The sequence below is a fragment of the Semicossyphus pulcher genome, unplaced genomic scaffold (assembly GCF_022749685.1).
Source record: "Semicossyphus pulcher isolate SPU_LCO1_2020_fin unplaced genomic scaffold, fSemPul1.0.p SCAF_2, whole genome shotgun sequence".
Lineage (NCBI taxonomy): Eukaryota > Metazoa > Chordata > Actinopteri > Labriformes > Labridae > Semicossyphus > Semicossyphus pulcher.
The window spans coordinates 23611946-23756124 of record NW_027211693.1 but is presented as its reverse complement, the minus strand read 5'-3'; the positions used below and the strand labels follow the sequence as shown (position 1 = coordinate 23756124).

The 144179-nt window shown below is 42.3% G+C and overlaps 1 protein-coding gene across 2 annotated transcripts; it reads right to left on the bottom strand.

Annotated features, from left to right (window-relative positions):
• Positions 1 to 23261: 23261 nt before the first annotated feature.
• LOC138598552 (glutamate receptor 3) lies at positions 23262 to 113169 on the bottom strand. Of its 2 annotated transcripts, none has more exons than XM_069670349.1 (16): positions 112982 to 113169; positions 112341 to 112499; positions 87992 to 88231; positions 67764 to 67951; positions 55280 to 55333; positions 54164 to 54325; positions 52586 to 52753; positions 52071 to 52175; positions 49300 to 49404; positions 47318 to 47524; positions 44784 to 45157; positions 44119 to 44317; positions 33787 to 34034; positions 32913 to 33027; positions 28410 to 28657; positions 23262 to 25057 (listed from the first exon to the last, which is right to left on the bottom strand). In XM_069670349.1, exons 1-15 carry the CDS (start codon positions 113058 to 113060, stop codon positions 28412 to 28414), a joined length of 2649 nt encoding a protein of 882 aa, XP_069526450.1. In that variant the 5' UTR covers positions 113061 to 113169; the 3' UTR covers positions 23262 to 25057; positions 28410 to 28411. The 2 variants fall into 2 exon arrangements, with proteins under 2 accessions (XP_069526450.1, XP_069526451.1); XM_069670350.1 differs by lacking the exon at positions 32913 to 33027 and adding an exon at positions 30081 to 30195.
• Between the last annotated feature and the right edge of the window lie 31010 nt (positions 113170 to 144179).

Sequence of the window (144179 nt, the reverse complement as noted above, 5' to 3'; positions counted from 1 at the left end):
TATTATTGGCAGGCGAAAACGGAGGCAGTGCCTATTTGGGATGACCGTCCGCACAGCTGGGAGAAGCTGGCATCACATCAAAATGTTGGTCAATTGACCATTTGCGAAACCACTCCCAAGAATATGAATTGACCTGTCACAGACCGTATGCAGGCAGGGCAGGTCTGTCAGTCTTTGGGTTTCTCCACATGACTTGGGAGGCAATTAAGAACTTGGAGTGTGGTGCAATTCATTATTATTTTTTTTAACTTTTGCAGTGGATTTTCACCTACTTGTCAAGCATTGCTGTAGAAGCTAATCCTTTGGTACTTCTAAAGGCAAGCTAGAGCATTTCAATGGCTAACTGCATTTTGTGCGGTTTATGTTTACAAAACACTTGTTCGTGGTAGCACAGTGTGTAGTTGTTCCCTTGCGTGTGGAAGCTGGTCCTGGAGTGTAACAGCAGTGACCATGTCCTGCTTTTTTATTGGATTTGGCCAAGTTTACTTCCCATTTAAAATTATTAGCCAAAGCTGTTTTCTCATATAAACTGTGGACAACATCCAAGGAACAAAGTACGGACATTTGAGGCGGCTGTGGCTTAGTGGTAGAGAGTTGGTCGCGACCCCTGACTGCTGCAGTCTACATGTCGAAGTGTCCTTGGGCAAGACACTAAACCCCAAACTGCTCGCGAAGGCATAGCCACCTGTTTATGAATGTGCTTAGTTTCTGATTGGAGATTGGCGTAGCAGCCTCTGCCATCAGCGCGTGAATGTGAGTGTGAAAGGGTGAATGTGACAGTAGTGTAAAAGCGTTTTGAGTGGTTGCAAGACTAGAAAAGCGCTATAGCCTAAGTGCAGTCCATTTCCCATTTCCCCTTTCAGACATGTAACACACAAAAGGAGATGGTCAGCATCAGACACATTCTTACCTGCTAGACGGAGTTGTTTAGGTGAGAGATGGTTTCTGGGTAGAATGGGCAGTTGTAGGAGTGTAATGATACCTGTTTTGGCAAAAGTTACTCTACTTAAAGCATGATTCTAGCTCTTTTTGCTCTATTGTCAATGTAAGGGAACACATCACTGTGTTGTTATAATTGTTAATTGTTTATATGTATAAACAAAAGCAGGCGGAACGTAATCCGCCGTAATGACATCCCTGCTCCCATCAGCGGCTGCCTGATGATGATTAGCTTCTTATTAATCTCTATAAACAGACATCTGCATGCTAACAGTTAGCAATCTGTTCTCGATCTAAAATTCTACGGCTTTCACGACGCAGCGTCAAGGAAATTCCCTTGGCTGTGAAAGCTGTTCAGCGTTTAGATTTCCCGACTTCCTCGAATGCATCATGATCGATCCGACCTCCCTTCAACAAACGAGCATTTTAAAAGTAGTTTTCTTCTCCTCTTGAGGACAGAGCTGACAAAGCTTCATTTTCACATTTAACTAATCTGCATCATGATGTTGAAATTTAAGCAAAGGTAAGACCCGTTAATAACAAGTAAATCACAAGAGAAACGGTTTCTTTCTGCAGCACGCGGAAAAAGTCTTGACTGGAACAGCTGGCTACACGCCCGGCATGTTCACCGATGTCCCCAGAGGCTATACCGTCGTCAAACTATAGTTCATGGGATCCGAGATTGCTGTTGACAAAAAGTTTAATGTCTACCTCTGTCTGAACTCAACTAGCAATTGTTTTAAAAAGTTGCCAGAAATTTCCAATGGTCAGCCTGTGATTGTAATAACTGTAAACGGCATGTGTTGTGTTCAGAGCCAAATGCTCTGCAGGCATAATAGCAGTAACCGAGGGCTCGAAAATTGGCAAAGAATTATACTTATTCACAGTGACAGAAGACAAGTTTTACCTGAAGACTGAGTTTTACTTTGAAGGCATTTCTAGTTATTAGCTGAAAATCCAACATTTATGCTGGAGTAATGGATGGAGATTAAGTTGTCAGAGGTAGATGGAAAGTCAATGCGGGATAATAAAGATGTGCAAAAAATCTAGAAATAACACCTCACTGCACACACACACACACACACGCACACTCCCTGTGCTTCCTGTGATGCCAGCTGTAAGTTTCAGCATGTGTCTGCTTCTGTTGAGTCCCTCTCCCTCTCACTTATCTCACGCCTTTCACTGCAGATGGTGCAACAAACAAACTGCAACCGTTTGAGTCATGGTTCATAAAGGCGAGCCAATTATCGAAAACATATTCTCTCACCCATTTGCTTTGAATAACTTAGATTAAAGCATTTTGGAGCCTAATTCACTTTGCATCTTAGAAATTTCTGACTCAGGGTCCAATTTACAACAGGGAGCGCCGATGGAAGCTTTAGGCTTCCTCGCCGCAGTAGGAGGGTGGTGTCATGATTAATTTAGGCTTGTTTTGTCAGTGCAGGAAGCCACAAAAAAGCTCATTACAATCAGCTGGGTTTTGTCACAGTCCGGGCTCCCTCTAATCTCCCATAGAGAAGCAGAGCGATACCGCCTCCCTGAATATGCATTGATGATAATTGCATGATTTATGCATGAGCGTCATGGCACCTTAAGACTTTCCCGCCCAATAAAAGTCCTTTAAATTCTGAAATGAGAGCTTTTGTCCCTGCTCTCAAAACGTTTGTTTTATATACTCGTCAGGGCCATTCTTGAACGTGTCGGAACGTAAGTGTGTTTAACGTGCGAGTATAAGATAACCGAGGCTTGTTTGTTTGAGTATTTACCAAATGCTTGTACAAAGCTATTAGGAAACATGTTGTAAGCTGTCATGTTGCTTTTAGCCTCATTCAGTATTCAGTTTGTTGGATGTCTCTGTTTGACTTTGGGCTTTCACCGACATTACCTGCAATTAGGCTGTCGTAATTGCCCGACTTGCCAGCACCAGACTCGAATTAGGGCGGTGATTGATGGTTATATGAGAGTCACAGCGCTGATGTGTTCACTGACCTTCCAGTGAGCTCATCTCATGAGGGTGTTGACCCTTCGATAAACACAGACAAGGCCTCCCAGACTGCCCCTGTGTGTGCGGCTGCTGCGACGTGCCCCGCTGTTTTCCTGCTGGCTCTGATAGATGATGATGCGCTGTCTCCTTACTCCTCCCACCAAGTTCATGTCTTTTCACCACCCCTGACCTTTTACTAAGTAGTAATATTACAAAGCGTAGTGTTGGCAGCAAAGACTTAGATTATTAAAATACAAGTTCTTGATTTTCAGTACAGATTTTTATGTGATTATGTTGTTATAAATCATGCATTTATGTGTAAGTAGAATTTAATTATATCGCTGGTGTAGGGGCAGTTTTATTACATACATTTTCATACTTCGGTTCCTTACTGTGCAGCTTATTTTCAAACAGATAATACATGTGTTTTGTATTTAAAACCATCCTTTGCAGGTAATGAGTAGTATAGCTGTTGGATAGATATAGTGGAGTTAACACTTAAACGTCTGTAATATGAAAGATTAGATGTAACAGAAAAACGTATGGAAGTACAATTCCCTAAAAGTTAAGTCTCATATCTTTATAAGCAAATTGCAAAGCTGTGTTTTAGTGTTTTTCCCAGACTTGCACAAAGGCATTTCAAAGCAATATGCCTAATAATTAAATGAGTAAATTGTGGTGATGTTCAGCAGGTTTTCACTTTCTCATTTATATTTTATTGGTGTGTAATAAAACTAGAGAGCTGAATGATTTAGTCTTAAATCAAAATCTGAGGGGGCGAGTCTCAAGTAAGTCCAGTCTCATAGCTGTCAAGCCTTGGGCAAGGTCTCAGCTTGTGACTTATGGTTCCACTAATCAATCTTTTGTATCAATCAGAAGTTTTCTTTTTTTGGTTAGTCTTAACGGTCATTAGCAGCTGGGCAGGAAGCATCTTTTCTGCTTGATTTGGAACTTTTTGTGTTGTCCAAAATAATTTCCTTATTCTCTACACCCTTTTTACTATCTCAGAAGGCCGATGTAGAGGACTATAAAGTGAACTTCTCTGGCTGATGATTACAGCATTGCTGTGTTTTCTTCTTCTTCTCTTGGGGCAATCCATAATGGTATGAAAAGCTTGGCTACTGAGAACTGGCTGTGTAACATTTTACGATGCATTGTGGGATACTTTGTGTTCTCTATATAGGTTGCAATAAAGCTTAACAAACATTGAGACTGCACCAATTTTGCATCCCATCGGTTACAGTCTGATCATGCCGGGTGTGTCCAGTTTAGTCCGCAGTTAGCGATAAACAACTTCCAGTCAAGACTTCCTTTTCCACGTGCTGCATTGTTTACAGAAAAATGTTTTTCTTGTGATTGATTTTAATTAAAGGGTCTTACCTTTGCTAAAATGTCCACATCATGATGCAGATTAGTAAAACATAATAATGAAGCTTTGTCAGGTCTGTCCTCAAGAGGAGAAGAAAACTACTTTTAAAAAGCTTTGAATCGATCGTGATGCATTTGAGGAAGTTGGGAAATCTAAACGCTGAACGGCTTTCGTGTCGAATTTATCTCAAGTTGAATTTTTGCTCTGGAGCAGATTGTTAGCTGTTTATAGAGATTAATAAGAAGCTAAGTGATTGTCAGATCACGCTGACGGGAGCCGGGATGTCATTACGACGCATTACGTCCCGGCTGCTTTTGCTCTCCTCACGACTGTTTTTCCTGCATACGCCGCAGCCTGCTGATACGTGATTAGTCAATATTACTTGGACTACAAGCGTAGTTCAAAGGGAAACCAGAACACTTGCCGTCCCTAACATACAAGCCTATGATTTCTATGTAGAGTCTGTAAATAGAGATTAGGACTGCACTAAAATGGTGAACTCTATATACGACTCTATAGAGGTATTAATGAGTGATTTCAGACAGCCCATATGAACTTTGTTATTTTTTGTTTACAGCTTGTTGTGCTGCATAGTATGCACTTTGCTGTTTCTGTTCTTACTCTGTGATGAATACACAGGCACACTCAGGTGGACGGACTCATACGTCACTCGCAGGTTACTGATCTTTGTCTACAGCAGTTGATAGCTCTCTGCCAGGTCGGGATGAACGATGGAGGAAGGCTTTTTTAACATCTTAGCAAACCTCTCAGGTCGTGTTCCCCCCTGTCCAAGAAGAGCCTCTGTCGCTGCGTTAGCCGATTAGTAGCAACACTAAAAAGTACAAACCAATCTCGCTCCTTTGATGTCCGTTTGCATAGCAACTCTCTCTCTCTCTTTTCTCGCTGCAGACTCGTATTTTCCCTGCCGCCTCCTCGCCCCTCCCTCTCTCACTCTGCTCTCAAACTTTCTTCTCTCCTCGCTCTCTCTCATCTCCCTCTGCTGAGCCAGATCTCTTCCATATTCCTTTTGCCCAGGTCCGCGGGCTGAGACAGACTTATTTAACACGCGCCTGGCAGCCTGGGCGCTGGGATGTGGCAGCTGTGGAGAAGAGGTTGATGTGGCCTTCTCTGCCACAGGAGAGTGAATCCCGGGGAGGGAGTCTCCAGATGGGCTCGGTTTGAAGCAGTTCACCCCTGGTTCCCCTAGATGAGCTCCATACGGGATAACACTGCATATCTGAATACTAAATGCAGATTGAGTGTAATTAATTACCTGACTGCATTTAGGTCTTATTTACATACTGCACCTGACACTTTTTTTTTACAGAGTTTCCTCTTCCAGATCTGCACTACTCTAACTCCATTTCTACACTGCGGTGGATGGCATACACATCCAATTAAGAATGTTTTTTATATGAATGCACACAAGAAACTGACCTCTGTCATCATGCATGCACAATGTGTGACAGAAGCTTTGATCTATTCCTGCTTCAGTGCTCCTCTCTCCTCTGACTTTTGCAGGCTGCCGGTATTCTCCCTGCGTGCCTCTGTGCTGACACTGCTTTCCTCTGCATCCCATTGATTCAGGAGCCCTGAGTGATAGATGGGTTTAATAAAGCAAGGTGCAGTCCCCCCAAATAAATGAGCAAACGCAGGATTTATTACCAACATCTGCATTTTAAGGGGCGTAAACAGGGCCTAAGCTGGGAAACACAGTTTCGTGATCCTCCCACAACCTAAAGTCGGAGCCAGAATCAGCCGGGCACGCACACACTTGGATGCACACATTTCCAATCATTGCCTGTCCTTCATTCTCTCTGTCATTTAATACTCGCATCTTTTGCCATTCATCTTTCTCCTTCAATAAAAGGAGACCTTGGTTTTCCGAAGATCTTTTTTGGCATCTCTCTTCTTCTCAGTAACTCACATTCTCCAGTCTGTCCTTTTCTTTCCCTTTTGTCTCTCTGCTCTTATTCTGACAGACGTTCGCCCCGTTTGAAGCTGCAGAGCGCTTCCTCTTTGAACCAAAGTGCTCATCACCAGTTTGTCATCACACATAATGGTCTTTTTGTCATAAAGCGCAGCACATTTTATTTGCCCTCTTCTTTTTTTTTTTTTTTTACCATGGCAGTGCTACAGGCTGCTTAGCTGTGGTGATTTATCCGTGCGCGGTGCCAGTGGAGCTAAATCTCTGCTCCCCTTGGCACCAGAACAGTAGTGTGCACGGTTTAATTTCAGCTCTGAAAGACTGTCGTGCTGCAGTGATAACGCAGGCCTGTTTGCCAGCGATTGGACTAATTAATAGGCTCACAGATGATTCGTGGCTGCCTTACCCAGTCGCAGCGGAGGAGGGCGAAAAAAAATGAGAGAGAAAAGGAGCGAGGGCATAAATAAAGCAGCTTGACCTGTGAACTTCAGAGCCTCTTTAGACACAGTGGGTCCTCTCATTAACTTTCATGTGCACGAGAAAAACACACAGGAGACATAAAACGCTGGAAAACAGCTCTTACAGGTGACTGCAATTTTTTCCAAGCTTGTTTGTTTATTAGTGACAGCCTTTTGACAAGTCGGGGGATAATTACAAACACATTTAGCCGCTCTTTCACAGGGCTCACACACTTCTTCATTTACACTGCGCACTCCCCGCTGCTGCTGCAGATCTGATACCCTGAAAGCTTTATACACGTTTCTCCCTCCCTTCCTCTCCTTTCCCGTCTCACTGCAGATGACCCACTAATGCTTTATACAATGAGCGCTACTCTGATAGCCATCCTTCTGTGTAATTACAGACCGAGCTGTGATTAAATGGAAGAAATGGCCTGTTTACCACACATGCATTAGTCAGCTACACTGTATGTTTGTTGAGGGGGAGTGGTGCTTGTGCAGACGTGATTGCTGACAATGATGAATGTATACGATAAGCAACAGTTGGTCAATTTGTCTCCAAACCTTAAATCCTGACTCGGAGTGTCAGCCCTAAATCGTATGTTTTAACACACTCAACCTCAATAGACTTGTGCTGTCACACACGTGCTCCCTGTCTGCTCTGAAGGGCTGCACATCAACTGCATAATAAAAAAGAAATGTATTCACTTCAAAGAATGACTATTTAAACAAAGCCAGCAGCGGGGTGACACTGTTGTAACAGAGGGCGCCATATAGCAGCGAGGGAGCGCTTCACACACATTTCATTAGTTTATCCAGCGAACAGGCTCAGCGTGAGGCCAATGTGAAACACTGCAAGAGCAGATGTATTCAATTTAACCTCGCTTGTGTTGTGACACGCATGTGTATCTCCGCTGTGGCGGGTGATGGTAGCAAGTTTGTGTAGATAGTTTAGTTCGTTTGAGGCAGGGCTGTGCCACGTGATTTACTGCACTAACTTAAGGAGGTCCTGGTCGATATCTCTGGAGAGCCACTGGACTATTAATGAAGATGATCATAAATCATTCCCGACCCCGCTGCTTCAGACTCATGTTTAACTGTTATCTGTGTTACAGAGAGCCATCAATGTTTTAAACCCCTGTCATCGCTGCCAGACCCTAAAACCTTATCTGTGTTCGCAACCTCTATAAATGTCTAAAATAGAACCGTGTCATTTTTTGTGGAGAAGGACAAAAAAATCACATATGCAGAGAGGGAATTCTTCTGCACTCGCCTTTCACTACTTAAAGATATAACTAAACAACAATGTTACGCTGACAGGTTTGAGTAAATAATAAGCCAATTTCAACTGTCTAGTGGATCATCTGCTGTGCTATGATCTTCCTGTTTGTTTACTACAGGCCACCGTACAAAGTGTGTGTCATTCTGATCAGCACTGGGAGGAGTGCTCTTGTTCTGTCATGTATGATGATCTTACATGACATTCCTCTGCTCAGCAGCGCTTTGAAAGGTCTGCATAATGTGTCATTGAGAGGTTGTCTAAGTTACTGAGCACACCTGACCCAAATACCATATGGCCATGGAAGCTTACACGTGTTTCTTTGGTTGCACTGCACACAGTACAAGTAGCAGGGCTGCACCTAACGATGATTTTTTTTAATGATTAATCTAACGATTATTTTTTCGATTAGTCGATTAATCTAAGACACATTCATCGTTTATTCCAAAGATTATTTTTTAAAGATTACTTTTTTAGTCTCCAACTTTCACGTCACTGTGTGATTATATTAATAATGACTAACAATAATAAACAATAATAATAATAATAAGGATATTAATGATAATAGACTATTCCTGATCAGAAAACTGCTGGACCTCAAATTGAAAAGGATAGCTATATGACACAGATTAATTGAATCACTGTTTTTCATAGCAAACCTGGAGAATCAGTATTTTTTACTTCAGTACTTACTTAAAAAGAGCAGAGTGAGCTAATTAAACAACAGAAAGGACTACTTCAAAGCATAAATCAACCATTTTTGAGAAGGTACTACAAAGGCCTACTTCTTAAACTCTATCTTTTAATAGTGGGGAGGGTGAGTTTTTCCCAACTGGACCTGAACGCATCTCCTCCTCCTCTCCTCTCCTCTCCTCTCGTTGTAACTTGTGTAGTGAGTAAGTGGTCGAGCAAGTACGAGAGAGAGAGCGGCAGAGTGACAGTATATCGGAGTGGAGCAGAGAGAAAGTAAGGCTCTCATTAAACATCGTACCGGGGCTTCATTCAAAGCGTTTGAGGCTCAAACCAGCGCTCCCAAGACCGCGGCGCCCTAGGAGCGACAACATCCATTTCTGCACGCACGTAACGTTGCTCTGCTCCAGCTCGTAACTAACTTAGCCTTTTTGTTTTTGCGACGCACCGACGCACGTTATACAAATTGACGTATTTCCGTTATCGATTCTGATTCACAATGTCCCGATTCAATTTCCGATTACGATTCAATATCGATTTTTGTTAGGGGTATTTCAGTTACAATATCAGTGCACCTCTAACCTGGTGCATTATCAAAATGTTGAATGTTTACAATAAGAATTAACCCCAAATAAGTTACATCATGTACTTTTATTTAACCTGACAAACACACAGCATTTTACACATATTTTTAAAGATCGATTATTTTAAACCCAGCCCTATGCTTGTGTTGCTTAGCTAACTTAGGAACATTTTTATTTTGGGAAATGTCTTGAACAGAAAATCTTGAGAAAATTCCTCCTAAGTACGGATCACTGTGTCCTAACCACCATGTTGCCCTTTTAGTAAGAATCCTGCCATGGATAACATTTATGTTCCTGCCTGTCTGACATGGACAGAGCAGCTAATACTGGTGGGTTCAAACACATCACAAATAATGTGATTTTGTTTTCAAATGTGTTTCCCAAATTCTGATGATGAAGATATTACAACTTGTAGACTTAGATATAGACTAGACAGTGTTACATGTCTTTCTTTTTGTATTGACTTCCCTTCAGCCCATTTCCTGACATCATGAAGCACATGTACGACAAGACCAACAGACAGCTTCCTGCATGTCTGTCCTCTCCAGCTGAGCCTAAAGGTCCACAGCCCATCAGGAGAAGAAGAGTGCAGTCAGCCCGCCCTAACACTAAGCCATCCCAAAGGGGTGAACAGTGTACAATGCTGCCTTAACTACATAACATCACTTCTCTGCATGGACCTCTGGGGTCAAACTCATTGTGTATTCCTGAGCTACTGGGCCGGGGTTGCTTCGGGGAGTCCGAGAGCACAGCGGCGTGCTGGCAAGCTGTTAGAGCCCGGCTGTAAATGATTCATATTGTACAGGCAGGCACGTTCACGCTTGTGCTGATTTTAAAGCAGCAGCTGAGTGATGTCCTCTAACTCAAGGTCTGGGGTCCCCGAGCGGATATTACGCCTCAGGTTAGTCCTATTAATGAGGAGGAGGTGATTTCCCCCCCTCTCTGTAATGTTGTTCACATATGTTTCAGGGGACTTTTGATGAAATGTGGCATTGGAGGGCCGTTAGTCCAGGCGTGCTGAAGTCGCTGCAAAGCTGATGGTAATCTGCTCCGGGACAATCTGCGCTGCCACCATTACCCGGGTGGGAATGTGTCAATCTAGCAGCAGCGAAATGAACACCTCTCATACTTTACACCCCCTCCTCTGGGGGCTCATTCTCTCATCTTCCCTTAATCTCAATCCCCCTTTCTTTCTTTCTCCCTACCCTGAGCTTTTTTTTTTTACCCCAGTCAATCCCCAAGAAGATGAAGTAGCAGGATAAGGTCGCGGCATCTGTAAAGGCTCAAATTGGGGCTTAATGAATACCATTAATTCAATCGAGGGACTTGTTTGGATGGCCATGGCCTTTGTCCAGTCATGATTAAGCGATGCTATCAGTTATCAATCGTAATGAGCTTTTGCGGCCGTGGGAGACGGGAGCCGGCTTGTGAAATAATAACATCTTGGTCGGATGATAGCGGGTAAGGCCAGACACCTATCTCATCCCAACACAATGATATGAGGACACGTGGGAGGCAGTATGGGTATACAGTATCTCATGGCTCAGTGCTGGTCGGAGGGAGACGGCACGCTGATGATGCCCTTTGTGTAGAGAAAGTGATTGTGATATTTCTTTTGACAGTCTTTCTTGTTGACATCACATGCAAGTTCATTTCCGTAAAGCAGCTGTAGATAATATTTTCAAATGAACAATGGATCAAATTATCTGTAATGAGAGCCCGTTTCTGCAGCTTCCCTCAGCTCTGTACTGAAGCATGAGCGTCTCTCAGCTCAGTGTTTTGGTTCAGTTTCACGTCTCTTATCAGGGTCTCGTTCATGTGCAGCAGGCTGCTGTGTTTAGAGAAGAAGCTCTTAAAACTGAATGCTAACTGCCCAGCACTTAACGCATGGCCTTACTGCTAATAATGTAGCCTATGTCTGAGCATAGGGGAGCATTTCACAGCCCTTCTGGAGTTGGTGGGGAGTAAGACAGAGCAATAAAAAAGAGTGAATATTGAACTCGGATTGATCAGGTTGCTGGACACAAAACCACACATTAATGCTTTTATCACCATATCATGTTGCTAACTTGTCATTAATGTGTTAACAGCTTCTTGCTTCAGCCCCAAAGTAGGGATCATACGGTGAAATCATCATACATTTATAAAAAAAACCCTGAAAAGTTCAAGTTACTATTATCTTCAAAGTCTATTTTTCCATTGTTTTACCGGCGCCTGGTTGTAATTCGGTTGTAGCGCATCTGAAAGCTGTTTGCTAACCGCCATTAAATAGTAAAACCATCGGTGGCAGCGACGTGACGCCTGCACAGTGAGCATTAAAAAGTTTTCCTAATACGCCACGCAGACGTTTATGGGCTTAATGAATGAACAGATCAATGAATTACCTTTTATAGAGCCCACATTTCACTTTTCTCCTTTATTCCTCTTCAGATTACAATCTAAATGTAATTTGTAGCAGAGCCATATATTGAGTAATAAAGCGGGCAGCTTCGCTATTTACTGATTTAAACAACTTACAGGGACGGTTGTTACAGTGGCAGATCAAAAACCTAATAAGTAAGAAGAGACTCTAAGCATATCACAGCTTGTTGCAGGCTGCAGCAGTGTACATTTTTATCTATGTTGTCATGTAGATCCAAATACAAACACAGAGTGGGCTAAAACATACAAAAGGCCTAATTCTCCTTTGAAAATGTGCCAGAAACAACCACATTTGGGCGTTTAGTTTTTCGGGAAAGTTTTTCTCCCAAGCCCCCCTAGCTAACTTGTTCTCACTGCCTAACTACTGTTTATGTTAGTGGAAAGCCCTGCATGACTCGACAAATAAATAGTACTCATTATTTTCTTATTTTATTAGGTATTTAATTCACACAGGATTATCCAAAAATGGGCTTTACCCTGTGGTTATTTCATATAGACTAATTAATTTGTTAAATTACCAGCAAAAAGCTATATTGTGTTGTTATCGAGATATGAAAAAGCCCATATCGTGATATATGATTTTTCATATTACCCAGCCCTATTCTCACCATGAAAAAAAAGAAAGAGATTATTGTCCTCCGTGTTTTATAGGAGTTTTTTGGGGACATAACAGCAGGTTTCTGTTTTCAGTGAAAAGGCTCTAAAAACTGTAAAAAATGTACTCTACCCGCATAAGACCCAATGGCAGACAGATAGAGCTGGTAGCTAGCTGGTGAACACGGTGGAGCACTTAACATTTGAGGAGACAGATATTTCTAAACAGAGCTAAGAACAATTTTTAACTTACCATAAATAGGTGGCGAGAAACGTGACTCCAGTTAATAACATATGATTGTTGTACTGTTGTACTTTTTATGCTAAACTGAGATTATGCCAGGCCTATGAAGCTAAGTAGCTTCGTGGTTAGCACACAGTCATGAGAGAGGTACCAGTGTTGTCAAGAACATGAATGATGTAAGCCCCAAAATGTTGAAATACTTGTGTGTGTCCCATGACACTATATGGTGTGAAGTATGTACATGTTCACAAATAATGTCAGCTATTTAGATGCTGCTGTAAAAGTAAACTTCTAAGTTCCAGATGAGCCCAGTTTGAATGTGTTTAATCATATTTTAACCTGTAAAATCATCACATCTCGACTGGACGTCTGATCACTTCTGTAATTGCATTGTTTCTTGTCATGTCAGCAGTGATGTTTGTGCCCGCTTAAGCTCATTGCGAATGCAGCATCTGTATGCTCTTTGCCCTCCAGATTTAAATAATTCACACAAAGCAGAGCCTCCATTCAGTTTTTATGAGCCCCCAGTGGCAGTTCAAGGCAGTTTCAGCCTGTTTATATCACAATCTCCCTCATGCGCCCTCATCCCAGCCTCCCTAATTTTGCATTTGTTTGCAACCTGCGAAGCCTGTAACCTTCTGTTCTCTTCTGGTTCTTAATAACAAGCCCCAGCACTATTATAAAGACTCTGTAGCCTTAACAAAGAGCTAGTGTCTCAGATAACACCACTATGATTCATGGCACAGGTTATTTAAGTGCACATATGACTTTAAAGATAAAACCCAAGGGCAAATTCCTGGACGGCTTGGAAGCGTATCAACAAACAAAAAAACAAACGACCCATCACGCTGAGGCACAAACAGCGACGAGAAGGGGCTATTGTACAGGACGGCTGAGCGGAGCCGCACCAGGCCCGCAGTGATGCGCTATTCTCATCTCTCTCATAACGTTATTAAAAGTTTGAGCCTGGAGGCCATGAAGGTTTAGCAGAGGATTATTATTTCAAGCTCCCTGCAAAATAAATCAATCCTTTATCAAAGTCCGCAGTCCCCATGAACTGCGTAATCAAATTGAACAGTGTTCTAGGCTAGTATCCCGTTACTGTTCTATTAAATTGAGCTATTGCTGAGGGAGATGGCTCCAATATAACCCTCCACATAAGACACGGGTGTTATGTGCAGACAATTGAAAAATCCCATAAATTTGGCACTTTAAAACATTTCTCTTAAAGGATTCTTTTCTTTTAACTTTTTCCCCTCATCATTACCTCCTGAGTGCAGAAATGTTTTGTGTTAACTCGGTGTGTCCTCGCAGTATGAAAGGCGCCCCTGTAGTGATCGTATGCATTTTTAATACGCAGACATTTTACCCTGTGTACCGGCTAAATCCTCATTTCATCCAAACTCTTTGCTCTTTTAACTTTGCATGAACGCCTCTCTGACATTTAGAGAGAACGTATCGGCCAGACCCGTTCCTTTTGTTATGCCGCATATTCCTGTAATGCAATTTCTCAACAAGACTATCTCTCCCGCTGCTCCGTCTCTCTCCCCCTTTCTCTCTCACAGGCTGGTACGCCTGTCCGCGCCCTGTGATTGGACGAGGCCTTCTTGCATGCTTGGCGCTTCTATTGAGCCGGTCCCTGTTGAATAGCGCCCGTCAGGCGGCGGAGCGCTGAAGTGTTTTTGCTGTTACGGTCAATGAAGGAAATGACAGTGAATTTGAAAATATGCTGATGACTCCACTTGAAACAGCAATTCTTCCGAATGTAGCGGAGGCAGTGTTTCCATCACAGGCCTGCGACTCCCCCTCGGCTCCCTTACAGGGTTTCCCGTGATGTTGGCAGGGATTTCACCTTGGAGATGATGTGGAGTATTACAGCTCAGGGCAATGCATGAACGTGTGTTTGAGACCACACGACGGCAGCCGGATTTCTGCTTGTTCCAGTCAGTCCTCTGTGCATATATAAAGATTTTGATGTTACATTTTTATAGAACAGCATGATGTCTCTGTTTTAGCAACACGAGCTGAACACATTGAAGCAATTCTGAAGCTGCAAGAAAATCAAGTAATGCACATTTCCTGGCAAACGCAGACACCCTGACCTTTTGGCTCTTTTGAAATATGAAACGGTAACGCTTGTGTTACGGGTTAAGAGCCACTTAACACCGCTCGCTAGCTAAAAATGTGAGAATAAAACAGCAGCTTATTAATTTTCCATTCAAATAAACGGCATTATAACAGTAAGAAACATCTACATCCATGCAGAGGCTGAAACATCTCATTAAAAAGGAGACTAGGGCCATCCGTACAATAACAGTATGTTTGTGTAATAGTCGTTAAACACATATTTAAACACTCGTGTAGAAAGTCTTCACTATATATGTATTATATGTGCTTGTAATGAGATTCATTAGAGACTGCTGTGTATGCAAAACACGCACCACAGATGGCATTTACACTTTCCACCGCAGCCACAGTAACCCAGCGTGTGCGTCATTAAAAGCGAGTGTAGAAATGCAATTTAAAGTGAAGCTTTGATTGAGCGTTTGATGCCGCTCAGAGGTGTTTTGAGGTGCACCCACACTACATACCGGGGCGACAAGGAAGAGCCGCTCAGCCTTCAAAGCTGTAATTAGGTGCTGGAGGAGCGCCCGTGACAGGGACATCACTTCCCCGTTCAAAGACACGGACTGTGTCGCTCTTCCACTGCACACATATGTTGTTTTTTCCCGGCAGTAATGAGAGCGGCACATCCCTTCTCTTTGCCTCAAGGAGGTTTTGTTTTTTACATCGTCACCTTCGCGGGGTATCTTATTTATTTGCTCAAGGGCTTGTCAGGATTGAAAAAGCACTGCTATTATCTTGTAACTGCTGTCAATTATGAATAGAAACATCCAAGAGTTACCACATCTTTTCCTCCACCTCTTACACACAGGCACGCTTTGGTTTTCTCTTTTGATGCGTCTACGAATGAATGAAATTACTTCTCCGACTCTGCTCATCCTTGTTATTCCACGAATGTCTCGGCCTGTGCCGCGTTCGACTTTGTTGCAGGAGTTGTAGTGTAAGGCCAGTATTATAAAACAATGATGGGACTTCATGCACTGTCAGGCTCTGACAGAACCTTTTGCTTCTGATACACTGAGCTTCTAATGGACCGGCACTTCTCTTACACAGAGGAGGAGAGTCTATATTTACTAAGACTGAGAGAGTGTGAAAATGTGCTTTAAACCCTCGTCATGTACATTTTACATTTACATTAGAGTTATTTCAGACTTAAAATACTCTTTCAATACTTTTTACTGCACCAAACATTTGGAAAAAATAAAAAAGTGCTCTTTTTAAATAAAAGGGTGTCCAGAAGTAAATTAAACAAGTTCATACGGTGTATTCAAAGATACAGAAACGCAATGATAAGACTGTTGTCCCTATCTTGTACAGTCATTTAAAGGGAAAGTTTTTGAAGATACAATTATATATTATTACCAGGACTCGGCTGAGAAGATTCATACCAGTCTCATATCCATACACTATAGGCTAAATATGAAGCTAATTTAGATTAGCATAAAGACTGGAAGCGGGGGGAAACGCTCATCCTGCTCTGTTCTAAAAACAATCCACGGTTTAGCTTTGCTTCATACTTCACCCGGGTTGACTCACAAAAAGTAATTTCAAAACTCAATCAATTGCAAAAAAACTTGATGATGTTAAGTTTGAAGAAGTCAGAAGAAGAAGAAGTAATAATCTCGAAGATTTTGATTCAAATAAATGTCTGTTAAGTCACTGTCTATCGCTGAATGAGGTAACACAATGGTGATTGAGCCTATGGCCCTCTGATGAAAGCCTTTGCATTTGCAGTATATAGTATTTTTACAGACTGGGTGTCTGGTGCGACCTTTGTGGAAATAATCACAAGTGGCGCCCAGTTAGCGACGTGTTTTCCATCACCCAGCAGTGGTTGGTCTGCCAGAGAGGGTAGGCGGAGCTAAGCGGCTGCTTTTCCGGTCTCTGCAAGTGTTGCGAGTAAACAGTAATCTACTATGGCTGAACAAACAAAGAAAAGATGGATGACTACAGATACAACTTCAAATATAAGTGAAAATCCAAAGAAAAAGAAACAAATTGGACGCTCAGATGAAGGCAAACAGTCTGAAAAGGAAAGCGACCGTCAGCGAGGAAAATCAAGTTACAGCCGGAGCGAACTGTGGACGTCACACATGCAACACTGTTTACAACCACAATTACCGTTTATCGCCATAGGTGGCGCCAAAGAGAACGAAACTGAAATCTTCGAGATTATAACTTTAAATAAAACAATAAAGAAAGAAAGAATAAAACTGTAAAAAAAACGCATCATTTTAATTATTTTCAAGCATGTTACAATTTTGTTACATTTAATGGTTTCAGTTAATCCTCAACAGTGTGTGATCTTTTTGACCTTGTCATGGATTTCAAATCTTTACAGACCTTTAATTTACTCTGCTTGTTACCTCGCAACAAACTGTATCATCTGTAATGTTTCAGCCTACAGTACATGCACTGGCTCCGTCTACATTAGTGACTTCTTTTGTTCACCCTCGTGTGCATCTCATCATAAGAAAAGGCACTCTTAATTTGTGAGTGTGTTTCAATAACTTTACCAAGAGCTCAACATGCTTCCAACCATCAACAGTAAGGGCACCTTGACATGCAGAGGCTGTTGCTTTGTGTTACATCACTTGTCGCGATTGGCTGAAGTCTCCTTATTAAGGCGAAAACGGGAGCAAATCAGCCGTGGAGTGAATAACATGAACGCCCTATTTCATCAGAGCGCATTTGTGTGTTACATTCAAGTCTATGGTTTTGTGAATATTCCCCTACAAATTGAGCCTTATGTACTTAAAAAAAGGGCCTTAACTCTCGGCACAAAAGCAAAGAAGCATATCTTCCAAAATGTCAAACAACTCCTTGGAGGCTGAGATCATCTCAGCGTGATGGTACGTCTATGTGCTACGATCATCTCAACTTTGAGAGGCTTCTGGGAAGCATGACCCAGATAAGGCTCCGATATTATTGCTGATGACTCACGGATGAGTCAACAAATTACGGTGTGACCTTTCTACGGGCTGATCTGTTTATTTATGAAAATGTGAGAATGTCATAATTCCCCACAGTTTAGTAAAAATCTGTTTTGCAGGACAAACGGTGCGATGGAGAAAATGCTGCAGCGGAGCAGCAACAACACGCAGCTGAACTTTCATCAAAAGCCAATCAGTGGTTTCTGCAGGGATGGACCACAGCTGACTCATATTGCCTTTGTTATTGCGGGGAGCAATTATAACATCATAGAGAAACGGTTATGATGTTTGGAGTACACATTAGACTGTACAGGCCAAAGCTGAAGACCAGCGACCTGCACGGTGCACACAAACAGTTACAGAAGCAATTTCCTCTTGGGGGAAACAAACTGCTTACTGTACGGCGACTGATCATCATTCCTCTTCATAAATGTAGACTAAGCTAAATGTTTGGGTCAACATGAATTCTGTTGTGCCATATCTGTAACTGTTTAAAAGCCGGCCGCCCTTAGCGATAATGAAGAAGTGCAGCGTCCAGATGTGAAGCCGCACTAAGCGACTTGTCACTTCTAATGGGACGTATTAATGAAGCTCCCTAGGACCTCAACCTCCCGCGACTTTTTATTAATTTCTCTCTGATCCGACACCGCGAGTCCCTTCAGCCGCGTCCTCTGTCCACCACATGTTGAGTGAAAGTACAAAACTACATACATGAACACTCAAAGCTGCCATAAATCAGTTACATGCACTCAGCAGCTCGCTCGCACGTTGCTGCCTGACTTTATTTTAATTCCGGAGCAGCTGAATCCATCAAAGCATTGATTCAGCAAGATGCTTGAAATGCCCCGCAGGGAGGCTGGTCCGTGCTGACTTGTGGCTGTCGTGCAGTAAATGCAGATTTTTCTCCCGTGTTGTGAGGATCGTCTTTCATCTCCTCCCAAAGGTGCGTTATTTGGCTAAGATCTGGGAGTACATATTTAGAAGAGTGCACCTTAAGTATGTTGTAACTACTGTGATTTAAAGGAAGAGTCTGAGATTTTGGGCAATACATTTGCTCAGGCAGAGAGTTACATGAGTGATTCCACTCTCATGTCTGTTGGTTGTCGGTATTGACGTCCCGCCCCTTCTTCTAACCAAAACACATGTACTTTAGCGAAAAAACTGAAAGCAGAAATGCTTCTTGTGTTGGTCTGAAGCAGATATTTACAGATATGGAAACGTTAATGACTGTAGTGTGAGTGTTAGTTTCGCCTCCTCTCGCTGGTCCTCCTCTACTCTGCTAACCCGGAACAGATCGGCTGCAGGAGCCGTATTTGTCAACAGAGCTGTCAATCATGACATTACACCCCCTTTTATAGCATCAGCTAACTATTCAAAACAAAACTCAGCATGATAAAAACTATAATGACAGAAACCATGTTTGAGAAAAATGTATTTGACCAGTATTTTGATTTTATAGTTTGACTCATGTCCCATCTGTTAACATGGAGGAGGCGGGCTTTATGACCTATACTGCAGCCAGCCAGAAGGGGGCGTTCCAGATGTTTTGGCTTCACTTTAGGTGAGCTGTCATGTCGGCCATCTTTTAATCAGTCTACGCTCCTAACCTGCTGTACCATAATGTAATTTTCATGCTATGGCTATGTATGGAAATAAACCAAGTTATATTGTTCAGTAGTGAACTTTAGACTAGGGATGCACGATATTGGATTTTTTGCCGATATCCGATATGCCGATATTTTACAACTCATTTATCCGATTACCGATACCGATATTTTTTTCCCGCACACCTAATTGCAGAGCTCATCAACTCTCTTCTGTATTGGAATTAGCGTACAGTATAATGGTGATACTCTTATCACATTTGTTACAACGGTCGGGGTGACGGGTCTTGAGACGGTTAATCAAGTTTGTAGTGTTGAAAGACTTTGCCTTGGCTCCTCCTCGCATCACCGAAGCTGAGCAGTCATTGCAAATAGCAGTTTTGCTTTCTATTTCGGACACTTTGAAAAACTTCCACACCACGGACATTTTGGCTTCTAACTCTCTCATGCTGCAGGTAGACACACGTGACGTCATCACGCTGCGCCGCGCAGGTCTTCTTCGCGCCGGGGACATTGTGCCGAGGTCGGGCAGTTAATCAAGTATGCAGCAGTCCATTATTTTATCGGTTAATTATATCGGCGGATATCGGCGTGTTATCATTTTTAAGCCAATATCGGCCGATACCAATAACGTGCCGATAATATCATGCATCCCTACTTTAGACGTGCCTAAACTGTTATTTTTTTGAACAGAGTCTTGCTAGCTGTTTCCAGTGTTTAAGCCAAAATGAGCTAAGCTAACTGTGATTTTGAATGGATGGCTATAAGAGAGGTGTAATCGTCTCATAAGAGTATTTCCTCAAATGTGGAACTGTTTCTTTAAAGTTTGATGGAACAGCTTCTGGAAATTGAATCCAACTGCAGGTGCAAAGATAACGCTTAACATTAATCCTCTTATATAGACTTTAAAGCAGTTAATTAACCACTTATAAAATAAAAGAACCCTGTCTTATTCACACTTTAAAATACCTTCAGTGCATTTAGAGTGAGTTCGAAGCCATATCTGTGCTGTACATCCTGCTAATAGATGCTAGTGTTAGCATTGTTTGTAACTTTCAGATACAGATATGGCGGCCTTTAATAAGACAGCAATGTTTAACCATCATCTTTTACTGTATTTGTGAATTAACGACCAACAGCTTCCTTCACTCACCTTTTTGGCAGCAGAGAGAAATGATTATTGTAGAGGAAGAGATAGTGATTCCACCACAGAGCCTCAGAAATCAATAATGTAATGCAGCCGCGAGATATTTTGTGTTTTGAGCGAGAGGTTTTACACCTTTTAAAAAGCCTCCCTGAGCACACCTTTTACCTTTTTCTGTGGAAGGAAATGAGTAAAATGTAGAAAATCACAACCCGAGGTATCGCAGAGGCAGGAGGAGAGAAAACGAAAACACTGACGATGTTTTATGGAGCTGGAGTGCATGAAAGTGGACTTTTTCTTAAATGGAGCGCTACATTTGTGAAATTGGGGCCATACTTTGGTTGTGTGTTCGTCGCTTTGACAAAAACAAAGAAGCCCACCTGCAAGAAAGATAGTTTAATCCACACAGGGTTAAGCTAATGTTTAGCTAGCATACAGCAGCAGAAATAGGTTTAGGATTTCTGCCTTTGAGCGACCCTTGACCCTTTCCACCTCTCTGTGAGGTGCTGTTAGCGTCAGGTCTGCAGTCGGCTGCATGCGTTTTCTTATATTGCACTCTTCACTCTCTATTAACTCTAGACCCTGAATCTGTGGTGCATAAAACTCCCACGAGGACAGCCGTCTCTGCAAATACTGAATCTGACACATCTACCGCCAGCGATCTCGCTGCGTTCAGAGTCGAATCATGACTCTTGCCCCTTCAGGTTTAGTCAAACAGTAACAGGATCTCCTCTTGTATCTGCATGTTTCCTGTGACTCACACCTGCATTACTCACCGTCTGAGGAAGTTGTGTTTTGCATATATTGGAGACATTGCAAACGCAGTTTTTGGTGTGCAACAGTTTGTATGTTAATGAATGAGAGGCGCGCCACAGTTCATGTAGATGATTACCTCTTATTCAGCGCAGAATGCTAATGGAGTTCCTGTGCTAATATTTGTTTTCTTCATTCTTATTGTTTCAGTCATGCCCTAAAGGCTTCACATATGAAGTCCATGTGTCATTGCTGCGTCTCTGTCGTCGTTGGAGTCATTAAAATACGATTTAAAGAGGAGAATCAACAGCAACAGAATTTGGAAATAAATGTGAAAATGCTCCATTCATGACGATGCCTTTGAGTTCTTTTTCTTTTTAATACACGTCCGGGAAGCTGATCAATGTCAACTGAGCTTGAAAGTCAAGTGCAGCTCTGTTCAGGTGCACTTGAAGATAGCCGAGGAGCTTAAGTGCAGAAAAGAGGGAAATGGAACAACTGAGTTGGAATCTGATTTATTCATTGTGTCCTTGCAGAGAGAGAGAGGGAGAGAGAGAGGGAGAGAGAGGGAGAGAGAGGGAGAGAGAGGGAGAGAGATAGAGGGTGAAGACTGCAGCACACGCCAAAGTGAGGGAGCTACTGAACCAGAAAGCTTTTTTGTGTGTGGCTGTAATCAAAGTATCCTCCCCATGACACGTCCTCCTTCTGCCTTTTCTTTTTCCCTTCCCCGTGCACACACTCTTTCTCTTCTTCTCACACACACACGCACACATAAGCATGTTCCCCTCGGTGACAGAGCCCCTGTTAGATCAGATTAACTCTCGCAGCCGCAGAGGCCCAAAGAGGCAGGCCGGGCTGTAGTCGACACATGCTGGAAGTGTGCGACGGCACAGTGGGGGATGATTAGTTGTCCTCTGGTGGAAGGAAATGTGCTCTCCTGCTCTTGTGATTAGATGAACAGTTCCTTTTCTTTTATTACTTTCCGAATGAAAGGCTTCACTATAATTGCTTGCTGCCTCTTGTTTTTTTTCCTCTCCTATTCTTGCAGGACAAACACAGTCACTGTGTCGCCCCCTTTGATAGGTGAGTAAACTCATTCCAGAGAATAGTCTCATGAGCATCGTGCACTGCAGTGCAGCGCCATCCTCGCGCACCACTCCCCCACGTTGTCTTGTTCCTGTTTGAAAGCAGTCCAGGCATAACCGAGAAAAAAAACACACACACACACACACACAAAAATCGAGAGGCAGCGAAGCAAAGGAAGAACAAAAAAGCAATATCCTTTCATGCTTTGTCAGAAATGGGTTGTGTGGATCATACAGTAGCATTTTATTTAGCCTGGGTCTGTTCCACAGGACTGGTGCAGTGAATAAATCCTGAATCATAGTGTCTGCATCCAGAAATGAGAGACAAAAAAAAACCCACTGGTGTTTTGCCATGTTTGTTGGATTTGTTATTTGAGCTGTGGCAGGCTGGATCTCTGCAAGAAGGAATTCATTTTAACCACACAATGAAGACCCAGAGAGCGGTGAAATGACACAGACTGTCTGGGCAAATCTATCGAGCATTGTGCTGATTTACTGTATGTGCGAGGATCTGCAGTGTGGGAATAAGCAGGATTTAAATGATTAACTGTCCCTTTGCTGTGTTTATTTAACTAAATCCTGATAAAAAAGCGTCCTCCCTAAAATCTACTTTTACAGCTTATAACTTTGTGCCGGAATTACAAGCGACACAGCATCCGTGTGCAGCGTGTTTTGTAAGCAGTTGGTGGTTATAATAATACATTATTGATTGTGTCACAAAGCATTTTATAAAGCGCGAGAGAGAGAGAGAGGGGGAGAAAGATCACATGGCAGATGAAGCTGTCAATGGAGCCCTCAATCAGGGGGATGCAAGGCAGGAGAGCGAGAGTGAGGCAGATGGTGCTTACTATTGATCCAAAACATGCACACACACTTCCACTGACTAACGGCTCAATACCGAACCATTACAGGAAAAAACTCCTCTCTTTGTGTGCTTGTCTGCAGGGCGCTGCTCGGGCTACTGATACCGCACCGGCACCACACTGGAGTTTAAGTATGCAGTGTGTTTAACCTGAGCCAAGATCCCTGCAGGCCGTAAAGAAAAAAACCCATCCTCAGTGTTTAATTCAGCGTGGAGAGGTTCGAACAGTGTTGTGAAATGACTCGAACGCACACACAGGAGCCCTTTCTGTACATTTTTATTTACAAAATGTATTAAAATTCTCTGTACAGCGCCTCACTAATGAGGTTCAGCAAATTATGCATGCATCTCTTTGCTCTTTTGTACCCACTACTCGGCCTGGCAACTGTTGTTTTTTTGCAGAAGGTGAGGCGTACAAAAAAGAAGGTGGAACTGATTTACAAAAGAATAACCAGGGCTGAATCTCTAATCGTAACCTAGGGTCGGTTTGTGAGGAGCAGAGCCGTCGAGCATCACTGATTTCATGCAGTTTCTTAGAAAAAAAACAGAAATAAAAGGGGGAAAGGGAAATCAATGTTTTATCATGTTATATAAATAATCTCATTTATCTAAATGTACACATCTTTCTCGGCTCGCTCTTTATTTTTCTTCACATTATCAGCTTCTTTTTTTTATATATATATAAAACTATCGGCCCATAGTTTCAGGTGATTAGATATTTATCTTCCTAAATCCTATGGAATCACAGTCTTTTTCAAAGAACAGAAATGATTACAGCAATATGGAAATGTGCTAAGCTTCAGGACTCTCCCTGGTATAACCTTGTATAAATCTATTTTCCGTTGTATTCGTATATTTTTCATTTACTAAGTGAAGTCACCAAACACTGTAATGCTCTTTTAAAGGAAATCAAATGAAAAGCAAACCACAGCTCATTTGTAAAATGTGCAATTGTTAAAGAAAATGTTAGGTAATCCAAAATACTACAGTTTAAAAGCCATTACTGTTATCCTTTAATTGGATTGCAGTTAATCTACAATTGAATTACCCTTTTCGTTTGGTTTTGCTTTCATGTACAGAAGACTTGAACGACTCTTCAGGGAAAGACTGTTTGGAGCGGGGAGACCTCAGCGAGTCGGAGCTCCTTTGATATTTTACAAACTTTGAATCACAAACTTATTTTTTTTTTTTTAACTCAAGCGTGAACACTTTGCTTTACACACTCTTCGTCATACAAAACACACTCTTGGCAGTATTGGAAGTGCGAACTATGACCTGGTTCTGGGGTCGCGTGGGAAGCCAAACCAGATCATCTTCTCATCTTCGTGAGTCCCGTCAAACGTTCAGAAGACAGCGGCAGCAGCACCAGAGTTTAGAGTACAAACAACACACTCGTAATTGTTTTTGGGCTGAATGGCGTTTCGCTCCAATAAGGTCGATCTGTCGTTTAAAACAAGTACAAGGTCACTATAAGTGACTTACAGCAGTATAAAAGCTATCGTCTAATAACCAGTGTCTTACAGTGCACTGAGTAGATCTAATAAAAGTATTTGAACACATAGAACCAGTGAAAATCTGGCAGCAGAAGGATGAAGAGTAATCGGATCATATTGATTACAAGAAACCAATTCGACACTTGTTATATAAGATTCGTCCTCGTTCTGGCACTTCAAAATGTGCTTAGGGTTGCAAATGATGGCTTTAGTTCTCTCATTCATTGTAACGTGTCAAATGTGTTATACATACATATATATCTATACATCTATAGATATATACATATTAATCACTGCACCATTCTTCTGTTTTGTATGAGTTTCAAGCAAAAAGCAATATCATTGTGAATGAGTTGCATTGATTGGACTCAGAGTTCCATAAGGCACTGAGAGGAGGGGAACCGCCTCGGCTCTTCCCATGACCAGTCCGGTCCAGTCGTGTCGTCATTGCAGATTATCGTGCCGTGTCCGCCCAGGAGGATTCGGCTTGGAGCTCAATCCCCCGTGTTCCCGACCTTTTCGTAGATGTTTAGTCACAGTTGTAAGGGAAAATGGAAATGATTCCTAAACCTGTATCAAGACACAAACGGGGGACGAGCGGAGGTTTAGATGATGGTCAGGAAAAGTTACATGATGTTGGGTGAAAATATACCACGGTAAAACGAAAATTCAGCCCCTTATTCATCCATAAGTATCATTTATAAATGCATGAGGCCTTTTACAGCTGCGCCCGGCCCGCTTCAAACCAGGGAGACGAGCACAGACAAAAAAATAAACATGCAGACGTGTCTTGCGCAAATAATCCAACCATTTCTCCCTAAACAGACAAGACTGCAGAATGTTAATGACGGATTCCATCAAGTTAATTGTTCAAATATGTTTTCAGGGCCTTTAAATGATGTCGGCCTGTCGTACAGCTGTACATCTGCAAACAGGCATACTTTGCGTTTAACACATGCTCTCAATTCATGCAATCAAATACCAACAAACACTAAACTAACAGTTTGTTTAACAGAGTATGCTCCCCCTCTGTTTAGTGCAGTGCTGTAGAGCTGCTGTATATATTCTACAGATTCCCTTTTACCTCTCGTCGTAATAAAAGGCCAGTGAGCTTTTAGTGAGCTACGATTTGGTGTCTACAGAAGAAATAGTCCCCATGAAAGCTGTTCACAGTGTTATAAATGAAACTGTTTCTTAAAACAAATGATGCTGGTGATGTTTTCAAAGCTGCGCTCATCAATATTTTTTGTACTAACAATGGGTTTATTGACTACACGTTCTGTGACGGGGTCGCTCAGTTTCAAACCCACAGAAAATAGTCCCTCAAACTCTTTCTTTGCTCTATGAAGCATTTTAGCATCTGTTAAGTCATTATTTTGGTAATTTGTGTCACAATGTTTTTCGAGCAGTTTTCAAAGTCAAAGTTATGTGAGTGTATTAAACTCTGGTTTTGATTACTCAGTGTGTCTCATTGTTTTCAGACTAAGCAGGCAGATGTTCTCAGCTCTGTTTTCAAGCTCTGACGGGATAAAACTAGGGATGCACGATATTGGATGTTTTGCCGATATCCGATATGCTGATATTTTCTTACCCTTTTTTGCTGATTGCTGATTTCGATACCAATATATGTAGTGGAATTGACATCATTCCCACTCTTATTGTAGTGGCCAAAAACTGCCATACCGCAGATATCTTGCACCCTTCTTCACGCTTGACGGAAGAGGCGTTGTACAAAAGGTCACGTGGCTGATTGCTCACGTTTCTGAGCGCACCTGAATGCAGCATGCCCCAGAAACACAACAGTGAGGGAGACATGCCTGGACTTGTTTACTGCACCTACTACTGAGACGTAAGTGATCGCAGATGGACTCTTTTTTTATTGCGTGTGCGTTAGTTTTGCACTGATGTTTATGTTATGTATTACGTCAAGCTTTTGAAGGGAATCATTGAGCATTTAGGCATTATTAAAGTGTTTTATCGGCTGAAAATATTGGCAGCTGCCGTTGCCGATATGTCATTTTCAAGCCATAATCTGCAGATACCGATAACGTGCCGATAATTTCGTGCATCCAGATATTACCTTTCAAGCACCAAATGACAAATAACACTTTCAACTAGCTATTGAACATATTTGTATTTGGTTGCATTTGGCATCTACTAGGAGCCACATATTTCACTATGGCGCTGATGGACACCAAAACAGGGTGATATTGGACGAGGACTCATCAAGTCATTAACACAACTCCATATTTAGAATGATGCCGCCCCATGCCAGCTGTAAGTGTTAATAGACAACTGTTTGCTAAGACTTTCACCGTATAAACTTTAAATTATAAATAAATGTTGTGCTTTACATGGTGTTTTCTCAAGCAATTTGGCCGTAATGTAACTTTTTAACGCTTTTAGCACCACAAATTGAATTCCTTTCACTGCTGTTGTGTTGAAATGGAGGCCGAAATCTTAAAATTTGTGCAATCTTTTCCTTTTTTGTTCAATTTGGGTGACTATCCCTTTAAATTATTTTTATGCAATTTTTCTTATTCTTACGCAATACGAAGTAACTATAGAGCAATGGGGGTGCAACGATTAGTCAACATTGACGACAAAAATTGGTGACAAAATTCATTTTCCATGCTGTGTGCAGACATTATATCGCTCTCTGGAGCAGAGTTGCTGGGGGGTGAGCCATCACACACAGTCACTATCTCTGCTGAGAGTTGTGCATGCAAAATGGCAACCAGGAAGCGACAAGCAAAATAGTGCAAAATGGAGGCGGCCGATGCATCAACATGCATCCTAAAACTTCTAAAGTTTGAGAGCATTTCTCTTTAATATCAGCAGCAAAGTTTATTAAAATACAAATGTTTGTATAAGGAGCTCGTATATTTATTGTCTTTATTAGTTAACACATGCTTAAGTTAGATCAAGATAGTCGTAACTTGCAGCCCTCGGTTCTAATCAGACAGAGCGCGTTTTAGCAGCTGGGGCAGCTTTTTTTTTTTTTCAATGAGAGCGACGCTTTTTGCGTGCTGCTTTTGCGTTGCTGAGCGCCTCGTGTTTCTCTGCTCTGTGCGCCTCACGTTTTTGGGGAAATGCTCTGAGCGCCTCGAGTTGAAAAAACTTCAACTCAAAGCAGAAAAGCGCCCGACGTCATTGGCATTTTTTCTCATCGTCCAATCGAAAGAATGGAGAGGTGGGCCTTCTGTGGGGGTGACAACATCAAGTTTACCGTGGTACTCGCCGTGATCTTTCCTCTTTCTGAGGGTCTCATGTATCCGCGTGGATCTCTGTTTCCCCGTGTTTAATGTATTTGGAAACAGCCTCTCATCCTCCATCAAAGCCAGAGCACGTGCCCTCCGTCCATTTTTTAATGCAAATATAACTAATCTACTGAACACAAAGTTAAGTGTCATAGCTAGCCAAACTAAATGTGATCTGTCAGTTTACAAAATAATGGTTAGGTTAATGACAGCTAATGATTCGGTGGTTGCCTTAGCAACAGTAAAAAAAAAAAAGGTGCAGCGAGCTGCTCTTTCTTTAACCAACAGAAAAGGCAGTGCAGTGCGCTCTGTCGGATCGGGACCCTATAGTACAATCCTCTATAGAACTGCACGCAGTAAACAAGAGGGTGTGTATCTGGTAACATGGCAAGATCATGTGCTGGAGCCGTCATGCAGCCTGAGGCACTATCCATGCAGCTATACGTAACAAGGCATGAACAATATCTCACAGCTTTGTATCTTAAGTTGGCATGCATGTTCTGTTGTGGCCAACATGACAATCCTAAACAATTTCACAAGCAGCATCCCCACAGCAACACATACAGATGAATAATTTACTCTTAGTGATATGACGGGAAGCTAAATGATTCATCTCCCACAGTGCTCGGGGGCGGTGTGGACTGTAAGAGGAAGCGACGTACCTCTAGATCTTAACGCTCTCGGTTCCGTACACGTTGTAGCCTTCTCTGTATGTGGCAAAGTTCTGGGTGTTGGTCGGGGGAGTCGGCTTAAAATTCTGGGCATTCTTGGCCAATTTCAGCCGTTTGGTTTCTTGCCGTGATTTATAACAGAACTCTATCAGAGCCACCATCATGGCCAGCCCCAGCCCTCCGACCAGAATATAGAAGACACCAGCCACATTGCTTAGGCTGAGAGCACTTGTCTTGTCCTGGGGGAAAGTGAAGAACATAGTTAAGAGTTTTGCGGTGGAGCGAGGGCAGCAGAACAAAAATGCAGCCTGTATCCTTCAAACTGAGCCTGGCTTTGCCTTCACTGCGTTATTACATCGTTATACTCCATCTTACTGCTGCTACATATGGCAGATTATGGATGCTTACTGCTACAAGCAACCAAAAATTGAAGATGTAATGAGGTGCTACGGCTGTAATTTCAAACTGCGCTGACTTTCCTGTAGCTGTCACAAACTTGTAAGGACTGAAGTGAAACCATTCTCCACTGAGGAGAAGAAAGAGCTGACTCTGCTCTGTCTGCTGGTGAATGTAGAGATCTCCTTCCTTTTAACTGCATGTGTTTAAAAAATGGCTTCTGCTCTTGACCATGTTAGGAAGCTGGTCAGTATCGCATAGGTCGATAGCTCTGAAAATCCCTGTCTTTGTCAATCCTCTGAGCGACATGTACGTATAACTCTCATGGCAACATTGTCATACAGTACAGTCAAATTCAAAGTAGATGAATGGTAGCTCCAATAAGGTTAAAAAAACACTAAAGATCAAACCATTTTGCTGCTGCGTACCTACCAAACATATTCATTAAAAATTTGTTCATTAGAGTTTTACTATTTGCAGTTTAACCCTATGAGCACGGGGGGTTTCATAACGCTATCTAGCCACCCTAACCTATCATCTGAGGCTGTGACTGTATCTCAGAGGGTTAAATAGTGGGTTTATTACATTCCTCAACTTCTTGTAATGTGCAAGCACAGCCTCTAACCTCAACTCCGAGCAGCAAAAAACATTCAGAGGACGCCCCGCGGCGCTCTCGCCACTTAGAGAAGTTGAATTTGAGTAAATCGTCACAATAAGAGGCTCTGCTTGTTCATCACACCACAGGAGGCCAAAGAGTCTAATAGACACATCTCCATGCAAACTAGTAACAACACAAATAAATCAAATTTTCATTAACAGTTTGGTAAATAGAAACAGCAGCATAATGGTCAAAGTATCATGAATGTCAAGAGTGAAAATGAGCAAAAATAGCATTTATCAACAACTGTTAACTGCTGTGATTCAATTGAAATAGTGTATCTGAAAGGCACTTTCCCCGCAGCATTATCATTACAGCTTTTCAAAAAGAGAGCCTCTACATTTTAAGTTGCATTAAAAAAGTGTCTCATTTCTAAGCATTAAAAGAACAAGAATGAGTTGGGGAAGCCGTGCCGGGTGTTAAAACCACGCGTCAACTGTGTTACAGTTTGTGGCAGAAAAGCTGAAGAACTAAAAAAAAAAAAGAAAAATTATGTGTAGCAAATGAACAAAATATAGACTATAGATGTTAGAGAAGTCTTGTCTTGCATATGAACAGTACGTCAAAATGCAATTTGGAATCAGTACAAAAGACCTGCAGCGACTGACCTTACTTCCAGAGTCCTTGGTTCCACATTCACCCTTATCGTACCACCATTTGTTTTTCAGCTTGTCTAAGATGCCTTGTTCACTGAGTTTCAATACTGCAAGGTTTACAGGAGTTCTTCACGTGGGAAATAACATAAATAACATTATATTATGTTATTTTATGTTATTCAACTTTTAAACTACTACATACTTTACAAAGCGATAAAGCAGGGCTCCTGGCTGTGTCAACATCACAGAGAGCAGGCAGTCTAACTGTTACCTTTATAACCCCTAGTCTAAAGCCAGGACCTGCCCGTATCGCTTTGAGTAATCGGCAGACGCTGTTAACAGGGCGACGAGCAGGTACCTACAGTACGATCTGCAAGTCTGTAGTTATTTAAAATCATCAGGGGGCTTTGGTTTGGGGGCTGGTAATCATTCACAGGGGCTTTCCGGACAGCATTGAACAAATTCAGTCCAACAGGAGCTTTGTCTTCACAAACAGAAAAATCGACACCACCTTTCTATTTCCACGATATCGGCTTAATCCTGTAACGGCTAACGCTACAGTCAGCAGCATGACAAGATCAATTCTGGAGGTATTACAACCAATTTCATATCGAGACAACTGTGCCCAAAAGTGAAAGCTTAATTAATTCTTACGTGTTCTATCCGGACGTATCGCTAAGAAAACCTTATCTCCCAATTACGCCAGATTAGTGTCAGATGAAGTGTGTCCCATACAAATTGCACAGAGCTGCAGGACAAGGCTCAAAGTATCAGCCAAGTAATTCCTCTTATATTTGCCTGTAGCTGCATAATCTAATGTTTGACACAGCTCATTCTGGCCTTTTCATATCTCTAGGAGTGATGTTATGAAGTCAAAAAATATATAAATGATAATATAAAAACCTAAAGAGTGTTTTTGGTTCAGGTCAATCTCTGTGTAAAAAAGAAAAGCGGAGGAAAATAGTGCATCGATAAATGAGTGACCTGACTACTCCCTGGGAACAATGTCCCCACGGGGGATCCATGCAATGCATAATGCACTGAGAGAAGATTACACCACTGTATATCCCTCATAGCCAATCTGGAGAAACGGACTGTGAAGACCACACCATTGTCTTGGCTCGGAGGAGACATTGATTAACAATGCAATTACCCTGTAACATGCTCTGTGTCTGAAACTCAATCACTGTGTTGTGCCTGAGGCCAGAGAAGAGCTGTGTTAGCTGTGCGTGCGCATGTGTGCGTGCAGCTGCGTGCACGCTTTCATGTGCGTCTTCTCTTGTCTGTTAGAACAGGGAGCTGTGAGGCCGGACGGGGGCCAAGCGATGCACTGTTTGGAACAGGACACTCCAGGCCGCTTTAATCCAGCTCTCCACTGAGTCCTGGGGAGCCAGAAGCAGCCAGGAAACAGACAGACAGTACATACCTGTGCACGGTAAGAGATCGATGACAGCGCAAGAGACAGATGCTTTCAAATGGCTCCTGAGCGTGCGCTCTCAGTTGCACAGGGAGGCCTGCTGAGCTCAGTGACTACAGAACAGAGCAATGTTAGCAAACACTGAAAATGTGACTTTTGAACTTACGTATCAGAAATAAACCATAAGACATTATTCAATCTCTGCCCCGTGCAGCCTTTTAAAATGACTCACTGCAGCTTAACTGTTCGATGCGGTCGAGGCCAATCCATGACAAATGACATAAAGAGCATAATAATGACACAATTCAGTCCGTGGGACGTCGCAGTTTATCTGTAATGTAGCCATTACCTGACCTGTATCATCACATGTGAGTGAAGACAGCATCATTTGTCATTAAATTGACCTGCATTGTGGAGAATAGATTACCTTTATTGCCTGAGAGGTAATCTAGTAAGAATAGCACAATGCTTCACGGCACATAATCTAAGTAACATTACGCCGAGCTGTCACGGCTGAGTGGGGCTTCACACTTTGCACCATTAGCCTCCATAATGGAGAAAATCATCCATCATTTAAACAAAGAAGAAGAGGGAGAAATCTGATGGTCAGAAGGGTCACAGCCGGGTTATTAATGAGTTGGGGTAGGAGCTGAATGTAGTGGAATCAAACCAAAAGTATTTTATCAGATGACTCATTAAAAAGAAATCATAAGTCTTTAGTTTAATTAGAATTCTCACGTTTGCCTGCAATGCTTAGTCCCCTCAAGACGCCGCTGTTCCCCTTGCCTTCCTGACGCCCTCAGCTGGGCAGCCATTTTCAGTTTCTTTTTTTGCTATGAAGTAGAATTTATCCTGTTGGCTTTGAAGCGAATCGGTTCTGGGCCAGTATCATGGACATGGAGCAGCTGTGTATTTAACAGGATTAGCAAACTTCACCTTCAGGAGGGACGGCCTTTTTAATGGAGAATAGCCTATCATCTGCAAACTTGAGGATTCCTTCTTGAATTAGATGCTAAGACTTCTTCAACTCCCTAAACAAAAGTGATCTGCCCTACACATGTGTAAAGGTGAATGAATAAGCTCAACCTTTCACAAATGCAGGGCAGCCAAATCCTACTAGCCTCTCTTTTTTTGGAGAATTTCCACTAACTTAAAACAAACTTGTAATTGCTATTTGCTACATATATGAGTATAACAGTCTCAATACTCCCAAATATATAGCTTTCTGTTGGCTAAGCAAAGGCTCCTGAGTTGGATCTGAGCTGTCAAACTGTCTGGTCGGACCAGCAGTTAATTTGGTAATCTGCCGTGGGGCAGCAGCAGGTTGGTTGGGGCGGACAGTTGGTTTGGTTATGGTTGGGTTGATGTAACAGCCTTGCCGATTACTCTGCACTATGGTACCCGATTGTGGTGACATCGAGGCTGACCTTGGAGTCACCTCCCCCGCTGCCGCACTCTCCCTTGTCGTACCACCATTTGTTTTTCAATTTGTCCAAGAGGCCTTGCTCATTCAGTTTTAAAACTGCCAGGTTAACAGCATTTCTTGAAACGATAAAACATAACTTGTAAGAAAATGCACAGGTCCGTGAGAAATCTAATGCAAAGTTAGAATTGTACTAAGCATCATAATGATAGGTAATGGTAGTGAGACTACCACGGTCAAAGCAGGGGGCTTATGCACAGAGTACTGTTAATCAGAATGGTCTAGGAAAGGACAAATTGTTTAAGAATTTCAGGAATATGGAGAGATAAGAGAGGCTCATATCAGGTAAAGACAGTGTTAAATCTTGGAAAAGGTGGCATGAAGGGTTACGTAGTTTAGAACTGAAGTGTGCGGGATGGGGACACTTGTCATTGAGAAGAAAAGTAACAACAACAAACATCATGCAATTAACATTCGTCACAAGTGACAGCGCAGCTTTTAAAGGCTAAATTGAAAAACCATTGAACTGTTAAATTAAAAGTGACAACACAACAGTCAGGTAGGACAGCATACGGGACAGAAGGAGAGATCGAAGGAGAGAAAGCAACAGTAAGAGAGACATAAATATGAAATGACTGTTAGCTTTAGCCTTATTATCTGGATTCTACTAGGATTTAGCATCTCTTATCACAAATATATATAAACATTGATCATATAAAAACCTTGTATCCATGTGCATTAAAAGGCATACTACCGTTACCTTGATGTCCATAAAATAAAAACAGGAAGAGGAAGAGAAGAGAGTAACAACATGGGGACATCAGGGTAGGTGGAATACTATAACAACATGGACAATATTGTTATATTATTCCACCCACCTTAATGCTGAGCCTTTGGGCGTCGCCACACCGTAGCCTTTCGAGTCGAGGTTCCCGCCCACTTTCATGGTGTCGCACGGCTTCCGCTGCTCGATGTACTCGTTCATGGTGGACTCGAGGAGAAAGGCGAACTTGCCCTTTGACTTTCGTACCCGGGCCACGCCATCGGCCGTGGTCTTAACAAACACTGAGGGCTCAGCGGATTTCATGTATGACCACATCTTCTCATACACTGCTATTTTGGATCGCTGTGCGGAGAAGAAGAGAAGAGAAGTAGTTTAGAAGTCAATAATTCGTACACATTCAATGGAGTTTGCTGGATTTTTGTGCTTAATGATCACTTCATTTAAGCATCATGAAGTATTTATAGACATCTCGGAACAAAGCAGTGAGATATCTTCAAATACTTCCAGGAAATATAGCTGGTGGACTTTTACAAGATCATGAAGTACAAGAATTTACAAAATCCATTTTTCTTCATAACTAAAATATTCTTCAGCTTGAGGCTCAAATGAGCATCACACATCGCCTGCACAGACTATAATGTCACATGAATTTGTTCCTAGCAGAAATACTCATACGATCTTAAAACTTTTGCAGCAGTGAATTGTGGGTAATGATTATTTATTTGGAAACTTGAGGAAGTTTAGATCAATCTATAAGTGAATTTCAGCATTGCTTTATGGTCTTATTTCAACTTGTGGCTCTTATTACACCCATTCATTTCAACAACACTGGCCTCACTGTAACATCCCAGCTGTGACTCAGAGGATATGTGCAGGAGAGCACAAGAAAGCGGGTTACACAGACACAAGACAACCAACCCATCACACAGTGACACAGATGAGCGTTTTCCCAGCGCCTGGGGTCAGGCTTAGCGAGCCTGTAAAATCTGTGGGAGTTGAGCGCTATCTATAATAAGCATCAATTAAATTATTCAATGCCGCTGGATTTATTTTGGCATAGGCGTTTCACACTCTGAACAGATCCCGGTCCAAGCAGCGATGAGCCAGTTCCCGAGTGTCTCTGTGTGTAGGCTAGCGCAGACTGGATCCCACATAAATATATCCTTTCTTTTTGTGAAGGCCAGAGAAAAACATGAGGGGGTTTGATGGTTTTTTTCAGAGCTGGTTGAATCAAAATATCTGCTGTGTGTATGGAATATGGACAAGCTATGGACAAGCTGTGTCAGAGGTACTTCCACACAAGGCCACAAGTCTTCACTTTACTGATAGTAGAATCCTTAGTTGATTAATTACCTAAATTTCAGTTAGATAGAAAAAGTTGGGAATTATTAAATGACTAAAACTAGCAGTTCTTTGATGCATATTGATAGTTTGACGCTAAACATTACAACCAGCATGCTAACATACTCACAAAGATGATGCTAGCATATGCTAACAAGTTGATTATAATGTAGCATTTTCACCACTTAAGAAAGTCATTCTATTTAAAGAGGGAGTATTATGATAATTTCAAGCTCCATATTTCACTCTGTGATACCTGTGGAGTAGCTTAGCATAATTTACAGTTGAAAAGACTGAAACGACTCAGCCAGCTCTGTCCCTTTAAGAAACCCCGTCCCTACAGGCCCACTTTCTTCTAATTGGCCAGCTGTCCGAAACCTCTGAGGCTGCACTTTGTGACGTCAAAAAGTAGAAAAAAACTGTGCGAAACCCATAGACTGTATAAAAAGATGGACGATATGACAACTCCCTAAAAGTGAAGCCGAAACATCTCTTTTGCCCCCTGCTGACTGGCTGCAGTATAGGTCATAAAGCCCGCCTCCTCCATGTCAACAGATGGGACATGAGTCAAACTATATCTATATCTATAACTATAAAATCAAAATACACTCCAAATAAATTTTTCCCAAACATGATTTCTGTCATTATAGTTAGTTCTTATCATGCTGATTTACATCCAAGTGTTTTTTTTTTTTTTTTTTTCTGACAAGTTTATTTTTAATTAGTTATTTGATTCTGTCAAAAGGATGATTGACAGCTCTGTTGACAAATCCAGCTCCTGCAGTCGATTTGTTGCGGATTAGCAGAGTAGAGGACGATATGGCGAGAGGAGACATAACTAAAACAATCACTACAGTCATTGAAGTTCACATATCTGTGAACGTCTGCTTCAGACCAACGCAAAGAAGCTGTTCTGCTGTTAAATACCCCAGATCTTTGTTGTTTTTTCCACCAGGTTAAGTGTGTGTTTTGGTTTAGTGGAAGTGGCTACGGCTCCACCCGCTGATCTCTACTATGCAACTCTGGCTCCAAATGATGTCACCATCGCAAGATGGCAGTGCCTATCACGGGGATATTTTGGCATCACTTTCGTAGAATGAGAGCAGATGGAGACGCGTTGTCCATCTTTATATTCAGTCACTGGTGAATCATGGCGTTCACAGCAGCCTGCAGCCTGAGCTGAGAAGCCTGGAGATTACACCAACATACTTTTACCCACAGATTTGAAACTTCACCCACATTTAGTCTGGACATCCAACATTGTAATATTATATATATGTCTTAAAATGTGAGCATAATATTCCCTCTTTAAGGCATTAACTCAAGTAAAGAACACAAAAAAATGTACCTGATGAAGAGGCTTTTTAGTAACCGCATACTAGTGACATTTTTAGCTAGCTAGGAAATGCCAATATTTGAATGAAACATTTGCTGTTACTGGCTTCTTTAATGTTTGCTCTTTTAATGTTTTGGATGTCAACTCGGTCTCTGGAAAACTGCAAATGTTTTTATTTTTTATTATGTTCTGACATTTAAAGACTAAATGTGCTTGATAGAAAAAATAATGCAAAAGTTAATAAAACCTATTTAAATGCTTTTTTACAGGTGATCCAGTTTACTGGGACCTCTTCTCAAAAAGGAAGGCCATGTGCTCTAAAGCTCTGTTAGTTAAAGTTTTAGATGAAGTGCTCCTGGTAGACTGCTCATGCATATTCAGCTCTGTAGATACGCGTGTCCAAACATACTGATCAGTACAACTCATCACTGTCCTAAATGGTAAAAGCTCCCTTAACAAAAGCACATCTATCTCTAATGCACTTCTATTAATAAACAGAAGCATTAACCTTGACCTAGCAGGAGTGCTTTACTGGCGTCATGTAAGCATATACAATTTGTTTGTAGGCATCTGTCACAGAGCATCAGGCCGAGGGTGAGATGAGATGAGACAGCTACATAACACGAATTAAAAGTCTGCATGATGAATGTTGTCTGCTCAGAGGAAAAATAAAAAGCCTTGAGGTTGGGACGTTGGCCATTTTATTGTAATGCGAATACAATGGACAGGATGGGAGAGGGTGCTGCAAGTCTTAGATGTGATGGTTTTGTTGACAACCTTGTTAAATGTGTTCAATTTGCATGTGTCGGAGCTCACGGAAAGGACGCTAGTTTAGAGGACAATTTCCCCAAAGACTCGGGGCTCATCTGCTCGGCAGAGGGAAAGCTCCAGACGCCTCCTCAAATGAAGAGAAAAGAATGGATCTGGCCATTGATTACTGACGACAGAGTATGCTGCCTCAGTGCTTTATGAAGTCAATTCATCAATATCAGAGCGCAGACGGAGTGCGACCAAAACCTAAATAGGCCGATTCCACTGCAACTAAAGTCGGCAGCGAGGTGCTTAAGGCAGATTCTGATTGAGAGAGAAGAAACAAGGCACAGTGAGAAAACCCAGCAGGGAAAGAGAGATATTTGATTATTGACTGCTGGCACACAAACATGCATACTGAAAGACGCACACACACATACAGCACACACACCACAGTGCATCCGAGGTCTGCTCTCATCTCCTTTTAAAATGTAATAATTCACATTCCAGTCTACGGGGGTCATTTAAAATTCAATTACAGAATAATGACTGCAAAAGTCCATCATCAATGAACAGACAATTTGTTCAGCAATTACATACTGCCATAAATGCAGCTTTAAACATGTGGCTCTCCTTCACGCCACATAATGGTCCTGTTTAGAGATACTGCTGGATTCTGAATAAGCTTCCAGACGAGCAGGGAGTGGCTACATGTGATAGCTAAAAACAAACACAAGTCTGCGTTGGATGACGCACAAATTGCACAATCCTCCTCCTTGAAATGTCTCCATATTAAACGAAAGCACTCATAATGTTGCTCTGTTCATAATGAAGTACCTAAATAGTGGATCTCCGCCAACCCACCTACCTAAGCGACACGGTTACATCATCTGTGTAGGTGTTCATGCTGCAAATCTGTCTGAAACAGTGAGTTTCCCGCTGTCTTATAACAGAGACGGAGAGAAACTCAGGTCTGTTTATCCAGACTGTTGACCTAAGATGAGGAATAAAGAGAACAGGAGTTGCCTTTAGCAAGGCAAGGTTAGAGAGAAGCCGGGGGAAAACTGGTGTGGGAGAGGCCTTCGAATCACCATGTCTGAATCACATGTAGATATAAACAAACTGGACCTGAGGCTACTAATGCATGCACATACCAATGAAGGTTTCCTTAGGGCACTGACTGTATATATAGAAGGACGACCCGTCTCCATTTGCTCTCATTGTACAGAATTGCTGCCAAAATACCCCCCTGATAGGCGCTGCCATCTTGCGATGGTGACGTCATTTGGAGCCAGAGCTGCGCAGCAGAGATCGGCACTTCCGCTAACGAAAACACACACTTGACTTACTGAAAAAACAGCAAAGATCCCGCTCATCTGTGTATTTAACAGCAGAACAGCTTCTTTGTGTTGGTCTGAAGCAGACGTTCACAGATATGGAAACTTCCATGACTGTAGTGATTGTTTTAGTTACGTCTCCTCTCTGTTCCTCCTCTACTCTGCTAATCCAGAACAGATCGGCTGCTGGAGCCTTACTGGTCAACAGAGCAGCAGCAACAGCATCAAATAAGTAATTAAAAATAAACTTGTCAGAAAAATGAACACTTGGACTTAAATCAGTGTGAAAGGAACTAACTATAATGACAGAAACCATGTTTGAGAAACATTTATTTGGCATGTATTTTGATTTTATAGTTTGACTCATGTCCCATCTGTTAACATGGAGGGGGCGGGCTTTATGAAATATACTGCAGCCAGTCAGCAGGGGGCGCTAGAGAGGTTTTGGCTTCACTTTTAGGGAGCTGTCATGTCGTCCGTCTTTTTATACAGTCTATGGGTCCAAGCATCAGCCATGTATAGTACCATTTGTGCAGTGGAAATGCAAGGCCACTCAATTTCTGTCCACTAGGGGAGCGACAGAAACGCACTGTAAACAAAGCACTAACATATTGTACATTTTTAAGTGTATATGTAAAATATGTTCGATGGTTAATGGGCTGTACTTATAAAGCACTTTTCTAGTCTTGCAGCCATTTAAAGCACTTTTACACTACATGTCACATTCACACATTCACACACACATTCACAACTGTCAATCAGTCATCACAGTCACACACCGATGGCGATGCCACCTGGAGCAATTTGGGGTTCAGTGTCTTACTAAAGAACACTTCAACATGTAGACTGAGGGAGCTGGGGATTGAACCACCAACCTTCCACTTGGAAGAAGGCTGACTACCACTGAGCCACGGCCATTAGCTAAAAGTTGCCTCTTTACTCATCCAGCAGATATGGATTAACGTTTGAATTAAACTTCTGGCCACCAACTCAAAAAGGAAATGTGTGTCAGTTTAGCTTCTATCTGCGCTGCTGTGTTCATTCATTCAATAGGGATGGGTCATGAATTTAAAATATTCGAATAGCCATTAATTTATAAGAAATTAAAAAGTTCAAGCGACTACTATCTCATCCCATTGTTTATACACCTGCCTGGTTGTAATGCGGTGCTACTGGCAGACAGTGACTGTAGCCAACTGAAAGCTGTTTGCTAACCGACATGAAATATCAAAAGTAGAAGAAAAAGAGAGAAAAATGCAGAGACTTCTGCAGCTGTCAAAGCCGAGGGGGGATCTTCGAATAATTGTGCAATAGTTCCTAGTGATTATCGTATAGTCTTTTTGCTTGAAATTCCCATCCTTATATTCATGTAACTGTTTGAGGATTATATGTGGGGCAAATATTAATACTTAGCTAATAGATTTCTCATATACGAATATCTGTTCTGTGTTGCAAAGTGATTTACATGTTAGGTAATCCCAACTCATGAACAGTAGCCTGCTACAGTTATGGTTGAGTTAAACAGCTCTTGTTGTTGTTGTGTTATAAAACAATCTCACATGCCAACATTTTGTTATTTGTATTTATGTATGTGAGATGCAAATCTGTTATTTCAAATGCTTAAGGCATGAATGTAAATGTGTTTCACAAAGTAGTTTATCCGTAACAGTACAAGAAGCGGATTGCTTTATCATTCATTTTTTGTCACTTAGCTTGTGTGTCAAAGTTTGCATGCAAAACACCCTTTATTTTCTAACCATTTTCTTCTTGTTACAGATCCAGTATCGGCCCTCAGGTCAACATTTGTCGACCACTGCCCCAGAGGATACAAGAAATCCCATCCGTCACTCAAGAAACCTTCAGGCTTACCGGTAGGTTTTTTTCTCTTTATAAACAAGAGATAAATATTTATTGGCCGGAAATATTAAAGCCTTTAACTCTGATGTACTTACATGGACAAAAGCAAATCCATCAGGAGGAGAAAAGGACAAGAGGGATGTGTTTTTGTCTAAAAAATCAAGTAAATCTGGAGATGTTTTTGTTCTGGAAGTCTCCAACGCGTCATTAAAACGTCTGAGCGGGACCAGTGATTTAAGTCCAAAGTCACAGAAATGACCCTGTCCACTTTAAACAACCTCTTAATCTGTATTGATTCTGAGTTATGCAGCATTTCCAGACCTCCGTCCACCACTCCTCGACCTGCAGCCTGTTTCTTATTCTCTCTGTGCCGTCGCAGGCTGCTTTCATTATGGCCTCTTCTGCATTCGCTGCACTGCTCGCGTATCTAAATGCCATCGCCAAACACCAAACACTACATTTTCTTCTTCTTTACTTCCCTTCCACTTTGTTTGTGGACATCACCACTTTCCCCCAATATCCTGTGTGCCAGGACTACCTGTATCTCAAGTATGCAGAAATGAAAGTTGAGGCTCTGGGGGAGCACTTTGTCATTGAAGTGCCACACGCTGCGCGCTGAATACCAATCGCACGTCTTTGATGCTCGTAGCCGGACTCCAATAGCTGCTCTCGCGCCTTCTGTTGCTGCTCATCTAAAGTTCGACAAGGCCCTCTGAGGACAGCACATTCCCTCAGAGGTTGCGCCTTTCTCGCTCTAGTCTATCATCGCTTTTGTCAGCTTTCTCTTTTATGCAAACAGCCTCTAATCTTTATAGGAGCCTCCCCTTCACTCAGAACTGAACTGAACCACACAGTGACAAGAGCTCGGGGACTTGTGTAACAACGCGCTGCATATGATTGCAGGGCAACCTAAGCATTTCTTGCATAAATCTCCTCTTCATGCAACCCTGGCCTAATGCAAGTCTGCGCTGCATAAAAAAGCTACTTATTAAACACAGTGCTGGACCATGAAGAAGCTTTAGTGTCTGTGCCACAATAGCTGAGACGTGAAATTGATTTTCATGCTTAGTAAAATGCATTGGCGACTGCACTCAAGCTGTTGTTCCATCTCCAGCACACCTGCACATCAGTAAGATGCACGATGTTTGCCGACGAGGCTTCCGGTAATGTATGATCTTTTGAGGGGAACAGAAAACAATGCTGCGGTCTCATTTCTCTGCGCAATTATCATTCTTTCATTGTTACGCTGTTTAATGAGGTGCATGATGGGACAGCAGTGTGGTTGTCTTTGATGGTCTCGCCCCGGTCTTTACACGTAATTAAACAGCCACATCAGCCCGTTTTATCATCGCAGCCATTATCGCTATCCAGCTTCTCCTTCAATGTACATTTGAAAATGTAAGTGAGCCAAGCCTTCTGATGGAATAAAACCTCATCAAGAGGATAAACATTGCCCTGATGGTCCAACTCATCATTTTCTAATCATCCCAAATACAAATTTTCAACTGACTGCATGAAAAGATCCATGGAAGGAATTAAAATGATGAAACAAACCGCAGTGGTGCGGCGGCACATGACAGCTGCTGCATTGAGGAAGAGCGGCGCAAAGCTCGAAGCTATCCCGCTTTGTCTCAAGGTAAAGCAACAGACAGGCTGAAGACAGAGGAGGAGAGGGTGCCCAAACAAGCACAGTCGTCTGAGGGAAGAGGAGCCAAGAGCGGGTAGAGTCGCACTGCCAAGCGCCTAGAGCCACTCAGGCTTTCTCTGGGCACGTCAGCGGGCTCCCAGGCCAGCTGTCCTACTTGGTTGCGAGAAGCAGAATCGAGGCTTTCAAGAGGTTTACTTTAACACCTCTCTCTTTGAAAAAAAATTCCTCCGCAGCTTCTCCGTGCTCCCACCACAGATGAAGACACACAGTGTAAAGTGGAAACTGTCAGTGTCAGGTAATAAGCCGTATGTCAAAACTGTCAATTTATCTAGAGCCGCAAAAACAGCCTTGAGGGAATATATTAAACCACAGAAGAAGATGAGATAATTCAACCGATATAAAAACATGAAACCACCAAAATAAGACGAGCCACATTCAGGGTGCCGTATCTTAATTCTGGCTTTGGAAGTGAGCCGGAAAAAAGTGTGTTACTAAAGTACAACGTTAGTAAGTTTGCACAGACAGTTTTATAAAATAAAGCAGGTGAAGTCATTAAAAATTAAAGTGTAGGGGGTGGCAGAGATGATGACATATGCCACGTTTGAACCGTCGCACTTGATTTAAAATTTCCAGCTGGCAGATGCTGTATGCGTCTAATTAGGCCTGAATGTATTTCCAGAGAAACAGATCTGAAATAGAACTTTAACTCCTATTAATCAGTATGTTTTTTTGCTTGTCAGCCCTCCGCAGCTTTAATTAAAAGTCCCTTGAAATGGCGCTTCACACATGTCATTTCCTATTTGAGGACTTGGGGATGTAAGTAGGACACTCATTATGCAGAATACAGGAAAACTAGCGACTCCGCGACCACCTCTCGGATTGTTCCACCAGCGGACCTGCGGTGGCCCCCCATTGTCGGGCTGGAAACCTAATCTGTAATTGGCATCCATCACGTCTGCAGCACAAAGACATATACTGTATGTACACCTGATCTGCCTGCCTGATGAAAGGAGCGGTGATGACAGGCTTTGTGAGGGGCTGTATGGAGAATAAAGTGCTGCTGTCATGCGTGTCGTGTGCCGCGTTTCTCAGGATACACACGCAGCCTCTTTCAAGCAGAGTGTGCAGCCTTAAAAGAAAACTCTTCAGACGCTATCTTGTCCCTTTTGTCACTGAAAACATGGATTTGATTTTGCATTTAGTTGTTCTGAACAATTCAACCCAGGGGTAATACAAATGAATAGCTCTTTCTGCCAACAGGCTGCAGCTGTGAAACATATGAATTGTTCCTCTCCCGCTGATGAGTAATGAGGGAGCGTAAGATAAAAGACTGTCATATTGCCTCTTCGTCCACACACACAGAGAGAGAGAGGGAGAGAGAGAGACAGTGAGAGTGCTGTTTCATTAATTCTTTTCCAACTTAATGCTCTGCAAATGTGCAGGATTGGCCTGTCGATGCATCCATGCCACAAGCTAAGACATCTCTGAATTTCTCCGCAGAAGGTTGATCTCCTTAAAGACATGCATCGCTCTTTAACGCCTGCATTGAGAGCATGCAGATGCCTTTCAGATACCAATACACTCTCGCTTCAGTTTTTAGCTAATTTCTGACTTAATTGCGAGGCAAGTCCCTCGTGCCGACAGACATATTGCTTATTCCATCTGAACCGTCTTCCAGGCCGCTCGCTTTGACCTGCAGGGCTCTTCTTCATCAGGTCCAATTTGCCAGCCATGGCCGGCTGGCTAATTATATTTCATGAGCTGACCCTTCAGAGTTTGAGCCTGATGTGGGTGCTTTGATTAGCCTCCTGTTTTTATCACCTCTGAGTCTTCCACGTTGTTATCACACTTTCTGCTGACAGCCCCGGTGCCTCAAGGTTGCACGCTGCAGTACTGCCGCATAAATTTCGCGTTGGTGTCATAAGAGTTCAAGAACTGCTTCTCTGTCAACATGCCTCATTTGGAGCAATCTTGTGCGGGTCAAGAGTGCCGTACTAAAGGTACAAAATAGGAACGCTGCAAGGAGGAGTCTATGAAGGACATTTACACAAAGTCATATTTATGAAGAAGCGCGCCTGAGCGCAAAACGTTTAGGTCTGCGCATGTTTCGCCGTTTGAGCAAAGAGGAAAAGACAAAAGTTTTCCGCTGCTACTCACCCTAAAAAACTCCTTTGTGGAGCCTGAGTCCAGAGTGCCGTATGCTATCTCTGTCTGCTTGGCCAGATCTTCGGCACTTTCTATGGGAGAGACCATCCTCTCCACTGTCAGGAAGGCAGCCAGGTTGGCTGTGTAGGAGGAGATGATGATGAGGGTGAAGAACCACCACACACCGCCGACAATACGCCCCGATAGAGACCTGCGAGAGGGAAAGGTTGATGACAGGGAAACACAGAATGTAATTACACAGTGCCGTGTGGTGCCGATCAACAGTTGCGTTCAATGTACCTAATTTAATCGGTCATCAGGATTTGCTTGTAAATCAACTTGCTACAGCTTTCCGAGGAAAGTAGTTTAAAATGTGCTGCAAGCCGAGTCTTTAATTGGCTCTCTAACACGAGGTCAAAGTTCACTTCATAGCCTGCAGAAAGTATTGATAAAACCATTTTGAAAGATGGTAATTTCAGCGTGCAAACTGACAGACTCAATTACACGTATAAAAAGCAGCGATAAATGTGAAATGAGCTGAGCTTGAAATTACCAACACCTAAAAGAAGAGGACAGGAAGTGTGTACATCCCGTCACTTGCAGCTAACATTTCATGCAGTAGAAGCAGTATTTGTCTTCTCTGCTGCCCACTCTTGGTGCTACTGGCGCTGACCCACCTGGGCGAGATGTCACATCCCTGCTGCATGAAGGCCCCCAGTGAGAACCAGAGAGAGTTGAAGATGCCAAAGTCATTGGGGGGATCGGGCGGTGTCTGGGGGTCTTTGGTCTCGTCCTGCTCCTCTAGGTTCCACTCGTACGGACTGAACCGACTGACCAGGAACAGGACGACGCTCACCCCGATATAGGCAAACACTATACACATCCAGATCTCATAGGCCAGCGGGTCCAGGAAGGAGAACACGCCGGGCTTGGACTTTTGCGGCTTCTTTATCATAATGGAGATGCCCAAGCTCATAAAGGGCTTGGAAAAGTCTATCACCTCCTCTCGAACCAGAGTAATGGTGAGAGGTGCAACAGCTATATCTGCTCTCTGGAAACAGGGACATGCACAGCGAGCATTAGTCATGACCTGCATAAAAACGGGGCATTTCAAATGTGTGTGTGAATAACTGGAGCTGGAGAGGCAGAATAAAACAATGTTATCACACATATTACTCATAATTACAAGGGGGGAAAAAAGGCAGGCTGAAAACACACACACACGCAGCAAAAGCAGAGCAGCATCCGGCACATCTGAGTCTCAAACTGTAAAATTAATCAGATATTCCACCAAAATGTTGACGCATTGGGAGGTTAGAAGGAGGAAAAGCTCACGAGGCCACTACAAGACTTTTAAGAGAGACAGCTTGGAAGGAATCCACCGAGGCAGATGGGTGTTTGAGTCATGTTGTACCAAATGCTTCCTCAATCAGGACCCAAGGAGACAACTGAGGCGGAAAACTTCTCAATTGTGCAATCCCTTAAAAGAGGCAATTATATACCCCTTCTTGCAATGAGACTGGCTGTTTCAATAATTGAATTGTTTCATTAAAATTGCATAATAAAATAAAGTAGTGGGTTGTTTGACACCTTCGTAACAAGTGTGCAACTTTAAACTGCTGACTGTACAGTAAAAAAGGTCGCTGTATCCAAGAGACCAGCGAACGTCTTCACGTGCCAGCCAGCAGGCTGGATTTCCCAAACCCAGCTTATCCTGGCATCCGCTTTATTTGTGTGATTTTCCAAGCTGTTTCTCTTTATCTCCCTCCTTTGCTCTGCTGCTTCAATCACATTATGTTATCAAAACACATCCATGGAGGTGGTGCTGCCCTTTTTGGAAATCACAATGGGTTTCTTTGTAAAGGCAGAAGAAAATAATTAATCACGTTAGACAGTGTTACTGCAGCTCGCGTGTGTGATTAATTAAATAACTGCTCCCCTTCAAAGCAGCTCCGCTCCGTGAAGGACAATTCTTTGTATTGTCTTTTTCTTATGTCGAAATGGAGAAAAAAGATTGGATTGAAGCAGCGCGAGGCAGCAAATGTTTCTTACAAGGTCAAACTGGGAGCAACACAAATAGACCCAATAAACATGACTGTTTTCTTTACCCTGTCAACACAACAATGTGGAGGGCTATAACCATTTAATCCTGGTGCAGGCGTAAGCAGCACTCAATCAATGGCAAGGGAAACAAAGCAATAAAGAGCAGCCCCGGGCCTAACCTTTAAAAGACAACTAAAATCAAATTAATTTACTGGTCAAAAGGTCAAAATGTACAAAACTATTAGTCTCGGCCCACCTGCTCTAAAATTACAGGCCTGGAAAGACTTGACAGCGACGTGATGGGGGGGATTTTTTCCCCCTTCCATCTGCAGGGAGTGGACTTTTCCCATTTGAAAGATAATTCGGTGGCGATAGCACATCAAACCAAGCAATCTCTCAGGCTGATAGTTGGGAAATTGAACAGATGAGGAAGCTCTAACCCTCATGCATTTTGTATTTGGCCCCTGTTCAACTATTGTGGCTTTGGAGAATGGGCAGAAAGGTGAGGTTGGAGAGGGGGGCGGGGGGGGGCTTAATTTTGGAATTCTTGAGGTGTTGCGAGAGCCCGGGCGCTCAGTCAGATGTAAAACACGGTGTGACCCATCGCTAATGTGAGAGGTTCAACCTTTATGGAGCGCAACACATATGGATCTTGTTGCTTTCCAAACCGCAAACCGCCGTTTAGCTGTTGTTTCTAGAGCCGATTTTCTCAGCTGTGAATTTACAACGCGGCATATTCATCATACACATCAAACATTGGACATAATTACACGATCACTTCAAAGGCATACAATCTTTCATTCATCAAAGTGATTACAGTGTGTTCGCCATATGGACTTCTCATGTACCTACCTCTGTTTCGACTGTAAGAGAGAGAGAGAGTTTTGTAGGCTAAGCAAGAAGGATTAATTGCAATGAACAGCACTGAGAAATGATTTCATTTTCTCCGTCTCAAGATGATCACCAACTCCCCCCAATGCTTGAGGCTGCATTCGACAAATTGACTCACAGCTGAGACAGACAGCATTAGACTTTGAACTGGGCAAAAGCTGATGAGTTCACAACGGGTTGGTGATAACCTTAAGACAGAAAAATGAGATCTCCTCTCATGTTGAAGTTCCTTGCAAACTGCCATGTAATCAGTGAAATCGAGGCTCCCAGTACTCACCCCATAGACCAGTTCGCCCACCATCCCGTTCCACGTCTTGGTCTCGGGGTCTCGGGCTCCGTACTTCCCATCCATTACTATAGACAGTTTGTACTTAATTCCAACATGTTTGGCAATCTCAGATGCTAAATCGACGCAGTAGCCTTCATATCTGTCATTCCCATCCAGATGCATATAATTTTTCTTGTACATCACATAAGGAGCTTCCTGTTGATTCAAACACACGCTGGTTTATTCACTCCCATGCCCTAGCACACAGTCAGTTATACAGAAATATGCTTACATGCACTCATATGTGCCCGTGCCCTCACACACACACACACACACACACACACACAGATTGAAAACATTATAAGCTGCTATAATCACATCCATGCGGTCATGCATACACAGATGATGCCCAAGTATACACCGATAACAGCAGCGTGATCATGTGGTCACGCTGCTTTCATCAAGCCGTGGCAGCCAGCAGACACCGAGCACCAATGCACCCAACCCATTTTGAGCCCAAGGGGTGCTTAAAAAAAGGAGGGGTTGGAGGAGAGGGGGTGAAAAGTTTTTCATGTCTGTAGGAGAAGACAGGAGGCCAGAATGAGTTTTAACAGGGTTGGGAGTCATTGGTGGGCAAGGTGTGGGTCAGCTCAGAGGTGGGTGGGGATGGGAATGGGGATGGGTGTCATAAGTAAATGCCAGTGACAGGAGAGGGATCAGAGTGCCCAGAGTATCTCAACATATTCAAGCACCAATGCGCAGTTAAAGGCTGTTTCATTCCGGGGTACAAAAAAAAAAAGAAAAAGGTAAGAGCTGTTATTTTCTTTCCATAAAAATGCAATAAAATAAATTAAAAAAAACTCCATAGATAAATAATTACATGAGAGCAGGAGCGTGCTAGTTTCCCTCTCCTTTTCAAAACGCCGGCTGGTGCAGCTCGTCTTTCCTCTTACTGAGCACATCGTCATTAACAAACAATAGGATCGCTCAGGAGAGCAGGCATTGTCATTACAGCCACATACAATTAGAGTGCAAGTAGGAGAGCAATGGTTTGTTTGTTCTGTGCTGAACGTATCCCCTCACCTCGGATCCTCTGAGTGTTTCCCTCCAGTTAACACGTGTTTACCTCCTGACTGTAATTCTCATCTCGACATGTTAAATGTTTTCTCTCGATATCGAGCGACGCCGGATCACGCCTTGGAATACAAATGGAATCTAGCTGTGCATAAACTCCAGACATCCTCATTATGTTTGTCTTTATTATTTTAATATGTTTATTTGCGGGGAATGAGGCACTGCATCAGGTAATTATGGTGCCATTTTCGATTTGAAATGAAGCTATCCAAAGAGTCTCAAACATTAAGTTGAGTAAATCCGGGTGAAAATCAATTAATTTGAGGTATTGTGTTTGTTTATAATGCTGTTTGGGAATATTATCCATATAAAGTCACAGGCTGGAAGTTATACTTCAACACAGAACACATGAAGGAGCAATACAAAATAGATTGGAGAGGCGATAACCAGGAAATACACCACACCTTCATATCCCTCCTCCAATACAGCTTATTTTGCTTTGCCCAGCTTGTGCAACCATTGCAGTATGATCCTCTAGTCATTCTTCGGCCAGTCTATCCCGAGTGTCAGTGAACATTTACTTGATGAGGACAGACAGGTCTACTTACGTATGCGTTTGTATGCGTTTTATAATTGATGGAGTCAACCATTATCATTTATACCATTATTGTGATGTCACTGCTACGACAGGCCACTGAAGTATGGAAAATCAAAATGCTTTGACACCCACACGGATACAGTTGAAACACTCCCCCGTTCGGGATTGACTGTTTCAACATGTAGTGAGTGGATGGAAAGCAACACAAAAAAGATGTGGTTCTACCCGCCCAGGACAGAATGTATCACTCATTGGAATCAACACCATGACCTTGAGTGGCAGAATACGTGAAACATTTAAAACTGCATGGAAAGTGTACCATAATAGTAGTGACCACAATCGTTCGGTTTTCCACTGAGGAGTCGTTGGAGACCTGCGGGTCCATTATATTTACAAATCGTGTGTACTCGTTCCAGTACCCGATCTGCAAAGAGAAAGCAGGGGTTAGTGTTTTTATTGTTCCTTTTGTCAACATGATCTTTATTGTTTTCTGCTATCAATCAATCAGTCAATCAACATACATAGATACATGTTCATTCCCAAAAATCCCCCACCCGAAACATTAGACACTCAGGAAAAATAACAAAGACAAAATATATACCGTGAAATCCAGAATGTAAGTCGCACCGGAATATAAGACGCAGTCTGTTTTGGGGGTATCCAAATAAGGTTTTCTAAAGCTATTTATTAATAGCAATAGCAAAAATGAAATCCTGCCAGCTACCGCTACTGGTGCTGTAGGGTAGCTGGCAGCCTACGGTAACGTTGATTGTTGTGAGGGTGGCGGCTGCAATGGCGATCGTGACGGTGCATATCTGTGACGAAGCGTTAGCAACAATCAAGTTAGTTTTCCTCGCTTAAAACAGCGAGGAAAACAGCACTGCCGCATGTTGTAAATAGGAGACGTTGTAGCAGCACGGACCCGAAAACAGCTTAATGCGGAGGTGTGACGTCACCACTTGACAACCGGATAACGCCATCGCCCGGGTAAAATATCATAACACATTAAAATACCGCTCTCTGCATTTTATACTGGTGTATTGGTTACATCGGTGTAGCACGCAGCCCACTTTTTAGATGAACAAAATGTATTAAAAGTGTGTCTTATACACCGAATTTTACAGTAATAACAATCAAAATGTTGTGTATATAAAGCAGTGGTTAGCTATGCAGTCCAACTAGGATATAGCAGGGATACTTCTAAGTATTATGCAGGCCTCATTAAAACAACACTACATTTCCCAGAGGGCCTGCTGCCTCTGCCCTAAAGTTCGACCAAAATAGCAGTGGATGAGCAGAATACTAAACCGGCAGTAGAGGCCCGGTAATCTAGAGTTGTAATTCTACACTCTACATGCAGTAGGCGTCACGATCAAAGGTATTATAAAAATATACATGTTTTTTTGCAGCTGCTCAAATAGCCGAATGTGCAGGAGCTTGAAATGCAAGAGCATCCAGCAGACAACTTCAATCCCTCCCTCCGTCAGCTTCCCAGGTTTTATGGTAAATAATTGATACTCAGGCCTGTGAACTGCATACACGTTTAATAATTTAACATAATATTCCAGCGGCTCCACAGTTTCTTCTGCACAGTCCTGCCATTGCAGTTACTCTGCATTCTGCTGTACAGATGCTTAAGTCAAACCAATGTCAAGTGTTTGTTTGCCCATCTGAAATAATGGCTTCTCTGGCGCACGATGAAACGTGTTGCATATGTTGCTGCCAATAGTCTAACTGTTGCTGGCTTCGGTTTCCCTCGTCACATCTGGTCTGCATTTTTTTTTTTTGTGCCTCAGATCTTTGAATGTTTGGGGGAGACAGGTGTACAACAGTGCAGGGTTTTTAACAACCAAGTGGGGGCGCTACAAAGCAGCAAACTTCTCAAACTCAAGCTCTAAAAAGTGAGCTTACAGTTGTGAATTTAGTTGCACTCGCCAGACGGGAGAGAGCACTAAATGTTTATTCCTGGCTCGTGTCCGAGAGTGAGATTTGAGAAGAGCTGCTCGGGGGACGGGGCTGTGGGGAGGCTGTGTCATGGAGTGCTACTCCAGAGGCAAAATCCTGATCTCACCCTGAGCAGCTGGGACAGATATCAGCCCATACATCACTGGTGACAGTCACAGCTAAGAACCTTCATCCTCTAACTGTCAGCGGGGTGAGCGGGGCTCCAGGTCCTGACAAACTGCTGCCCGGCTTGTCTCATCTTCCCTCCATCCCTCACTCTCTCTCCCTCTGACCTCTTTTTCTCCCCGCTCTCTCCGCCTCTGATTGGCTGCTTGGAGAATGGCTGTGAGGGCTGCGCGATGCTAACTGAAGTGTGGGCTTCAGAGGGAATGGGAGGTAGGCGGCATAATCACGCGTCACATCGGACTGAGCCCACACTTATCCGGCTAACGAGGAATTCACAGCCGTCTCCTGGAACGCGGTGAGGTTATGAAATAAAACCAGAGGTCATCATGTGGTACCGGTTATAATGTGAACGCACCGCGGGGAATTACCATTTTGAAGAGGAGCCAGAGGACTTCTAAGATCCTCTTTATAGTAATTGGTTATTTGAATGGTAATTACTGTCAAATCAGATCTGTGCTCTCCTGCAGCCTGGAAATAGTCTTATATCAGTCTTTTGATAGGACAGTTGTTGCTATCAGATTGCAGGCTGGGTGTGATTTGTTGGGCTTGCGGTGCTTGGCACAGCTCATCAGCGCTACTGCCCAACAGAGGTGGAGAGAGAAAGGCAATCAGCATAACTCTGCAATGTCCTGTCAGCCCTTGCTGGTCCAACAAGACTGAAAAAAGTACAATGCTGAAAATGTTTTCTACTTTCACCTAACAAATGATTTCTCTAAAACCGTCCAGGAGAAAATGTTGGCATCCCAAACATGTGGCCCACATTCACTGAGCTTTTTTGTTTTGCACAGATGATCAATGAATCATTTAAAATTGCACGTTGGCTGAATTCCACGAACCAAACCTTGATGTGTGCCAGCTGTTCGCTGTGTTTCCATAAAGACCAGGACTTTTTTTTTTTTAACAGGCCTGGATTTGACAGTTGATGAATGAGAGTCGAAGGAGGTCACCGCTTTGACTTACCTTCCTCGGCCCACCTGTTTTCATCTCATAAACATCGATGGTGTAGTTGGTCCTGCGGCCGTAGTTGTCAAACTGGATGTTGCCAGTCATACCCTGCACTTGGACCTGCCAGGAGGGACAGACGGAAAGATACAGACAGACACTGGAGGATGTGTAACAGCCATCACTTTGCATATATAGCTGGTATTAAGGTGCTAGTGTCCATGGAGCTACTGGAGTGCTTGCAGTGTGTTAATCAAATGATGAACTGGATACGCTTTAATAAAAGATGTAGTTTTATGGTAATGAGGGCCTGGATTTGAGTGAGCTCTGTGCACAGATATCTGGGGGCAGAGGGAGGAGAACGGCTCTGCACTCTCTCCCCTTCTCTCTGTCACTTTCCATCTTTATCACACTCTCACTTGCTATCTTTGCTTCACTTCTTCCAGCCTTTTCTTTGGTTATCAGCTTGCCACTCTCCCTTCCTCCTCTCTCTCTCGCTCTCTCTCCTTTTCTCTCCCTCCCTTCCCCCCTACCGTTTTGAGAGCTCTCTCAATGTCGATGCCTTGGCTCCAAGGTACAGCGGGATTGGCGAGACAGTCTCCGGCGCTGCCCCGGCGAGAGACATCCACGCGTTGGCGCCGCAGGTACCTGAAGGCTTCTGCTATCACCAAGATGGCATCATGGGTCAGAGCTGAAGTGTACTACACAAAGCAGAAAAAACACAACAAAAAGCCGGCAGAAAAGAGGGTGAGACAAGGATACACGAGAGGATGAAGATGAACAGATATCTCTGTGCAGGGATATGAAAGACTTTACAGTTAGGGATGCACAACATTTTGCCAATATCCAATATGCCAATATTTTCCAACCCTTTTTGCTGATTTTGATACCGATATATTGGGCACATGTTTTTTCCCACCTAACTGCAGAGAACTTCAAGTCTCCCCTGTAGTGGAATTGATATCATGCCTACTCTTATTGTAGTGGCCCAAAACTGCCATACCGCAGACATCTTGCACCCTTCTTCATGCTTGACGGAAGGTACAAAAGATCACGTGTCTGATCGCTCACGTTTCTGAACGCACCTGAATGCAGCATTGCCCGGAAACACGGCAGTGAGGCAGACATGCCCGGACTTGTTTGCTGCACCTACTACGGAGACATCAGTGATTGCTGACAGACTCTTTTCATCGTGTGTGCATACATGAATATGTAAGTTAGTTTTGCACTGTTGTTTATGTTACACTCTGTTAGCGGCGGCTTCGGCCACGAGTGTATTTTCGCCATGTTTGATGTTGTTCAGTCGGTAAAATGACGAGAATGTGGGCTAACTGTTAAGTAGTTAAGAGCTGTGAAAGCTGTTTAACTTCTACTCATGGGCTCGAGTTTCTGAGGCTTCTTAGTCTTTATTTGTATATTGTTGATAACTTTGCGCAGGCAGTGCACGCGCACACTCGCCCCAAGTTAATGTAGCATTATGTTAAGCTTTAGGCAGAACGTATCAGCAGAAAAATTACAGGTTGTATCTTGAATATTATTTTGTCTGCATATTTTCTTGCTTCCAGGAACAAAAGCCTACAGATCAGTGAGTGCAGGACGGGGAAGTGCAAGCTCTGGTATTGATAATATAATAAGAACACTTTGATGAGACAGATTTGATTAAAGAAGCCAAGACTTTCCAAACTTTTAGTGCAGAGTTGGGGAGAAAAAAAGAACTTTCATGCATGATTTTATCTCCCACGCACTTCCCTTCCAACTTTGCCTGACCTTTCCACCGCTGAGGGCTGAGCCACTTGTTTGTTGACCACTGCACCGTGACAAAATCTAATTAAATGCCATTCAAAATCCATTTCTTTCTTGATCATTGTTTAATTAGATGTAAATTGAAGCGGCGATATAACCTTGCCTTGCACCGCCTATCAATATATCGATTGCTGCGGGGGGGGGGGGATGCGAAGCAGAGAGGAGGGAGTGCGGGGTGGGAGGAAGAGGAGGTAATGACAAAGGCAAACAGAAGGATGAGAGGAGGAGAGGAAGCGATAGAGAGCACTTCAGACGGGATCATCGTTGTGTTCAGCATGCACAATGAAAGGGCCTCGCAAGCAAAGTACCTTCAGAGGAGTGTTTCGCGCTTCTGGGAATTCTCTTTCATCTAGTCGCTCCCAGCGCTGCATGAACTGCTGCACAATCGGGTTCTCAGGGTTGACGATCTGAAACCCTGAAATGTTGGCTCCACCGGCGAAGACTTTGTCCAAGCTGACATTAGTGAATCCCTAAGATGAGACAGAAAGGAAAGAGGAGAAGACTTCTGTCACTTCTCTTTCTTTGAGCTTTTTTAAATATCACCTGGGCTGAAGCTCCGTAAAATATTAGCTTTTATTTTTGGCGGGGTGCAAGGTGCCTTTTATTATGGACTGTGCTGCATGAGAGAGAGCAACATGTGTTTGCCATTACAGAGGCGAATGTTTCTCTTCACACTTTGCGGTGTAACCTGACTTCATTTACCGACAAACAACCTGCCAGTGGATGCTTTAAAGTTTGTGTCAGATCACGTAGGAGACTAAATATTTTACTCAAACCAGCTGGCCTACTTTCATTCACATCGCTCCTCCATGTTAAAAAAAAAAATTCTAATGCATTTCAAAAACCTCTGCTGCTCCAGCTGCCTTTAAATTTCCTTCTCTACCCTGGAGCCATGACATGAAGTTATTTCTTTTTATGGTCAAATTGCTGTTTTTTAAGTGCGGCATTGTGTCATGGCGTGCAAGGACATGTGTCTGACTGCTGCATAATCACATCTTATAAAGTCGGGGAAACAGCAGCGGGGGAGCAGCCAGTGAGAGCAGGGCCGGCCTCCGCTCTCAAACCCTCATGCTAATATGAAGGCTAAACGAACGTTTCCCCCTACAGACTGAGAGGGAAAAGATGGCTGCCCTCCAAAGATGTTTAAAAAGGTTAAATGCTCTTTATTTATTGGTTAGGACATTAATTTAAACCCAAACATGAATATATTCATTCAGTTGAATATGCAGTACAGTCTGGCTGATAAAGCTTGGGCAACAACATAACTATCGCTGTACAGTACACAAAACAAAAACAGATATAAAAGCTTATATTCCACTTATTGTGCAAGCACATTTTTACACACGGCTGAGACTGAGTCCCATCTCGTGCAGCAAAAAGCAGGTCCCCCTCTCTCCCAGGGGAGCGGCTCGGTTGTTACTCACAAGATTGGCCAGAATGTAGTGGTAACCACGGCTGTTCTTCCCCAGGGTCACAACCTATGGGAGAAAAACATCGATACAGTAAACCACCCTTGAGATGAGAGCTAAAAGCCACGGCTTGTATAAGTGGCTACAACAACCTCTGTGGATGCAGAGTTAAGTTGAAACAAAGGAAAGAGGTCTTAGGAACAACAAGAGAGAGAGCGAGGGAGCGGTTAGAGGAAGTGTTCATTAAGCAGGAGCTGATAATGAGAGAGAAACAAAAACAACGTGGAATCTTCTCCTCACTTTGAAGTCATTCACGTTGCAGGGATTGGAGTCCTCCGCAACTGTTGGACAGAAGGTAGAAAAAAACGTTTCAAAGGAATTTACAGTGAGACGGTAAGATGTAGATCTCGCTCTGCTTTGAAAATATCACACCTTTGGAGCATAACAGCATGTTTTCAACCCACGCAGCCCGACTGAAAATAGTAAGTGGTGTTCTAAGCCGTTCAATCACTGTGGTACACACCATATGCTGCCTTTTATTCCAGATTTTCTACTTCCTTTTGTTCTAGGACCACAGATAAATCCAGCAGTGGAACTCCAAATTGTCCCGGCTCTTTTGCACATTATATGCCGGACAGGGTTTTCCAACAGGGCCTGCACAGCCTGGTCTGTTATTCATGAGTTTGCAGTGTGCCGTGGACGGACTTCTGAGAGGCTGCCATGCTCAAACCTGTCAACCATGTCTCGGTTTTCATCTGCGTTCTACAAACACGGCAACAAGTTTACAGCAAAATCAGCGTGTTTGCACATGTTCTGGCTCTGTCGCAAAAACAAACTGTCAGTTAATCATCCTTTTGTGTGTGCGTGTCAGGCCGCGGACGTTGGATATTTGTTACTGTGGATCGTTTACGACATTCCCGTTGGGTTGGAGGGAGTGATGAAAAGTGAACTTGCTGCAAAAAATCTTTGAAGGACGTGTTAAGTTTCACCCATTTCGAATACAATTACAGCTTTTATGGTGAACTCAGACTGACCTGGGAGCACTGGTATACAGTAGCACCAAACAATATACCATTTATCCTTGCTTGGACAGAGCACTCTCCCCAAAAACATTAAGAGGATATTTGACAAAAATGAGAAAGCACAAACACACAAGCCTCTCTCACGCTATAATTCTGCTTGGGTGGGTCTGCTCTCCTCTTTTTAAACAACCAACACGGCAGGATGTTCGACAGAAAGGAAACAAACCAGGAAAAGGATATAGAAGCAAGGAGGAAATGAGCAATGAGCTGATCCATGCAAAAATACCTCGAGCTGGCTTTTAGCATCAATCAATCTAATGAGCAAGTGACAGAAAACTCCATGGAAAGAAATCTCCGAGCTGCATGCATCGCAGCTACTCTCGCCGTTATTGTTCACAAGTCTGACTCTCAGACTTTAAGCCCTGCTGCCTTTTCTTGGACAAACCCCACAGCTCTGCACTCCTTCACCCTGTGCTAACCTTGACTCTGGCTGTAAGCCTCCCCACACCTGCCCCCGAGCTGGGCAGAGGAAGGCCTCATCCCCCACCGGCAGCCCGCAGCTCACAGCCAGCCTGGCAACAACTACGAGCAGCAACCTTGGGATGAAGCACAGTGAGACACTGGTGACACAGAGGCACACAGATCCTCCGGCCAGATCGCACCAGCAGCTACCCTCGACCATTTTAATTAGTAAGCAAGACTTCCAACTAGTGCTGGTAGGTTACAAACATTTGAAGGCAAAACACTTATTAACCTTGTTTTTGAGAATGAGATGAGATCAATGCTAATGTCACATATACAGAGCTGTTGTTGGGATGTGATTAGCTTAGCTTAGCATTAGGGCTGAAAACACCTGCCTGATTCTGTACAACCAACATTATGTGGATGTAAACATTTACAGATGCATGAGTTATTTACTGAGCTTGAGAGGTGTTGGTAGATTTGTTTTCCCCTTTGAACCGAGCTAAGCTAACAGGTACAATATTTATCTTTGTTGGGATGTGATTAGCTTAGCTTAGCATTAGGGCTGAAAACACCTGCCTGATTCTGTACAACCAACATTATGTGGATGTAAACATTTACAGATGCATGAGTTATTTACTGAGCTTGAGAGGTGTTGGTAGATTTGTTTTCCCCTTTGAACCGAGCTAAGCTAACAGGTACAATATTTATATTTGTTGGGACGTGATTAGCTTAGCTTAGCATTAGGGCTGGAAACAGCTTGCCTGATTCTGTAGTACCAACATGATGTGGATGAAAGCAACATTTACAGTTGCATGTGTTATTTACTGAGCTTGAGAGGTGTTGGTAGACGTGGTTTCCTCTTTGAACCGAGCTAACAGGTATAATATTTATCTTTGCATACGGTGCCTTCTCATCAAGGTTGTGTTTATCGCGTTTACAAGAAGAATCCACATGAACGCCCCCTCTTTGTGAGTTAAAGTTTTCTGAGATCTCAAAGTTCACGAGTTGTGATGTGTTTGCTGACGTTTTCAGGAATGGCGGAAGCCTTGGAAGTCAAGGGTCAAAACTCTCCCTGAGTATTCTGCTCATTAGCTTTGCTGCAACGGTTTGGCTAATCACCTTCATATTAAACTGGATACATTTGCAAAGCAGACTTTTATTTTTTTAACTATCTTTCTTCCGACACCTTTTCTTTTCATCTGTTTTTCCACCTCCTGTTCTCCTTGAACTCATATCTGTTGCTTAATTGCCTTCAGAGTTTATGCAAACAAACATCAGCCTGCATGCAAATTCTTCTGTTTTCAAGTGACACAGAAGAGAATAATGTTTTTTGTGCTGCCCCTTTAAAAATGCCATTCCTCTTTTTTTTTTTTTTTTTTTACATTGTACCCTCTTGCACATCAATCCACCAGCTGGCTCCTCCACCTTTTGTTCTGCTGCTTTAAGAAAAGCCAGTATTCTGCAGACTGGAGTTTTCTTTTAAGCCTGATGGGGACAGACAACAGGGATGACCTTGACTTCACCCTCATCCAGCCTTGCTGTGCCTCAGCCCTGCCAGCCCGAGCCCTAAATGTAAAACTACAGCTCCACATTTTCAATAAACGCCAGACCGTTTTCCTTCGAGTTTGACCTTTCCTCTGCAAAGTTTGCCACAGCACAGGAAGAAGCAGACTGAAAATGACAGCTTCCACAGAGTTTGTAAATAACAAACCAGTCTCTGAGACATGAAAAAGAGGAGAAAATAATGATGCAATTACTTTCAGCCTCTTCGTACGTATGAAACTCGTACTCTTAAAGAAACTGGAAGTGTTCGCCATGGCCTTGAAGCAGTGTTTAACAAATATTTTCACATTCATTAATTGTTGAATGTTTTTGCTAAATTAAAATGTATTTGTATAATATATCAAAAATAAATCAGTGAAGCCTCAGGTTACTTCTTTAAAACCTTTATTCCAACCAACCCTTCATACACCAAACTAATTACAAGTTAGTTATTTTACATATATACACCGAGCAGCTGTAACATTATGACCATTGACGTCCACTCAGGTTGAGTGAATAACATTGATTATCTTGTTACAACGGCCCCTGTCAGTGGGTAGGAGGCGTTAAGCAGCGTGTGAACATTTTGTCCTCGAAGTTGATGTGTTGGAAGCAGGAAAAATGGGCAAGCGTGAGGATGTGAGCGACTTTGAAAAGGGACAAACTGTAACCCTAGACAACTGGGTCAGAGCATCTCCATAACTGCAGCTCTTATAGGGTGTTCCCGGTCCTGTTATGGCTAGAGAAGGCGGAGAAGCCGGTGGAGGCAGTGTGATGCTTTGGGGCATGTTCTGCTGGGAAACCTTGGGTCCTGCCATTCATGTGGATGCTAGTTTGACACGTACCACCTACCTAAACATTGTTGCATACCAAGTCCACCCCTTCATAGAAACAGTATTCCCTAATGGCAGTGGCCTCTCTCAGCTGGATAATGCGCCCTGCCACACTGCAAACATGGTTCAGGATTGGTTGAGGAACACGACAACGAGTTGAAGGTGTTGACTTGGCCTCCAGATTCCCCAGATCTCAATCCAATTGAGCCTCTGTGGGATGTGCTGACAAACAAGTCCGATCCATGGAGGCCCCACCTCGCAACTTTCAGGACTTAAAGGATCTGCTGCTAATGCTTGGTGCCAGATACCTCAGCACACCTTCAGAGTTCTAGTGGAGTCCATGCCTCGACAGGTCAGGGCTGATTCGGCGGCAAAAGTGGACCTACACAATATTAGGCAGGTGGTCATGATGTTATGGCTGATCGGGGTATAATGATATAAAACAGACTGCAAAATCCGAAAACCATTAATTTTTTTGGGTATTTTTCCTTCTCTGCACATAATTGGTATAAATTGAAATATTCAGTGTATTTGTAGGAGGGGATAATTGGCTCAGCACAGTTCTTCTGTAGGTGGACGCTACATCCATGGGGGACAGTAAAACTATACACAACTATATAAATATCAAATGATATATGATCTTGAAATTACACCAAATAAATTAAATTTTTAAGTAAATTATAAAGCTCATATGGATCCAGAATGAGGTGATTGAAGATGTTTCAGGTATCACCTTGGTTTGAATGCATTTATCTATAAAACCAGACCTTTACTGAAGCTCACTTACTCATCATACTTCAAATAATGTCATAACTTTAAATAACTTTTTCATTTTTCTAGTAATTACATTTAAAAGTGGAATTTTTAGTGATAAGACGTGTCTGAAAATAAAAGCTAAATATATCAGCTACTGCTCTCAGTCTACCCTTTGGCTGCTAAGCTAATGTAACAGTAGCTCACATTTTATTAGCTAACGTGATAATATATTCACACGAATAAATGCTAGCCAGATCAGGATCTTTACACCACCGGGGCAAACGGATTTAGTTCCAAGGAGCTGCCATAATAAACTCCACATAGCTGCTTTGAGTCATTGTTAATGTGCATTTACTTATAATGGAGTATACATTTGCATTATTAATCAGAGTGTTAATAAAAAGGTGCTTAAAGTGTAACATTTAATGTAGTGGCTGCAGAGATACCAAAGTGTTCCACTCCACAGACAGATGCTCTGATATAAAAGGATTTTCCTCTTCTTCGGCCTCCATCTCTGCTTCAACGCTCTCTGTAGAAGTGCTCTTGGTGGAACACTCCCTAATTAATGGCCGGTGTCGGCTGTGGCTGCGATGCTTTTCTTGGCAGTCGTGATACAAGCCCCTTAAGAAACAGGGGGCATCTAGTGTTGGCCTTCTCCCAATGCAGAACCTTTTCAAATCACCTGACTCGTCCTCAGATTCTTGTATCTATGATCGCTCTGAGATATGAGAACAATGTGAGACTTGATCCTTTGGGCGGAAAGAATGACTGAAACCGCCCTCAAACTTGGCCTCGAATCAGGAAGGTGTCCTTCTCTGTTTTCACTGGAAACAAACAAGGTAATTTTCACGTCTTATTTGAACACTGTATTCTTGATGTAGTCATAACTGCATGTGTAAATTGTCAGTCGCAGCACACCGGTCTGAGCCTCTTATTCAGTGGTGGAGTCTGCAGGTCACATTCAGTTTAATGATAACGCTCTAATCCAGTTTAATTCTATAATCTCAGTTAGTAAATGGCCCTCAACAGCCACGGCTGGTGCCGGGGATTTGAAGGCACTATACGTATCCCTGGATTCAAACTGAGAGGAAGGCTTTAGGTATATTTCCGTCAGCCCTTCCTATCAGTAACCTGGGGAACATAACCTGATGTTGAGATCAGGAGCACCTTTTATATTAGAAGCGACCTAAGCTTGCGTTGTTAACTCTCTCCTCCTCAATCTTTCAAGAAATATAGTCTATGTGGTTAATTTCGTGTTTGTGAAATCAACCGCAAGGGTACATTCATCAAGGTTATATTCTTAAGGCTTAAGGCTGATGTTTAAATGTGAGAGAAGCCACACATGATGACAAATAACAATAGATTTAACGGTTTTGTTCCTGTAGTGTGTGGAGAGCAATGATATGACCAAAACAGCACACCACATACAGTAACAGATTCATTCACCAACAACCAGAGTCCGACTCTCAGAACTGGAGATCTCACAAAATCTCCCACGGTCAAATGAGACTTAAGAGTAAACAAACATGGCGGACGACGGGCAGGAAGACTTGGCGACGATTTTTGGACTTTTTACTGAAAATTCACGAAGAAAAAATTAATTATGGTCCTCCATTTCTGATGTGCATTTTGATTTATGCTTCGCATTTGCTTTTGCTGCCATGGCTGCAGTTGTTGTGCTTCCTTCTTCAGTCGGCTTGCTTTTCAACTGGCTACAGTTTCGTTCCACGTGACAATCCACAGAACACACGCTTGGCTGTCCTCGGGGTTCCCCCCCACAAAACAGGATATTGGATTGTAAATAATGAACATGCCTAATATTTACGATATTAAGTATTTGCGGCCATGACGTTCTTCCGAGTAGATTGGGGGAAGTAAAATCACTTTTAACATACCTCACACCACAGGAACATCTGGCCATCTGGCTCAACAAAATAGGGACTATATTTACTATTGTCTGAAGGGGGACATCGAGCCCAAAATCGGCTTGATTTATTATACTTTTGTTAAGCTACATATACTGTATGTTTGCCGATGTTACATGAGTATACAAATGTCACCTCTTGTTGTACAAACACTGGTACTGCCATGTCATTAACATTATTGAAGACTGCGGTAATTATACTGTCAGTCAGATTCCTTCCCCTTTCCTGGATTTAACGTAACACAAAGATTATATATTCTATAACACCGCCAAATGTGGAATTCTTCTTCATTCAAGAGCAGAAATGGAGGATCTCCAGTTTCTCCATGGGGAGTCGATATGGCCACCCTTCATGCCTCCACAGGCGGGCGAATGTTGTTCTAACAAATCCCCAGATGTACCTTGCTTATTTTCCTCTTTCTTTTTCTGTGAATCCGTTTCACTTCTTATTGTGTTTTATTTTCTACCCATGAAAATGCATCTTTGTGGCTGGCAGAGCGCTCATTGCCTGCCTGTCTTTGAACAGCTTGCGTGCCCTGGGCCTGTCCCAGACGCCATTCCTTCTTTTCTTTTCTTTTTTCTTTTTTTTTTGCCTGCCTCTCTTTACACTAGTGATGAGCAGGTTGTTGCCTCTGAGCAAACTCCAGCACAGAAATCCCGGGAGGGAAGAAGGCCAGGAAGGAGCATAAAGATATGATGCTATATGTGAAATCTCGGAGATGGATGAGATGAGACGTGAGCATACGAGGCATTACAGAGCCGAACACACAGGCAGGCACACACACAGACCTGCAAACTCCTCGTTATGAGAAGTGGTTATCATTATCTTTAACTCAATCATAGTGCTCGTTTTTGCTGCCCTTCTTTAATGCCACATTTTTCCTCCGCACATAACAAACCTCATTGGTTGAATGAAGCACATTTGTTGGATGTGATTCAGGGAGCACTGCTGGCGGTGGCTCTCCCCTTTTTGTCGTAAGGGAAGGATTGCCATTGGGTTAATTTATCTGCAGTGCAGTGTATTGATGGAAAAGTCATATGGGCGATAAATCCTGAGTGGTTGTTACAGCATGAAATGATAATAGCGCGGCGTAGCATTCTCCTCAGCAACCCAAAACAAATTTGTGGGGAGACTCACTCTGCTCTTATACGAGCAAACAAAACTGCTCCTGATGCAGCAGTATGCAAATACTTCTATACGCGTGTTCCTACATCATGTCAAGTGATAAATGAAGCCAATAAAACTGAAATTCAGCTGAGTGCGCTTACGACTGCACACAAGGTTCATCCAGTGTTTTTTTATGTTTGTGGGATGAGCCCTCGTCCATGTAGAGGAAGTGCTATCCTACACCTAGGCTCATGAAGTACAGTTCAAACAATAAGAAAATCAATAAAATGAGCCATCAACAGAAAAAAACTCATCATTATTTTAATGAATAAAGATAAATATGTGTCAATCTGGGCCTATTAAAGCCCCTTTAAAAATGTAAGTATTTCTATATAACCTCAAATTATTGACTAAAATAATATGATGAACAATATATTAATAGTATATCACTTAAAAATGTCGCTCAATCTGCTTTTTGTAACACTGAGTAGGTGGGGTTTGATCTCATTTGATTGACAGTGCAGGCTACTTCGGCATACAACACACAAATGTTGTCAGGTTTTGATTCAAATGTTGCTCCACTTTGATTGGTGCACACAAGAACGTGACGTCATATTTTACCAGCTAAGCCCCTCCCACTTCAAAGCAGTGAGGAAAATCAGAAAAGACCCCCACACAAATACAGAAATCTTACATGTAAAGTGACCAATTGGAGGGCTTTTGGTCAGATATTTAGTCATTATTTAAGAATCATTCATTCATTCCTTCATCCATATTAAGCTCACTGGAGAAAAAAAGTTTTGGACTGTTGTTCATATAAAACAATCTAATTGAGAACACCATAAAGAGTTTTCAACACATGTAACAGACATTTTGTTAACATGTTAATGGTAAATTTAGTATCAATGAAAATATTAACAGATTATTATCTTGATTTTAATATTGTTAATCCCGTAATGGAATATTTACTGGGATAGACAAAGTATGACATTGTAAAAAATACTCAATTTATATAGTAATATATAGTATTGACTGGCAAAGTATCATCATTACTTGTTTGAGGTGCATATCATTGGATCATTATTATTATTCATTAACAAGTAAGAAGCATCAAAATGATGTCACCAGTCATAATGAATGAAATGTTGGTGAGTTAAAAGTCATTTCCTCTGAAATCCAGTCGTACACAAGTATAAAGCAGCACATAACTAACATGACTTTAATTGTATGTGATTACAGTATGTGACTAAATATATAACACTGGGTTTCCCTTTGACATTACAAATATTACTGATGTAATATTGTTTTGTTTGTCGTGTCTTGTAAGCCCAATTCCTCGTATTCCTTGTATTTGTAAACCTACTTGGCATCAAGCTTGATTCTGATTCTGATTCTGATGTGGTCTGGGCACCTTTTTGTGCATGACACGATGAAACCAACCGACCAACCAACCAACCAACCAACCAACCAACTAATTGACCAACCAACCAACTAACCAACTGACCGACCAACCGTGTAGGTTTAGCTCAGCTGGTAGAGCAGGTGCCCCATATACAGAGGCTACAGTCCTCGTCGCACTAATCACAGGTTCGACTCCTGGTCTGCTGATCATTTGGTGCATGTCACCCCCCATTCTCTCCTTCCCACATGTCCTGTCTATCTTCAGCTGTCCTAGCAAATGAAGCCAAAAAATTGTCTTAAAAGAAAAAAGACTGGATTATTAACGATGCTAATGAAGAGCAGCACACTGGCTTTTCTTTGTGTGCTACAATTGCACTAAATTGTAGAAGCTTAACAATTGTCTATTCCACACGACTCTACAGTCCATGAACCTTACTTCCTGGTATAAAGACATTCACTCTGAGGTGGGATTACTCCGCCTGAAATCATAAAAGTAAGCCACTGAGCTGATTCCCATTTCCCCCAGCAATCAGCTGCTGGATCTGTCCTGCCTCGTGATCCTCTCTCAACAGCACTGACCTTGACGGATTGAAGCGACATGTCGACATTGCGACACACGGGCAGTGGCCTCGGCACACAGGTTCTGTTCAAACTCTCCCTCCCGTCCTCCAGAGATGAAACTCAATCATCGGTAAATAGAGCCGCGGCAGCAGGTAGGAGCAGTGGGTTTCCACATAGCTGATGGTGGGGTGCCATTTTTGGATGTGATTGCCCTCATGGGAGACAGGCCATCCTTGTTTCAGTGTATAATGCTGCGGCCCAATAGGGGGCAGCTGCAGAGTGAAGTCCAGCAGCTCCCCTCAATGCCTGTGACTCATCCATATCGGCAGAGCTGGCCAGATTATTTCAATTAGCTCCAACAGGAAAAAAAAGAACACCATGCTGAGGTTGTCGCTGAAAAAAGGGGCAAAACGGAGCACACTGCTGCTTTGAAGGTCATAAACGCTTTTTTCTTTCTCTGCTTTATCAAAGGTAAGACTGAAACAGGCCTGTGATGTTTGTTAGACAGAAAGAGCTCCCTCTAGAAGAAACGGAAATTCTGCATCGACAGGAACAAAAACAGAAACCGGAGAACATCAAACAGATTATCCCTGCGTCCTTATTTTTTTGCAAGAGGCAGAAAAAATGCAATTAAAGACGCAAAAATTAATATCCCTCACATGTGATCTGTAATGAATATTCTAAGCCTTTCTTAAAAGCTGATGCGTATTCTAAACATACAAATGAAAGAAATAGATTTCAGTTTAGGCCCTGGATTGTAACGGGAGGAAATTTGCAACACAAGAATTAAATTAGACACAGCAAATTAATACTAAAAGCCATTCTGCTTTAAACTATGACTCTGGGATCAAATTAGATTCATAAAAAACAAGTGAGACTAACAGTCGTTGAGGGGATATTGTGAGGCAGAGAGAAGCCGATATCTAAATGAATGTTAACGAGCAGAATCCAATTCAGGAGCTGATTGCCTTGTAAGCAGGCAGCCGAAAGCGCGCGGGCGCAGGGTGGAGCAGGGCAGGCGAACAGAGGAGATGCACGGCATAATAGCCACTCATCTATTCATGGTAATTGTGTTTCCCTACTACAAGGACTGGTGGACCTTTCTTTTGCTCCTCAGGCAGTGGACGGGATAGAGGACGGAGGGGTTTGGGGTTGTTAGAAGAGGATTAAAAAGGATGCATCATCCGTGGTCTCCCCAAATGGCTGCTCACGCTCAGACCTCTCGACCTCAGGCTCTCTGGTAGCTTCAACGCACAGACTTTAAAACAGGCCAGCCTCAAAAATAGCAACCAAACAACACCAAACTGAGCTGCTCAAAGAGGTAGGATTACGGCTGTATATAACAATCAACTTAACACATAGTTAAACCTTAATGAGTCACACAAACTTGACTTGTGTCACTAAAAAAAAATCAGTTTGTTCTGAAAAGAGAGCAAATAAAAAAACAACAACTCTTGCCTCTAACCTTGTTATAGCTTGAATCCCAAAATTAAAGGGCCACTCCACCAATTTAGTACTGTGCTTTCACAGGAAAACATTGACATATTATCACCATGAAAAGTTTGGCCACTGGCAATCCATGTAGCCTTGGCGCAGCATTAGTATTTATTCAGTCAGCCGACTGGAGTCAGAATACATACGTCTCTTTAAGGTCTCAACCAGTCTCGGAACCCATCTGTAATCGTCTAACAACAATATAGCCTTTAGGAACAGCTGCGCATTTTTTGGAGCTTCCGGTGAAGCGAGTGGTTATTTAGATAAGCGATTAGGCATTATGGCAATTAAAGCAAATCTTGTCCTGGTCCTACATATTCTGTGTTCATATGCATAATCTGTTTATAGAGATAAGGTCCAAACAAACCAACTCCTGAGGGAACAATCTGACTCTCTAGTTTACTAAACTGTCCTCTCTATTCTTTAGCTGGTCGCTAACTTTGCCTGTGCGTCGCTTGGTGCTCAGCAAGTAGCGCATAATCGAGCTTGGAATTAACCTAATGGCCCTTTTCCACTGAAATTAGCGCGTTGACGCGTGTTTTTCAGACCCAGGAAGACCCGCTTATAGATGCCAATTGTCTGTTTTCCCATTACCAGTGAAGTATACTCCTTTTGGTCTCTTTTCTGCTGTGTCACCGCCTGACGTCACAAATGCGCCGGAGACAGGATTAAACAGTGAAGATGATACGTGGTTAGGTCTTTATTGTATCTATTACTCATTCAGTGTGTTTTTCAAACCCAGCACCGACAAATGTGGAACGATGTTCGAGCGCTGCTCGGACGGAGACGGGCGGAATTTGCAGCTGAGATGGCGAGGAGTCGCAGAAGTTACCGACGGAGCACAGCATCGCGCGGAGATTGGCGCGTCGACCCGGGTTTTGTGTTCCCATCAATGCCGATTGGAGCTGAGGTGTATGCTAGTGGGTTTAGTGACCAGTGGGAAAGGGGCTTAAGACACTCAAATGCTGTCGAGCTGAGGTTACTGGCATAGTTGGGTTATAATTCTTTCAGACACTCTGCATGTCGTCATTAAATCTAAATATATATATTATATTTTATACTAAACATGATCCAACTGTGTATTCGTCTCTACTACATTTCCCAGTATGTAACACAAGAGCAGCCTATGTTAAATCTTCCTTGCATGTTAAACTGCTGCATCGACTGTATAAAACTCCATGTTTCCAGTTTATGTTAAAATGTTCCTCCCAGCCTGTTGTAATATAACGAGTGAATTGACTCAGAAGACATGATGCAGCTGTTTTCACAGGCTGATTAGCATTCAACACGACTAGTCATTCGATTTTGGCATCATCGAAAAATTTGTAGAGTGGCCCTTTAATCCTTGTTTAGGTTCTGTTATCATCACATGTGGGGTGAGTCTGGCTCTCACCTGTTCTAATATGGTGTTGATCCTGTCCACCTCGCAGTCAATCACGTAGCGCTTCTCCTGCCTCCTGTCCATCTCCTCAATGATGCGCTTGAACTCTGCTGCATCTGTTGTGCTGCTAACGGAGCGAGCGGTCACCTGCCAGTTGTTGGCTACTGCTGCCTCCATGATGGCCTGCAGTATGGAGAAACCTAGAGAGAGGGGGAGATGCAGAGAGAGAGAGAGAGAGAGGCCCAGAGGATTAGACACAAAGGAGAAACAGTTATGCAAGAGCTGAGTGGCCGCTAATTTATTCTGGAGAGGTTTTTGCTTGAATCCAAAGGTTGAAAGGCCATCTCATTACAATCTAAAATAGCATCCCAAAGAGTCCAAGCCCTCTAAAATATTGTCTAGAGTCTAGACTTTGTGTGCCAGTGTGCATTTACATTTGCATATTGAGAAGGCAATATCATAATGAAGTGAAAGGACAGGAATCGTATCTCCATATTATTAAAAGATCAGCGGGTGATGTTATTGCGCTTGGCATCAATTAAATTACGGCGTTTAGCTTAGCCACATGTTAAGTTTGACAGTGCGGTGAAACACAGCGCGGCCGGAGTCTCCTCGGAGGATCGTGCCAACTCGTTTAAAGATAAAGACAATGAAAGATTCATCCAGGCCAGTGGTAAGAAGAGATCATTACCCTACCAGAAGAATGGAGAATGAGCCCTTCTAATGATTAATTCACACGTGAAATATTTTCATTTAAGAGAGCGCTCAGAAACACCGTGGTCAAATCACACGCCGCAGAATGAGTAATATAGTCCTATTTCTGCAGGGATAGATTGCACGTAGCACGAGCCGAAATACAAATGGCTTAACTCCCCTCCGATGTACAGCGGGCGAGAGGGAACACGAAGGTTATTAATGAAAATCAAGCACACTGCTGGTGTTTCATTAAGCCACGGACAATGCAATAGCAAACTGTTTGTACAATAAGCCTCTTTTCCATATCTCTGTTCATTTTTCATCCTACGTCACACTAAAAAGGGAGAGAACAAACTCGCAGCAGCAGCAAATTCTGGCACACATTCAGACATATATTTGATAGATACCATGATCATTATCGTTGCATGTGATTTGGTATTATGCAAAGTGTCAGACACAATCTGCAGCAGTGGGCAAAGTAAACATTCGTCATATACTTTTTTTTTTTACTCTGAGCCATTTATCCTTACAAGCTTATCTCAGTGAACCGGCTGCAGACAGCCAACAAAGCCGGCACAGAGACCAAAGACACAACAACAACAGCTCTAACAAGAAAACCACTTTGTGACTCTCTTCATTTCTCAGCTCCTGCAATTCCCTTCTTTTCCATTCCATCTGAATGGTCAAGCAGCGTTTTTTTCCTGATTTGTAAATGCTCTGAGGCTGCTGCACCGTGTGCGGCTGCACTCCGGCAGATGATCTTTTGGCGAGCCGCACAGCAAGGAGCGAAACACTGACGCACTGTGTGTCATCTGTCCGGAGGAGCAGTGGCATAATGCCTGGAGACATCAGCCTGCCAGACCTCAAGGTTATCTTGCAACCTGGTTATCAGGTCACATCTCGGAGGAGTTCGGCCTCTTGTGTACAAATGTAACCTGTAGCCACTGAGTTCAGACGTTGTGCTGAGGGCATGTGAAGTACAAATGTAGCTGCTTTGTGCTTCAGGGTTGCAGAACTGCTTATAAGTAGAGAGGAAGTAAAACACTATAGGCAATAAAGAACCAGACGTAGTGAAGTCTGAAGGCGTAAAACCTCAAATATACTTGGATTTTTTATCTGGACAAAAGCCACAATGTTACTCTGAGAGAAAACGTCTGAAGTTTTTTTCATGTCTCATCATTTTTACATGAGCGCCGCGGCAGAAGAAGAATTCTCTCATGCACCATACCTTCTCACATCTCCGCTATACCTAAAGCAAAAGATACAGAGTGGAGGCTGGAATAACATGACTGCATTATTCATTTTCCTCAGGCATATGCTCAGAACCTCACCAACTGCAAGCCAGCTGGATAGCATGGCAGGCTTCCCAGCAATAAAAGCTTCTCACATTAAGAGATGTCATGCAGATTAACTGGGTCAAAGTGGTCTCTGTTGGTTTGGAAACTGTCGGGAATATGGTTAGAAAAGGTAAAAAAAAAAAAAAGCCATTGAACCATTAAACTCGCAGTAATCGCATTGGATGTACAACATGCTATGCATATTGGTTAAAATAAAAGATATTTGTTTCAGGGCTGAGATCATTCAGTCATGTGCTGCTTCAAAGACATAATAACATGCAACAGAAGATTTGAATAGCAAAAGGAAATGCTCACAGGGAATCCGGCTCGAGTATCTGTAGTGTTCTGTCAAAAAGAAATCTGTGCATTTTCATTTGCCATCTCTGAGGTCTGAGGTACGAGAAAATCATGAATTATACCAACTCGTACGCAAAAGAAAGGAAACAATGCCCTGTCAATCAGATTACAATCACACAGGGCTTTTATTTTGAAATTGCTGATTTGTGCGGCACTCTTCTCCTCGTGCCGCCGGCAGACCCTGAACTGTTGGAACAACTGGATTCATTTAAGATTCACAGAAGATTCCACGCCTGCCTAGTTTTACATTTGTATGGAAATTAAGAGATGGAATCAGGTGGTGGTAAATAGTTTGTCCAGGAATGGATTACTTTTGCTCCTGGTTCTTCTACGGTCAGCAAAAAAAGTTTAGTGATTCAGCCTTCAGAATCCAATCTGAACAAAAGCGCGACTTAATCTGACAGCGGCAACAAGACTGATCGACCTCTTTTTCATATCTGCCAGTGAGTAAAAATAACACATGATTTTGTTATCCATGCTTCTCTGCAGAGATTTACCTCTGCCAGTCACCTGTCTTGGACTAGAGTTCATATCAGCTTCAGCAAATCAATGCCTTAAACCTCCGACACAACACCACAGACTCTCATAAACGCTTTTGTTAGCGATATTTATTTCCAACATGGAGAAAAGCTATAAATCCCGTTCACCTCTACGCCTTCAGGAGCCCCGCAGCTGTGTTGCATCTAAAAATGTAATACAGTCACACACTACATAAATTATGGAAGACAACAACGAGATTTCCTTATCACCACCTATAAATCCCCGCCGTACAGATGCAGCAGCTTCTGCTGATCACGCTGCTCAGAGCTAATCATGCTATGGAGACAGGCAGAGTTTTAACATGCTGTCATGTCACAGCTGCCAGTCACATCATGCACTGTAAACGTAAGGGCTTACATACAGAGTCGCATAGTACATTGTGAATATTCAACATGTGGTATGTATGTTTGTTCATATTCATAGACCTTATTCTATACTATAGTGACAGTTTCTGGTAGGGCTGCATGATACTGGAAAAAAGTGACATTGCGATTAATTTTTGTTCTCCGTTATTTATTGCGATATAAAAAAATACAGGGAATTATATCAGATCAATGCAGTGTGTTTCATGTCCATATAAACAATTAACTATCATATTTTATTTGGGACAGAACTCCTCTAATACTTCTACCACATTTGGTCAAGTGACAGTACAGTTGGAGTTGCACGTGCACAGTGACGTGTGCTTGTTTACAGGCAGGTGATGCAGATTCTACAGCACAGCAGTCAGTTCACTCTGCTGTGGTGAAGAGCTGCACTAATGTGATATCAGATGGACTTTTCCTGTAGATTAATCATGGAAAACCAGAAACTGGAAAGTTTTCGTTTTGCACTGAGCAACAAAAAAGTAGCAGGTTGACGTGTGTCAGTAAATTTACTTCACTATCGCACGTCCTGTGATGTGCAGTCGCACATGCGCACATTGCAATTGTGATTGTTGAACGATTCATGGCGCAGCCCTCGTTTCTGGTAGTAAAATTTTCTTTTGATTTCTTTTCTTTTAATTTCTGCCGTTTGGGATCTCTCAATCAAAACAGTGACAAAACTAAAGTGAAGTAGCATGGGATCATGGGAATTGAAGTCCTCATTTATAATATACCACAACTGCTAATACAAATCTTTGTGATGCGACTCAGGTAGAAATCTTGTTCAGGGACAAACTAATTAAATTTTTTCCAGGTTACGTTTGGTCATGTTTGATTAAGTTGTGTTTTTTTACTCAAATAAAATGTCAGCAAGTTGTGTTAGCTAACACAACAAGTTTGCTATGTTCTTTCTCCCCACTCTGAAGACAGGCAACCAAATGAAAGGCACTGTTACCTTGAATAAAAATATGTTATACATTGTGTTTAAACATTGTTAGAAACATTTGAGACAATGTTGGTGTGCATCCTGGCAAAATATGTAACATAGGGCCAGTCATTTTTTAGAAACTTAAATGTGGAATTGTTACGGATCATGCCTTTAATGCCTTTTTATTGTCAGATCTCAGTGTGTGAGTGTGGGTGGAGACAGGAAGTGAGTATGCGCATGAGTTGCGTGAGTGAACGGGAGAAAAGTGTTGACAGTAGCTGTAAGAAATAACAGACGTACTGTACAGTTAAGGCTGTGTGTAATAAAGCCTACGACTCCTCATGACTCAAGCTAGGTTCCCGTGTCTTGCTAGCTTCTTGCTGCTGGCGTGTTTAAGTGACGGGAGTTAGCCCCAAAGCTAGCTACAGCTTCGGCCCTGGAGCAGAATGATAAGTCTCCCCTGTGCTCTCTGACTACGGTCGGGACGCTGAAGCAGGAAAGATTAACACATTATTATTGTCATCTTCCTTATTAATTAAAAAAATATTCTTTAGCACAGTCTTAAGAGTATCCTGCTATCCACTAACATACTGTTTGCATTTTAAATAAAACCTTTAATTCGTTTCAAGTAAGTGAAGCAACAGGAGATAAATAGCACAGGGGAACAGTGTGTTGCTTATTATTTATAGACTACCTTATCTCTCAATGCACTAACTTGAGTTAGTTTCTTTTAAGTGTAGATACTTTATTATACTATTAGTTTGTTCTCTTTCCAGTCTATTTTGTTTATTGCAAAAGTGTTTTCTCTGTTCCTCAGAAAATTAAGTGCTGCTGCCCTGTAGAGCAAAACAATATACTGCGAGTTGTACTCCTCAGTGCACACAAATACAAGGCAGCATCGTGGTCATTGCCACCCTCACAAACTGTATACAGTGCACGAGAGAAATACTGCAGGTAATAGTCTGGTGGTGTAATATCGCAGAGAAATATAAAGACTATTCCATTTCCAAAACAGTGTTTCTTGTGTCAAACACTGCCAAGATTGAGTTCAAAGTTGAACAAAGTTGATCTCAGGTTCCTGTGAGAGCCGACGGAAGATGGCACCTGAGCATAAAATGCAGGCTTGAACATGAATGGACTGAACGTAGCTTAATGTGCACAGAGGTTTCTTTTATACTTGATTAGAATCAGTGTTAATTTTTGCAGCTATTTTAGATTTAGTCTTAGGCTTAAGATGAAAATGATTGTTAGTTTTAGTCACAATTTTGTCATTTTTACCCTTTACAGTTTTAGTCGACAAAAACCTGAGTCCAGTTTAAGTCAATAAAAAGCCCCACATTGTCTGGTTTTTACCTGTTTTCTTCAGGTAAAATTAATACTTTAAATTTCAGCAGATCATCCATACAGTAAAAGAACAATAAAGACACAGCATCTCAGGAGACTGGATCACTTTTTCATGCTTGGTTCTAACTTTTTCATCACTCAATTTTACAGTCTAACTGAAGCAGGCAGCCGGTGAACGCTCCTTTTTGTGTGGAGGAGGCGTCAAATGACGCGTAAAACGCCCCTTTTTCTGTGAGCGCACACAAAGCCGGTAGCAGAAAGCCTGGGTTAAAGAAGTTTATAACCATCTTCGTGATACCCGTTATTCCTAACTGGTGCTTGAGGCTTTAAAATATCATGGATTTTGAACGTCTGACAGCCCACCACGAACATTTTAGTCCCGTCTCATCTCGTTAACGAACACAAAACAAACGTTTTGTCAGACTTTTGTCAATGTCTCGGAATGTCTCGTCAAAAAACAGCCGAACATTCGTCGTCCAAATTTTTGTTAATGAAATCAACACTGATTAGAAAAAGATGTCTTTTTTTCTTTGGAGCCAAATGACCAAAACATCCTTCTCTGTGTTTTAACTGAAGACATGTTACCTAGTGTCTTTACAGAAGTATAATTAAAGCTTCAGTTTTTGAGACTACAATTGAAGTAGGCAGTGCTAATACTTCCAGGAAGGAAGTGTGATGTAACTGCACACTGGCGAAACTATCACAGAAAGTTGAGCGGTCAGAGGGAGCTCTGTGCCTGTGGGGTAACGGCGAGGGCAGGGCTGCGAGTGTGGGTGGCAGTATCTTAATGCATTTTTTGAGTGGTGTTTTGAAGCTGAAACGGGCTGTTAAGTTTCTCCTTAATCTCAAACACAAACTGTGTTATCCTCTGAGCAGTGTATAAACAGCTGCGATGGCTGAAAACTCAATTATTTCTGCATTTTCCTTTAAATCTGTATCAGAACATTGCAGAGTCTGCTATCAAAATCCCGGCGGAGTCTAATGACGCTCTGTGTGCTTATAAATCAGAGCTGTTGCGAATGAGATGTTGTGGCAGCGCAGCATACAGCGGCTGAGTGAGAGCTGCGGTCCGCTTCTTCGTCTGTGAACCGGATCTTAACAGGATGAGTTTTGAAGCGTCACCCGTGGCGGCTCAGCAGTAATTGAATTGAGTTGCATCTAATCTCATTGCCCAGCTCCTTTGGTTCCCTGCCTCTCATTAGGGTACGGTGCAGAGTGTCACAGGCCTCTCTCTCTCTCTCTCTCTCTCTCTCTCTCTCTCTCTCTCTCTCTCTCTCTCTTCCTCACTTGCCCTCTCATATCTCACAGCTGATCCGAGCTAACGAGGCAAATCAGAGAGACCATATTGCAAATATCTGGATGCGTACACCTCGGTATTATCCGCAACTGACTGTCAGCTTTAGAGCCACAACTGCACCGCTTGCCTGTGTAACACTGTATCATTACAGTGAATCATTTTTGGTATTACACTAATCCACAACACTTCAAGTCTAATCTACTAATGTAATCAAAGAAATATAAGTATATAAGTCACCATAAACTTCTCTTTAGTTCTCTGTAAATAAAGGGCACCACAAACAACTGACTCTGCCATCTAAAAGCAACAAATGGCACAAAAAACACAAACTGAACTCATTTCTGCAGGATCAGAATCTGAAGCACCCTCATGGAAAAGAAGAGATGATCGTTGAGCCAAGAGTAAATGTGGCTACTCTCCTCTCTAACACGCCAATCCTCTGGTAAATGAGGGTCTGTGGCCGGCCCGAAACGCCCTGCTGAACACTGTCCAGAATCTGAGAGGGCATCAGAAGCAACTGGATTGAAACCACAGAGATAATGGCTTCACTTATAATTGTGGGGTTTGGATGATACCAAGTTTAGGACTGAACACCCGCAGAGAAAGACCTAAAGTGAACTTTGCTGATATCGAGGGGATTCGCTTGCTGCCCTTTGTTGCTATTGAAAATATTTCCTTGAAGCGTCAGTTCACCCGAACTACAAAAACTACTACACTACAATTTATATCTAGTCATTTATATCACTTACTTAGTTTTATTGTCCCATGTAGATATGTTTTTTATATCCATCTCTGAAATTATAAAAATTCAACTCACTGCTGTGATTGGCCTGACCTCAATAAGGTCGGATGGAAATCTATCTAAACTTCAGGTGGAGCAGATGTACAGTATCTGCCACAGAAAATAAAACATAAGCTCACAGATTTGTCTGCTTTTCAGAGTTTGCAAGTGAAAGTCAGGAGCACAGGTCATATTATTAAACAAATCTTTTTGCACCTGCAAACCAACCCTTTAACACTGCAGTAAGCAAACTGCCAAGTAGTGCATAATTAAAACGTGTGCATGTTTCAAAGGTTATCCTGGTATATTGGATGCTTGTTAGTACATGTATCAAACAGAGTTAAGATGAGGGTGTAAACGTCAGTTAAGGACATATTTAGTGTGTAGTAATAGAGCTGTGAGCAGTTGTGCAAATGTGTATGAAGATTTAGGAAAAGGTGGTACAAGTAAGGGCTGCGCGGTGGTGCAGTGGTTAGCGCTGTTGCCTCGCAGCTAGAAGGTTCCTGGTTTGAATCCCGGTTTGCGTGCCTTTCTGTGTGGAGTTTGTATGTTCTCCTCGTGCATGGGTTCTCTCCTGGTACCCAGCTTCCTCCCACAGTCCAAAGACACGCCCATTAGAATAATTGCCGACTCTTAATTACCCGTAGGTGTGAATGTGAGTGTGTAAGGTTGTTTGTCTCTATGTGTCTGCCCTCTGATAGACCGGCGATCAGTCCAGGGCCTCTCGCCCAATGACAGCTGGGATAGGCTCCAGCCCCCCCGCGACCATGAACAGGATAATTAATGGATGGATGGTACTAGTTAAGAACTTTAAGTCTGCAAACTTATATCGAACCAAACTTTTCACTTTATCATGTTATAGTGTGTAATATGGAATAGGACATCAGGTCAGAATGGACTAAAATGTAACATTTCCCAGCTTCCTGGACTTCTGACTTCACTGGGTAAATGTACAAGAAACTTTGATTGAACTTCCTTAAGCATGCGTCGGTACTGTAAATCCCAGCAAACTGAGAAGCCTGGGATCTTGGAGCATGACAAAACAGCCACTACAAAGAGGGCGGACATAAAATTACAGCCGAGAGCATCCTCAGCGTTTCTAAGCTGTCAGGCTCTCACTCTTCATTATCCGCATCTCTATGTATGTTCTAATTCACAAATATTCCCAGAGATGCTTCGTCTCTATTGTCTTTTGAGGAAGCCTAAATAAATACTTACAGTATTTAGGGCCTGGTGAGTGTTTGCCTGTGGGCTAAAGTATGCTCACAGGGCTCTGAGGATCGCTCAGTGTTTGTGCAGGGGAGATCAAAGTCTTGGGCTGGGAGAGGAAGAAGGCTTTTCCACTCATTAGTCATCTGGCAAAGGCCCACAATTTGTATAAAACAGGCTGTGGTTTGCTGCAATTAGATGACCTGTGCTCCCGACTTTCACTTGCAAACTCTGAAAACCAGACAAATCTGTTGGCTTATGTGTTATTTTCTGTGGCAGATGCGTCCGCCACCCTTGAAGTTTAGACAGATTTCCATCCGACCTGATTGAGGTCAGGCCAATCACAACTGTTCAATCAAAAATGGGGCAGGTATAAGTGAGTTGAGGGAAATTCATATGATGTGAAACATTCTGAATCCGCTATCACATCAGTATTAAACAAACTGGACTGCAGTTCAAGTCACGTATATACCCAATCATGTCATGTCAAATGTCTGTCTGTAATATTAAACAGGAAGCCATAGGAGCAGCATATTAAACTAGCAACCTAGCCTAGCAGCCTACCGCTACTTCATGGCTCTCATTGGTTGTAGCGTCGAGAGGCATTTTGGTCTGCTCCCGCTGATAACACCCCTTAGAAATTGAAAACAAACTGAGATGTTCCAGACTAACTGCATTTGCAAATTGGTATACAAAAGCAACAAACAGGCAAAGTGCAGAGAAAGTATGGTGGTTGATAAGGAGCGGGATAAGAATCTCTCTGCAGCTGTGGTAATTGAGGTGCCTTTGAGGAAAGTGTTTAACTCCTGACAATAAAACAAGGAAGAAAAGATGGACTCAAAAACAGCTCCATTCAACTTCAGTAATTTAGAGGAAGAAAAATGTTATAGCTGGTGTTAAATCAGCCGGAGCTACAGTATGAGCTCCTCCGCTCGTCCCTGCCCAGGGGAAAAGAAGGCTTTACCTCGCTGGTTGAGACGTCGACTTCAGCAGGAAACGAATGCCAAAGTAGCCCAAAAGTGTGTAGCCCAGGCTTTGATGTGGCGTTGCAGGCCTATAACCAAAACAGTTTCACTGCCAAGTGTTGTCCTAATCAAAAAGACAGCGCATGTCAAATCAAACAGAAGCAGCATGCTGTCTGTATCTTTACAAGTGCACACACGCAGGAGGGAGGAGAGTGGCGCTTTTTCACTGTGAAAATCCACCCACAGACATTTCAGAGCTTCTCCATCTCTCCCCGTCTGTCTTTGTTGCCCGGTCTCTCCCTCGCTCACACTGCGCACTGTGAAATATCAGCGCATATACATGGACGGGCATGTGCTCTCACGAACACACAGAGCTGTGTGTGTGCTTTTGAAGGGATTGATCAAGTGCTGCACAAAACTCTCAGGGCAGCTTTGGATGATCAGCGGAAGAAAAAAAAGAGAGAATCGCTTTTCATGACAAAAAAAACAAGGCAAAAATATTATTTTACCCTTGTGGTTACTCTTGAAAATGACATATACATTTTATTTGTTGTTTCTGCAAACAAATTTGCCCTGTGACATGCTGTAACATCAAAACAATCAACCTCTCGAATGGCTGCTTGAAGCAAAGGCCAGGACATTCTGTTATAATGAAAAAAGAAAAAAGCTCCCAGCAGTAATTTCATGGCTGCTGAAGCTGCAGTGGGTAGGTGGTGAAATGGCTTTATTCCAGGTTCACTTAAAAGAGGACACTAAGCGAGAGCATAGAGGTTTATTGTGTGCTTATTGTGACAGACGATGGCTCTCGTATCACTTTTTTTAAAGGCGCAGGTGCTTGACTTGTGGTTTTCAAGGGGTTACTGAATTACAGCGGGTGCCTGTGCAGGTTTGTATATTGGGATGTCACTTTGCCACTGATACCAGTTTATGTGTGCAAAATAAAAGGAGAGAAAATGCCACTGATGCATAGCTTCGTCCATATTTCTTTAATATTATTTTTTCCTGTGCATTTTACGGCTTCTCTGATGTGCCCTTTCTTGTCAGCGTGTCCGAGCTGATTTACTCTCCCGATGCATGCATAATTTAGTTGTTATGAAGCCGGCGTGAAGGAGAGGGCCACTAAAGCACAAGAGGCATATGTGTGTGCGTGTAAACTCTCAGCTGGGTGCAGCCGACGTGCCATTATATTGGCTGTGATGAGCCCACGGAGCCAAGGGAACAAGCTGCAGTCTATGATATAGACATGGCTGCAGCGGGGAGCCGGCATTCACACTTATTATCTCACATTGTGCGCACGGAGAATAAATCAACAATCGTGGGTGACAATATTGCACTTGACTAGAACATTATGTGTGTGAAATGTGTCAGAATGGCATAAAAATGACTTGTCTAACAAATTGAAAGCAAAAAAAAGCAGCTGATGGTTTTTAGTGTCACATAGAAAAATATTGCGTTCCTTTGTCTGACAGCTGCAGAGTAATGATGGTTGAAAGATAAAAACGACAGAGACGCCGCACATGAAAACATGTCAGCACACTTCTTCCTGAGTGGGTCTGTGGAAGAAGAAAGCCAGAGCCATTTCATGCCTGTCTTCATGTGTTTAATCACAGGAGTTTGGACTACCCTTAGTGCATTTGGTTGTGTATCACATCTCTTGATTTGTTCTGTTGTTTACAACAGTAAGAGCAATGCCAAACAACTCCAATCAAACCAAAGGACAGACTTGGTTTTGCCATCAAAGGCATGCAGGAGAGCAGCGGGAGGCATTAATTATTTGACTCTTTTAGCGAACAAAGGCAACTGTCTCTGGATGGCCAATTAGAGGGATTGCTGAAGAATAGGGAGCAAGGTTCACTCTTATAACAGTGTATCTGACGCAGCCTGATTGCCCCCCCAGCCCCCCCTCCTCCCTTCATATCTGTCTTTCTATGTTTCCATCTACAGTAGCTTGGCAGGATTTAGAAGAAACGAGGCTAACTATGTGCGGTCATCCAATCCTCCCATTCACAGGCCTATTGGCCCTGCTGGCACATCGCGCTGCCAATTGTGCCAGGCCGGAGTTATCTTGTCTGCCTGTGTAACAGCTGATCAACAGAGGCTGTGGTCGGTTGATGGTGTTTAATACGGAGCCAAGTGGTCTTTGATTGATGTAGCGACAATATTATCAATCTGATGGATGATTATTCACATTCGAGATGAGTTGCAAATAATTGTGCCACACATCCACTGGAATTAGCAGCCATTATATATTCAATAACTTACTAATTGAAAATGAAATAAAATCTGTAAAGTCTGAATGTGAAATCCACGTTAGTTGCACATTAACCCTTTACAATACTAGCAAAGGATTCTGCATCTCTTGTTCTGAGCGTGCTCAAAGCCCTAAATCAATCCTACAGTTTGAGACATTGGCTTCACTGTTATCTCATGCGGCACAAATGCTGCACAACACAAACACGCATCACACAAGCAGCATGTCAGCAGTGTGTACATGTCCTCTGTCAGCGTCACTCTGGTTCCACTCAGTCATTTTTGTCAGAGACAGTCAACATCTTCTGACGGAGGAAACAGGCCCTCAGCAGACAACAGGGAAATATTGTTTCTTTCGTTCTCTAAGTGGCTATCTGCTTGGAAAAGCTCACAATTCATTTGTTTCTCCATCCATCCATTTTCTGTACCACTTATCCTCTTCAGGTTGTTCCTCTTGAATGTAAAATAACAAAACATGTTTGTTTTTTTTAGATGTATTTTGCCTTTTATGCCTTTATTAACAGAGAGAGGACAGTGGATAGTGTCAGAAACATTGGGAGAGAGAGTGGGGATGACATGCGGGAAAGGGCAGAGGGTGGGTATCAAACCCAGGACGGCAGCATTGAGGACTGGGCCTCTGTATATGGGAAGTGCATTTTAGCAGCTGAGCTAAACCTGGTGCACCAACAGCCTTATTTAAATAGGGTTAATATGTGTATTAAAGATACAATCTCAGATTTAAATTTTTGTGCTCTTCAGCACCTCCCACTGGCGATAATCGGAAGTCATGAGAGCACTCGTCCCAATTTAACCAGACGTCTGCAGCTGGCTCCCTTTGTCGTGGTTCTAACTCTTTCACTTATTGTTGAAGTTGTATCTGTAGTCATCGATCTTTTCTTTGTTTGTTCAGCCATAGTAAATTACTGTTTACTTGCAATGCTTACAGAAACCGGAAGTGCAGCTGCTTAGCTCCGCCTACCCTCTCTGGCAGACCAACCACTGCTGGCTGATGGAAAACGCGTCACTAACTGGGCGCCGCTCGTGATTTTATCTGTGAATGTCGCCACAGACACCCAGTCCATAAAAATACGATATAATGCAAATGCAAAGGCTTTCATCATAGGCGCAATCACCATTGTGTCACCTCAGTCGGCGATAGATAGTGACTTAACAGACATTTATTTCAATGAAAATCTTTGAGATTGTTACTTGACATATTTATTATGACTTTATTTCCTGATTATATCTAAGGTGATTGAGTAGCTTCTGGGCATATTTCAAATGAGTAGTGTTAGCTTGAACTACTGCACTCGAATATTTGACTGCGGAAAGAACGGAGCTATATTTCTGCATTATGGCATTTTTTCCTTTTTCCGTTCATCAATTTATTTGCATTTAAAAACAACAGAAGTTATCATGCTTATAATGCGCGAGAAGCTCAAATGAGCTTGTTTGATTTAGGTTTAGTCTCAGACTGTTTTCTGGGCGACAGCTGCCTCAGTGATAATGAATGAGCCAGTAACTTTCTTTTAGGAAGTTGATCTATTTCTCTGGAGGACAGGTTTGTTTTCCTTCACTTTCTTCCCGTTTAAAGTAAAACTTTGAGCTCTTTCTTATGAGATTTCCCATTTTTCTTCTGCATTTGAACCCAATATCGACATTTTAACAATAAAGGCGGCAGACAATTGACTGAAATAAATATTTTATAAATGCCTGCATACAGTAGGTCAGAATTAGCACATATTTGCATGTTTCATTATCCGCTCTTTTCTTTGTGGTTACACATGCCGCAGCAGCCTCTAATGATCAATACTGTACATGTGCCTTATTGTTACAGATAAGTCTGCTGAATTGGCTGTGCTGCAGTTGGGGTCATTGCAAATATTGACTGAGTGAATGAAACAAATGCCCTGGAGGCATTCTCAGACTGAATGCTGGAAAACAGCTTCCACCTGGCAGATTTTTACTCAAAGAACATTCGACTTCCTGGTGCTGTAATGAGACTTTGACATCAGCCACTATTTCAGCTGAACTTTAAACTGTCAGCGGTTGAATGATAAAAGTAAATAGCTGTGTGCTTTCTGTGCTGCAGATACGTGTTGGATCATTTCCCACCAAACCATATCCCATTCAGAATATTGATCGGTGAAGGAAATGATGGAAAGGGACAACAGGAGGCTGCCATTGTTCTTAATATATCATCAGCACGTTGGTGGGGCGATATGGGATGTTGTAAGGCAGGTTGAGATCCAGGGTCTCACACCATCATGGAAAAAAGAATTGGCTGCTCCAGGTCTTACCACAAAATGTCACTGGCTTTGCTCTCTGCTGATTGGTATTCACAAAATGTCAATGTATAATATAAGTGCTCTTACGCTGTCAGAGGACTCAATCAGTCATATTTATATCCTTGTTCAGATTGTTTTATTTTTGTGTCTTTCTGCTCAGTTCAGGGTTCACGGGAATGTCTCCAAAATAAAATGACAGGGAATAGGAATGACACACAAGTGACCCTTTGCTAAACCCCTCCCCCAAGCAGCAATTGTTCAATCATAGCTTAGCAACTGTAACTAGGCACAGCAGGCTTGACAAGCTTTAGATTTAGAGCCGATTTAATGTGTTTGGATGCTGGTGTCTCTTTATAGCTTTTCCAAAACCAAAAAAACAAGATGAGCAAGGAGCACATTACTTATTCCAACGTACAAAGGTGAAATATAACCATTCAAAAATCAAATATCCACTATGTGTTACTCACCCACAGAGTGAAAAGGATGCTATCGCAGTTTAGCATAACATTAGCGGCTTAATCCAAATCTTAATTGGATCTGGGGAATTACAATCAAGCAACCCTAATGTTACCTCATATAGCAGAGTGTTTGCCTAACACACTCTCATCCTTAGGCTTTTCTCTTCACTTTGAATGTGAAAACACGGACGTGTGTGTCACATAAGCAGATAAACTGGACAATTTAAGAACAATTTATTTTAACTAGCTCTACACTGCAATGCAAGATGCCGTCTTATTTCCTTGTCATCTACATCAGCTGCTAGGGATGCTAACCTTTTACCTGAGACATGTTAGCTTTAGCTTTCAGTAGAATAGCACGTATGCAGCAACCATTCACATAATTGTATGTAAATATCAAAAAGTCAGCCAAAGAAATGTCAAAGTCATATAGCTTATGTTAGCTTAATTAGCTAGCTAGCTACAGCTAAATAATCGGCTGTCATTTCAGCTGGCAAATTAAACGTATGAGTAGAGATGAGAGGCCTACTTCTGTCTACTTCTCTGAAAAAAAATAGGATGATTGTCAGGGGTTAATGTGTCACTATTTTAACTGTAAACCTGCATATTGTACATGCTAACAAAGCACCTGTAGTTATTAGCATAATTCATCTTTCTGTGACCACTTTGCAGCACTTAATAAAGGGAGAATTGTGTCTGGTGTTCAATGACAGCGGCTGCTGGCTTAAATGTTGACACTCAGGAAGAAGGGATATCAAAGAAAGCTTAAACCATATAGGGAGGACGTATACAGGGATGTGAGAAAGAGAGGGAGAGAAAGAGCGACTCATAAATCAAGTAGAGGTGAGATTGCTGAATCAGGGTTGATTGTGCCTGGGAGAGACAATAAAGCCTGTAATCATCTGTCTCTGCTGCACAGACCTGGCAATTATCTGCCCATACCTGACCGCCTGAACAAAAAGGCCAAGATCCATCTACCTTCACCCTACACAGCTGGAGATTTTTAAGGGGAAATACATCTACTGACGCAAACCTAAAGGATGAAAAAAATAGTATTGGTTGAAGAATGAGCATTGAGTTGTTTGGTGGTGATTTAAAATAATAATTGGTTCAAGATTTGTTTGGATCTTTGATCTCTCTACACACACGTCTACTCACGCATGCATACCCTGTCAATATATTACATTACATTACATTAATTTGGAGTCTGCATTTGCTTTCAGTGCAGTTCCTCCATCATACCGTCTTCTTTCAGATGTCTGATATTGGCATTTAGGGAACAAATTTACCTCCATTTCCCTCCAATACATCTGAGCCAGAAGCATATGGACCATTGCTCTCTGACTGAAAGCACAGCACTAAGGCTTAAAAGCATTTTTTTTGCCAGCCAATAACAGAGCCAAATGAATAGTGTGGTTGTAATTAATCTTTTCTATTGACTGAATAAAACCTCTTTGTGGAACCCAGCCAGTGAATATGCTGTGTTTTCTCTCCCTAATTGGAGAGTTTGGAAAATAATTGCAAAGTTGCTTCTAGTATTGTGGTATGATAAATGCTTTTATCAAACACAAATCGCAAGGCGAAAAGGCACTCAAGGAAATATTGCTACAAAAATATAGCAACAGGTGCTTTTTTTGTTCATTTACGGCTTATCTCAGCAAAAAGTAGAAACCTACCAGAAGTAGCTGCTCACAGGGATGTATTGTTAAGGTTTTTGCTATATATTGGGGTAAAGATTATGTACGTTTAAGCAGGTTTTCTCGACATGTCAGCTACATTTTTTAGACAATGCAAGCTCAAGAAATCACTGTAGAGCAATAACACATTGGACTGCAAGACAGTGATCCTTCATTGACTTTCAACTGGGTGACCAAAGCAGCGTCACTGAGAGTGAACAAAGAATTTAATAGATGAGTGATCCCCAAGCAGTGGTAGTTGTTCCCCAGGGTATTCTTTGTTTGCAGTTGCAAGAGGGTCCATGGAAAGACTGTTGAGTAACTCAATTGGTAAAAGAAATATACAGCTATATATTTATGTTTGGAGGAAAATAAAAAACCCAAAATATTGGTGAATTGGTGTGATGCTAATCTTTAGTAGATTTAATGTCAGAATAACAAGTAAGCTAATAGCTAGCTACGATTAACTGCACAGTATCCTGCTCCCCAAAATAACACCTTATATGTTAAGATTGCATAAAAACCAGTTAGCAATGGATAGATGGTATAAATAGTTAGTTATTAAAATAAATGAGAAACAGTTGGAATAGTAAGCTAAATGTCATGGATGAATTATTGAAATTGTTTGATAAATTTGAGTAATAAGCAGCCAAAATAATTTGCTAGAAATAATGATTATAGAGTTGAAACAGTTGACTAGAAGTAATGGTTAAATACTAGCTAAGAGTATTGGATAGACAGTTGAAACAGTTAGCTAAAGGTATTGGTTAGACAATTTGAACCGTTAGATACAATAATTAAAAGTTATCTAGAAGAATTAGAAATGCAGTTGTAACAGTTAGCTAAAAGTCTTGGATAGACAGTTGTTACAGTTAGCTAAAAGTATTGGATAGACAGTTGTAACAGTTAGCTAAAAGTATTGGATAGACAGTTGTTAGCTAAAAGTATTGGATAGTAAGTTGTAACAGTTAGCTAAAAGTCTTGGATAGACAGTTGTTACAGTTAGCTAAAAGTATTGGATAGACAGTTGTAACAGTTAGCTAAAAGTATTGGATAGACAGTTGTTAGCTAAAAGTATTAGATAGACAGTTGTAACAGTTAGCTAAAAGTCTTGGATAGACAGTTGTTACAGTTAGCTAAAAGTATTGGATAGACAGTTGTAACAGTTAGCTAAAAGTATTGGATAGACAGTTGTTAGCTAAAAGTATTGGATAGACAGTTGTTAGCTAAAAGTCTTGGATAGACAGTTGTAACAGTTAGCTAAAAGTCTTGGATAGACAGTTGTTACAGTTAGCTAAAAGTCTTGGATAGACAGTTGTAACAGTTAGCTAAAAGTCTTGGATAGACAGTTGTTACAGTTAGCTAAAAGTATTGGATAGACAGTTGTAACAGTTAGCTAAAAGTATTGGATAGACAGTTGTAACAGTTAGCTAAAAGTCTTGGATAGACAGTTGTAACAGTTAGCTAAAAGTCTTGGATAGACAGTTGTTACAGTTAGCTAAAAGTCTTGGATAGACAGTTGTTAGCTAAAAGTATTGGATAGTAAGTTGTAACAGTTAGCTAAAAGTATTGGATAGACAGTTGTTACAGTTAGCTAATAGTATTGAATAGACAGTTGTAACAGCCAAAAGTATTGGAATACTTAAAATAATAACAAAAAATAAATAAATTGTTAAATACTTGGTTAAAAGTATTGGATGAACTGCGGAAACGCCAATTAGCTAAAATGAATGGGTAAATTGAGGAGAAGGTGAGAATTTCTCAGTAGTACAAATGCAAAAATCCTAAACAATAATTATTCAATTGTAAATGTTCTAACAATATTCACTTTTATGTGGCATCCAGTTGAATACACACATTTTAATTGTGATAGGTGGGATTAGTAAAGGGTTTCTTGAGCTTGAACGTTCGTTTTTTGCAGTTAAATAAGCAAATAACACAAAATAATACAAAGGAAAGTTGTGAGTCAATTTTTTTTTTGCTTCACAGCCAGAGGGTAAAAAAAAACATGTACCCTTGAAGACTATTTTCCCTTGTCACTCCTCCTGCTTTACCCTGCAGTCAGTGTACGTATTGCCAGGGGAGCTGCACTACCTGATAAGCGGAGGTAGAGGCTCTCTGACACATCTGTCTGCTTGATGAGCCAAGTGTCAAAGCCCCCCAAAGTGCTGGATGGAGTGCATCAATAAACGACTTTAATCCCCTCCTGGGGCCAATGTCCTCCCACTAATAAGGGATCGTCTTACACCACTGGCAGTGAGGAAAGAGGTAAAAGTGGCTTGGCATGGGCCTTGGCACGGGGATGTACTGTACACAGGGAATTGTCTGTACACAGGTAACAGGGTGTAAATCACACGCGCCTGCTGTTGCCTTAATTGCCGCTCTGAATCGGTGTTTGGTTTCCTCCTCCTCACTTTCCCTCCCTCTGTTGCCCTCTGTCCCCCTCTTCTCTCTTTAAAGTATACATCTATTTGTCATCACTCTTTCTCTATCTAACACCTCTTCTGTTTTTGTGTTTAAGGCTTTTTTCCCCTCCTCCGCTATGTGTCCAACTGTGCCCCAGACAGTCTCACTTGTCAGACAGAGGAGGAGAAGCAGAGGGATGGGGACCGGTAGCTGGGCAGTACTGGTCGTTCTGAAGGACGTGTGGGTTGCTAGCATCCGCAGGGAAGATACCATGAGTGTTCCAGTCAGAGTGACCCTAATTAACCACGCATTATCTGCAGGCTGTGTGGAGGATTAAGGCCCTCAGCTCTGGACCCTTTAAGGCCTGGAAAACCAAAGACAGAGGACTCTGCGCTCTAGCACACTTCAAATTCTGCCTCACTGAGGCACTGTAAGACACTGAGGCGTGAGGCTGGACCAGAAAAAAGAGCCATGCAGAGAGCAGAGAGCACACTGCAGAGATCCAATGCTTTGAGCATATCTGGAGGTCGGGACCTTTCTATAATAGGCAGATAAACAAAGCGATTCCAAGCTGCTGTGTACAGTTCAGCAGGAATATGTAGCCACCCTTTTTGGCACACAGAGGAAGACATATTGTGTCTTTGTCTGTCACATCCTGAACACATCCTTCCCTCCTGCCCAGGTGCCGTTTGAACAAATTGAAGTTTCTGTAGGAGTAGGGGGATCATTATTCTATCGAGAGATAATGAGCTCATTTTCTCATTTGGCATTAGAACAGCCAGAAATGAACACTTCGCCTTGTTGACAGGTCGTCATACACACTGTGCGCTATTGTCAACAATGCAATGCAATCTGGGAGCTACACAAAAACCCTCATTGATGCAACACAATAAGCAGCCCCCACAGGCAGGCAGAGACTCTGATTCCTGTAGAAAACATTTTAGCAGCAGCTGTGACATACCTCATTTCAGATGAAAGACGAGCCAATATCAACAACATGATTAAACAGAAGATTAACTGACACCAACCAGCCAACTGCTGCGCGAATCCAGAGGTTATAGCTCATAAGAAACGCTGTTTCTAAAAGTCTAATGTGTTTTTACAAGTATTATGAGCTGCTAGTGAATATATTTCACATTTACATAACACCAAACTACTGTATTAAATAGTGCAGTGTTAACAGTTCAAGCTTTTACAGGGCTTTCAGAAAGTATTACCAAGTAAATCTATCCTCTGCTAACCCTGGTGTGCTGCTTCTATTCTGAGTTACTGTAACATTTCCTGTGGTTCCTCGCTGTAATTCAAGCTTTAAGCCCTGACTCAAGGCCCGCGCTGTCACCTACCTCTCTCTGTGTCGTAGAGGTAGACAAACTTCTGCCACTTGTAGTGAGAGAGCAGGCTGAGGACGGCGCCGCGGAGGGCGGGCCGCATCTGGATGACAAACTGCACCTCATTATCTGTGGGGTAACTGGGTGTGACAAAGGAGGTGTGAAGAGCGCCGCAGAACGAGGTCAAGGTGTTCATGGACTTCTTGTCGTAGAATCCGAAGATGGCGTACACTCCGCGGGAGAACTGGGAGCAAACTGCAGAGAGGAGCAGAGGGCAAGAGGACACGAGTGTTAGAAACATTATTCGGCAGAATAGGTGTGCTTACATTCACAGAAGCATGTATCATCACTTCAGTAAGTGAAACATCGATCAGGCTGGTTGACCCACCACTAATGACCTGACAAGGGTTCATGTGACCTTAAATGCCCCCCTGTGCAGGTGACGAAGCATTTACTGTACACAAGTTCTGAATATTCTAAAGGATATATGAATAATCATTCAAAATATGTATAATAGCAATAGAAAAGTATAGATTATTAATTGTTAGGGGCGTTGCATACCTCAAAATTAAAGGGGCAGTTCAGTTTACTTGTCATTAGGAGTGATGCTAGCCTGTATATCACCTTCTCAAAAAGTAACCCTAAGTCATCAGGGTTGTCTCAGCTTGTGTTTTGAGTCTGCACAGTTCTAATAGAAATCCTGTCTCTCGCAGTGCCTTGGAGTTCTAAAGAAGTGGGTACTTAAAAGGCAGAAGGATCTGATGAAAGACATTATTAACTGGCATTATGGGAAGTGTAGGATCCAGTAGTTTTTTTTAGGGTTTTAGCTGAGCCTTTAATGCTACTCTATTTCGAGACCCTTATCTTTGGGGAGGTGCAATTCAAAATACCTAGACTGGCCAGAACATATTAAGAAATGATGAACATCCCTTTTGATCCGAATATGAAAACCCATTTATCAACACTTACATCAACATGCAACGACAACAAAAGCATGTTGATGCTCATAACACAAAATGACAGCAAGCATCGCAGCAGAATATAAGCGCATCTGGTTATGGTGGCCTGCATTGCAAAAGCTCCCTTGTGTGCTAGTGTTGGTAGGAAAGTGGCAGCTAAAGAATAGAAACGTCACAGCGTTCACTGAAGGTCTCAAGCTCTCACCAGGAGCTCCCACCAGTTATCGCTCGGCTCACTGGACTGAGTGCAGCATTCAACAGCAGCTGTGAACGCCACCGCTGCCTGTCACCGCTGCTGATGCCTCCTACGAAAAGAGCTGAAAAAACTCTTTCTACCCGTTTAAATGACTTTAAACTGAAAATGTTTGTTTTTGTGGAAGCCGTGATGCCAGTCCCAGCGACAAACTCGGTGTCTTTGCATCATTTGGGTGACAAATTAGATCTAATGAGGCCGTAATATAAACAAAAAAGTATGTGTTAGACGTACATAATGAGTTTTAATTCATACACAAGACTGAACCAGAAAGTCCAGGAAAAAACAACCTGTCGAGAAGCTGCGGAGAAACTGTTGGGGGATTTTAGGTAAAACAAAATGAACAGTTACACAATCAAAAGAAGTTTTTCATTCTTACAAATCTGCAACAACCACATTTGGGAATGAACTTCCCAGCAATACAGGCATTTATTTTTATCAGAGTGTGCATCAGATGACAGATTTTGAGAGACACAAAAAAAAAAAAAAACCCGTCTCCATTTATTTGTGTATTCATCACGCTCTCTAGTGGGACAGCACAAATTGTCAGGCAGGAACGGCTTCCCTTCAGTCACAAGCCATTAATGTGTAAACTAACATTGGGAGCTACAGATGTGTTTTGCCTTTCCTACCCTATCATGAATGGCTGCTCACTTATTCTGATTGACTCTCAAGTGTTCCCGCTGGGTAATCAAGCATTCTTAACATCCGTAAATACTCTGAATATTCCAGCACAATGCTTGGATGACAGGAGGGAAGGTCCCATACTATCTTATGTAACGGCTATGCTAATACTTGTTTCTGATTGGCTGATGGATATTCATTCAATTGGTGGGATGTAGCACACATAGCTTGTTTAAATACTGCTTTTAATAAGGACTGAGCATTCTTTGCAACAATATCACAGTATTTCATTCCTTCATCCTTATCCAGTGTGAGATTTAATCGCACACACAATAACCATTTCTTTCTGCCCTCAGGAATTTGTCTGTCTTTGTGAAACCCGATGCCACAGTCCATGCAAACCTTTCTCCCACTCTCGAGGACGACATGACAGAGCTCACGCACTCGCCTCTTAAGCACAATTGCCGTGTGAATGAGAGATCTAGTCACTGGTGGGATTTGCTTCATCCTTTTTAATTCTATTCCCTCCCTATCTGTCCGAGTACAGACACCTCTCCCAAGGTGGAAGCATCCATTCCCTGCAACAAACACACACACACACACACACACAAACACAGAAAAGCAAGGCCACATGCACGGATGCAGAAATTGTGCGTGCGCACACACACACACACACACACTGCTTCCTGATAAGTGAATCAACAGATGGACAGCAGTATTGTGGCTAAGTGCTGCAGGGTGAGTGGTGCAATCTCCCACACTGAATGGGAGCCAGTAGGAGTTCCAGCCCTCATCGAGGCCCAGTTTTCTCTGCACTCTCTCTTAATTTGGGCCAGTACTGACACAGAACCTGTCCTGGGGGAGCAGATCTGGCAGCCTCTTTCTCTCCGCTCAGCTGTCCTCTGCTTATTAGGTTTAGCTTTGAGCAAGCCCGAGCTTCAATAACAGCTATGTTCACAGAGCCTCGTCTCCCTCCCCCCTCCCTGTTGAATGTTCGTCTTGCCCCCTTTAGTGATACAATGTCTCTTTGCTGCAGCCTTTTCAGGGTCGCCAGCTTATTGCAGTGGAAAAGTTTGCGTGTAGCAAGGATCCCATGAGCTAAAGACTGACCTGCTGTGTTTTGGGGGCATGAACCGGCCTGTCTCACTGCACCGGATCTGCCCTCAGACACACAAACTGCACACAATTATTCCTCCACGTGGCTTTTTAAAACATGCACTCACAGCCACATGCATGCCTACCACAGTTAGCGTAACACTACATACAGTTAATAGAAGCAGTGGTATTGATTTTCAATGCAGCGCCATACACTGTGCGGTGCAGAAACCTCTTGTTTTCTCACTCTTAATCACTATTGGCCCGTTTCCATGGTCAGAGGCTAACAAGCCACTCTGCATGTGGAGGTTCTGAAGGTGTTCATACAAAGGAGGTAGGAGGTGAGAGTAAATCTCCAGGTGGAGCTAGCGGGGCTGTTGTTGACTGATTAAGCAAATGCGTCATCTCATCTGTAAAAATGACTCCTCCATCTCCAGGATGAACAACAGACAGTACACACTTCAGTTTTACAAAGTGCTTTGAGAAAGTTGCATTAAACAATTTGCTTCTCAACACAGTGCTAATGGAGGAAAACAAAGGAGTGTCATCTCCTGTAACAGACAGTCGAGATGAATGAGGAATGAGCCATTGTGTACTTCTTTAAATCACATTTTTGTAACTTTCTTGTTAATCATTTTTTCTTCTATCTCGCTAAATTGAGGTGCATGTAAATTTCTATTAACGTTTTAATAAGTCTAATTCTATCAGTCAAGGCAAGACAGCGGAACAAATGAGCAGAGTATATTCACTGGCAAGTTTAAATACTGCAAATAGCAAACAAAACCGTAATCAGGTGGAACGTATTGAGTCCCTTGCTGTTTAGAGTTTGAATTTGACCTTTAATTTATCAACTTTTTGCGTTGAATTTCATATTATTTAATGGTCTTTAAAGATATAATCTCAAAGTTCTTAGTTTCGTTCTATTTGGCGCATACATCCCAGATAACTAAGATAGATAAGATTGTAACTCTTGATTTTCCTCGCTAACGGTCGCTTTCCTTTTTAGACTGTTCGCCTTCATCTGAGCGTAGAATTTGTTCCTTTTCTTTGGATTGTCACTTATTTTTGAAGTTGTATCTGTAGTCATCGATCTTTTCTTTGTTAGTTCAGCCATAGTAGATTACTGTTTACTCGCAACACTTGCAGAGACCGGAAAAGCAGCCGCTTAGCTCCGCCTACCCTCTCTGGCAGACCAACCACTGCTGGCTGATGGAAAACATGTCACTAACTGGGCGCCGCTTGTGATTTTTTCCACCAATGTCGCCACAGACAGCCAGTCTGTAATACTGCAAATGCAAAGGCTTTCATCAGTGGGCCATAGGCTCAATCATTATTGTGTTACATCATTCGTTGATAGTTAGTGACTTAACAGACTTTTCGAGAACCAAGCTTAAACGTTCTGAAAGGTTCCTCGTACTCTCATATATCCGTACGCTATATATGTATTTATTCCTACACTTCATTCGCTCTCTCTTTTCTCCCATCCTTTCCTGTATCCTCATCTCTATATTTGACCTCTCCTTTTGTTGCCTGTCTTCCTCCTCAGCCATCTGGTCATCCCCCTAAGCATACATCCTCCTCAAGCGTGGCGGTATCTCTCTTCACCTGAGTGCCTCTCCTTTTCCCCTCTCATATTGTTTCCCCCATAATATCATCCTGCTCCATCAGTGGAGCACAGATTGGTGCTGGACTGGACTTTAAAAAAAAAAAGGTGCACACGGTACAGACGGGTCTTGGAGGAATGCCTCGGCCTCATCTCTCCCGGTAATTAAATAAAGATGAAATAAATGTCTTGCTGAAGGTGGAAATAAGGCTGAGTGTGTCTCCAACTCTGCAGAAACAACACATCAGTTAATATAATTCAATGATTCTCTGAGTGTCACCTTGAATTGCAATAATGCTAATTTACTCACAAGTCCTCAGCCAGCCATGTGCATACACGCAGAGTCATTAAAGGAGGCTGCATGAGGACTGAGTGGTAAACAACACAAAGATAATTCTCTCTCTTCTGCCCCTTTTCTTTTCTTCCTCTCCAATCTCATTTTTTCCTTTTTTTTTTTCTTCCTCTGCAGCTAACCGTGCCTCCTCCCCCTCCTCCTCCTCCTCCTCCTCCTCCATCCTGCTGCAGGGAACCATGCATCCCATCTCCAGTTCACTGGTCAAACACACACAGTGTGCCGCCCTCATTCCCTTCTATAATCAGGACACTTGGCTGTGCTACAGGGATGTTACATTTCTGATGCATCACTTGAGATGGCTGGCCTGGAATGCTAGTTCAGAGGGATATGTGCTGTCCTGCAGGCATGCTGGGATAATTCATATACAGAAACCTTTTCATGCACTCGCGCTGTTTGGACTTCCATGTTGTTTGGCGGCCCATGAGCCAGAGCTTTGCACAGCCTTGGGAAGGGGGTCGGGAACAGTAAATGTCAACGATGATTGTATCTCTTAAGCTGTTTTACTCGTCTTTATATTTTCACTAAACCCACATTCTCTCTCTCTCTCTCCACATTCTCTCTCTCTCTCTGTGTTTGGCTCTGTTGTTTCTCCTCTCAGCCTCGTGACCACCATTTCTCCGCCTGCCTGGGTCTCCGTCTCCTTCTCCCTCTGGTCCTCGGATCTCCTCGTCTTGGTTCTACCTCCTCCTCCCCCCCCCTCCACCAGCCTACATCAGGACCAGCCTCCACTGAATAAGGGATGCTGTCACAGAGAGATAGCTGGTAAGTACCCTGGGGGAATGCATCAGCTCTTGTCATATAGAGATGTGAAGTGCTTCAAACTGTTAACTCAAACGGGAGACCCAGATTCAAGAACGACTCGGCTGCGACGGTGCCATGAAACGTTCAAAGGAAGCTGTTACTAGTCGTTCTACATCAACATCTATTTACACTTCAAATTAGCTCCTGGGTTCACTGACAGCAAGGCTCACGAAGCTGACAAAAACACAAATTAACGACGTAATATTCATGTAGGAAGGAGTTGGCATGAGAGCAGGCCTACTGTATATCGTAATGTCAGCATTTTGTTAGTGATTTCTCTATATTATGATATACTGTGAATTGAATTTGGGGAAAAAATCACTATTATGAAATGACAACATGTTAAGTTTTGGGTGATTTTATGCCTTTGTATGATAGTGAACAACCTGGAGAAGTGGCAGTTTAAGGTCAGCATCTTTACCCATAAGCCACTGGGGCATATTGTCCACCCCTTCCTGTCTTAGGCTGCTACAAAAGATATTTTTCTTATTCCGAACTCACTTTCAATGAATTTCCTAAAATTAAGAAATTCGAGTGGTGCAGTGGTTTGCGCTGTCGCCTCACGGCTAGGAGGTTCATAGTTTGAATCCCATCCTTTCTGTGTGGAGTTTGATGCACGTTAGGTTAATTTGGTGACTTTAAATTATATTAAATTAAATATCTGCAAACGTCTGCTTCAGACCAACACAAGAAGCTGTTCTGCAGTTAAATATGAGTGTGGAACCTTTGCTGTTTTTTTCCATAATTTAAAGGAGCAATTATCCCCTGGGAAAAGCCACTGTCAGTCAAAGCTGGTGTTATAATAATATTTGAAATTGGCGCCATAGCTGTTGAGAAAGTTGTACAAACGGCTCGTGGGTTTCGCCCATTCTACATTCCTACAACACCCAGCGTGCATTGCGCCCCTCCCTCTGAAAAAGTAAAATACTACGGTTTTCCAGTCAAGGACATAAATCGCTGCAGACAATGGCTCAGATCGGTACAGAATCCAATATACGAAGAGAATATACCGGTGGATCGTCTAAAATATCTTCCAGTCTGCAGTCTACATTTCAAACCTGACGATTTTGAACAAGACATGACATCAGAGGAACTGTAGACTGAGGAAGTGTAGTGAAGCAAGCTCCAAAGGCACAAAGCGGACAGCGTCCTCCAAAGGCACAGAGCGAAGTTGCATTTTTCCCCTAACATAATGCCATTAGCTCCCCATAATAGCATGATAGGACTGAGGTTGAAAATCGGAAGTGGCTCCGGGGGACTCCACTTGCCGATCTACTGCGCAGCACTGGCTCCAAATGAGGTCACTACCGCAAGATGGCATCCCCTGTGAAGGGGGGCTATTTTGGCTTCATTTTCGTACATTGACAGCAGATGGAGATGCGTCGTCCATCTATATATCATCATTGATATTGTCATTGATCTATATGTGTCCGCCCTGGGATTGACTGGGCGATCAGTCCAGGGTGTACCACGCCTCTCGCCCAGTGTGAGCTGGGATAGGCTCCAGCCCCCCGTGACCCTGAACAGGATATGTGGTATAGATAATTGATAGATGGATGGATGGAAAAGGCTAATTCAGCAGTTTTTAAATGCACACACATAGTTTCACAGTATTCACATGATTACTGGTGGCATTAAAAGGTCTGAAAAAGAGTAATGTGCAAGCTACACTGTTGGTATAGTTGAAAAATGCCAACTGCATATTTTGATGATCAATTTTATTGAAGTAAAACTATTAACAGGTTCCAACTAATAAAAATATAAAGATTTGCCTGTTTGTTCAACCAAAAAGTGCTTTATGAAGGCACCTCTAATGTACGTTTTCCACCATATTTTTGTGATTATAAACAATTCTACAAATCGTTTGAGCGTTTAACTGTGAAAATAAATGGTGGATTAATCAATAATGAATATAAACGTTAGTGGCTGCCCCACTGTATGTAAAAAAAAGAATGTTATATATGGATAAAAATGTTTGTTAGACCTCAAGGACACACAAAATGAGTTCTGGTGAGTAAGACTCAAGTAAACAGAGTTTTTGTTTGTTTACAAGAAACCATCTTTTTCTCCGATAATCCAAAGCAAAGTATCTGTTTGACAGGCGATAAGAGCCAAACTTCAGCAGCTCTTTTTCAGTGACCTCCACATTTCTCTCCTGCCCACTGCTCACTCTGCCAGTTTGGGAATCCCCCACTGCTAAGTACCTCATCTGCTGTTTGGGCAAAAAAATGTGCCAGCAGTCCACTGGGGAGTTCAGAGGTACATCGGTGTGTGTGTGTGTCTCTGTCTGCATTTACTTGTGTGTTTGACTGCTGGAGTGCATGATGGATGATGGGGGATAAGGAGCCTGGCCTTTGGATGCTCTGTCACTGGGACCTGTTAGCCTGCAGCTCACACACAATGAGATGAGCTCCACCATGTACGCAGGGCAGATTTCCAATATCCTCAGCTCCTGTAGATACTTTTCCTCTGCTCATATTTGGTATTTATTATTTTAAACTTTTTATTGTTGACCTAAATAAACCCTCAATAAAGATCCATATGCTGTGCAGTAGACATGTTTATAATAGATGACAGCAGATTTATAACAGAAAATGGATGCGTCTGTTTTATTGTATACAACTGCAGATTGTGAACTCACAGCGCATTTCCTACTCTGCTAGATGCATGAGTAAAAGTCACATCAAATAAGGTTACTGGCCAGTAACTTTTATGGCTCAAATTAGTGTTTCTCCAGAGGGGGGAGAGGGCTGGCTGAAGAGCTGACTCTACACAGAGGAGAAGCTGATAAAGCTCTTTGTTTCCATTGCCTAGATAGACTGGGAATAGATCAGCTATTGGAGGCAACAAACTCTAACTCAAAAAGGCTACATATGAAAGTTTCTCCTTGTGAGAAATAACTCAAGGTAGGGCTGCACGATTATGGCCAAAATTAATCATGATTATTTAATCATTTTAAGGACAGCAACAGAGAAACGCTTTCAGTTCCATTTTGTGCTGCTGTCCGGCTCATGTACACATTTTGCACCCCTAAGACTTAAAATCATGTTCTTCACCTGAGTTCGGTGCATCATTGGTAATTTCAGTCTGTCCTTGGGAGTTGGGTGGATTGTGTGTCACTCTGTACAGCATCACTGTTATGGATGTCTGAGTTGACACTGAAGGACAGGAAGTAGCGACGCTATTCCTTTTGGCCTTCACACACTCATCATTCTGCACTTTATGGTATTTTTCAGCTGCTTGAACAAGTTAGTTGTGTTGCTTTGCGGCGCAGGTTTCATGCACTTTTTTCTTGCTTTACATCACCTGCCCTAAACCGGAAATACCTCCAAACAGTCGATGACGAGCTGTTCCGCTCCTTTCCTTACCGTAGCAACAAGCAGCGTTCAAAACGCGACCTACTTGACACATTTGCACAAACAACACTTCAAAGACGTAACCGATACGTATATGCTGGAACGTAATTAAAAACTACAAAGAGGCGTTCACGAGGACAGCTACTATTCTCTTCCCGTTTTCAACAGCTGCTGTAACCACGACAACCACAGACGCCAGTTAACATGGTCACTCGTTGAACCGAAACACCGGTCTCTGATGTTTTTTTTCTCTTCCACTCTAAACTGCCGCTGCAAGGTAGGCGCTAATGACATGAAAAGCCAGCTCCCCCAAAAGTGAAGCCACAACCTCTCTATCGCCCCCTGGGGGGGTGGCTGTTTGTTTAGGAGGCGCTTGATTTGATATGCAGCAGAGTTTTCTACGGGCGGACGAACTTCAATATCGCCGTCAATCAACTATCTAATCATGAGAAGCTAAAATCATGATCGGGATTAATATTTGATTAACTGTACAGCCCTTACTCAAGTTTATTTTTCTAAAAATCTATTTTTAATATCAAATGAAGTCTGAGTAAAGTGTAAGTTTGACACTCCTGCTGCTCAAGTCCCCAACAAGGCTCGGAGAAAACTTTGATGTCTGACAGGAGCAAACTGACATGTCATCCGGTGACTAGCAAAACGGCATGGTATATCATTTATTAGCATAGCAAAGGGATTCAATTTAATAATGCCAAGTTAGAATATTCACTTTGTGTTATGTAAACTAAAATAAAACATGCCCACAGATCTGTGTATTCACCAGGTGTGCACGTGAAAGTGTAACATTCAAGATAAAGGCGATTTTTTCCCCCCTCTCTGATGCAGACGTCAGCGTCCAATTGAAAAGGACACGATGGAAATCTGTATGAAAGCATAAAATCAAACTCTAGTTAGCATGATTTACATTCTCTTTGATGCTACAAGAATTGGCCCTAAAAGGCTTCCATAGGGAAAAACCACTTTTCATATACCATACAGCGTCTGAGTATTCTGATAGAAGTCTCATATATAATCTAAACCCTCAGCCGGTGCTATTAAAATGAGGCTGGACCTCTGCTCTGCTGCGAGGAGAGGCAGAATTAAAGGCACATCTGAACTACGTGATATGATTCTGTTTGTCAGATCTTTGCATGTTTGCCAAGTGAGGCGAGGGAGGATTACTTCTGCAAACTGGAATTGTCTGCATTTCAAAATGGAGCCAATATTTCAAATAAACAGTGTTTTTGAGCAGCTTTGTGACTTCATTACAGAAATCATGGATGAATAATACTTCTTTAACTATGAGTGTATGGCAGAGTAACAACTGTAGGATGAAGAGATCAATGTTTCACATTTCAGACCTGTGTTTCGTCCCCGACACATCAAAGGTTTGATGCTGCAAATGACTTCACACATAGTAGCCTGAAGAATCTGATCCAGAGAGTGCAGTGTCTGAGGTCAGATGTGGCCCACGAGCACGTACTTCCCCATCACTGGAGCTCATTTACCATTCTCTTTCCTCTCTTGTTTTTCACTGCAGCCCTTCAACCAGCAGCTCCTTCTCCTCTCCTCCTGCTATCTTGATGATATAGTCCTGTACTTGTACTTTGGAGAGTGGCTGGTGAGCAATTGCCCGGGGAATCAATGACTCTTAACTCCATCTCCTTCTGACAGATATTTTCAACTTCAAGGTCTTAGCGTCGTGCTTTTGTTTGAGCACCGAGCCACACACGGGGCTGAAAGCACGGAGATGGGTCAGACGTACACACCGCAGAGGACCTGCACATGTGGTAATGTCTTCTTTACCGTGGCCTTGACTCCTGTTGCACCAACAGGGATCGTTATGCGGAGCAGAGAAGCAGCCGGTTTGAACAAGAATGCTGCTCAAATGTTTCGATGCGCTGGCCATTTCAATATTTCAGATAAGAGTGTTGTTCTGCGGCTGAAGGATTGTGGCGTTTGCTGAATAAATCCGTTAGATAGGACTCAGCCAATACTTGAAGAAATCTCACTTTGCATGCATCCCTCCGCTGCATGTCATTTCCTTGACACAAGCGATTAGGACTATCTATGCAGGAAGATAACAAGTCTAAATCTTTAGACCTCGAGAGCCTTGCTCCGAGATCCCGGCCCGTCACGTTGAGAAAATAACATTCCCTTCTTTCCGACAGGCTCATGCAGTCCACCATTTGCTGCAATGCAGAGGCGAGAGGAGAGCTATAGGACTTGTCTTATCCTTTCAAAGATGATCACTCCTCTCACCTTCAGGAAGATGTCACTACAGCGCACAGCGGGGACGCTGCTAAACACTGACCCTTTGAGTGCGGCTGTGCGCATTTTTAAGGAGGATTCAGCGGAGTATGAAACATGTAAGGCTTATGATAGTCTGTAATTGGATTTCCAAGAAAGCTGGTGACAAAGTCCCTCACACACCACTAATCCTCCCAATCAGCACTGCAGGCCTAAAGCGTGCTCTTCTTCGCAGATGAATATGGAGGAAGGGAAGTGAAAGGAGCACGACGCGAGGAGGGGATCGCAGATGAAGAGGGGTGTGGATTGCACCACGACTGCATAAAGGCGGACGGCCACTGAAGGCGTGCCAACGTGTCCCAACACACAATGTCTAATCACCATCGCCGGTGCACAGAGAGAGGCGAGGAAGAGGAGGCCGGGCGCCCGGGACAGCTGCGAAAAGGAGTGAGTGAGACAGGGTTCAACGTGTCAGACCACAGCGGCAAACATTCAAACTGTTGCTGTCAGAAGTGGTCAGGGGCTCTGCCTTCACAACAAACAGGGAGGATTAGCTTTGCTGCATCGCAGGAAACAGTTCACTTTAGGTCTCGTGTCAGCTGCTTTTAAGAAAAGGAGACACCGGGAGAAACTCTCAGCCGTATTAAAGAGATGCTTTAAGACGGTGCATCTAAATTATTTGGCCTGACTGCAGGAGAGCGTGCTCGTATGGGTAAAGACTTGCGGTGATATTTCAGGGATAGAGTGCTGCACCTGACTGACTTGTTTTGAATCCAATCGTACACAGCGGGGGACCAACCTGGCAGCTGAAAACCTCTCCTGTTTCTGTTCTTATTTGGATGATTGAAAACAAAACAAGCAGAGAAACTTTACGGATGTCTGCAGGCACATATATTTTTCCATCAATGTCAAAACGCCGGATTTCTTCGCCCTGCCCTTCTCTATGTATCAATTTGAGCCTTTTCCTCAGTTGTGCTTGCTAAAATAGCTTCCATTTGTCTTTTTGTGTTTCCTCCACTTCAAGGAACAACACTAAGGAGTCTTAAAATTTCCATACTCCAGTCGGAGTGTGAACCCATCCGAGTTTAATGCTTCCTGACCGGCCTTTTCTGTCCTTCAGGAGATTTCTGTGTCTCGTCGTGAATGCTTTATATGCACATGTAAGAGCGCGCCGCACGGGGCCACCTTGACAGGACTATCACAAAGTCCACTTCCTGCACATGTAAACTAAGCCTTTCTAATCAAATGACATGTCACAGTTTATATCCTATGGTGATGGAACAGACCGAGCCGATCCATCGAGGGATTTGCGTTGTGAAGCCTGATCACGGGGCTGAGGACCGGCCTTCCTTGAGCTCTTTGCCTTTTTTCTTCAGAGGAATAGAAAGAATGATGGAATAAGTCAATGAGGACGGGAGATGGGACCAGTTGTTTAACCTTGCAGACATCACTTAAAGAACTCCCTCTCCTTCTCAGCTTCAATCCAGACTTTAAGCACGAGGAGTCCAGCGCCACTTTTCATCTTATTAGTGCCCTTTCTGAGACGGCGCTCCGTCCCTGAAAGATAATAACGGAGGTGGTAGAGAGAGATGAAAAACAAAGGGCTGTGACAGTGAGGGAGCATTAATACTACATATGCCACAGCTCAGGCAGACCTACTCTTAAATATGCCATCTTCACCTTTCTTTTATAAAGCAAATTTTACCATAAAAGCCAATAAAGCGTTCCAGCAGTGGGCTTCACTTTAGAGCCGTTTTTTTTTTTTTTTACAGCCACTTGGAGAAATAAGAGCGAGAAGTTTCTGGCATTAGATGAAAAGAAGTGCTCCGTTTTATTCTCAGTGGACCTTTCATTGTCGGGGTAAGTGCCGGGCACTGACGCCAATAGGAAAAATATCAGTCTACTTCGGTGCCAGTCTGATATCTTGTCTGATCGGGTCACTCTGCTGCAGAGGAGTCGAGTCACAGAAATCCATGCTTAAAGAGCTCGGTGTCATAAACACACACTGCAGTCGATCGGATGAGCCCGGTATGGCCCGAGAAGCAAAATACTGCAAAGTCATTTAAGTCCAAATAATACACTAATGATTTTTCATTTGAGGGTTGGTTCAAGTAAATTACAATTATCCAGGCCATGAAATGCTTGTAGTATAGTTTGCCCACATTATTAGTTTTCACATATTAAAGCCGAAAGTTTCTGCCGCAGCCACAAATCAACGAATGTAACATCATACGTCATCAATGTGTCTTCATCAGAGGACCTCACTTAAAACTTTGATCTGTCAAAGATATGTTAAATACTGACTGGACGGCGCTTACGTAGCGCTTTTCTAGTCTTCCAACCACTCAAAGCTACTTTTACACTACATGTCACACTGATGGCAAAGGCCTAAGTGCAAATCTCTACTCAGGATCTATGCATTCAAACACAGAAGACGACGCCTTCGGGAGTTCAGCGTCTCGCCCAAGCACACTTCGACGCGTGACTGTAGCAGTCAGGGATCGAACTCCCACCCTTCTGATTGAGAGACGACCGACTGAGCTGTACTTATAGCACGTTTTTCAAGTCTTCCGACCACTCAAAGCACTTTTACACTCGCACATGGCAAATCTCCAATCATACACCAATGGCGATGCCTTCAGGAGCAGTTTGGGTGTGTCAGTGTCTTGTCCAAGAACACTCCAACATGTGACTGGCTGGGATTGAACCCCCAACCTTCCGATTGAGGGAGGACCCACTCTGCCACTAAGCCACAGCCGCCCATAGAATCTACAGAAATGATTAAAAGCAGACTTTAGTTTAACTTTTGTAACCCTGGTTTGTTCTATGGGTTTTACACACACACACACACACCAAACAGTAATAATACATCCAAATAAAGGCACAGCAAGCTCAACAGTCAGATGGTCATACTGAGAGTTAAAGAGCAAATGTGTTAGAAAGACTAGCTACAACTTCAGTAGGGCAGACACATGAGTGCGATACTATTAGAAAAGATGAGACCCAAGGCGTTTTCTTTGTTATCTATAGTAACATTACGGTTTGACTCCCCTTCAGTGTGTTAGAAAGCTCAACTGATATCACAGAACCTGAGCGTTCCCAGATGGACTAGTCGTACACGAGAAGGCTAATTAAGATCTAGATTGTGTTATATACATTTTTTTAATTGCACTTGCATATTAAAGTGGATCTATACACAACGAAACATTCTGCAACAAGCGTCTCCATTACACCTAAATATTTTATAGAGTCACAGGGCCTCTGGGGGGGTAATAAGCTTTACTCTGAGACAGGCCGCTGAAATCGGGAGGGAGATGTTCCCCGACTTTTTACAAACTTTGGCCACTTGAGAGCGAATTCCAAACTTAAGCTTCTTTATGCATAAAAGACCCAAAGTCTATCCCCTTACAGCTTAGGGACGGGACTATAGGAGCAGCAGCAGCAGCGGCGGCGGCGGCGGCGGGGCTACAACGGGCAGGAAGAAAATACTCTGCAGTAGGCGTTGAGAAGAAAGCAAGAACTGATGTGATCTCTGTGTCCTTGACATATTTCAGAAAAGTATGTTTTGCAGTCACACTGTCCATTTATGCTTGAAAGAGCAAGGTGCAATTTAGCCACAAACCATAATGTACATTCCTTTGTGGTAGGTCGATTCAGAGGCGACTTTTAGGCCGCTGTCTCCTTCAAAGCCTTTGTGCATCTGTTGTTGAATGTGTGCAGCTCATCTCATCAAATAAAAAAGCTCACACATCCTCAGACGGCATATTCTGGACGTTGCTCCAGATCACTTTAAAGGACAGGTAGGTGGAGAGATGAGGGAAGAGATACTGTGCTTTGTACTTATAATCCAGTTCACATCACACACGCAGGCATACACAAACTGTGTGTGGTCACTTCATCTCTCCATCTTCAGCTCTCCCTCCCTCACTATTCCCTCCTCTCATAAACATAGCTAAGCCAGTGAACTCTCCCAAGTGCTTTTTCATCATATTCTTGCGCTGTCAGGGCTGCAAAGGGCACCCGCATCTGAGAGAAGCTTCCCCATTGAGGCCTTTTTGGAATGGATTCCCTCCAAACGGCCCCTTTTCATTCTGCAGCTGCGATGGATTAGCTCTGTCATGGGTCCAGATGAGGTTTGCCTTCCTGATCTGCACGCCATGCCGAGGAAAATAAAGCCACGCCAGAGAGATAAAGACAGAGAAGGAAAAATAAAATTAAAGGGACGGGAATCGTGCCGGCGGCGCCCCAATGCTTGATGATAGAACACTTCAATATTTCATCACACAGTCATGCATGGACACACAAACACGGACAGCGGCCTGGGGAGCAACCGCCCACAGGTTTAATGTAGCCATGTGTGAAATGGCGAGAGCCACACAACAGCACTCTCCGAATTAACCATTGGAGGGAGAAACAGAGGAGGGTCATGGCTGAACGGGCACATCATGTTCACTTAATTCTCACTCATGGGGATAGCGAGCGCTAAGGACAGGAGCGCCGCGGTAAGGAGCGTGTAACGTACGACCGCACCTCTGCGTTACGATAATCTACTCTTTCACACTTTCCAAGGCATCGTCTTAATCTCAGTTGGACAATTTCGATGGACGCCAATGGCAACCAACACCGTGAAGATGAGCAACAGATGAGTCAAAGGAGCAACATGGCCGCCTGCAAGGATTAGATAACCATTCCACCCTTTACAGCTTTCGTGCAGATTCCATTACACTCATGCGCCCATTGTGCATCAGTGACCAATCAGAAACATATTGGCGCTTATGATGGCGACAACACACATAAAGTGATTGGCTTGATTTTTCTCCTCAGGCCCGCCACAACCTTTTTCTGTTTGTGTTGGGACGGATCAGATCGCCCTCCGACGTCGCAGAGGTCTTCAATCTACAACTGCAATCACAGTCGCCCTAATTGTCAATAAATCCACCGTAACTCCAGACGTGTTGGTCTGCATTATGTCTTTCATTACATAAGATGTATTCAATACCAGGCTGTTCATGGCACGGCACGTCTTATTTGCATCTCTGTATCACTGCGAGGAATATGCTAATACCATTTTTCTCTCTCTCCTCTCCTTCAGCTTGTATGCCAGAGTGCCCATACACTAGTTTCACAAGGTTATGATGCTTCAGTGGCCCCGGCGACTGTGAACTGTCACAAGCAATCAGTTATGATGGAGCCCTTGTTTCTGCACAGACATGCAGCTTTGGCGGGGCTCTGCTAGCGACTGCTTTCTTTTGAAAGAGGCCAGAAACGTGCGGATCAATCTGCTCGGTCGGCAGACGGGAGAGCTGGAGGCTGGAAGCCCTGTCGCACTGTGATCCAATATTTACTAGTTTGGAGAGAGAATCGTGACACTCCCTGTTGATGTTTTGTATTCATCACAACAACGCCCTGATGTCCTCTCCGTTTTTTGACAGGAAATATGCTCCATCACGCACATTCAAAGGGAAATCAAATGAATAAACAGCCGATAACACCATCCGAGGAAACCGACAGAATTAGACACCACATAGGTGCCAACTAATGCATTTCTGTGGGCTCTTCTGAAACAGTGAAAGGCTCAAAAATGTTCCTTCCATAAGCTCTCTGACCTTGGTTAGGACAATGCAGTCAGCAGCTCCTCTAAGGAAGAGTTCCCTCTTTTTTTTCTTCTGGACCCAGTGAAGCCAGGCCGATGCAGCAACTTCCGATGAGGCACGATGCGGATGTGCTATTCCAGCTCAAGTAGGGGATTACTGATTCAGTGATTATGGGTATTGTAGAGGAGTCTAGTGAATGGCCAATAGCTAGCTGAGTGTGACTGCAACGGCTGCGGGAACATAGCTGTAATGGGCTTTGTGGGAGAGATTAAATATATATAAAGAGAGAGATAGAAATGAGAAAGACAGGGAGGGGGAGTGAAAGTAAAAAATGCTGACTGCAGTGTCAGAGATCTTTACAAGTGATAAGTTAAAAGAAAAAAGAAGCTCTTTCTTTCTCTTTCTTTGCCTCCCTCTCCTCTCTGCCTTTTCACAACTGGTGCATAAAGGTAAATGACATTTTAGGAATGAAAAATAATCTCCATCCCACTCTCCTTGAGAGGTTTTGCTCATTGAGAAAACAAAATGGAAAGCAGCCATCACATGGAGCTGAGCTGCTGGCAGACGTATCCCCGATGCACCTGAGATGAATAGTTCACAATAGCAGCCCGCCCCCCCTGTTCATTTGACTTAAAATGCGCCACATGTTCAGGCTTTTTCTTATCATAACCAGTTTTTCCTCACACAGAGCACAGCCACCGATGTGTCTCATGCAGCACTCGCGTTCTGCGTGTCTCCTCCTGTGCGGTCCCTCACACTGTTTATCGCTGCTTTTTATATGGTCAGCCGGCTCCTCTTGTTCATCACAACGCAGCGCCGATATCATCTTCAATAACAGAACACAGACTTAGCCTGTCATTGTTGACTTACAGTTCAGAAACCGCCCCATTATTTGAACAGTGGTGAACAGATGTGCGGGGCCTGGATGGGCTGTCATGTTGCATCATGTCTGCTGAGAAAGAAGAGGCCTTACATTCATGGCTTTGCCATAAAGCGCACATGTGGGTCAGATTATTCTGTAACCTATTCTTGGTTGGCTGGTTAATGGTTGCATCGGGGTTTTTATTGCTCAGCTGTGGCTTATATTGTTTTTATAGTTTGCCAAACGCAGAGCTACTGCAGTATGCATCATATAAAAAGCCTCAGTTATCATGTTAATACAATACTGCAGCATATACAGGGACTGTGTGTGTGTGTGAAACGACTGCAGGCTGAACTGTAGGGTGATATCAGGATGCCACAACAGTCCGTCCATAATCCTTTCACCTTAATCCCTCTTCACACTTGCAATTCATCACATTTACCCCCCAAAATTGAGCAGTTAGATAAAAGAAATCAATAAGAAATTCTAAGTTCCCAACAGGTCTAAACACACCACGGAAGATTGATGACTGTCAGGGCTAGAGCGATCTGTAGAAGCACTGATGTAAATCTCTAACGTGATTTTCTGATCTTCCACGTAAAAAGTCTTTCCGTCCCGACCCCTATATGCGCGCTTTTTTATAATCCAAGGCTGCGGAAAAAGCCGGTGTTTGTGAAAGATATATGGAGATTCGGAGCCGCCACATCAGCGAGGGAGGAAAAGCTGTTGTTTTATCAAACAACATCTGCCAGCAACATTGATTCCAAGACAAATAACACTCCGACAGCAACACTTCTCCTCAGGTTGGGTTTAAGAGGATCTTTTGATATACTGATTAAAAATTCATTGTGTTGAATCTGCCTTGGAGTGTGTTCTATGTTTTCTGCATCTCATTACAGCTTAAGCTGCGCGCCCGCCTTTAGAATAAATAAATAGATAAATAAAAAACACATCAGAGGGCATCTCATGGGCAGAAAATTAGGTCAAAATAACGTTCCCTTCGGAGGTTTGGCCTCAGCTTTTTGTGGGTGTGCTGCATGAAAAAAAGCTTTAACCTCACGTGACCACAACCAACTGCATCAGTGATGGTAATCATGCCAGCAAGGCAGGATAAGTTGTGAGTATTGCATCAGGACTAAACTTATAAAAGCATGCAGGGATTTAAATGTCGCATTTGTAGCAACTAAACGTATCTGTTTCACTTTAGCAGCAGTTTTACAAAAAATAACTCTTGTAGACGTTTTAAGCTGAAGTCAGATCACAACACAAGACTGCATCCGACAAAAGCTCCACCCTGTCTCTGCCTCATCACAACGAAGCTGTCAATCATCCTCCCTCTGCTGACGTCCCCGCTCCCCTCTCAGCGGCCCTGCAGTTCCCGGAGCGTGTAACCTCATCCAGCACCATCACTGTACCGCTCATCTGACTGAGACCTACATCCAGTCACCTCAACGGGCCTCTGAGACCGCCTGGCATGCTGGCCTCAAAAACCACATCGTCACGTCACCGCGCGGTGGCTCGTGTTTCTCTCACAGGCTTTTGCACAGTCATGGCGCTAATGGAATACACTCCATGCTGCTTATTCTTTGCATTTGACAGAAATCCTCCCCTGGATATATTTCAAAAACGGCCTTTCCCAAAATCTTTTCTTCTATTTGCACAAAGAGACACAGGGTGAGCCAGCAATGTCTTCACCATGACCTTTACTTTGAAGGAATGATGGAGTGTGTCATGGGAGATGTAGTACCAAAAAGCCAGATTTACTCAGTAACAAATGTGAAGAGGGAGACGGGATGTGTCTGTCGATGCATGTGTGACTGCGAACGCCTACAGTGTGTTTGTGTGTGACTGTGCATATGTGCACACACATGCATGCATATGCACATGCTATAAACAAACCCCCATCTGTGCCTCCAACACAGCTGGACTACGATGCCATGTCCCGGTACAACCCCCCATCGCCTGGAGAAGTCTCTTACTCACACTCGCTCACACTCTCCAAACAAGAAGCCTCTAAAACGTTCTTTAATCAAATTAATTCTCCTCTCGCTTTCTCTTACCGCAGCCTTCGCAGTTCCCCTCACCACTCTCGTCCCCCTCTTTTTTTCCCAGCTTCCCTTGTTTCCCTGGTCACACCTTTCAGGCTGAGTTACAGCCTGCAAGGCGCAGAAGTGTGGCACTACTACAATCACCTGAGGAGCTTCTCCCGACCAGAGCCTGTCTCTGTCAGGCCACGCGCCGCGAAAACATGTCTCCCTGTCGCTTTGTTTACCATCTATTCACACTGCACCAACAACTACATCCCCAAAAGCTACACTCAAGAATACAAGGGAGGCTTTGGTAAGGGCCCTTTGTTTGTGCTTCACAACATATGCCATTTGCCACTTCTGCTCAGTCATAGCGAGGGCCGCCGGTCACTGTTGGTGTTTCAGGGCAACAAACACAGAGCTAGCACTCCCTGGGTGGGCGTAAAGGTCAGTGAAGAAGATGTTTCTAAGGATGTGGTGTGCCTCAACAACAATTTGGCTTCTGCAATTCATTAGTGAATGTTTTGACAATCCTAAACAATGAGTTTGCTAACCCACATTCACCTAATTTCAAGCATATGCAGCTGAATGAAACAACTGGCTCCACCCAGGTACAGACGGTTAACCACAATGATATTGTTTAAACATTACCACAAAGTATGTCAGTACTTCAAACTAACCATTCTAGCATATACTTGTTTGATTTGCCAAGATTTAGAAGAGAAGATTGAGACTACCCTATTTTCAACACAGTAACCATGTAGCTACAGCTAACGGCAGGTTAGCTTAGTTTAGCACAAAGACTTGAAGCAGGGGGAAACAGCTAGCCTGGCTCTGTCCAAAGGTAACAAACTGCCTTCCAGCACCTACTTAGCTCATTTATTTTTTATACTTTGTTTTATCTGTAAAAAAACAAAGTGTGTAAATGAAATCGCAAGATTTAAAAGGGATTATGTACCAGACTAATTCTTGGCTGGGATGCTAACTTCCTAGAGTTTCTGCTGCTTAGCTGGCAACTTGTTCTGGCCAACAAAATATTCTGTACCACCAATAAAACAGCTTTTTCCCTCAAATTGTTGTTTTTAAACCATCCAGTTTTTGTATGGATTAAATAAATTGGACCCAAAGTGTTAATAAGTGAGCTTTAACGGCGCTGTTAGCAAGTTTTAGCTCTCTTTCTAGCCACCAGTCTAGCTGTTACCACCTGTTCCCAGTCTTTGTGCTCTGCTAGGCTAACTGGATGCTAGCTCCAGCTTCACATGAGAGTGGTATCAATCTTACCGTTCAATTCACAGGAAGAATATCAAACTTTAACCTCATCTTCTCCTTAATTACATCGGGACACATTCAGCTAAGGGTCGCTCTGCTTTTATCTTTTGTTCCCCGATGTTCTTGTCTTTGAAAATGAAAAAAAAAAGCAATTATAAAGGCTCTTGTTTCATCCTATGTTTTTTCCCATACTCTTGGAGCAGAGCAGGTTCGTCTACAGTAGCCAGCGGCATCAGGAGACGGTGGCTGAACAGTGCAGCCAAAGAAGCATCTGCTACAGCCAGGTTTTAAAGACCTGGAGGATTCAATAAAAGAGGGGTAGGCTCATGTAAAAGGGCTGGCCGAGGGGACACAGACCATTAGCTTAATGACAGGATGAGGAATGAGGAATAGGGAAATGAGATTCAAAAGCCAAGCATTGCAAGATTTGCCTTTAACAGGAATCAAGGCGAGTAATCTAATAAATAGCGTGGCGGGGAGAGGAGAGGCGGAGGGGGGCTTGATGTTTTTTTCCCCTCAGGTAAGGGAAGGAGACGAAGAAGAGTAAACAGCAGAGAAAAAAGGATGGCAGTGTCATTAAGTTGGCTAGCCGTGACCATCAGGAACATTAATGCTGTCTGCTTTGCTTTCTTCAAACTGGTACCCTCTGCTTTGAACTACTCCGGTCCTCTCTGTGAGCATACCTGACTCCCACCTTCCAGAGCCATTATGGACCCCGCACCGGTAATTACGCATTTCACAATTTCTGATGTCACTTCAAAGCAACAACAGTCTTTTGCCTCCAAAGGACTCACCAAGCCTGAGCAGTACAAAGCTGAGCCTGAAGGATTACTGAAGCCACACATTGTTTTGCTGGCGGTCACTAATTCAATTAATGGCATACGGAGTTAAAGTGACTTGAAAGAACGGGTTCTGACAGAAGACGGTGCCTTCATCGTACCCAAGGACTTCCATATTTTGTTCCTTTAAAGCTTATTCTCTTTTATGTTAATTTGAAGGATGTACAGCAAGCAAGAGTCAGAGTGTAGGCCTGCTGAGGTGTATGTGCCTGCACACACGAGTCCACACAAAACAAATGCTGTCATTTCAAAAAATCTGCGAGGCCTTCAGCAGCCACCTCACATCTTCATCAAAGCAACAGAACCTGCCTCAAAATAGATTCAGTCCCCAAACCCGCATAAATGCCACTTTCATAAAATCCTAGTTCACATTGCTGCATCATAAAAAAGTGTGTTATTGCTGACAAAGGAGTGAGTCATCCACATGGGGCTATTGATGACAAAGTAAATTTGAATGTCCACTAAATAATTGTGACAGCTTGCAGAACAAACAACAGCGCTGACAAATGTAAAACTCTGAACACAGGAGGTCTTCACTCACCAGAGGCAAAGCCTCAAAGGCCTGGAAGTCAGCAGATAAGTGATATTTAATAACTGTCATCTCTATTTTGTTCGCTACATTGGGAGAGACAATCTGAGGTGCTTGTGGACTGTTGTGAGCTCAGCATGAGCTGTCTGCCGTTTGCGAGCTCAGCTTGACAGGAGTCTCAGGGCACTAGCTTGAAAAAAGGCTCTGATCGTACATTACACAAATCAGATTGGAGAGGAAACTGCAGCTCGGTGTGTTTTTAAAAGCTGCTTTTGTTCAAACGTTGTTGATTATTTTACGATTAAGTGGAGGACTTTTAGTTAGTTAAGTATGAAAGCTCCCCCAGAACAAAAGAGCAGATTATTAACACGTACATCAAAGCAGGGGGGATGCTTTAACCAAACACGATAATGGCATTTGACTATCGCTCTCCCGTTTTTGAATTATTGAACACGGGTGTCTTTGCATCATTAAAAGCTCAGGTTTTCTTGTATGTGAAGTTTAAGCTCGTCCAGAGACAGTTCTCTTGACGGAGATGCTGAGACGTGGCAGCAAGAAAGAAGAAACGGGGCCACCGCTCCCACAGGAGCCCCTTCCTCTCACTAAAGCTCTGTCTGCCCATGAATTTAATTAGATTCTGATATCAAGCTTTTTCCTCCTATGCTTCCCTTCCTCTTCAACATGCGTGAAATTGCACGGCACTATCTATTATTTATTCACTCTCATTTGCTTATTGTTTCTTGTGGATGCCTTCGTTAGGGCGCTTGCTGCTCTGCTGCCTCTGATATGACGCTCCTCTTCATCTCCCTCACCGCTCAGACCCACCTCCTCTGCAGGTCTGAGCCCGACTCATTTGCCGGGGGTTGGCTGAGGAGCTATGGATTCCCCCCCCCCCCCCCCTTTCACCCAATGACAGCACGGTGAGGTGCTATGAGGGCTGGGTGCTAATGAGCTGACTCTGCAATGCTGGGGGAGACGCTCTGTTGTAGCACGGGGAGGGGAGCGAGGGGACGGAGCAGGCGGGGATGCTCTGGCACAGGGAGAGTCAGAAGGGGCCATTATGAGCGTGCCACGACAGGGTTAGTGGGACTCGAACACAGCGCTCAGACAGAGCTGTGCTTCTCCAAAGCCACTCAGCCAAACTGGACTCATCATATAAAGTGACGTTGCAAAATGGCATCATGAACTCTTATTCCTCTGCTCGTGTCCACTCGGTTTCTGCAGATTACAAAGAACTGCAGCCAAGAGGGGGTACGGAATAAGAGGGGTATCTGCTGGATCAGGGACTGCACCAGTGGCACCATGGGATGGACCAAAATTACATTATAACACCCACAATGCATTGGGAAAAATGAAGTGTTGTTTATATATGTGTTGTCTATATTCATCGCAAGACTCAAGTTATAAATCCCAATGTTTGCCTCCAATTTTGCTCCTTAATACGACATCTGAACTCCTCCAGGACGTAGTCTGTGAGGGTTGGTGTAACTGGCTGCTTTATCGTGTCAAGGCCGGCATGTAAACAGCATGTTGACAGGGGAACTTATTTTACATTTGCTGTTTATGTATTTGTAAAACATCACCTCTGTCGAACTCAAAGTCAGACAGAAATGCAGGACAAATGGCAACAAAGCTGTGATTTCCTACCGTGGTTAGTATCAGTGAAGTGTTCCTGTAAAACACACATCCTGTGGTATAAAACCAAAGGGAATGATGTGGGATGTATTGAGGAAGACCACTGTTACATTATATTTACACATGTGTCTATAATCCATTGAGACTTTCTGCAGCAGAGTGCAGCAGGATGAACTTGACTGCCTCCCCGGATTGAGATGTAGCCTCTATAAGCTCCACGTAGCTACCGGATGAGTTGGACATAAATAATTCTGCTCATCCTGCGTGGACAGAAGTGGAGGGAATGTGGACATGACTGAAATAGCAGCACACTTACACGCATGGGTGACCGAGAAGCTGTTGGACGACTCGAGGTTGTCGACGTTGTAGTTGAGGTGGAAAGGCTTTTCAGTGGTGTTTTGGTTGGTGTTGTAGAGTTGGACAGCGAACCTGAACGCGCTGTGCTCCTGCACCGTGGAACGCATGAACAGTCCCCCTTAAAGACAGGAAACAACAAGATCAGACAGTGATTTGAAGCAGAATCTGTGCTTTTTAAGCTGCTGTCAGCTCTGAATCTCATTTTAAGCAGTGGGGAACAACTCTATACGTCCCGGTGTGACACAAAGGAGGCTGCCTGCTATTTGAAAGAAGAACATGCATTTCTGACGGTGCGCCTGTCTAACTCTTCAGATCGAGCAGGAGAACTGACCGCCTCCTTTTTACTTATTTTACACTACACTTATTCTCTCAGCTGATGATAACAATGACACACTTAACACAACATGTAGCTTTAATGTACACATTTTGCTGGAAACAGCGGCTTCAGGAGGTTTGTAGCATCCGGAAAATCAAGTTATTCATTGCGCAGAGCTCCGCGCTCCGTCCGGATCTCTCCGATATAAAACTGCAATCTTGCATTTCATTTCTCCTCAAAAAACCAAACCTAAATGCAGCCTTTTAACAGATTGAAACACTTACCGATATTTATCTGATTGGGAAATCCTGCGGAAGATCTGTCAAAGAGCCACAGTAGAAACAAAACCACGCGTTGTGCCATTTTCTCCGACCTATCTGTTCAACTCCTCAAAAGGGTCTGTCTGAGCAGATTCATATGTTCTGGATGGAAGCCGGGCGCGATGGAAATCCAGCGGAAAGATGATGGTCGCTCACAGTGCACCAATTAGGTTCATTGAGGTGCAGCCCAGCTGCAGAGCAACTAAGAGAGAGAGCGAGAGGGGAGGGAGAGAGAGAGAGAGAGAAAGAAAGGAAGGGGAGGGGTGGGCTGATGGGGGTGATCTGAACTCCGATTGGACCCCGTCGCCGCGTGCCAGTGTTGGTCAAACTTGATCTGACGTTAAATTAAAAAAACGTCAGCCCGCTGGATTATAGGACAGCTCGGAATACGCGCTGCACTTGTCAATATTAGCCTCCTGTAAGCCGAATCAATAGAAACACTGCAATCTCAGGTGGCCAATGACTCCGAATGAACGGCCGGGCCACTTCCAGATGCTGCGGTATCGCCAGGATCTGGCGGAGAGGCGGCGTGTGCGCACCATGTGAGGCGAACATGGACAGATGAGGGCATTTTCCACAGTGGGAACATGTGTGAAAAGTTTGCGTCCATGTTGTGTCTATTTCATTGATTCTGCGGTCTAACGTTGTCCGTCTTTACCTGCTGCCTGGACGAGAAAAGAAATAACTGATTAAAAGTTAAAAACCCATAAAGCCTGAGCGCGCACACACACACACATACGCACGTGTTAATGAGGGAGAAGGGAAATAAGGACACACAGCCAACAGAGCTGTCTATGGTGCTGAAAGTGCCTGAGCTGAACTCTTCCTGTATTTTCTATTAATCCGCCATAAATTCTAAACCTATATATAAAAAAGCACCTATATACCTTTCTCTGGAGGTTTGGCCGGAATCAACTAACTGATATCCGTCAGAAAACATCTGCATCTCATTTTTATTTACTTTAAGCTCGCCTCTGTCCCTAATGAAACATCTATCATTCCTGTGATTGTGCCTAACAGAGGACAATTAAGGGATTACTGGCCCATTTATCACCCTCAGCAAAGCGCTTTGAAAATTGAGTTTTTAATTGCATTGCAAACAGCTAAGGCTTCCGCTATTGATACTGCAGAGCACTGAGGTCCTTTAAATAAAGGAGGACAGACTGTTTGTCCATGCTGGAAACTTTTAAGCTTTAAATGACGTGTGCAAGAACATTGGAATGTTACACTGTGACTTGTAAGTAAGTAGAACGGCAAATTCATGTTTAAGACATACGCATGATTGGCTCACATTTATTTTTCACACCTAAATTACGCAAGTTGAACTGGGATCATGTGCCGGAGGGTTTGCTATTAATCATTCATGTCAATCAAGTACTTCTGTGGTGTGACCCCGTCATCAGAGGGGGGATTTCCTTTCCAAACGGGGTCAAAGTTGACCTCTTTTCCCACAACTCAGCGGCTCTCTGGGGATGAATCTGGGATGATTCACATCGATTCTCTGGTCTCCTGCACTGCCTCTGTGTAAGAGTCCGCGGATGACGGTTTGCGTGACCTTAACGGCTGATGTCATGATGACCAATGTCAAACTGTGACCTGCTGACTCCTCTGGTCTGTTATTTCCAGGTCTCATCACATCACACCTGAATCTGAGAGCTGACTGTCGTCGGAGTGGAAATAAGAGGCCACCTGTGATGTGAGATTTCTGAAAATGTTGCATAAAACGATTAACTGACGAATACCAAAGGAGTCATTTACTTTGTAATTCACAGAACATGCTGCTTCTCAGTGTGAACTCAGCTAATCATGCTTCATTTCAAAGTAAACCCATAAAGAAAAATCATTTTCACAACAAGGGGAGCCCGAGTGTTTGAGATAAGGCCTTGATATAATTGATATTAAATAGTGATGCATTGTTTCCAATTAGGACATTCCGGCCGTGCTGCATTATCCTCCAGGCTCAACCTCTGCAGGAATTCAATTTAGTCACAAGTGAAAACATTCTCAGATTTGATCTATATGAAAACAAATAATTATATGATATGCCTTTTTGGTTTTGAAAAGCGCTCACAGGAGTGTTAGCGGAGCCGGCGAAATGAAAAGAGTGAGAAATAGATGAAAAGATGTTGCCTTTTATCTCATGATGATGATGATTCACAGCCTATAGCTCTGAGCAGTGCAGGCCGCACCAGCGAGAATTATTCATCTGCTCGCTGCCTTCGCTTCCTCACACAACAGGATGAAATCTTTGGCTCTTTGAGGATACGTGTGCAAAGAAGTTAGAAACTATAACGTTTATTAAAAAGTCTGTCTCGATGGGAGTCGAGTGGCCACGGGTGTAATTATTTTTAGGTTTGATTTGCTCGTGATCACAGGATAATTATTCTGTGGTCTGGATCTAACAAGCTTATTGGGAGAACCAAAAAATGATTTAACACAAAGTCTCTTATTGTGATGAATGATTAAAAACTATGTGTAATGAGGTAATGATCTATAGAAGGAGGAAAATAAATAAAAAAATACTTTCTTGTTTATTAAAAAACTGTAACCATAGTACTGAGCATGACATCTTATGATGATGTCCAATCCATACAGGTACACGACTGATGCTGTGTTTGTGACCCTATAAATAAAGAAACATCAAATTGTGACCTAACATTTAATCTAATTAATGATACCAAATGAAAGCAAATGAAGACGGATCATTTTAAAATATAAATCCAAACCAAAATCCACAGAGGCTTATATTTCCAGCTCCGTCCACCAGTCTGCTTAGAAGTGAAGAAGCCTTTCAGATGAGAGGAGAAGTCCAGTTACCTTTTGGACTAAGCTTAGAAGTACCATGACCTGGATGACTGAGAACCTTCACAGATATATCCAAACAGTATTTCTCCAAGGTGATGAGAGATTTAGTTGGAAATCACTAAGCAGCATTCATAGCAGACTGACAAACAAAAGAACAACTACTAGCCTTGGATACCTCACCACTTCAGGCTGCAGGCAGCTGTGGCCCAAATCCAATCTTTCTTGCTAATATGTGACTCAGGGCAGATTTTTTCATGACCGTGTGAGCAGCACAAATCACATGGAGTCTGATCTTTTCAAATCTGGTTTGAGCCACTTTCATGTGTGGTCCTAAATCAGATACAAGCCTGTTTGTCTCTGATAGGGTAGACGGTAGCTCACTCTGTAGGGACTTAGCTTTGGAACCGGAGGGTGGCAGGTTCAAGTCCCGGTATGGACCAAGCGTGGAATTGGTCCTTTCCTGGGCTCCATCGAGGTGTCCTTGAGCAAGGCACCAAATCCCCCACAGCTAGGGGCGCATGTCCATCCTCTCTCTGACATCTCTCCATTAGGCATGTCCTTGGAGTCCTGTTTGTGCATATGTATTTCAGGCTTATGTCTGTAAAAACAAAGTGAAAACATTGAATTTCCCCTCTGGGATGAATAAAGTATCTCTTCATCTTCTTCGTTTTTGCAATGCGACCTGAGTCTGAGTTGACATATCGAGATTCAAGCGACTTTTACGTTGCTCCTGATCAACAAACTATCAAACTGTAAATATAAACATGAAAGACTGCTCCGACTTCGCGTCCACACACACCTCCGTACTAAGTACTGGCCATTGCTCCACAAAAAGCCATAATTAAAAAGTTGGCTCTCTTTCTCCTCATTCCTCGTCCTCGTTATCATCTGCTGTCAAATTTGCTGGCTTCCACGGCACATCACTTTATACATGAAACAGTAAACGCTGGCTTCCATGGCACCCGCGTTTGTTTACGTACAACAGCGTGCCGCGCGTAGTCTTTCTTATTGTACTTTTGCGTATGCAGGTCAGTTCAGGACCGTGACCAGTTCACACTGCAATCTGATATTGGCCACATTTTAAAAACAATGTGAACAGCCAAAGAAAAAAATCTGATCTGAGCAGTAAATGGGATTTGAGCACTGAGGCTTGCAGTGTGAATGTAGCCTTACCTTCAGGCTGCAGACACAGGTCACTCCCATCCAAGGCCAATCCCACGGATAAACGTATAAAGGTATTTGACTTGAATCATATCTGGGGAGAGCAGAATGCCTTTAAAATATTTTACTTCTTCACATTTCCAACAAAGTTTTGAGCCTAAATTGGCTTGTCATCAGAGCTGTCAATAAAACCATGCAGTGTCGTGAGTCTGAGGGATGCAAACAGCCCCGGTTATTTAACATTGGTGGGTATGCAAAGGGATAATACACCTCAGCACAGCAGCATTTAGCGTTAATCCTTGGCCATTGTTTGAGGCTCCATAAAACCCAATTGGCAGAGTTCCTTGTAGCGGCACTGGTGACTCCTACTGGTTGGTCAGGACCACGTCTGTGTGGAGCTTCTTTGTACCTCTGAATGTGCAGCCCCCCTCCTGGGGAAGCTCCTCGCTGTCAGTTGAAAAAAGCAGCTGGTGACTCGGAGGCTGCTCGTGGCTGTCCAAACCCTCCCAATGAGAGCAGTGGGTGTTACCGCAGCAGGATCCGCGGTACATGGAGATTTGGCCTTTACAAACGGGGGGAAAAATAGCCAAAAGAAAACCAATAAATAAAGGAAAACACAGCAGAGAGCACCATTAGAGCTGCAACTGACCATCAAGTACCTGTGACATCAGCTCATTTAGAGGTGGATTTCATGAGAGAGCAGATTAGAATGTCTACCTTTTCTCGAAAGATTATACAAAAGCAGACTTTAGGTTCGAAAATAGTGATCACATGATCACACCAAACCAATTGCAGAAAAAGCTAAACATGTCCTAATTAAAAGATCCATCCTGCTCATGTCATTATGATGAGACGAGAACAAGAACTGGCTCGGCCTGACACATCTGCTCTAACTCCCCTCTTCGGAGCCTTGGCATCCAGTGACTTGCAGATTCATAACCAGGTGGCTGGATAAATTCTTAAATCTGCTGCAAATTACCTTGGAGCTTTAATCTAATGGGTTGCAATGCGTTAAAGCCATACGTTTTAAATCCACAATGATGACTTCAATCTAGCCAGACTCATTCCCTGCAAATATTGTCTGCATATCAGAGCAAATTGCCTTTCATGTCAGAGATTTAAACACTTAGCAGCTTGAGAATTCAATATTTTTTTCCGACTTGCACTGTATGGTCATAACTGGTCACATCATATTTAATTTCCTTGGCTCACATATGACTTGGCTCACCTTTCAATCTCTCCTTCGTGCGCCGCTTCATATCACTCCGACCCTGCAGAGGAACTAAATTCAGTCATCTTAGAAATGGCTTCCTCTGATGAAAGACACGTAATGAGAGGGGGTGAATTAGTATTGTAGGAAAGATGCAGTTAAACAAGCATTATGCAGCTCAAACTCAATGACTTGGAGAGCTATTCCAAGAGCCCATCAGTCTTGGCCAGATGTTGGAGGCTGATAAGAGACTCTGCTCTCAAGGAGCTCTTCTTTATTCTGTCAGTGCCTCTTGCCATGAAAGAGACTCCGGGAAGGCAATGGCCTAAGGAGATAGAGAAGCACTTGCCATTGTGGCAGAGTGTCACACAGATGTAAAGAAACAAGAAATCTAGTTGAATAAAACACTGTGCAAACAATGTAAAATGTGGAAATCATATTTTTGGTTAACAAAGTGTAAAAATAGAATCTCCAGTAGGATAAAAGTCTCTGTCGAGCATGTGAAGTGGCAGAACATCCTGATGGAGAAGATGTTTGCTGTGAACTCCCCATGAGTGAAATGGAAACACATCATGTGGCAAAAGATAAATGACGTGACATAGTTCAAGGGATGAGGAAAAAAGCGCATACCCCAATTTCACTATTTGAATGCCGCTGCGTGCTGCGTCACAAACCCATCATGCGCTTTGGCTCCCCAGCAAACACTCTTTGGCCTGAGTGTGACAGAGGCGGTGTTATCAGCTGCACAGGCTGACACACTTCACTCTCTCGCCTCGGGCTTTGCAGAGTTAGAACCGTGCGACCACAGCAGTCAGCGCAGCGTGGCAGGAAGACATCTTCACCACATGAGGTTAGAGCTACATGCAATATGCAGTCTGAACGTACGAGAGTACCCCGAGATTAGCACTCAAGTATACAGCAAACATGTTCACGCACAAATGCACATATGTGGAAGGTAAATCACAGGGCATCGCTGCTTAATCATGCTATCAGTGCATACATGTGGGCGGTGAGAGGGATGTGGTCTGGTGCTTCAATGATTAGTTGATTACACAATTAGTGGGTCAACAGAGACATTACGGATAATAGTGAAAATCAATTATACATCTAAGTCACTTAAGAAGTAGCCTACAAATAGCCTTAAGAGTTTAAGCTTCTACCAATGCTAAGTTTAGCGCTAAAAAGTTTTCATTCTATTAATGATAACTGTAGCTCTTAAAACACCAGTTTACGTTTCTACAAATGCTGGTTCAAGTTTCCACAGGTGCTAATTTTAGCTTCTACCAATGCTTGTTTTAGCTCTCAAAATGCTACTTATCTTCTACATAAGCTATTTCAGCTCTAAAAACACTAGCTTTAGCTGCTACAAAATCTAGTTTAGGCTTATGTAAATGCTAGTTTTAGCTTCTAAAAGGGCCAGTTTAAGCTTCTACAAATGCTATTTCAGCTCTAAAAACACTAGCTTTAGCTGCTACAAAATCTAGTTTAAGCTTCTAAAAGTGCTAGCTCTAGCTTCTACATACGCTAATATTCTATACAAAAACAAATTGTAGCTATTAAAACACTAGTTTCAGCCTCTACAAATGCTAATTTAGGCTTTAAAAATGCTAATTGAGATCTAAAAATGTTTTAGCTTTACAAAAGCTAGAATATTCTTATAAGAGTGCCTCTATAAATGCTAACATTAGCTTCTAGTATTGTTTGCTTAAAATGCTATTCTTAAATTCTCTCAAATTCTATGGTTTGCCATTTTCAGTTTTTTTTTACGTCACTTGGGCTTTGAGTTAATATTTTGGTGGGAAATCAATATGAACATGAGATGATGTCTAAGAAATTGGCAATGTTTGTTAATTGTCTGTTAGATGTACTGATCAGTAATTCATTAAAGCATGATCGCCTGATTAATCAATAAGAAACAATAGTTTATAGTCCTTGCAGCCCTACTGCGGTCATTGTATAGTGGACCAGGCAATGCTTGAACATACTAGTCAGGAGACTGAAAACTGAATCTCTTATCCTGCATGTGGATATTATGGTAATGTGCATTTTCTCTGTAGAAAAACAGAGCATACCTATAATAGCTATGGCTAAAGGAATATGTCAAATCCCATTTGTCTACTACTGGCTGAATTTCAGATAGCTTCATTATATCCTTGGCTTGCGTGATGTCCTCTGCACAGCCAAAGAAAAAAAATACAGCAGCCACATCAAGGCTTTTATTTAGGGTTGGTTTCAATGACCCAGCCATTCTCCCTCTAAAAGGGAGTGGCAAAGGTTTAATAGTGGAGGCAAGTTATGGTGGAGAGAAAAGAAATGAAATGCAGCCAAGAAAACGCTAAAACAATCCCTTAGCAGCAGCAGCATCAGCAGCAGTGGAAACAACAACAGCAGCCTGTTATTTTCCCTTCCCCCATGGCCTGTGTTGCCATATCACAGTAATAGGAGATGGGTGTTGCTTACTGCCTGCGTGCCTAATTGAGAGGAAAACAAACTGGTTGTAACGGTTAATGGGAAAGGTGAGGCAGAATACCATTAATAGTCAGTGATCCTTTTAAATAATTACCAGCGTCCACTGTGTCACGTTATTCGCACTGTTCACGTGATTGATGTCTCAGCTATTATGGCTGTTAAGATACTAATGCAAAGATAAATCAATCTTCAATAAGTGAGAAAATACTACAGTTTAAGGTGATTTAACAACCCTGTTACATAAGGTTTTGTGTAGGCTGAACAGCAAACATGATGAGCAGCACTAAGTGTGCATGTTCATACAAATAATGGTAACCACGGGCGTATTAGAAAAGCAGGGGAAATATTTATCTTCATGCAACAGACATACTTTCAGGGACGTTTAGTACATGTTATTAACCTAATGGTGGTCCCTTGTGCTTTGATTTCCAACATACAGGGACGCATGAAAGCAGCTTTCAAGGTCAAACATTTTATAGAAACAGCAGACTAAGCCAACAGCACATGATAAATGATAAACATTGAGTAGATAGTCTGTGCCATACTTCTTTATAATGCACTCCACATCTCTGCTGTTATAATGAAACATTCAGTAGTATGAATATTGCATGTCATTAATGGATCAAAGTATCAAGAGGTCAGGAGGAGATGTATGTGTTTGTGTGTCTGTCTGTGTTCCAGTTTTGTTTTTCAGCAGGGAGGCTCTGCTGTTTGTGAGTCCCTCACAGACTGTAATGCTTCAGTTATCGCATTGTTACCCGCTTCTACTGTACCTGCAATTAAATTTCCAAAGTCAGAGGAGCTTAACTAATTACTCCCAGCAAATGCCCCTTCTCTCCAATGCAAATAACACCGCAGTCTGCTCTAATAGTGCAGGAAAGCCATAACACGGGCCTGGTGAATCTCTCGCACTGTCAATCAATACAAAATTGGATTTGCAACATAACGTTATGTCAGCTATTTCTGCGCATTCATTTGACAGATAAAACTGTAATCACGCTAATGCAATGCTCTCAACAGAATAGTTTAGCAGCGCGAGTTGAAATGAAGCCACTCTTTTCCTTTTTGCCCGACTGAACAGAAACCAACAAGTCCCAACTGCAACATTTCTCATGTATGATACTGACGAGTGCCTGACAAGGCCAAGAATGGGCTGCTTGTCCGCACGTGAATGAGAATGAAGCAAAATACAAATCACCCTGGAGACATCGCCCGGAGTATGACGTGTAATGGAAATATTCTCAGGTTTGATGCATATTTGCATATTCTCGTGTAGCGCGCTGTCAGTGGCAGCAGCGGGTGGCGGTGGAGCTTGAAGGGGGCTTCAGTGTTTGTTCAGTTCAGCAGACAACTATTGATATAATTATATCAGGACTTATGCAAGGCCACTGTCGGCCGATAGACCATCTTTGCATGCTTGTGTGACTTGTGTGAAAAACTGAAGCCATCTACGGAAGGTTTCCTTCAGTAGGGACCGTCTCTCTTATCTAACTTATTCTTTGTGTTAAGATCTTGTGTAAAGATAGATCCCACATGGGTAAAATAGATGAGTGGTAGAGCTGATGATAAAGGCTTCATTGACAAAACAGATGCTAATACGAGTCAGTCGCAACATATTGCCTTATAGTGAATGACATAAAGGTTGCCTTACTGCATTCGTTGTGTGAATTATATATAAAGTCGAGCTGCAGATGCACAGGAGTGCATTATTTACTGATGCCAGCAGAGGAACGCAGATGCTCTACTGTATGTCTGAGCATGCAGTGCACCTGACAGCTGGAGGGGATATTCTGTAAGCACTGCAGTCACTGCAAGTGTTCATAAAGATTAAGAATGCTGCATGCAGTTTAACTAATAGAGCTGTCATAGCCAATATGCATGCTCTGGTTTGTGCTTTAACTTGCAATAAGGAGCTCCTATTAAAGTGGAATCCAAAGCAATGGCCGTGGTTGAAACAAAATTTTTGCCACATTTTCTGTTCTATTTTCAACACGGTGTGCTTGTGATATTTTTATGACATGCTGCAATTTATCACGTTTTTCATGTCACTTTTCCTGAACACCATATTCCTCTTAGAGTCATTAAATTTTCACATATTTCCTCTTTTTCTTTCAGAGGTAAAGTGCACTTGATGTGTCATCCATGTGATCCGATTCACTCTGGCAGAAGCCTTTACTGCACGTCCACGTTTCCTCCTCATGTACGGTATGTCCTTGCCAAATAACCCTTATTCATTTCCATTTATTTTTGACCAGTGGTGGGGCTGCGGCAACACTGGCAATAAAACAGCTCATTTATTTGACATGAAAGCTGATGATTACTTAAGACAGCTCGAGTGGTGACAACAAAGGCAGAGGAAATCCCGAGAAGATAGAGTTGGATTGATCTGCCTCAGAGGGAACAAATGGCCCTGTCACTGAGGGGAATAGTTATACTTCATCCTCGATTGCCCCTCTAGTAAACCCACAGTTTTGTTTAATGTAAGGCAGAAATAAAGCAGAATCCTAATATGACACATTTCTTAAATTCTTAAAAAGTCTGGGAAGGTGGTTATAATTCAAGCCCACAGACAGGTCAGTCCACCTCAGTGGGAGTTCTGCTTAAAAAGGGTTTTCCAAGAACATATCTGAACTCTGACAAATTGCTCTGAGCTGCAAGATTCATCACTGTCAGCGCCTCCTTTTTGCTGCTTTTCTATAGGTCATCATGAGCCCCCTAAAACAGGATTTCTCTCAGAATATGGCACACTTATTTTAGAACCTCTCCACCTGACATTTTAAAAGGTTAAGCTCCCCTGAAAGGGCAAGCTAATTAAATATTTTCATCTCAAAGAGAAAATGTATCAGCCAATCACTGTGGAGACGTTTCTCACAAATATTAGATCATCACTTTAAACACATTTTAGAGGAAGCAGTGTCAGCATGACACGATGAAAGATAAGGTAGAAGAAGGAGGAAATTGTGTTACAGATTAATTATACAGTAAGTAACAATCCAATGAAACATTTTTGTATGAGCTAATCAGCCAGTGTCACTCAAGGATTGATCATGACAACTATCTTAAGATCCATTATTATCAAACACCAATTGTCCAATCATAAGTATTCAGAGCAGGCCTGTCAAGCTTTGGACTTCGAAACACGTTGAGCTGTGGGCATGTAGCAAATAAAGAGCAATACTACTAAAAGTTTGGATGGTGTTTTTATTAACCCTCCACATCCAAAAATGCTAACCAGGAGTCAAAGGAATGTGTTTTTAGTCTGCAAGCAGACGTTAACATGTCCGGCTAACTAGCTTAGTAGCCACAGAAGTAACGCAGCGTTACTGCCGAGGCAAGGCGTATGGTACTATATTATTTTGTGTATGATTAAAGTTTACATTTAAAAAAACCTTTTTCACAGTAGTAAATACTCTGTGCAGTATTTCTTGACTGTGCTGGGGCCGGTTCAGGATACTATAAGAGTGAAGGCTAACGCTAGCTCGCTCCTTGATTTACATAATTTTACACTCAAAAACAAGAACAAATTTGTTATCCAAGTTAGCCAGTCTGTGATGTATTTTGTATAATGTCATATATGTGTCCACCACGTGTATATTTAAGATATTTAAGTAAGCATTTCTTTTCAGAACAAGCTAACTCATGAAGTTGGCGTTATAGCTAGCTAGCTACAACTGACAAAATCTGCCAGTGTCTGTTACTTTAGCTGTATAAAACTGATGATTACAAGCTAGAAATGAGAAACCTGCTGTTGTCCAACCTTTATTTTAAATCAAGGAGTCATTAATATGAAAAATAATGTCGCATTTTGAGCGGTGAATCCACTGTAATCACTGTAAACTGTGTACAAGTATATTCAGCGTGAGTAGACACGGTGCAACAATAATTTGACCTTGATTTAACCTGGATTTGTTTTTTTACACCAGCAACACAGAGTTCAATGCTTCAAGACTCTTTATATCATTCCGACAGCTCCAAGGGGTCTAATTGAAGCAGTGAGGTCTGAGACAATAATCACATCGCTGATAAAAACGCCCCCACAATGCAGTGAAGTGACAGGTTCAAGGGGTGTGTTCAGCTGATTGCTCCGATATTAGACATTAGATCCTAACAAAATGAGAAACTGGGGAAAATCTCATCACATGAAACAATGTGCCCTCTACACAGACACCAACACACACACATAAAAACGCTTATCATGGCTTCTTGGACACGTTGAACCGTCCCCTCAGACTGTCACACGTGCAAAATACATTAAATTGGTATATTGTTGTTATTTCCTGGACTAAGGCTCGACTGCTGCCTGCACGTGAGCAACACTGACCGGCTGCAGATTTGGCGTTAACCAGGATCCTCATGTATGGACATCATCTTTGTATTGTCACCATGTCGCCTTTACATTGAAGAATGCATTAGTGTGATTAGGATCAGTACAGGGTGATAACGCTTGCTGCAGTCTATGTGATTTCGGATTGGACACAGCGGGTTATGATATAAGACTGTATCCTATCAGACAGGATGGACTGGACAGACGAGGCCGGTTGACTAATGCAGAGTGACACGCGCTCTCTCAGCGGCTCCACTAATGGCCCTCATATAGACTGGTAGACCGGGAGGCGTGAAGGGCACAGGGTTACAGGTCTATTCAACCACTACTCTATCTAGTCAAATGTACTCTCTTACTGTAGTGTTCGAATTTAGGTACAAGATCCTCCTCTTACTTAAAATAAACCCATTTTTATCTAGCTGAGGGCAAAGTTTGTGTTTTTATCGTTCTTGTTTTGTGTGTGAGGATTTGGTTAGGGGGTTTTTGTATGAGAAAGAAAAATGTCTGTGTGTTATTTTGAGCATTTCACACACAAAAATCCATAACAAAACAACACACTGAAGCACAGTACATAACTGTAATAAAAAAGCAAGTCGGTGTTTAGCCAAGTGACAGTACTCATTTGTCAGCGCGCAGACTGCTGCTGGTTGACTATTTGGAGTACAGGAGTAGAGTTTATGTGTGGTTGTTTGTGTGTCCTTTGTTTTCAGGGAAAAGTGCTGATGCCAGAGATGCTGCAAACAAAAACACTCTTCTTCAGGACCACTCAGTGATTTGAAATGAAGAATAGGATGCTGTTACCAAATGCCCAGACCTGCAACTATCTAGGTAACATAATGAAATGGATATTGGTCATTTTGTAATTTATGTAATTCAAAGGTCACTGAATGACAAGAGTCACATTAGCTTAACATAATACTACCCAGTATCACAGCAGTTCATAAAATAGTCCCTAAATATAATCTGTAGATTTGTGTGCATAGACAAGAGTTTTCTATCATTTTATTGAAATGACCACGTCTTAAAGAGCAGCTCCAGTCATGTTTTAAGACATATAAGATGCTCTTCTTGAAAAAACTAAATGTGTCTGATATGTTTTTTCTGCAAAATAAGTTTAATTACCTTGTAAAAATCCTGCCAAGGCATCTCCTCCTTCTCCCTCATTAAAAATTCCCAAATCTGCATAGTCCGTGCCAACTATGCAAATTGCCCATCGCTCCCTCCTTTGCGAAAACAAAACACGTCTCTGCTGTCATTTAGTGGCCGTCGTTTACTTAGCTAGCTTGAAATGTACCAATTAGCAGTTGTAGCGTTAACTTTAGTAGTCAGTAGTGAGTTTGCAAAAATTGAGATGATGGTTACAGCTGGCTCGCACATCACCAAAGTGGTTGCCATAGGTTACACATAATGATATGCATAGCATCACCCTGTCCATTAAGGGGATTGACTCCTTAGGTTTGTGACGTCTCAAACCTGCCAATCTGAAAATGTGTTGTTCAGCCTGTCCTTGGTACACTGCAGTTTAAAAGCATCGCCATGGAGATGACTGCTTATGTTGTCCCTGATGTGTCTTGTAGCACATGAAAAAGACCACATGGAGATGTTTACTGAGATTTTCTCTGGAGGGGGGCTTTAACACTGCATTTGGTATTGCTGGAATTTGTTGTGTTAAAAATTACTAGTAGCATGCAAGAGGAGTTTTACTGTAGGTCTTTCTTCCAGAAAATTCATTCTCTTTGACCTCTGAGAGAAAGAATTTTGTGTCCCATGTAAAATCAAAAATCAATATTGAGGTAAGCCAAAGCCACAATCTTTCACTAAACCTTTTCACAACGTGAGCTGTGTGTTAGAAATGGTGTCTAACAGTTTCATGTCAGTTACGTTTTGGCACTAAAAGTATCTGGTTAGGTTCAGGTAAAGGTCATGGTGCACTACGTCACCGGATGGAAGCGTATTCAAATGATAATGTAAAAATGAAAATGAAAATGCAAAAATCCAATTTGTATTTTTTTTTCCCCACATACTGGTATGGGTGTTCTAATAATAATAATAATAATAATATTTTTTTTTTATATAGCGGTCTTCTTGGTACTCAAAGTCACTTTACATTATTAAAAACAACTAAAGAAACAAAATAAGAACAGAAGAAACACAATAAGAGGAACTATTAAAACAATGACGTTGTTCTGTAACTATATTAAAAGTAGAACGAAAAAGCTGTCCGACATTTCATTTTCAAAGCCTTACCCTGCATCACAGTAGACTATATTCAAATGTTATGTCTAATTTGAAAATGAAAATGCCATATAAACAATGCAGCCTAATTTTCAATTTGTGCATGCATTATTTAAGTCACGATTCAAATAAAAAAGCAATTATGTTTTAACAATTGGAAAATGAAGTATCAAATGTACTCATATTCATTTTCAAAGCCTTACCCTGCGTCACAGTGGACTGCAAATGCAGTAAGCGAAACAGAGTCTATTGCATTTTCATTTACATGTCACCACGCTCTTTTGGTGTCAAAATGAAAATGAAAACGCCTTACATCAAGGCGGGTCTTCCGTTACGCTGTCACAGATGTGTGTGGGCGTGGCTTACGAGTTCCTCGTACACTAACCAGGAAATAAACGACTTTACTTCTTCGCTGTTTATCTCTCTATTAATTAATCGTTGTCTTTTGAGACATAGTTAGAACCATAGTTTGCTGGGAAATTCATTTTTGTGTTGACAACATTACATGACAATAGTGGACCCTGCACTCGCCATCACGCTGATCGCTACGTTACGTCGTCTCTGCTTATGTTTACTTAAATAACGTTACGATACGAAAACATCAAGTAAATAGAGAACAATTTGTAAATAGTAAATTGGGAAATTTGTGTCCCTGACACGAATAAAGCCCTGGAAAAAATTAAGAGACCACTCCAAATTTTCCTTGAATCAGCATCTCTCTCTACATGTAAGGAGCAGCCCAACCCAGACCTGAGCCCCATTAAAACCTCCCGAATATGATCAAGAGGAAGATGGATGGTCACAAGCAATCGAACAAAGCAGAGCTGCTTGAATTTATGCGCTGTAGTTGATATTTTCACTTTGTTGTTTTTTGCATTTCTTTAATTTGTACTATATTTTTGGAGCTATCTGGTATTATAATTTCCTTCGGGAAATTAGTTATATCTTATGTTATCTTGTCTTATCTTATCTTAAAGAGTGGCATAACGTCCACAAAGAGCAATGTGACAGACTGGTGTAGAGCATGCCAAGACGCATGAAAGCTATGGTTAAAAACCAGGTTAATCCATCAAATATTGATTTCTGAACTCTTCCTGAGTTAAAACATTAGTATTCTGTTGTTTAAACAACATTATTCATCATTATGCACCTTTTGTTTGTCTTAACCAGCTGTTTTTTTCTGCAAATAAAAGACCTAAATGAGAATATTTGATTTGGAATTAGGAAGAAATGTTGTGTACTATAAAACAGAAGTTCATTTTACACAATCCTATAAATAGTAGAACCAGAAAAACATATTTCTGCAGTGGTCTATTATATTTTTTCCGGAGCTGTATTTAGATAACTGCTGTGCTACTGTTCTCACTATTTGCCCTGTAGGAATTATGTTTTGTTTTGATTTTGTTCGTTCAGCTCCGTGAGCTATCCTGCTGTACATCAGCAGGTAAACACCTTCACTGAGACACTTCATCTGCCTGACTGTTCAGTATTAAGATGTTATATAATGTGCCCGTGCAGTGGCCGTGAGCACCATCCAGGCTGCTGTTGCAACTTCAGAGTGGGCACCTGCCTGCAGAAAATGTCCTGAAAGTGACAGCAGACACTTTCTGCACAGTAAGTCTTCTGATGTTGTCGAGAGACACTGGGAAGGCTGCAGGCTGAGTGAATGCTAGCTGTACTCAGTAAAGACATTCATGGTACCTGTTAAAGTAACTTTTCTGAAGAAATAAACAAGAACTTTCTCCAAGTGCGTTCCCTGTTTATGAGGATTTTTAATATTAATCTTACGATATACGATAAGCTAAGCACCCCGTCAGTAAATGGGTTTTCTGTGTATTCCCACACAGCAGGGAAACGCCGCGGCACATCTCCGCTGCAATAAAATAATACAGACGCTACTGAGATATGACAGCATGACATCCCATCACACACGAAGATATTTGACATCCAATATGGTTGCGTAATAGATTTAAAAATAACAAGTAACTTCAGATTAAACAAATGATTTAGGGGGTAAACCAAAACAACACTGATGATAGCCTGTTGGCAGAAAAACACAGGTGGAAATATTAAATTGAACAAGATTCAATTTAGCTGCTTCTGCTGGTTATCGTAGATGCTGTCTTACTGTCACACTGTCATTGTTAAGTAGGACACATTAGTAACACATGTGAAACGGCACAGTCTGAATCAATGTGACTTTGATAAATGAAGATAGAACAACAGAGAGGTCTCACTCACTCTGGGAAAATTAAATAAATTGCAAATTGTCAAGGTCATAATTTAATCACAAATTTAAAAGACTTAGTGTTGTTCAACTTCTATTAAATCTGTAGTTTAAAAGTGCTTCAAGGAGTTATGTGAACCTTTTGCTTTTGTTTATAATCTTAATTTTAAGATTAATAACCCGCATCATAACACCAATCTGTAAAGAAACCACTGAATCACTTGTTTGTTTTTTTCAAATGATTACAACCGATGAGACTTTAGTCTATGTTTTTGCTTTTGAGTCCTAGCTTAGCATTTTTTTTCTCCTTCCTATGAATACACAGCATGCCACGGAAAATTTGCCTATCCAGATGAAATCACAAACTGGTATTTGCCTCTCAGCGTCACTATTGAAACACCATTCTGGGACGACCCATTAAATGTACACAGTATTTACAAAGTGGTAGTATATGAAACTTTCCAAAGATAGGTCTGAAAGCCATCAAGTGCTGCAGTATGGTCACACTGTTGAAACTTACATAGTTTTATAATCATAATATGATGTGCCTCATTTTTTCCTTTAGTTTATTGGATTCTGATGGGTTTTCATGGTTTTTAACTGATTAACAGACCAAACAATCAAAGAGAAAATTGGTAGAAAAGTCACTAATGAAAATAACCATTAGTTGTAGCTTTGAACACAGCAATATCACATGGAGGGGAATGCTGATATTCTGCTGATGTACAGTTATAGAAGCAAACACATACAGTATAACAGCACATAGTAGTTAAAAGTAACAGATTGGTTTTTGTTCCACAAACCGGAACATTCTCCTGCACTCTCTACAGGTTACCACAGATCGACTATTTTTATCATGTGCATTTATCTGTAGGTTTTAATTTATCATCAACCAGTGAAATAAGAGTCTGCTGTGTGATTCAGAGGCACCAGTTTCTTCAATGTAGACATACATGGTCTGCTGTAATGTTAATGAACAGTATTCCTAACGCCTGGCTCAGGCAGAGTGATACACAGAGTGAAAAGTCCCAGTGATGTTGTGCTCTACAGCTGTGTCCCAATCCAGCGGCTGCAGCCTTCGAAGGCCGGATTTGAAGGCCGATTGCGTCACAGCGGTGTGTTGAAGGCTGTCCCATTCTGAAGGCTCCTCCAGATACAGCCGACAAATGCATCCTCCGTTTCCCGAGCCACAAAGGATCCAGAGTGTGCATCCTTCGCGACCCAATGTATCCTGAGATTCATTGGACGCCAATTCAAATGAGATGGCGGACTCTTACGCGGCTGAGGAATACACGTTTAAATGTAAAAGTTTTTGGTTTCAACTCTATCAAATAGCTAGCGTTACACATGTTGAAACACATGATCTTTAAATAATAGGTTAAGTTACTTGACGTTAGTAATTCTAGCTAGTTAGCCTGCTAGCCACCTGTTTGTAGGCGACAGGAGCAGTGTTTGGTGATGCAAGGGTAAGGGCGGGAACAGCTGGTGACGCAAACAGCTGGTGACGCAAACAGGAAATCCCTCGTAGACCAGACTGTCTCATTTCAGTTCGGCGTTTAGGATCTACGCAGGCTATGAATGACACATCCTCCGTAGACCGCCTCCTTCGAAGGCTGCAGCCCCTGGATTGTGACACAGCTTATATCAGCACTCACGGGATGCCTCTTATCCAATCAGATTACTTGGTTGGAACTAACTGTTGTATAAGCAGGGACAGAAGCAACATTTTAAGCACTGCCCCTTCAGGCCAAAAGACAGAATGTTAATACATTTTATATAAATATTTATATAAATTGAAGTCTAATATAGTCAGTAAAGATATGGCGCATATATTCAGTGTTTTCCGTACAGACAGATTTGTGACAGATGAGGTAAACGGTGAGTATTATTTCTCCTTTTACACTAGAAGCTTCTGCAGAGCTGTCAGTGGTTGAGCATTTGCAGTAAACAGATTGCGTCAGTCCTACAGCAACTACTCCGAACACATCCAACAACACAGTGTAATCACAAATATGTTTGCTGCTCAAATGTTGCTGTTGTGTACGTTCTACTTGTTTCTACAAATCTAATAAGTCATGTAATTTACGTCAATGTTTGTGTTTGCCTCTAGTTGTTGCTACATAATGTTCAGTCTGAAAAATGAAGCTGCATTATAATAAAGGCTTTATTCTCATGTGGTAACTTGTCAGGCAGCTACAGTAATTGGTAATGGGATTTTCACTGAGCTCTAAAGGCAGAGTAAAAACACCCATGTACTATAAAATGATTTATTTCTACATACACCTACATTGTAACACCGTTTTTATTCCACTGAATTAGCTTATGACACAAGCCACACAGAGCTCACAGTGCACTGAAAGAGTGTGATTGTGAATGACCAGGTTAAAGGCCTTTAATTTGGTAGCTGCAAAATTACGTGTTCTGTCCAAGAGAGGACAAAAAGACAAATGACTGTTTTTAAAAATGAACTTCTCATTGGGTTTTAAAAACATCCAACACTGTGGAGGCTTGTCCTTATTTAAAAAGAGAGTACAAATGTTGTACCAAAGCTTAGAAACATAATGTAATCCCATTTGAATACTCTAATATGCACACACAGTGGGGTGCCAGGAAAAATACACACTGTGTTTGCATAACGCCAACGGGAAAGTGTCAGAATATGAGCATGAATTCTTAAAAGTGACACACTGTTTTTTCTCTATAATGAGGATTATTCAAGGAGTAAAAAGAACACAATGCCAAAAATGTTGATTAATACCTTACTGAAAGAGTCTTGTACGGGGGAGACTCAGGCCAGAGAGTTCCTACTAATGATATTAGGGTGTTAGGGCCAGGTGTACGAATGTATTATATTTACTTATTTTTTAATTTAGAAAATAAAGTTGAAGATTTAGAATTAGTGCCAGGTGTGAGAAATATTAAATCAGCAGAGTATGTTGTATTTACCCATATGAAGTGTATAGATAATGGGTAGATGGATTGATAGGCCTACAAAGCTACAGCTAGCAGGTTGTTGTTGTTGTTAGCTTAGCTGAGCATAAAGAGAAGACACACGGGCAAACAGAGGTAACAAAGTTAGCCAACTAGAACCTTGTAAGCTAACTAATTAACACTATTTCTTGTGTTAACTTTTAGGGCTGCAACTAACAACTATTTCGACAGTCCACTAGTCATTGATTGTTGAAACGATTAGTCAACTAATTGGATAGTAATAGTAAGAGCTATCAGCTCTTCAATTCAGTTGGAGGTTCTTTGAAGCATGTGCTAAATAAAATAAAATAATAAATAAAAGGAGGAAGAAAAAGAGATGAGAAGGAGAGAAAAAGATGAAGGTTTTAAGGTGAGGGACTGAAAATGTAAATGAGAGAAAAGTCACAGAGCGTGGCTGTAACTCTGGACTGCTACGTTGATGTTCAAAAGAGAGCTGCGTCAGGTTCTTTCTATAGCACTAGAGTGTTATATTTATGTTAAAAGCCAATACAACTCTATAGATAGCTAACGTTAGCTAGCTTAGAAGCTAATTATCTTATCTGGGCAGGTCTGCATGATCCACAAGTCCAACGTGCCTTCTCTTCAAATGCTTGTATATAACCGACATGCTCCCGTGATAAACAAGGTCCGCTGGCAATCCTTTTCTTTGCAGCATTGAGGGTGAAATGCTCCCAGGCTTTAGAAGTTTTAGGACGCGATTGCGTAACATCGACCGCCACCATTTTGCTTTGTTTTGTTTACCTGTCGCTTCCTTGTCGCTAGCTGTGTCCCAATCCAGGGGCTGCATCCTTCAAAGGACATATTTGAAGGCCGATTGCGTCACAGCGGCGCATCGAAGGGTGCATCCTTCGTGGCCCAACATATGCCTTGAAAAGGGCCCTTCAAACAACTTATCTTTAAAAAATAGTTTAAGTTACGTGACATTAGTTATGCTAGCTAGTTGGCCCACTATCTTCCTGTTGCTAGGCGACAGGAGCAGCGTTTGGTGATGCAAGGGTAAGGGTGGCAAACAGTTGGTGACAAAATCCTCCATAGACCAGTCCGTCTCATTTCAGTTCAGCTTTAGCGGTCTACACAGGCTACGAATCGCACATCCTTAATAGACTGCCTCCTTCGAAGGCTGCGGCCCCTAAATTGAGACACAGCTGCTTATATGCATGCGCGACTCTCAGAGATAGTAAGGATGCAAGGTGGCTCACCCCTCAGCAAACTCAACTCCAGAAAATGATTTTATGTCCGTGCACAGCAAACATGTGCGATGACGTAACCACCTAATTATGGCCAATTAAATTTGTTGCCAACTAATTTTATCATCGATTTTAGTTGACAATGTCGACTAATCGGTGCACCCTTATTAACTATAAATAAGTAACAATTGCATACTGCATTGGTCATTTTATGGTTGAAATATAAACGTATGTGCTGTTTTATTAAAGAACCACTATGTTTAAGTTAGCATACTGTTTTACTAAAGTTAGTATACTGTTTTTATTGAGTAAGTTAATATTGGCTGTTCTATTAATCATACATTTCATGGCTATAAAACAAACCCTGATGTAATCTCTTTGAACTCTTTAGTTGTGTAAACTCAATCCCAGCTCTAAGGAAAGTTGTTTACTCACCAAACCTCAGCATGAATAAGGCAAACAGGTTGAAATTCATTGTCTGGTCACATAATATAATCAGCACTGTACAAGCATCTTCATGTAATAAAAAACAGGCTGATATGAAACAGGTTAAAACCTTACAGAAAAAGATCCATGTCTATGAATTGAACATAAATCTTCAATGATAACGATTGGCAGCGTAGCCGCCTCACCATCAGGCCGGGCTGTCCCCTGAGGTGTCTCACATGTTGAATCAGTGTCCAGCGGGGCCTCGGCGTCTTTAAGGCACCGCAGTTCACTGACATGAGAATGTCTGCAGCGAGCAGCTTCCATTCCCTGGGCACTGATCCCTCTTCATGCAACACTCCTCAGTGTGTTATGCTCTGTTTGGGTTTGTCAGCCAAAGCTGCTGAGAACAAGGTGAATGAGTAAAGACAAGGAACACTTCCAGCCTGGAATACAGATTACACACTGGGCTGTGAGTCAAGGAAATGTTGAAATTACATTACATTTACTGCAATAAAGAGAGTTTCGTCACTAGTCCTGCTACTTACCTATTATAATATGCTATGAGGCATGAACATAGTGTGACTCAGTGAGTTTGTTTACAGCAGAGTGTTGTTTTTGCAATGATTTGTCATGTTCAAAGCACCTGAGGACAAACTTTTACATTATCATTAACTGAAAAATTTGTGTTCAAATCGTCTGCTCTCTCTGGCAGCTTTATCTTTCTCTGTCTGGATTCCTGCCATTTTTTTTTGTATGACAACTCCTTAAAGCTTTCTTCCTGATTAGGCAGCAGTAGTTATTTGGCAAAGTGAGGAAATCAGTGCCGGTTATTGTTTAACTTGACTATTGTGTGTGTTTATCTTGCAGAAACAAACGTTGCTGCAAAGGTTTCTGTTTTAGTTTCTCGTCACGTTGGAGAAAATGTTGCACTCGGTTAAAATCAAGGCAGTTTTAAAATACTGGTGTTGCACTATTCTGCAGAATAAGGGAGCCTGCAGACTTAAGCCTGCACGAGGAGAGATAAGATAAACTGTGCAATGATCAGAGTCTCCTCTGTGCTCCGTGCGAGTGGCCCAAACAAAGAAGTATCTACACGCATGTGTTAAAAAGCCACTTGGTGATTATATACATAGTAACATAAAGGAGATTCTGGACGTTTATGGACCTCAGGAGAAACGTTACACACTCAGGCAGTCTTGATGAAAGTAGCAAGAAAATTTGTCTTCCAGCACCTCAGCATATGTTGGGTACAAACTGGACATATGGGAGCTTATTGGTGTGTCGTGAATACTGTTTTACATTAGCTCAATTAATGCTGTTATATATGGGACCTTTTTAAATATGGTGCGATATGAACAAAGCAATGCTATGACAGCTTTAATGCAATTTAGTGACTTACTTGACTATTTCCACTTTAAGCTACTTAATACCTTTGCTGCTCAAGATTGTACAGGGAGTATTGTAGTATTTTACTTCACTGACTGCTTTAGTTACTCACAGCATACATACAGCACATGTATTTTATTAATTTGAAACAATTAACTTTTATGGAGGAAGCTACCATACTAAATATAACGTAGTAAATATAAAGTTTTTCAACTTTAAAATGTTGCTTTCACGTTAATGACTTTGCAATAACGTTCCATTCATATAGAATACAATATTATAACTTTATATATATATGTATATATATGTATATTGAACTGTTGCTGAGTAATGATACCTTTAAAGCTGCTGTGATGAACTTTCTGTTTCTGTTGATTTTGGCGCCCCCTGTGGACAAAGCTTGACCTCTTATCTCTTTGCTGATTTTGTCCTGTACATGCTTTCCTGCTTTCTTTAAAGTCATATGTATCACTCACTTTAAACTTTTGCACTGGAAAATGTAAACAAAGGCAGCGTGCAGTTCATTGCGTCGTCTGACACCTACCCCCCCACCAGTGGTTTCAGTCACTAAAAATAACTATATAGTAATAATCCATCTTGTCGCTGATGGTCTGGTTTGCTTTTGTAGGTCATGTAGAGTAATCACAATTAGTTTCAGTGTGTTTCGTAACCATCGAAAAACTCCTCACAGGAGCTTTAAATAGTTTCAAGTTTAACTACATTACAGTCAGTAACACTCGCAGTTTAAATTTTGGCAGCTATTTTAGATTTAGTCTCAGCCTTAAGACGAAACTGCAAATTAGTTTCAGTCACATTTTAGTCATTTTTACCCTTTATAGTTTTAGTCTAGCTCGACGAAAACGCAAAACATTTTAGTCCAGCTTTAGTCAATAAAAAGTGTCCTCCACAGGCAATATAGATCCTCTGCTGAGGATATGTGTATGTAAACTTCTGAGACGTAAAGTTTCGCATGTAAAGATGCAGACCAAAGCCGTGCAGTTACAGTAGCACAAACTGCACACTCCTCTCCACTCTTGCCTTATTTGCAGCAGCAGTGTTGGTGAGATCGTCATCGCTATAATTTTCCTTTACGCAAAAAGAACACTGCATTGATTTAACCGCTCATAAGTTGCTCCGTGGGTTAGCCGACCAGCATGCTAACACATTGCCAGCAGCGGCAGAGGTGTGTGTGCAGAATTGATGTAGCGGGATGCAGCGAGAAGTTGTATTCAAAAGGAACACCTTGTTGAGAGAAGCGGCTGTGATTGGTGTGTTACTGATTAGGAAAGATGATTCAATCAGCAGGCTGTCAGCTGATTACAGCTGGGGCGTCTGACTTCTGTGTCCTGCATGAACTAACATGAAGCTTCATTTGGCTGATATTTTAGTACAAGCAAAAACACTGTGTCATATACATCCTCCACTGGGTACCTCCTCTTTAACAAATGTATGTGTAACATGAACACATAGTGTGCAACTCCAGATGTAAAATTATTAAAAAACAATTAAAGAGAGAATAATTAAGACAAACCATTACTTTTGCATGAACATTATCTTACAACAATAATAGAAAAGATTTCTATAAAGGAATGTTTTTATAGGCAGACTACATCATGTGTTTTTGCATCTGGTCCATTACTGAAGAAAAAGGTTTGTGACTTTGTGATAATAAAGCATGACTGCAGCCTTGGATATGCACTTTCAGAGCTGACAACTTTTTAACACAAAACTGTGCTTCAAATTTCGTACAATATACAAACAACGTCTGCCATTAAAGCACTTGCACTCTGAAAACACGCATTAAAGAAAACAGTAGACAGGCAAACAGGCGTTCTGATCAGTTATGGGAGCAGCAGCAGAAAATGACGCTGTTTCCTTTGACAAAGCTGTCTCGAACGCTTCTGTTTACAACAGAAGCAACAGCAGATTAGGGTGTTTCCATGTCAAAATCCGCCCATTAAACAGTCACTTTTTTCTATCCCCGTCCTCAGCTTTTAAACCACTTACTGTACTGTAGGAATTTAGGCTGCTCTGCTGAAAGGATTCTCTCTCTAATTCCTGTTTGAAATGGAAAATGGCAACTCTATCATCACAGGAAGCAAAATGTGTGCAGCAAATTTACATTTCCTGGATGTGAAAGCTCCAAAACATAAAAAAACAATCACAGCGCTCAGCAGCATTCTGTACCTTCCTGCGGGTTATTGCAAGTGTTTCAGCAAGATTTTTTCCCCGTCCTTTCTGCATTTAATATTCTAAGCGAATGAAAAGCTCAAAGAAGAGAGCAGACATGTTGAACGGTGATTAAGACAAAGTGAGGCCATCTCTCATTCTGCCACTCCTTGTTGTAGCACCAGTGTGACTAACAGCAGGCCTGAATGTCTTTTGTCAGTAAATGAGAGTTTAATATGTTGCACCATGGAGATGGGACGTAGAGTGTGTGGCCCCCGCTGTTTCCTTCATCAATGCCTTGGCTTGTCACAGACCGCGCCACATGAACCCACTCTCGTCTTCGCTGACAGGAGTCTGAAAGAGCACAAACCTGAGACTTGTATAACGGCCTCCCGAAAGCTGTCTGATGTTCATTCATCAAGATGGCTGGACTCAAAGTTACCTAAAGGTATAAATCTGCATTAATATTCTCACAGACGAGAAAGGTCATTTGTCTCTTTTCCATTAAAGGAAACTAACTGTACTCAGAAATGTATGACTTACAATTAGCAGGGGCCTTTCTTCTGTAGGTTTATTAGCTATACTCTCTTAATTAATTATCATTAAGGCCTAATTTCTTCATGTTAATTTATTCACCTCAAAATTTTTGAAGCACACAAGATTTAACGCCTTACATTACTCCCCTTAATCTAAATGAACAGTCACAACATGTTGGAGTTCCCCAAGGCTCCATTCTCGGGCCTGTTCTGTTTCACATTTTCAGCGTCCTGCTTGCTCAGAGTATGAAAAACAAGATGTTAGTCTTGTACAGTTACACAAGAAAGAAAAACTATTTAAGGTTAATGCTAGTCATCTTCAGTTATTGACACAAAAGATAGAATCCAGACCAGAGCTACTGGTGTGGTGGTGGATACAGACCACAGCCAGTTAGAGAGTTCATGTCTTACAACAGCAGTTTTATAACCAGATTGTCCTCGACCCTGATATGTATGGATTATGTAAGATTTCAGCCTTTAGGGTGGCCTTTGATGGTAAGTGGTTATACATGTATAAGTATGATTCTCATCTGCTACAATATGCCCTACTGTAACTGCACTATTTTACAAAGTTATAGCCATAGGCATATTTATATAAAACAAGGTACTCTTATTATGCAGATGGTTTGCTATAATTTGGTCAATTGGACTGTCCATTATTTTAGCCAAATCAGATAAATACATCTTTATGCAATGACTGATTTAACTGATGTGCATGGTAAATTGGCTTGTACTAAGTTATTCAATTTTTGGTGACTGGTAAAAGGGTATATGGTCTATAAAGTAGAATCATGTGCAAGGTTGCAAATCAAGTTTTTCTTTCGCGAATAGCTTGTGAGAGCATTTCAAACAGGCCAGTGAAATATATCAGGCAGTTTAGACGAGAGGAGGCACCAAGGTGATGTTTGAAAATAATTCTAAATTAGTCATTTACACAGATAAAGTCCAAATGACACCAAATTTCCCTCAGTAATCTGCAAACAAAAATGTATGACCAACTGGGTTGCACTTATAACTAAGTAGGCTCTTAGCCTAACATGTTCTAACCCAGTAGATGTGGTTAAATGTGGCACTTTTCATTCTGATTGAAATCATTCCAATTGAAGATTTGGGTTAACCGCTTCCATAAGATGTAAAACGATCTGGTGTTTACACGCAACAATGCATTTAATTGGAACAGCTGTGTGATATGTGCAAACTAATGAATGCATCAAATATTTATCTTTCTCATAGATCACATTTCAACAACAACCTATTCATCAATAGAAAATGCGTATCTATTGTCTGTCGAGTCTAGTTGCTGCTTCTGTTTTGCTGATCATGATCAAGCAGAAGCTTACAACATGGAGTGCGTGTGCAGAAAGGACTTAGTCTGGAAGTAATCAGGTGACGTTTTTTAACATGGTTCAAATTTCTTTCAGTCGGTTTATTAAAGATTAATACCCCTCTGCAACTAATTCATATTTCAACTAGGGCCTGTTTATATTGATTGAGGTGTTAATATGAAGCATTTTTATTCTCTGTCCCTTTTTAGCTGGCACATTAGTCTCCATCAGTGTGTCATGTGCAAGCAAGGACAATAAACACCCAGTTAAAGAGTGCTTGATTAATAATGATGCAAACTTTGATTGATAAGCTTACATGTCGTCTAAATTAACTCACGACAGAGCGCTGGTTAAGCTCAGCGGTTAAGATGCGCTCAGAGGCCACAGTCCTCTGTGGGGTGGCCCGGGCTCGACTCCCAGCCTCGGCCCTTAGCTGTGTGGCATCCCCACTCTCCCTATCCATTGCCCTCTCGCTAGCTACTGTTGTCTAATACAAAATATGGGCAAATATGGCGTCTTTATGCCTCTTCTTTTTGTCCAATGAATGAAATTTGAGAGACTGGTATTACTTATCTCCATGGTTGTCTTGTTACTATAATCCACTAACAACAATTTAAAGCAATAATCCTCATAAATTAATGCCTTTTATATGAAGTCTATTCTGAAGACCAATCACTTCAACTACCACAACGGTTACCAATATTTAGGTAAAAAATGGGGGACCCCTTTAATCCGTTTCGTAGCCTCTAGCAGCTTAAAATCTGTGTATCCTTCACTGTCCTTGTAAAAAGAAGTGTTGCACGTTTCAGAGTGTAATTTATTTGTTTAAAACATCATTAGAGCTGTGACAGGGGACTGTGACGAGAACAGAACCTTAAGAGAGAGGCAGTGTCATTATCACTCAAGTGAGTTGAACATAGCTTTAAAGCTTCTTACAAATGGAGCCATCAGATAAAGAGGAAGTCACATCAAATGAGGACGACGTGGTGTCTTTGAACTAAATGATGAAAGGTCTTAGAAGAGTCACATTTTCTTTGATGGATTATATAATGATAATTATAGATGTCAGAGTTGATCGTGAACATGCATAGTTTATACTAACAGCTTAACCACTTTGTGCATTACAATGTCCAAGAATACCAGGAGGCATATATGGTGCTTTTCATCTTTGATCGTTAATATAAGTGATGCACCATATTGCATATGTGTGTAGAGTAGGAGGGAAATGTAATAAAGGCCTTACACAATGGCTCAGTTACATCATTTTATTAGACGTGAACATTGGACATATGCAACTGTTCTGTGCTGTGTATAAAGTTTAATGTAGGGTAAGATACGCACATCAACCTGCATGCACAACATATGGTGATGCACTTTATGATACTGCCAGGGCTATTTTTAAACTTGAGTGTTCAGCTTCAAATACAGCCACCCAATTAGGCAGCATGAGAGTGTATAGTGCTGACAAAAACTTTACACAGTGTCCTCGCTATAAAAGCGGTCTTTGTTAAATAGACGAGTCTGCATTTTATATAGTGTCAGTCCCTCGAGTATCATCATGCTTTTAACAGCCGAAGTGAGCAGCCTTTATGTCGGACCCAGAGCCTCCTGTTAGATCAGTGAAGCGAAGCTTGACTTAAAGAAGGCCCTGCTTCCCCGCTGCCCAGAGAGTGACATCACTAGTTTGAGCCGGTCCAACTTCTGAAATGTATTCCTGCCATTTCCTCAGGGATGTGGAACACAAAGGGCCCCCGTGAAGAAAATTAACATTTTTCACAGTTCGTTGAGCTCATTTAAATGAATCAAAAGATGCAACTGAGTCATTTTCATATAGCACTGCAAAGCCGATGCCAAGCGCTGCTCGGCATTAAGGCCGACTGTGTTTACATTGTTTTCAAAATGTGGTTTCAGAAGGAATCGGGGAGGTTTTTTGTTTGTTTTGTCTGGCTTTGGATTGAGATCTGACCTTGTGACTATAAACATGGTGGTCTGCAGCTGCTATGATACAGCACTCTATAATTTCAACATTGTGCATGTGCTTTGTCTTCTGTTTAGTGTAACTTTATGTCCATTATCATATTTAATCACTTAAATGTAGCTTGAAGGCAGAGGTGACCGAATATAGTCTGTAGAAGTCATCAGTCCTTCAAAATGAAGTCAGTTCAAGTCTTAAATCATCAGTGAAAGTAGTGGGTTTGGCACAGAGCTACATGCATGCCAGTATTTCCTGTATGTGTAAAAATCTTGAACAGAACCTCCTCAATCAAAACAAAAAGTCGTGGTTGAAGGCGAATATTTTGGGTTTTTTGGAAAATGCTCTCCAGTAATCTGAACTTCTTTGAAATCAGTGCAAAAGCAGGACCTCGTTTAATTCTCCTCCAGGTTTATGTCGGCGTTTGATTTACAGCATATTTGGAGTCATTTGCATAGTCTCGGAATATTGCCACCAAACCAATCCCATGAAAAGTTATTTCCCTTGGAGGACCATTTATTTAGTCAAGGCCAGAGTAGTTTAGCGGGATGGCTTTCATTTCACGGTTCATACGCTCAATGTGATTAATAAGTAAAACGCTGTTGAAGAGAGAGAAAAGCCGTCATTCAATCCTATCATCCTGGAATGGTAGGAGGACAGAATATCCCAGGGCATTAGGAGCTGTTGTCAATCAATGCTCGGGAAATCTGCATATTTGGATCTGGTCTGACAAGTCCTCGTCTGCTTTGACTGTTTTCAAACCAAGCTGGAATATGATGGGAAAAACGGGGATGGTGGTTACTGCAGATCAGTGCAACACCAGTTTAGCATTGAACACCAGCGCTGAGCAGAGCGACCATGACGGTTTATCTGCAGGGATTTTCTTCTTTTGTTCTCCATTATTTCAACTTTGATGAATTAAATTTATGTATGAAATTTTAATTGATTTATACAATAAGCCACTAGTTCCTCTGAGATCTAATTCATTAAGGGCACGGTTTCACTTTCTCTTTAACCTTGTGAGCTGCAGGGTCATGAGGTCCCTGCAAAATATTCTAATATGCTAATGTAGTGTAAATGGGTTGCAAGATTAATAATTAATAACTAATTACTATCAAAATATGCAACAATAATTCAGAACTCAAATTTATGAATCATAATCGCATAAATTGGTGGGAAAGGTGAAGGAGAGAGATGGCACTGAACTTCGTCAATTCATACACACACAAATCACAGGATCGAGGTCTCTGGCTGTGGTGAAGTCTGTGGCAGTTTTGCCAGACGTCCTTTGGGAGTGTCTTTTGTTCAAAGTCTCCTTTAAAGGTTGTTGAATTCAGCTTTTTCAACACGTTCAATGCAGCACGGGATCAGCACGGTGCTACTGGCAGGGACTTGAACCAGCCACCCTCTGGTTCCCAAGCCAAGTCCCTACACTGAGGCTTGACTAAGCTACCACCTACCCCAAATATATATACATTATATAGCCCTTTTCTAGTCTTCTGAACACTTAAGGCACTTTAAGCTTCATGTCACCATTCACCTTTTCACACAACATTCATACACTAAGTGCCATGCAAGGCAACTAATCGATTGATCACACACATTAATACACCGCAGGCTATGCCTTTGGGAGATTTTTGGGTTCAGTATCTTGAATGAACCAGCGATTAAAGTTGCGATCATCCAATTGAAAGACAACCCGCTCTACCTCTGAGCCACAATCACCTATCACAGTTTTTGAAAACACAGATTATGACCTAAGTTATATTACGTGTGCGACAATCAAAGAAATGCCTTCATACAATCCTAGTAGTACGAGTAGTATTGACCAATAACCTATGAGCAGGCTGCAGTCCACGTGGAGAGCAAAAGCAGGCGGGACGTAATGCACTGTAATGACATCCCCGCTCCAATCAGCGTCATCTGACAACTATTTAGCTTCTTATTAATCCCTATAAACAGACATGCATGCTAACAATCCGTTCCACTTCTGAAATTCAACTTGAGATAAATTCCCTTGTGTCACGAAAGCTGTTCAGCGTTCAGATTTCCCGACTTCCACAAATGCATCAGAAATGATCGATCCAATTTCCATTTTAAAAGTAGTTTTCTTCTCCTCTTGAGGACAGACCTGACAAAGCTTCATTTTTACTTTTTTACTAATCTGCATCATGATGTTTCCAGAAACTTTAGACCTGTTAATTAAAGTAAATCACAAGAAGGACTGTTTCTCTTTCCGCTTCATACGCTGTAGTAAACCAGAGTGAAGCCTCTGTGTAACTGACTATTTTCAGTTAAACTGAGACTCACCAGAAACAGGGGTTAGATATATAAATAATGGTTGGTTATGAAAAGCAGGTGTCTGAAACACCTACAATTCTATCAAGCATTTGACCCCAGCTAGTTGTTACAAAACACAGTACAGATGTGGTGCCAGGACAGCGTCAGTACTCCTCGTCAGAGGTTCTGCACATCTCTGGAGCGCTACGGCAATTAAACACCATTTCCCAAAAAGATACTCAACTGTCATTTAGTGTGCTGCTGACGGTTGTGGAGTGGAGTTGTCTAACATGTCAATCCAAATTCTTTAAAAGGTGTCCAACTGGGTTAAGATTTTGCAACTCTAAAGGCTTTAAGCAAGTGATTCACATCATGTTCCTTCCCATCAAACTCTTCAGTGATTACTCAAGGCCTTCATTGACAAGCACACTCATCTTTTACTCACAAGGGCACCCA

Bases quoted from the DNA above. Each gene is read 5' to 3' on its own strand.
- LOC138598552 (XM_069670349.1), bottom strand. From the start codon at position 113,060: ATGGCACAACGCGTGGTTTTGTTTCTACTGTGGCTCTTTGACAGATCT. The intron at 54,326-55,279 runs GTGAGTAACAAC...GTCTCATCTTAG, and splicing joins ACTACATTCTGGCCAATCTT to GGATTCACTAATGTCAGCTT. The intron at 47,525-49,299 runs GTACACTTTCCA...TTGAATCAACAG, and splicing joins TTGTGGTCACTACTATTATG to GAAGCTCCTTATGTGATGTA.